Source organism: Saccostrea echinata, unplaced genomic scaffold (assembly GCF_033153115.1).
Source record: "Saccostrea echinata isolate AGI-Se365-2 ecotype Australia unplaced genomic scaffold, CSIRO_AGI_Sech_v1 ptg000037l, whole genome shotgun sequence".
NCBI classification, from domain to species: Eukaryota; Metazoa; Mollusca; class Bivalvia; order Ostreida; family Ostreidae; genus Saccostrea; species Saccostrea echinata.
Window position 1 is genome coordinate 2,097,460 of NW_026889786.1, and position 144,179 is coordinate 2,241,638.

Sequence of the window (144,179 nt, forward strand, 5' to 3'; positions counted from 1 at the left end):
AGAATAATAAAAACTCCGGTTACACATGCCTATGATTTAATGGTATTCTCCATTGCATTAGCCAAACTTGCATCAGGGTTCAGGGGCTTCTTTTTAGCTCACCTCAACAAAGTTGGGGGTGCTTATGTAATACCCTCGACGTTGGCGTCCCAGGTAAGTACTTCTTTGTCCTATATTAATCAGAGATGCATGGAGGATGCTTCTAGTGTGTTTCATTCTACCAGTCAAGGTTTCAGATGCTGCGATTTCAGCTAAAGAATGACCAGGTTAATGTTTTTGGAGCAGATTAAAGTTTTTGGTGCAGGTTAAAGTTTTTGGAGCAGGTCTCATTTCCAAGTAACTATAAGCCCTATATTAACCAAACTTGCATGGATGATACATGTAAGGATGCACACTACTGGACTTGCTTCGGATGCTGGATCTGACCTATATTGTCCGGATGAGTGACCAGGTTAAAGTTTTTGGAGCAGATCTCATTTTCACATAACTATAATCCCTATATTGACCAAACTTGCATGGATGATGCGCTTCTGGACTTCCTCATATGCTGGATCTTACCTTTATTTTCTGGATGAGTGACCAGGTAAAAGTATAAGCCCAATATTGACCAAACTTGCATGGATGGTACATCGAAGGATGCACACTACTGGACTTGCTTCGGATGCTGGGTCTGACCTACATTTTCTGGATGAGTGACAGGGTTAAGTTTTTGGAGCAGATCTCATTTCCAAGTAACTATAAGCCCTATATTGACCAAACTAGCATGGATGATACATCTAAGGATGCACACTACTGAATTTGCTTCGGATGCTGGATTTGACTTACATTTTCTGGATGAGTGACCAGGTTAAAGTTTTAGATAAGTCCATTCTCAAGTAACTGCAAGTCCTATCAGACCAAAATTGCATAAATGTTGCATCTAGGGATGCACACTACTAGATTATTAGTTTAGTGTGGGACTTTGCCTTAAATTACTTAAAGACAACATTCGATGAGGTGAGCTCTGCAATCTCTGATTACCTATGTTTTTGACCTGTGAAAAAAAAAAAAAACAATAATAGAATTTCAGTATTTATATATCTTTACAGGGTTGTCCCTAAGAATTGAAATAGCAGAGGACATTAAAAAAGTAGAAACGTATATGTATATTTATATATATATTAAGGATGGCAATTTCTAACCGGTTAACCGATTACTCGGTCGAAACGATGGCAATCGGTTAGAAAATCTGTAATCGGTTAGTCAAAAAAAAAATTAAAATATATGTAAAATTAAACGCAACATTAATCTTCTTAAAATTCATTTTCAAAAAAGAAGTTCCTGCTTTAACGTTAATAATTTAGCGTTTTCACATATTTATTTAAGCTGATTTGGAAGTAATTATGGCTCTCCGGATTAAAATAGTGGGGTAATTGGTTAGTCTATGATGTGTAAATTACTGTTAAAACACCATGTCGTTACTCCAACTGTCTTGTAATTCTTTAATAATGATAATCACCGTTGAGCACTTTGAATTGGTGTGTGTATCTTTTGCAGTTAAAGCAGGAACTTCTTTTTTGAAAATGAATTTTATGTCACACAAGTTCATTCTGTTATCTGTTAAATTAAATTATTCAACAAACATTGTAAATTTGATTATGGTGACAATGAAGAATGAACTTGTGTGACATCCACTCTGGAAAATTATCCACGATTTTTCAGGCGCGTTTCATGGTTTTTCTGATTTTTTTCTTGTGTATTGAAATAAAAATATATGCATGTAGTTTTCTGACCAAAAATAAAGACAAATAGAATGTTTTTAACTTCTTACATCATTTTTTTAAAGTCATCTTGTGCGTAGGAATAGAGCTACTTGAAAAAAAAGTCAAGAAAATGTTTAGTTTGATACAATTAACCGGTTAATAGGTCGGAACGTCTTGCGGGTAACCGATTAGCAATTCTGTATTCGATTGCCATCCCTAATATATATATATATATATTTACATGAAAATGTAAATTTTATCTTTTATAGGTAATCTTGGAAGAGTGGACTATATTACAGAATATGAATATGACCTTTTCATCAGACCAGACACTTGCAATCCACGCTTCAGAGTGTGGTTCAATTTTACAGTGGAGAATGTCAAACAGGACCAGGTTATCCACTTATTTCTCAGCTTCTCCAAATGTTCTCAATTTTTTTAGCTCACCTGAGCTGAATGCTCATGTGAGCTTTTCTAACCGAAAGGTGTTCAACTTCCCTCTGTTGTGTGTTGTCTGTAAACTTTTCACATTTTTGACTTCTTCTCAAGAACAACTAGGCCAATTTCAAACAAACTTGCCACAAAGCATCTTTGGGTAAAGATGATTCAATTTTTTAAAAATTAAATTAAGGACCAAAACATCTTCCAAGGGGAGATTATTAAGAATTAATTAAATTATAATGCATCTTCTACTCAAGAACGACTGGGCCAGAAGAGATGAAACTTGTATGAAGCTTCATAACATAGTGTAGATTTAAGTTTTTTGAGATAATGACCTGGGGGGGGGGGGATCTTTAAAAATGTTCTTCTCAGGAACAGGAAAGCAATGATTTTCATGTTCATATGGAAACATCCTCAATTAGTATATATTCAAATTTGTTCAAATCATGACCCCTGAGGATGGTTTGGTGCCGCAATATGTTTTTAAAAATTTTAAGGAATGCATAGAAAAAATCTTTAAAAATCTTCTCAAGAACAGCAAAGCCTTGAAAAGTCATATTTATATGAAAGCATCATCAGGTGGTGTAGATTCATGCAAGCTTCTTGAAGTCATGTCTCCTGGGGGGTTGGGTGGGGCCACAATATGTGATCAAAGTAGGAATATATGGGTATGTACAGCCCACTAATACATTTCCCATAGGCGACAATGTTAATGTTTTCTCACACAGCTCCTCCCCTAATTTTCGTTGAAGGATGGGACACCCCTCAAATGAAAGCTTGTCAAATTCTCTCTCATTGGTTAAAATCTCGAGGTGGCATGTCAGATTTGTTTTCCAGCAAAATGCACATGTTCGTAAAAACATCTAAAAATGAAAGTAAAAGTAGGGTAATTCCCAAAGTCAGGGTATGCAAATATCAAACAATTCAATTCCTTTCCTTTCAAAGTTAACACAAAAATGAAAATGGTTTTGAATGTGGAATTTTCTCTTCTTTCATGTATATCAAGCATCTATAGTTCAGATGACCTACTTATTTTATATACTGCTTGAAAGTTAAGGACCTATTTCGTTTTAGTGAACTACTTTCTTCCCCTACCGATTCTAATCATAATAAGAGGTATGTACCCATATAGGGAAAAAAAATCTTCTGATGAAGAACAGCAAGGCAATAGTGACTCAGGTGAGCATTGTGGCCCTTTATTGTGGTGCAGGGCCTCTTGTTTTTTCAACTATTTGATCTTAACTTTAATTTTTGTGTCACCTGCAGAGCAGAGGGGCACTTAGGGATCACTTTACTAGCCGTCTGTCTGTACATCCTGTTCAGTAGACCTGAATAATCCACCTAATCTCCAATAAATCACATACAATATATATGGTATTTGCTTCTTGACCACAGTTATCTGGATACAAACCATGCCATCTTCAAACTCTTGTAAATTTTTGTTTTGATGCAGTTGTGACATCATCGTTCAAAGTATTGAAACTCTCTGAGAAAAATTATTAAAATTAACACTTTTATGAAAAAAAACAGAATGTTTTTATATTGATTTTAACTTAAGAATGTTTTTCTTACATTTCTTAAGTTCTTAAAATTTATTTTAAGAGCTGAAATCGATCTTGAAATAGATACACTTTTACAGAAATTTTGCTTTGTCTGAACATAAAACACCTTAGCATGAAGAGTTATCGTTCTTTGTAATAAACTTAAAATTTATTCCTTTTGTACAACATTTCATATATATACTTCTGGTGACCGTTTCACTAACAGGTCATAGCTCGTAAATGTTTGCCAGTAGCTGAAGGCTCAAGTGAGCTTTTCTGATAAATTTTTTTCTGTTGTTTTAAGCAGTGTCATTGTTGTCTTTGTCATGGGCTTTGTCGTTGTTGTAAATTTTTCACAATTTCTTCTTCTTCAGCCAGACTTGGCACAGAGCATTCTTTGAGGAAGGGGATTCATAGTGTATATTCAACTTTTTCAATTCATGACCCCTTGGGGTAGGGTAGGGCCACAATGGCCGATCACAGTTTTACATAGGAATATATACCCTATATATATATATAAATTCTCAAGAACAGCAAGGCCATGATTAGCCATATTTATGTGGAAGCGTCCTCAGATAATGTAGATTCTCAACTATACAAAGGAATATATGGGGGGATCTGCCAATTGTTTTGAACATATTTTATTGTATAATTAATACAAAAGGAATTGGTAACAAGTTCTTACAACTTAGAAAAACCTTTCCCTGTAATATATACAACAATTATAATTATAGTGATTGTCGAACATACAAAATATTTCAAAGACACTTATTAAAGGTTCAAAATTAACAAGTCTATAATGATGCATGTATATAATAATGAAGAACAGCAAGGCCATAGTTGCTCATGTGAGCCTTGTGGCCTACAGGCTTTTTGTCATGTATTTGGTGTAGATATGTTGCTTCTGTTCAATTTTCCCCCAGAATTTGGATGCAATACCTTATCTTTGGTTCAAACATTTGATGATTGGTAGAAACATGACATGGATGCTCTCTATCTATATTTCAGAAACCTTTCCTCCATACAAATTAGTTGCACATCATTTTTATCAGCAATATTAATGCCAATACTAATGGCTTATATTGATGCCAATTCATTCAATTTGATTCAGAAGCAATACAGACACATATTGTCATCAGCGATATTACTGTGCAGAGGGACTGTAGTATGAGCTGGGAAAGTTCCATATATATATTATCCTATGATATTTATGTAGGGCAACTGTAAATATATGCTGTAATCTGATGTTTCTTATAAATGTACATCTTGTCATCCCAGAGCAATGCCAGAAATAAAAAAAAAATGAAGAATTAAATACAGTCTTTGACAAATGAGGTGCTGCTTCAGTTTGATTGGGGGGGGGGGGGGGGGGGGGAGAAAGCAATTCTTAAAATTTATGTTTTATCTGTGTACAACAATTTTGATTCTTAGGTACATATATACCCATTATAACCTTGAGTGCAATGACTTTGTTGTCATCAGTCTAGGCAGGTAACATAACTCCATTTATTAAGTCAGCTGTATTTGATGAGATGTCGTGTCAGTTGCATTGCAGGTAGCTGTTCACTGTTCTTAGTGAGTCACGTAGAGTATGGCCGCATTTGCAAAAGTGATTAAGCTTTTTTTTTTCTGAATTTGATTTTTTTTCTTTTTCAGAGAGTTATATTCAATATTGTCAACTTCAGTAAAACTAAATCCTTGTATAGAGAGGGGATGTCACCCTTGCTGAAATCAACAAGCAGACAGAAATGGTAAGTAATGAATGGTCTGTGGTTTAGTTTATTTTTTGAGACTAGAGAAAATGAAAGTTTGTTTTTGACTTAGTCCATAGAATATCACAGGATTCAATATTTGTTGCATGCAGGCCCAGTAAATGGACCCAGTCCCAATTGAAAACGTACCCCCCCTCAAAAAAATTAGGTTGTAGTTCCCCATAGACAAGCAAAGTGAATTTTTCAGTGATATTTATCAGAAATCTGAATTTTAAGATTACATGTATATAATAGTTCACAAAGGAAAGACAGCATACATTTTAAATTGTCTTCATCTCATAATGAAACGATCTATTTTGTCAGTATTTCCCCACTTTGCCACTATTTCAGTTTAAAATTCCCCATGTTAAAGATACAAGATCCTGTACCAATAGGGTCAATTAAGCCTTGTATCGAAATATATCTTTAAGTAATAGATTATAAAAAAATAGAAAAAACTGAAGTCATTTGTTTTTGTTTTACAATTTGTCTGAAGAGCCTCTGGTTACATATTGACTGAATTTTGATGTATTATTTGGAATAGGACAAGGATACCTGCAAAGCACGTGTATTACTACAGATGTCCAGACCACAGAAAAAATTACGTCATGTCATTTTCATTCTGTTTTGACCGTGAAGACGATGTTTACCAATTTGCCTACTGTTATCCGTATTCCTACACCCGTTTGCAGAATTATCTAGATAACCTTGAAAAGAAAGGAATGGACTTTTTCCAGCGAGAGCTGTTGTGTTTAACTGTGGTAAGAGCATCTGCTGCAAATTTTTTTTTTTATTTTAATTTTGATTTGGAAACAAAATATTTGGCCTTTAGAGGACAAGACCAAGATTTGGATATCATTTCTTTGAACAGCAACAAAGAAGACTAGATTTGATTACAATCACTCATCCTGACAATCTGGAAGCAGAGGAAACCAACCGCATTGTGTTTATATCGGCTCGTGTTCACCCTGGGGAAACCCCAGCCTCATACTGCTGTCAAGGTAACTCTATTATTGTAACAGCTCTTATCTTTCTTATTTTGGAAATAAGATTTAAACAAAGAACTACTTTTTTATTATATATTTCATCACATCACAGAAAGAAATAATGCAGAATTTTTACTTCTAAGCGGAGTACACTGTTTTCTTGATTCAAATTTTGTCAGAAATTACAGACATGTTTGCATAAATTTTAGCAATCATATTTTTTAATTCAAACTGGTAAATGAATTTAAATTTTTTTGCAGGATTTATAGATTTTCTAATCAGCAATCATCCAATAGCCAAAATCCTGCGAGAACATGTGGTATTCAAAATAGTCCCAATGCTAAATCCAGATGGTGTTTATTTAGGAAATTACAGGTATGTTTCATATACATATATGCCATATTGTGTGTAGAACAGATCAAGATTTCTTTTTTTTGAAATCATAGTACTAAGGTGACTTAAAATGAAAACTTGATGTCCATTTTCTCTGTTGTCTTGCATAAGTGTTAATTACTGTAAAGCGGTTCTCTTTAGTGGGTTTAAAATTTGGTGTTTTGCTTGCTCAAAGGTATGCCAATAATTTTAGCGGAACTTTTTTTGGCGGACACAGAGTTCCGAGACATTGCAAAAGAGAGGAGATTCGTCTTCTAGATGAGTTTTCAGTACGTTTAATGTACATTTGAAAACAGATTTAGGCAAGAGTTTGAGTAAAAGCAATACTAGGTGAAAGATGTATTTTTAACAAACGACTGGCCAAGGTTATTTTTCTTGTATACAGTACTTATATGCAAGGGTGCAAATTTAGCGATTAAAATTTTAGCGGCCCACTTCAACACCACTAAAATAAGCCAAAGTTAGCACCCCTCTAAAAATTCCCGCTTTACGGTACTTTAATTACCATAGGATAAAAAATAAAAGAGGGGCCATTGAACCTAGAACTTTTGCTCATAATTGTGTTTGGAAAACAACTCTGTGTATAATGAAAACAAGGGTATGTATAATTCACAGTCAAAATTCTCTATAATGAAAACAAGGGTATGTATAATTCACAGTCAGAGTTCTCTATCTCCCACTTCACTGGGCTGAGAAAAAATTTCAAATCTAGATATTCAGGCTAAAAAACTTGAAGAGAGTGTTTGGGACTTCAAACTTACTTTGACATATTCTTGGTATTTGAGATACTGAAGAAGTTCAGCTGTATTTAAATCTGATTTCAGATGTTCATTAATGGGTTTTGATTTGAATCGACATTGGAGTGAACCGTCACCGTGGGCACATCCAACATTATATGCTACCAAAAATCTCCTGATGGAACTAGATCGCAGTGTAAGATCAGTATACCACTCTTAAAAAAGGAGAAATTTCAATGTTGTACATCATACATAAGCATGATAAATGTACTCTGACAGAAAGTCATATTTTGCGTTGTATTCACAGTTTATATAGATACTGAAGTGTATGTCCTTTGATGTATTATGTATAAAATATAATGTATGTTAAAAGTAATTCTGATGTTTTTAATTTGCTTTCAGAAACATTCAATTGACTTTTTCATAGACTTACATGCACACTCGACATTAATGAACGGTTTTATGTATGGTAACACTTACGATGATTTAGAGAGAGTGGAAAGACACTCCGTGTTTCCCCGACTTTTGTGTACCAATGCTGAAGATTTTTCACTGGCAAACACAAATTTTAACAGAGATGCTGTCAAAGCAGGGACTGGGAGAAGGTAAGAATTTGACCCCCATATAGGATTTGACCCTCTTGCTCTTAATTTGGACTGGCCAATCGTGCAACCAAGTAAAGAAAGTCTGGTTGTCGGGATAGATTTAGGGTTACCTCAAGAAATGTAATATACAAAATAGATCATGTATTGACATGTTTCTTCTGTAACATATTAAATTGAAGTCAAAATTGGTATAAATAGTTGAACAAATCAGGAGGTATTTAGATGGGTCCATAATGGACAACATAGATTAAATCTCATCTTCCAACAGAAAGTAAAGTGAAAGTGATGACAAGTTTTGAGTCCTGTCCTCTTTTTTGTGTCTCGAGTTAAAGTCAGGAACACTTTTTTTCCCCCATTTTTAGCTCACCTCAACGAAGTTGGGGGAGCTTATGTAATACCCTCGGCATCGGCGTCAGTGTCCTAGGTTAAGGTTTTTGGAGCAGTTTTCTTTTCAAGTACTTCTATGGCCTATATTAGTCAGAGATGCATGGAGGATGCTTCTAGTGTGTTTCATTGTACCAGTCAAGGTTTCAGATGCTGCAATTTCAGCTAAAGAATGACCAGGTTAATGTTTTTGGAGCAGGTTAAAGTTTTTGTAGATTCCTTATTTTACGCGAGTACTTATTATGGCGAAATGACCCAAGGGCGTCAAATCGCGAGAATAATAATTTGCGAATGGTTGATTTATCTAGAGATTTTACATACATTAAAGCACCATATTTTGCGAGCGGTGCTTCTCGCGTAATTACGCGATAATTTATTCCTCGCGTATATTTAGGAATCTACAGTATATTGACCAAACTTGCATGGATGATACATCTAAGGATGCACACTACTGAACTTGCTTTGGATGCTGGATCTGACCTACATTTTCCGGATGAGTGACTAGGTTAAGGTTTTTTGGAGTAGATCTCATTTCCAAGTAACTATAAGGCCTATCTGATCCAAACTTGCATGGATGATGCATCAAGGGATGAACAATCTCAAAACTTGCTTCGGATGCTGGATTTGACTTACATTTTCTGAATGAGTGACTAGTTTTAAGTTTTCAGATAAGTCTATTCCCAAGTAACTGCAAGCCCTATCAGACCAAAATTGCATAAATGTTGCATCTAGGGATGCACATTCCTAGGTTATTAGTTTAGTGTGGGACTTTGCCTTACTTAAAGACAACATTCGTTGAGGTGAGCTCTGTAATCTCTGATTACCTATGTTTCAGTAACCTTTTGGAACCATGCTTCTTAAAGCATGTCAATTCTCCATTTATCATTAAGTAGGCTGATTACTTGTAAGAATGTCCTTATAGTATTTTGGGAGAAGAATAAAGGTTTCAATTGTAACAGTTTGATAAAAAGTGTATATCACTTCATAAAATGGTATGTATAGCGTTAACTTATGTATCACCTTTCAAGGTGAGAAAGAACAAAAGGACTGCTTAAGGAATTATTCTGAAGAGGTGTCAGACATTTTTACCAAGCTTCTATAGTTTTTATCCATCAAAATAAGCATGATATTTTTTGCCCCCTAACCCTCTATTTTCTAATCATACTGTATGCATAATTATTTTGATTTGAATTTTGCACCTTTTGTGCTGAGATTTGTCTGCTAATTCAAGTCTATGCTACTATACATTTAAATTGAAGCTTCTCAGGTTTGGCTTCAAATGCGCTATTATATGGTAACACTAAGCAGTTAATGACAAAGTTTGAGCTATATATTTTGTGGGCCATAATTTTTGTTTGTTTAAATTATTTTGATTCTGTGTAGTTTTGATAGTTTTCTGAAAAAATTATGAAGAAAACATGATTTTCCAGAAACATCATATATCTCAAAAATATGCTACCTAAGTAATAATTTTCTTTTATATCCCTTGAAAAGTTGGGGGGGGGGGGTTATATAGTGATGGGGGTGTCCATCCATTACACTTTGGGGTAGCCATCTCTTATCTGCAAATCCTCCTATACCACTGAATAAAATTTAATGAGACTTCACAGAATCTTTATTACATAGTGCCATTGTGCACCTCCTGTTTTATATTTTGATCAGTCAGATATTTGTGGTTTCCCATAGCAAAACATGGACACTGTATTTTTCTGTAATTTTGGGGGTACCCATCTCTTAGCTGCAACTCCTCCTATACCACTGCATAAAATTTAGTGAGACTTTCACAGAACTTCACAGAATCTTTATTTCATAGTTCCTTTGTGCAGCTCCTATTTTAAGTTTTGATCAAACAGATATTTGGGGTTTCCCATAGCAAAACATAGAGTTTGCCATTATAGTTATACTCATATGGGAGTGGGAGGTATCAATTTGTGAGTTCCTTAATATCCATGAAGTCTGTATGTCTGTTAAGATTTGCAGTAGGCAGTAAGTATAGATTACTTTTTAGCTCACCTGAGCTGAAAGCTCAAGTGAGCTTTTCTGATCATCTGTTGTCTGTTGTCCATCTGTCTGTCCATCCGTCTGTAAACTTTTCACATTTTCAACTTCTTCTCAAGAACACTGGGCTAATGTTAACCAAAGTTGGTTCAAAGCATCCTTGGGAGAAGGGGGGTTAAATGAAGGGCAAAGTCCCCTTCCAAGGGGAGATAATCAAGAAAAGACAAAAATAGGGAGGGGTCATTAAAAAATCTACTTCTCGAGAGCTACTGGGCCAGTAAAGCTGAAACTTATTTGAAGCTTCCTGATGTAGTGTAGATTCTAAATTGTTCAAATCATGGCCCCTGGGGTTAGGTTGGGGCCACAATAGGGAATCAAAAGTTTACATTGAAACATGTAGGAAAATCTTTACAAATCTTCTTCTCAAGAACCACTGGGCCAGAAAAGCTTAAACTTATGTGGAAGCTCCTTGAGGTAGTAAGATTCTATATTGTTTAAATCATGGCCCTAAGGGAAGAGTGGGGCTATTATAGGGAATCAAGGTATAACAAGGGGGAAAATCTGATGAAAAACAGCAGGGCCAGTGACTCAGGTGAGCGTTGTGGCCCATAGGCCTCTTGTCATGCCTTAAAGTCATACATTTGGACAATTCTGCATATATATTTCTGGGATACAAACATAAACTATATTATATATGTATTAGAATTTTTTTCCCCAGTGATCATTTTCAAGGAGTGGCTAAGGAAATGAAACAGATTGCCATGGTGATTGAAATTGTGGATGTCTGAATATGTCACATAAAAAAAGTTACTTTAACTATGTATCAATTGGAGCTGAAATGTTTTCTGATTTGACTCTAGTATGGAGAAATTCCATTTGTTCTACACTTGGTTCCATTTTCCTATAAATGGACCAAATGATGTCTTTGAATTTTAGGAACCCCCTATGAGGAACCCAGGAGGAAATCTGAGTAAGCAGATCTTGTCAATATTTCATATATTCATGCCGTTGTTCGGCCACAGATAATTCCCTGATGCGATGGTATTCATGAACCAGAAATCAATATCCTTTTATGTGTTTTGACCATAAAGTGTAATTAGCTAAAAAGCGATGTGATACCCTTCAGTTTTCCTAAGTATCAGTTGCTGCATCCATAAAATTTGAAGCCAAATCTTAGTTTTTATGAAATTACCTTAGCATCTGGGTGATAGTAGAAGGTTAATATTGTATGGATTAGAAAGGTTAAAAGCCACTAATCAGAAAGTAAACAATAAAAGGGGGGTCTACGACTCGATTTCTTTTATACTTGGTAGAAAAATAAAATCACGTTCAATTTTGCCAAAAGAATGGTAGAAAAAAAGCGCAAGCAAAAACTTGATATACTATGCTGTTTTTGACAGAACAATAAATAAATAATGAGAAAAGCCCACAGAAAGAATTACATTGACGTCACTGGTTAAGATACACAGACAAAAATTGGTTGTATATAGTGATGCAATTTCTACAACAACTTTAACAAGCTAATTGACTTTTATGTTTTTCCTGTAATCATTAATTGATGCCAGAACATCCGATACTAAGAGTCCTTAGATTTTACGAGATAAGAGTAATGATTTTGGTCTTTTTTATTCTCTAAGTGTTCTCCCTTGGATTTAATAATTTATGATATGGTCTAGCATGATAGTCCAAAGTATTTGTCTAGATTGTGTTTTATCCTTGAGGCATTGTATAATGATGGATGATATTGAACACTTCTTTAGAATGGTATATATTTGTCTAGTAAATCATATTTTACAGAGTGCAGCTATGGACTCAGATCTGAAGTAAACATTTTTCACAAAATCAGATGCTTGAAATATTGTTAAGAGTCTGTCAGTTTACACTGGTTAATTAAACCTTGGTCAGAACTATCAAACATAATTGAAAATAGAAATGTCAAATTGGTCAAGAGTGAAGGTCAGTGCTTGATGTAAGGCAAAGGACATACCAGGTAGTAAGAGGTCAAAGGTTAACTGATTGGCACCCCAACAGCATCATGTTTGACAAGCCATCTTTTTAAAATAATGAAAATGTCATCGTATTGCAAATTACTGCTAATTGTTTTGTTAAAACACTTTATTCCCTTGTTCAAAAAATTTACTTTCTTTATTTTGCTTGATATGTTGTATAAGAATAAAATGTACATTCAGTATAGAAGTAAAATGATTGAGAGTGCAGAGAAGTCCTAACAGTTTTAATGGGTTTGTTTGTATTCTGTAAAATTGTTACCCAGGCAGGACACCCAGAAATCTTCTGTGTTCTATATACAGAATAATCAATGAGAAAGTATTAGGAGGTCAGTGGCACATGGGCATAAAATGCCTGTGTTTGAATATGATTAAGGACTCTATTTGTAGAAATTATAATTCTTCAATTACAGGTGTCTTTATGACCATTGTTTGGTGTCAATTATAGTTGCTTTTCGCTGTGTTTCATGTCAGCAAAGAACTGGGCTAACTAAGCAGTGGTTTAATATCGGATATTGATTAGCCAGTAAACCCACACTGTAACACAGGATGGACAGTATCACATAATAGAACAGAAATTCCTGCAGTTTCCGCTTTAATTGCTGTTATTAAACTGTTTAAATGTGATTTTTCATAGATTTGATCAATATGCTTTTGTCAGGCACTGTGGCTAAACCAATATTTGAAATGGCAACATCGATTTACAAGTTTGCATACATGCTAAAAGCAATTTTTTCTTGGAAAATGTTCATGCAACTTGATTAGTTTAAACGTCCATTTTTTTTTTTTTTGGCTAGGAGAAATTATTACACAAATACAAAGGAGTGTTGCAGTAGACCATCCTTTTAACTTAGAGGAAAAGAGAATGAAGCGATTAAAACAAATACTGTCTGCACTGTCTGACCGTATTAGAATATTGAAATACATATTTTTTTAAAGTTGGTGTGATTCTCTCTTGAAATAGTCTTTTTACTTATCCATTAGGAAGTTTACACAAGTCTTTAAATGTTTGGGTAAATTTCATAATATCTATCACATAATTATGCAATGTTAGGTAACATCTGAATCCTAATTTGAGGTACCTGGTACTTCTTTTTTTTTAGGGGGGGGGGGGGGGGGAGTGATGTTTATGTTTAGAAAATGTTTTTAATAGGTTTGAATATACTTGATAATAGTGTTCTTGTTATTTTCTGGTGAAATTGGGGTGGAAGTCCACTTTTTTTTTAAACCAGCATATGGGTACAGTGTATAGTTCTTAAAATATGAGCCATACCTATCAATACATCCCAGAGCTATTCACATGCCTGTAATGCAGGTAACATATATGTCAAGATTTCCTAATCTACCAGCATCTCTTGTTAATTACCTACAATTATCATTATTCATGAATGAAACATGATGTCACAGTGAAAGGATGTGACGTCATGTTTGACGTTAGTTTCTCGTGATCTACTATGCATCTTTATCTAAGGTCATTGAGTGCTTTCATACAGACTTGTTTGTTTCTCATGCAATGTTGCTGAGAATATTTACATTTTGACACTGTCATTCAAGATTAGTGTTTGTTTCCCCCCAAAAATTGTACATGCCTCATTTGGTCATAAGATATTTGAGCTGTTTGTTTTTACTGAATGCATAATTTACATCTAAGTTAGTAGATGTCTGTCTATCTGTCTGCTTGTGGTATTGTAATTTTTCTATTTTTGATTGAATTCATGCATGAATGCAATGCCATTTTACATTCATTTTTGGCTCATTCAGTGAATTACCTTTTTTTTTGAGATTATATATGTATTTCATATATAGTAAACAGGTGAATTGGAAAATATTAAAGATCATTTGCAATATACATGTACAATTAAAATAAAGGAAGGCCTCTCATGGATTAAGATAATTTTTAGACATATAGCAAGTGTGTATATCATAGCCTTTTACGCATTGCTGTTGTATGTTTAGTTATTAATGATTAGAAATAAAAAAAATTGACATATTTTAGTATCATGCTTGTAAATATCCCCCCCCCCCCCCCCCGGGATTTGCAGAGTTATTAAATGTGCTGAAGCAAATAAAAAATGCTGATTTGAATGCTTACTCTTTGAAATGTGTACAAAAGATTCTTTTTATATAAAATAATGAGTTCATGAGAAGGTTTGTACATGCCAGACGTCATAACTTATTCATTTCATATGTTGAATACTATCATTTAGTAAATCGAAAAAACATTTAAAAAAAAAAAATACGGGGTCATCCGAGATTTGAAACCCGGACCTCTCGCATCCAAAGCCAGAATCCTACCCCTAGACCAATGAGGCACTTGTCATGTTATACAAATCAAAAGCAAACAGTAGGTCACATACACATGTATATTTTCAGGTTCGATATTGTCAAAAATTTACACAACACATGGTATCTAATTTAGCCCACCTAAACAGTTCTAATAGATGTAATTAAAATACAAAATCCACCGACAATCTGTATATGTAACAACTCTCCACATGCTTCTGTGCTAAAAATAGTGTAATGCGACTTTTAATACTGATAATAAGTGTTCATACTAATAATAAGTGTTAAATACAAACAGAATGTATGAATTAACGACCTTGACCTTTTGACCTCAAAATCAATAGGGATCTTCCTAAGGGATGTGATATAAAGTTTCATTGCAAAAGCCCAAAGGCTTCTCGAGATATCATGTGGAAAGGAAAGTGTTAAAAGAGACAGAATTTATTACCTTGACCTTTGACCTTTTGACCTCAAAATCAATAGGGGTCTTCATTAAGCCATAGGGAGTTGTTATGTAAAATTTCATTGCAAAAGCTCAAAGGCTTCTCAAGATATCATGCAAAGATGAAAGTGTTACAGACAGACAGAAAGAGGGACGGATGGACAGTCAGACCCAAATTAATATCCCCCACTTTTAGTGAAAGCAGGGGACAATATGGCATTTGTAATTTTTGCTGCCTGCAGGGCATTCTTGGCATTAAGACATATCTAGTTGTTTTCATATATATTTTGCTTAACCAAACAACCAACCAAGTTAATCTTATATGGATGATGTCAACTACATAGTTTCAGTTTATAGACATGTAGACATTGTGGTTTATTGAAGAAGGACTAATCAAAGACATTTTTAGGTCAAAGGTTTTGAAAAACTTGAAGCTAGCTGCTCTTCTGATAACCTTTCTTAGACTGTTGAGACTACATTAAAGTCTTGCATCCATTAACTTGTTATCATATACCAGTGCTCTCATGTTATAACACTCTGAAATGCCATGAAACATATTCTCAGGGAATACAGTTGAACTTCGGTATCTTGAACACTGATACATGTATCTCGAATACCATGGATATGTTGAAGTCATTTAGAAGTCCCAAACACTAAAGGTATTTTACCCTGATATCTCGAATCCTTGGATATCTTGAACTTGTTTCTTGGTCCCATTGCGTTCACAATAGCGAAATTTGACTGTAGTTGGTTTTACTGGCACTGAGCATCAAATGTCAGGAGTTGGTAAAAAACCAAGTTTCTACTAGTACTGGAACATGAACTAGGGATGTTTAGTGTACTGTGCTGGCACACTAGTCAACTGAACTATTGAGAACTTGATAAAAAAACTGGTAGTGAGGCATCTACTAACAGGTTAATCAATATATTTTTTAGGTCCTAACTTCAAAGTGTTCCAAGTACCTCCCTTGCCCATGAAGAAACAAGTCCACTGATTTAACACCTTTATATAAATGCTAAATGAGACTAAATTTTTAAAGTGATAAAATGTTTATATTGCAGCCAGCAGCTTTGCTTAAGTGCATTTAAATATTCTAAATTAAGTTTAATATAATGTTATTTTATGTTTGCAAATTAATTAAATTCTTATTTTCTCTACAATTATTGCAGAACACTGGGAGGATGTTTGGATGAGAATTCTCACTGCTACACATTAGAAGTGTCTTTCTTCAGCTATCAGACCAATGCATCAAGCCAGGCTCTGCCATACACTGAGGAAGGATGTATCCTTTGAAAAGTCATACAGTCAAAGAAAGATAACTCTATTATATATATTGGGTAAAGAAGAAATAGTGCAAAAATCTTTTGAACAGTTCAAAATTAGAAAAGAAAAAAAAAAAACAAAACAAAACACTTTATTCACAGTGCTTTGAGCTAGGGCACATCTTGTAGTCAACATTTGTGTATAGACAATTATTTGGATCTAGACTAGATGTGGGTGTTTTTAGTTCACCTGAGCCAAGTGAGCTCAAGGCCCAAGTGAACTTTTTTGATTGAAGGATGTCTTCGCCATCCATCTGTTGTCTGTAAACTTTTCACATTTTCGATTTCTTCTCAAGAACTACTTAACCAATTTCAACTGAACTTTCCACAAAGCATCCTTGGGTAAAGGGGATTCAAGTTTGTTCAAATTAAGGACCACAGCCTCTTTCAAGGGGAGATGATTAAGTATTAGTGAAAATTTAATGGCATCTTTTAAAAATCTTCTTCTCAAGAACCACATTTGTTCAAATCGTGATCCCTGGGGTATAGGGTGTGGCCACAGTAGGTGATCAAATTTACAAAGGAACATATAGGAATTAATCAGTAAAAATCTTTTTCCATAGGACAGTAAAGTCCTGATCAGTCATATTCATATGTAAGCATCCTCTGGTAGTGTAGATTCAAGTTTGTTCAAATCATAGGGTGAGGCCAAAATAGGTGATCAAATTTTTAACATAGGAATATGTAGAAGAAAAAACTTTTAAAATCTTCTTCTCGAGAAGGACAAAGTTATGATTAGTCGTACTGATAAAGGAATATCTTCAGGTTAGTGCAGGTGCAAATTTGTCCAAATTATGAACCATTGGGGTAGGGTGGGGCTACAATGGGGGAAAGTTTTACATAGGAATATACAAAAATCTGACTTAATCTTTAAAAAAACTTCTCAAGAACATGTAAGTTCTAATTTGTCATATTAATTTAGAAGCATCTTCAGGTAGAGTACATTGAAGTTCGTTGACATGACATGAAAATCATGACCCCCTGAGAGTAGGGAGGGGGCACATTAGGTGATCAAAATTTTACATAGGAATATGTAAAATAAAAAACTTTGAAAATCCTCTCAAGAACAGTAAATTCCTGATCAGTCATATTACATGTTATTTGTAAGCATCCTCAGGTAGTGTAGATTCAAGTTTGTTCAAATCATGACCCCAGGGGATAGGGTCAGGCCACAGTAGGTAATCAAATTTACAAAGGAATATAAAGGAATTAATCTTTAAAAATCTTTTTCTCAAAAACAGTAAAGTCCTGATCAGTCATATTAATATGTAAGCATCCTCAGATAGTGTAGATTCAAGTTTGTTCAAATCATGGCCCCTAGGGATAGGGTGGGGCCAATAGGAGATCAATGTTTTACATAGGTATATATTGGAAAATCTGATTAAGAACAACAGGGCCATAGCGCTCATGAGCATTCACAATGGCCCATTGGCTTTTTGTTTGTTTGTTGTACACAATTTATACCTCTGAAAGGAACAAGGGCATTACAGTGATAAGGTTTGATATCCCCCTCCCAAATTGTGACCTCAGCCTTGTCATGTAGGGACATATTAATTAGATTCTACATTTCTTTTTGTATCCTTGCTGTTCTTCTTAGAATTACTCTTTTTATTAAACATAAAACTCAAATGTTTTGCAAAGTTAAATTAGTTTTCTTAACCAAATTTCAGATATGAAACTTGGCAGAAATCTAGCAAGAACTTTTCTAGATTACTACAAGTTAATTAATGTAATCAGTGCTAAACCCAGCAGTAGTATAGTACCTAAGCCAGGGCGATTCAGCATCCGAGACCGGCAGGCAGAAAGATCAAACACTGACCCTCCCAATGAAGGGGGAGGATATCGGTAAATGAGTTAATTTCCTTTTTTGCATGCTAAAGATTTAAAAATTAGCTGAAAATTTTCAGATGTATAATTTGATATAAAAAATCTTTCTATCACATTGAAAGCAATCGAGGATTTTGTAATTTGTAGTAAAACCAGATGTGATGACTATTTTTGAGGTATAAATTCAATGTTTAAATTAAAAGTATTTGGGGAAACTGTTGGAAGGGGAAAATTCACCTCTGAATATAAGGGTTTGGGTTTTAATTTTACTTTGGAATGTGGATTTAGGAATTTTTCTTTGGTATATGGAATAATGAACTCTTATGGTGAAAGAAATAATATTTATTTAGATATTATTCATATCATGATTGGGCATTACTTACAACTTATGAAAAAAGGATCTTGTAAAGTGAATGCATTTTCAAGGGAGACAACTGAGATATGTGACTACTTACTGGTATCTATATACTTCTATATAGGTTTTCTAGAGTTAAGCCAGCAACCTTCTCTTACTCAAAACACTGACAGGTAAAATTTCTAGCAGGAGGCCAGTTCTCCGTACATCATAGCTATTTTGTTGAACATAAACCTCTCCTCCTTAAAATGGTGTATTTTGTTGGAATGGGTACCTTTCTTTCTTGTAGTTCCTGTTACACAAATTGATGTACCATATTTATCCTTGTTAACTAAAAAATCATAACATGTCTATGAAATCTTGAGTCCCGATATAAAACTTTGGTAGAAACATCACTTCTCTTCCTTTTTTTTCTTTTGCATACTCATCTTTTCAGATCGAAGTTTGTTTCGTCACCTATACGATTGACAGTTTATTTTTTAACTTTTATTTTTACCTACATTTTATGAGCTTTTATAACAAAGGTTATGTGTGCATGTTAAATTAATGCATAATTTTTAAAAATTAAGACAAATACATAGACTTGAAACTCCACCAACTTTATAAGAGTAATATATGTAATAACCTAGTGTAGTCGCACAGACCTGGACAAAAATGCCTGGTGAGTAGTGAGCAATGTGTACGGCAGTCTTCCATCTTTAATATTACTTCGATATTTTAGATTTTTTATTATTTTTTTTACTTGAGCACTGTATTATGAGTATGTAATAGCTCACACATAACATTTTAAATACAAATAACTGTCTATTTACCATTTCCAGTGTAACAAGTATATTTTTGTTCTGTTGTAGCACACTTAACCACAATGTGGTGATGGTTGAAATATGATTTCAGTGACCAATATAAAGACTGAATTTTTTTTTTCTCAATTTAATCTGAAAATGTTCTGTTTTATTTCAATAGATAATATTTGATTGTGACATACGATATTTTACTCTTGTAGATTTGAGGATCGTAGCATTCGCAGGTCATACCAAAGAGACTTTAGCATCAATAGCAGCAATGCTTTCTCAGAATCTTCCTCTTCAATTCGTCTCCAACTGAAGGAAAGTCGACGATATTGATACTCCTTTAATAAACTGACTGTTTAATTCCACTCAAAATGATATTGACAGTGTCACCTGATTTATAATGATTAAATGTCAAAGGTAGCAGAAATTGCTGTGCATGCCAAGTCACATTGTTGATCATTTTGAAATAATGGGATTATTCTGAAATTATGGGCATAAAAATGATATGCAATCTGACAATTTTTTTTGTCATGAACAATGATGTTACATTGAATTAAATGCCATTATCATGAGGTATTTTTGTATAACCACGATTTGTTGTAAAACTGTAGATTTTTTTTTCTATATAATAGAATGTCATTGGACTGTGATATATATTTATGTCATATTTATATTTTCTATGTGGCTGTCCATAGATTATGGATGGCCATATAGACATTGTTATTTTACACTGAATAGTTTTATTTAATGTATTTGAGGACAAGCAAAACATGTACACGTTATATTTTATGTTGTGCCAATTTCTCTGAAACAGTTGTATGTCAGTGAGCTTTCAAAACAATTGTGATCAAACTTCAATTTAAAGTCAGTTAAATGTAAATTTTAAACTTACCAATCATATTCAAACAAACTGACTTATGTCAAAAGACAAGTGCTCTATAAATATACATGATGGCACTGTTTCTGCGATTTTTTTTTCTCATGAGTTATACATGTAGATGTTCTCCAAATCTTTATTTTATAATTGCTCAACTACTTTGACTGCATGCAGCAAAAATTTTACCTGAACATGATTATTTTAACATTTAATCAGATCATATGGTCATGAGTTATTTGTCATGGAGTTTACAATATATTATATAGAATTTCATATTTTTATTTGACTGGAGGAGCTTATGCATATGCATGTTATATGTATGGCATCTGCCTGTTTGAATACAATTTTTAAAAATAAAACACCTCCTACAATTTATGTTCAGTTTGAATTAAACCTGATACATATGCAGTACATCAAGATTTTATATCAATACACAAGTATCTACATATATGAAACAATTATTATAATCTTTTTTATATGAGCTGGCAGAAGATACATGTTTCAACCAATTTTTTTAAATTTTCAGATTCACATTGATAATCAAAATGCTACATTTGACAGGATGTGGAATGTTGGGTAATTTCTATCAGGCTATGGAGGGTCAGCATGGCCAATAATGATACATGTACTTCAATTGTTTATGTAGAAATAAAGTGAGATAAAATAGACACTTGAAATATTTCAGGAATGTACCGGTACTCAAAGTTTTTCAGTTGTATTATAAATACATGAATTCACATTTGTTGGGTTTTAAAATGCATGTAGTCACAAGCTGAAGTATTTAATAACCCAACTTGTTCAAAATGTCCACAGATACAAATCCATTTACCCTGTAATATTCAGTTTATACCCTCTTTTAATGTTGAAGAATGGTGTTACTGCTGTTATTTTTAAAATGTTTACAATTTATGGGAAATAAAAGAAATTTAGTGAGTTTATGATTGCATATTCCCTTTTTACAAAGACTTTAGTCCATACAAGAACTGCTACAGTCTTGACAGAGACTTCTGGTTATTTTTAGATTGTTGATAATTGTCTCAAGGAGGCATAGTTTGTTGAATGAATGGATGTTTCACCAATAAATATAGTTTATTTACATTTTGTTTTCAGATTGTTTTATAACTAAAGGAATTATTATCCCCTTTATAACAGAGTTGCATGGTGATGTTATTACATGCTGCTTTTGAGTTGGCAAGGACACAGATCTCCCCTGCAGGTAGATTGATTGATTGTATTTTGTTAACGTCCCTCTCGAGAATTTTTCACTCTTACGGAGATGCCACCACTTGCCGGTGGAGAGCTGCAAATTTTGTCCTATGCTCGGCACTTATGGCCATTGAGCAGTGAGGGATCTTTTTCGTATCGGCACCTACTCCGACGTGGGACCTCGGTTTATACGGTCTCATCCGAAGGACCGGTCTCCACGTCCCCCAGTGGGATTTGAACCCGCGACATAAGGATCAACTCCTTACTTCGCAACTCTAGAGCAGACTCTCTAACCACTGCACCACCCTGCAGGTAGATGATGGAACATTACCTTGTTTTTAGGGGGAGTTGTTACATAAATATTGCATGTAGCTGAGAGTAACATTATATACTGAACATTTTATACAAATACGTACAAATTCTGCCCAATCAACATTTTTTTGAATATCACCCATTGTCAAGCAAGTTGACCTTGCTATCCCATATCGAAAATAAATACAAAAATAATACAAGAAAAAAATACTAAAATAATACAAAAAAAGTATATTTTTAATGACCAAATTTGGAACCCTCTAAATCTTGGTTCCAATTTAGGTCAAAAATAATAGACTTTTTAAAAGCCAAACACAGAAAAATATATTTTTAATATACTTTATTTTTTCGAAATAATACAGAAATGATACACATGACCTGTAAAAATGTATTGTTTTTGTACTTTTGTATTATTTCTCTGTTTTCCTCTCCAAAGTATAAAAATAATACAGACCATAGAAAAGTATAGAAAAAATACAGAATGTATTAATTTTGTATTAGCATATATTATTTTTGTATTTTTTCACCTTTAAGAATTAAAATACAAAAAAAATATAGAATATATTAATTTTGTATCACATATATTATTTTTGTATTTTTTCATCTGGAACAATTAAAAGTACAAAAAAGATATAAAATATGAAAATAATACAGTACACAAAAAAGTATGAAAAAAATATAGAATGTATTAATTTTGTATTAATATGTATTGTTTTTGTATTTTTATCAGCATGAAGGATTGTATTTCAAAAATATCAAAAAAGTACAATAATGATAGACAAAAAATACATTTAAATGCTTAAAATAATACAAAACAGAGTTTTAAAAACTACAAAAATGATCATGGGCAAAAATTGTTATTTGAAGAAAAGGGGTTGGAGATTGAGGTTCTTAATAGCATCTATTGATTGTTATTCAAAAATCTTTTATTTATTTGAAATATTTGTTAAATAACAATTTTAGTAACTCAGTCAGATTACCTTAAATGTACAAATAGCTAATTAAAAAGTAATTAATGTGGCCAGGCTACTGATTCAGCTACCAATTGTAGTCTTGATCTTTCTTCTTACATATAATCTGCTCTTCAATAGTCTTGATCTTTTTCACAAGTTTAACTAATCCTGTTTTCTTTGTACTTTTACCAAATGTTTCGATCTCTCTGCTTTGCTGTTTCTTTTGTATGGAAAAGGTGGAGGAGTGTTTACTTTGTGCAGAAGTCCATCTTTAAATCACACAACCTGTCATCTCATCTGATTTCATCACTGTGAAATATAGAACAGAATGATATAATAATAAAATTTAATGAACCATTACCTCAACAAAATACACATTTTCACATCCAAAATAATTCTATATAGATTTTGTTTAGCTCACACACCTGCAATACTTTCTTGAGAGGGATCTTCAGACTTCTTCCTCCATGACTAATCAGCTTTTCTTCAATGTTCTGCTGACTAAAATTATCAATAACTATAAATTGAAATTCCAAAAGATCCAGCGGAGTTCACCAAATTCCGTACAATTGTACCATTGAAATTACTTTTCTTTAATCTGGGGTTTCTTAGGGGACAACCATTTGATTTGACAATCTGGAGAAGAAAAAGGGGGGGGGGGACTGATTTATAAAATATTTTTAAAAAAATATTTGTAATAAACAATCTGTCCTTGAAAATGTTGAAAGAGTAAACAAAATGTGTGCCCCAATGTTATTTAAATAAACTGCCCCCCCCGAACCCAACCTACCCCCCCCCCCAAAAAAAAATTGAGTTTATACAAATTTCAGAATTGTTTTTGAAGGGAAAATAAATAATTCATCTATGGTAAACTTGAAAAAATTGGAATGAAATAGAACTAGGAAGCCAAAGGCTTGAAAATTACCCCCATCTTCCACCCCTCTCTCCCCAATCAGAATTTATCACAAAAACCCTTGTTCCCCACATGGCCAATAACCGTACTATTTTATCTTTCTACAATACTACAAAATGGGTAAAAAAAGGCATTCTTTGTTCCTCTATCTTTTTACTAAGTTATTATTTAAAAAAATGAAACTTTAATGTGCTAAAATATACATAATCTTACCGCAACTGTCGTTGTTTACACCAGAAAAGTCCAGATATGATGCCTAAAAAACGTCAGTCTCCTTATGTATTTGCTTTCCTTGGTTCATATATATGATCCTGTGTACCATGATTATGCTGAACTTCTGTTTTTCAATCCATTTTACTCGCGAGCAAATGAGAGTTTATTCAAAATCACCTCCAGCTTTCTCAACACGTCCCCGGAAGAATTTTCAAAATGGCGTGGGTGAAATATTGTTGACCAATCAGAGAACAGTACGGAAGAGTTTTAAAATCTGACCAATCATATTGTGTCATATATACGAAAATTACCGATGTTGAGATCGGAACAGTTAGAGAAAACATGTTTACATGGTTTTAAATATCTTGAATCAATTGAACAAACCTAAAATTATGTTAGAAAAAAACGATGTTCAATTTAATTATCAGAATCATTTTTTTATTCCTTACGGAATTTACCGATTACGAAACATCGTTATTTCCGGTCATCATTTCCGCTGAGAGCAGCCATTTTTATATTCAAGTTGACCTGTGAAGTAGACCATAAAGTTCAAATATAATGATCAAAACGAGCGGGAGATACATAATATGTAGCCTTTTTGACGGACAACTTAATTCATACATACGGTACCAGAGATTGAAATAATGTTTAACAACTATCCTTTACACCAATTTCACAACATTTTCTATATTATTTTATGATATTCGTTCGTAATAATTTCTTATTTAATTTTTTTAATATATTCGATCAGTGCATATTATCTATTCAAGATATATAACTAAAGTCAGGTACTCTTCACACAATTGCTCCGAAGAAAATAGTTCCATTGATGATCAGTAGATACAACATTACACCAAATGTGAAGAATAATGATGTATATTTAATACGTTGAAGAAAACAAAATTAACGTAAAAGTTTTTAAGAAAATCACTTTTTCCCCAGAAAAGCAAATAAAAAGTTTTCATATTCCTACGCTCGCTGCCTCCTCAGTCTTTTTCACGAAAATATATAGGTCATACTTCGATTGATAATGATAAATCTTTTCACCAATTATATTACTGTCATGATTATTGTTCGTTAATTGCCGTATATTTCTTTTGAGTGAGAATGTTAATCATTAACTGTGGGTTTTTTTCTTTCTTTTTTTTAAATAACGGAATGGTTATTTTGGTTAAACACCTGCAATCGTATTAACTTCTCTGCACAGTAACGTGATTTTCCGGACTTCGTCGGTAAGGATCTTCGCACGTGTGTAGACCTAGGCTATTCGGTCTTGCAAGCACAGTTGTGTACACCGTTCGCTTGTGACGCTAAGATCATGTAGACTGGTATCAGAATTTTCTACAGACATGAAGAAGTTTAGAACTATACACCAGTTTCATAACAAGTGCAGGTTTTTTTTACTCAAGCCCTAGACTGGGCTAGAGGGGCTGAGTTATCTATTTAAAAACGATGCTAGGTCATCGATCTACTCAGTTTAAAAACTGGAAATATACTATTTCTGTAAAGAAAAACATTTCTAGAAACAAAAATGAAGTTTATCTTCAAAACGTCTGCATTATCAAAATCTATATTAAGTGTTAAATGTCGGATTCTATTTTATGACGAAGGAATATTCAGTGATGCTCCACAGCCGCAACCGATCTCGAGCTTTCCTTTGTGTTTAACAACGGCCGTCTCTGGACGAGTTCATTGATTACTCTAAAAGGTGACAGGTTGACCCATCTTTAACATCTGCCTTTACTTTGAGTGATTGTACTTAAATAGCACAAAATTAAAAAAGAAATTAAAATATATCCTTGATAGATCTATAGTTCTGCTATTTAAAAAAAAAAAATTGGGCTATCTTTGATAATCCATAGCGGCTTGGACTTGTTTACAGAAGATTCTATAATTTGGAAAGTTAGATGGTACACATGTAGCACAGGCCCATAGTACGCGGGATTTTTTCGGAGCCCCCCCCCCCCCCCTTCACTTTGAAAACGTTGCTACAGGCCTGTAACATGCTGTTTGGATTAAATATTCCTGAAAATGAGTGAGGTGTTAAATACATTTTTAAAATTATACTATTAACTATATTTAGTCTATGTTCTATGTGAAATTAAAACTATTTTTAGGCATGTGCAACTTTGTGATAAAGTCACTACATGCATGTAACGTTATATGTTCATGCAGTTTGTTTCCTAGTACATGCATATTTTTATTCAACAAAAGATGTTGAAACTCAGTAGCCTAAATATTATGTCACTTTAGGATATTTATGGCACTTTTATAGTTAACTTTCTACAGCTTGAGTATCGATTTGTCAGTAAATACTTGTTTTTTTATGAGAAATCATCTGAGCACAATGAAAATTCGAATAAATTGAAAGTCGAATATCTTGGATATGGGGGTAACCCATATCTATTCTTGTTTTAAAAGCGGATAATTAAATAGTTCTATTCCATGTAATTGTAATACGTACTGAATTAAATATAATGTAAACTAAGTTGAATTGTATAGTCAAGAAAACATCGTAGGTACTGTAATTAGTGGAACTCTCCATGTTGTTTGTTTTTGTTTTGGTTGGGATGTGTTTTCACGAGTAAATCATGTTATTTCTTTGAGTAGTATAACATGTACTGTCTATTATTAGCCTGCAGGTGGCCACCTGTGCTGTTGGCGATAGTTGTAAACACTCGGTTGTAAACACGCTGTAAAATTTTCAACACAAAAAGAAAGTCTGAAACTCTGAAACTTCAAAATTTACCGCGTGTTTACAAGTATCATGTACAGCACAGGTGTCCCCTTAGACGTATCTATCTCTTTCCAAATGACAATTTCACACCTAGTAAAGACATGTTTTAAAAATGAAATTGTTTAGTTAACAAATTTAAACTACTGAAGTTTTCTGTTCTAAATAGCAATTAAATGTAAATAGTATAAATGCAACCTTTATAGCAGTGGTCTTAATTAATAAAATCTGAGAAAAAAATATTAATTCCAACAGACTTATTGCAAGGACATTCTGTAAATTTTCCTAAGTTCAAAGAAATACAAATTTCAGTAAAAGAAAACACTAAGTCCAAAATAAATATAAAAAAAATACATACTGACTGTATAGTATTTTTTGAAAAATTATTAAGTCCAAATTTAATACAAAAATAATACAGATTAACTGTATGTAATTTTCTGTAAAATTACTAAGTTCAATTTTAATACAAAAATAATACAGATTAACTGTATGTAATTTTCTGTAAAATTACTAAGTTCAATTTTAATACAGAAAAAATACACTTGAAAAAAACTAAGTCCACAAAAATACAAAAATGATATACTGAAAATAATCTAAGTCCCAAAAAATACAAAAATAATACCTTATAAAAAATCAAAGTCAGATTTTAATACAAAAATAATCTACCTATTTGTTGGTGATACAAAAATAATATATTTTTTCTGTATTAAACGATATTAAACAATTATTATTATTCGTATTAAACAATACGAAAATGATTGTATTAAAAATATATTAAAAATATACTTTTATGTATTATTTTTTGATATGGGATGTTCCAACATGTTGGAGTGCATGGTTTCATCATACTAATAGTAATGGTGTTTTTTTAACAGATTTTTCTCAAAAATCAGATGCAGTTAATTTACTTGGAAGTATGAGGGTCATTCAAAAAACACGTAGACGATGTCCCTCATCATATTATTTTTACAAGATTTAAGGTACGCATTTTCAAATGTGAAAACATTTCTTTTGTTTACATGTTTCCTTTTATTTGATTAAATGGAACTCGCATTACTCAATTTTAAAATCAATGTTTTGTCATCAAGGAGCACCCTCAATGTTGCACCATCAAAAACAAAGTCAAAAACGATGTGAAAGTTTCTCAAAATTACTCTGGCTTTTCATTTCAAACACAGTCTGTAGCACCTTACCCATTCATAAACAATCTTTGTAACATTTGACAGCTAGCTTTAGTTTGCTAAGAATTGTCAAAATAGCTTAATTATCAGTGTATTCCAATTTTTTATTGCGTAACTCTGCTTTCACAAGTTCCGCAGCAGTGAAGCACACATCACTTTCCATGACATTACCAATACGAATACTTTGGTGAGCATTTTATCCATGGTAAACAAATTTTTCCATGATATTACCAATCATAGTATTCTTTTCATTTGATTTTCAATTTGACAAAATAGTCCATTTCTTTGCAAATCAGTCCATCATTCAATTCAATGTCTCTACCACTCACACAGTGTCTTTTCCATTTATCTACAAATACTTTCTCAATTTTGATATAATTCTGGTTCCTCCAGCATTTTCAGTTTGTTTTAGAGATTTTACGTGCAGTGCAAAACAAAATTTATTTCTACTAGCTGTTCTGTGACGTCCTTCCACATCATCTTGTTTTGCTTTTTTCAATGTCTACCTGTCTTTAGAAATGGATTTCTTTTAAACAAAGTAATGTCTTAAATGAAACAAGAGGCCCATGGGCCACAACGCTCACCTGAGTCAATATGGCCCTGCTGTTCTTTGTCAGCAGATTTCTTCTTCTATATATTCATACGTAAAGCTTTGACCAACTGTTCTAGGCATAAGCTATCCCCATTTGCCATGTTTTGAATGAAATTGAATCTAAACTTTCTGAGGATGCTTCTATATTCATATAACTAATCATGGTTTTGCTGTTCTTGAAACGGAATTTTAAAGATGTCTGCCATCCTACCCTGGGGGGAAGGAAGGGAGGGGGGGTTCAAGATTTGAACAAACTTGAATATACACTACCTAAGGATGCTTCCATATCAATATGACTAATTATGGCTTTGTTGTTCTTGAGAAGAAGATTTTTTAAGATATTTCTTATATATATTCTTTTGTTAAACTTTGATCCCCGATTATGGCCCCACCCTACTACTGGAGGATGCCTTGAACAAACTTGAATCTACAATACTTGGGGATGCTTCAATATCAAAATGACTAATCACGGCTTTCCTGTTCTTGAAAAGATTTTAAAAGATTTTTCCTATTTATTCCTATGTAAAACTTTGATCACCCATTGTGGACCCACCCTACCCCCGGGGGTCTTGATTTTGACAAATTTGAATCTACACTACCTAAGGATGTTTCCATATCAATATGACTAATTGTGGCTTTGTTGTTCTTGAGAAGAAAATTTTTAAAGAATTTTCCTATATATTCCTATGTAAAACTTTGATCCCCCATTGTGGCTCCACCCTACCCCCGGGGGTCATGATTTGAACAAACTTGAATCTACATTACCTGAGGATGATTCCATATCAAAATGACTAATTGTGGCTTTGTTGTTCTTGAGAAAAAGATTTTTAAAGAATTTTCCTATATATTCCTATGTAAAACTTTGATCCCCTATTGTGGCCCCACCCTACCCCCGGGGGTCATGATTTGAACAAACTTGAATCTACATTACCTGAGGATGATTCCATATCAAAATGACTAATTGTGGCTTTGTTGTTCTTGAGAAAAAGATTTTTAAAGAATTTTCCTATATATTCCTATGTAAAACTTTGATCCCCTATTGTGGCCCCACCCTACCCCCGGGGGTCATGATTTGAACAAACTTGAATCTACATTACCTGAGGATGATTCCATATCGAAATGACTAATTGTGGCTTTGTTGTTCTTGAGAAAAAGATTTTTAAAGAATTTTCCTATATATTCCTATGTAAAACTTTGATCCCCTATTGTGGCCCCACACTACCCCCGGGGGTCATGATTTGAACAAACTTAAATCTACACTACCTGAGGATGATTTCATATCAATATGACTAATTGTGGCTTTGTTGTTCTTGAGAAGAACATTTTTAAAGAATTTTCCTATGTATTCCTATGTAAAACTTTGATCCCCCATTATGGCCCCACCCTACCCCCGGGGGTCATGATTTGAACAAACTTAAATCTACACTACCTGAGGATGATTTCATATCAATATGACAAATCATGGCTTTGCTGTTCTTGAGAAGAAGATTTTTAAAGAATTTTCCTATGTATTCCTATGTAAAACTTTGATCCCCCATTGTGGCCCCACCCTACCCCCGGGGGTCATGATTTGAACAAACTTGAATCTACATTACCTGAGGATGATTTCATATCAATATGACTAATTGTGGCTTTGTTGTTCTTGAGAAGAAGGTTTTTAAAGAATTTTCCTATGTATTCCTATGTAAAACTTTGATCCCCCATTGTGGCCCCACCCTACCCCCGGGGGTCATGATTTGAACAAACTTAAATCTACACTACCTGAGGATGATTTCATATCAATATGACAAATCATGGCTTTGCTGTTCTTGAGAAGAAGATTTTTAAAGAATTTTCCTATGTATTCCTATGTAAAACTTTGATCCCCCATTGTGGCCCCACCCTACCCCCGGGGGTCATGATTTGAACAAACTTGAATCTACATTACCTGAGGATGATTTCATATCAATATGACTAATTGTGGCTTTGATGTTCTTGAGAAGAAGATTTTTAAAGAATTTTCCTATATATTCCTATGTAAAACTTTGATCCCCCATTGTGGCCCCACCCTACCCCCGGGGGTCTTGATTTGAACAAATTTAAATCTACACTACCTGAGGATGATTTCATATCAATATGACTAATTGTGGCTTTGTTGTTCTTGAGAAGAACATTTTTAAAGAATTTTCCTATATATTCCTATGTAAAACTTTGATCCCCCATTGTGGCCCCACCCGACCCCCGGGGGTCATGATTTGAACAAACTTGAATCTACACTATGTAATGAAGGTTTCCCATAAGTTTCAACTTCTCTGGCCCAATGGTTCTTGAGAAGAAGATTTTTTAAAAAAGACACCAAATTTTCACTTATTCTTAATTATCTCCCCTTGGAAGAGGGCATGGCCCTTCATTTGAACAAACTTGAACCCCCTTCTTCCAAGGATGCTTTGTGGCAAGTTTGGTTGAAAATGGCCCAGTGGTTCTGGAGAAGAAGTCGAAAATGTGAAAAGTTTACAGACGGACGGACAGACGGACTACGGACAAAATGTGATCAGAAAAGCTCACTTGAGCTTTCAGCTCAGGTGAGCTAATAAAATCTAAATGTGTATATTCAGTATTGTTATACATCAGATGCCAGACAGTTTTAAATTTTAGATAATTTTGATAAATATCATAATATACAGTTGAACTTCAGTACCTCGAACACTGATATCTCCAATACCGTGAATATGTCTAAGTGATTTGGAAGTCCCAACCCTAATTTTTTAAGTATTTTACCCTGGATATCTCAAATCCTTGGATATCTCGAAGTTTTTTCTCGGTCCCATTGAGTTTGAGATAAGGACATCTGCCTGTATTCATATTTTTTTCTAAAAATTCAAATTATTTGAATTTAATGTTAAAAAATGTTTACCGAAGGTTATGAGAAAAGTCTACATATTTTTTGAATGACTCTTGTATATTATATAATAATGGACTCTTTCAGTGGTGGTGAATATGGTTTTATATTCACCAGAAAAATATCAATATTGACCGAGGTGTGAAGCTGAGGTCAATGTAAATACATGTACATCAAACCATATTCACTAAGAGAGTTCATAGTTGTTTTATTATATAGTCCGGATTAGAATAAACAAGACACTGAGACTGCATGACGACATTATTTTCAACTTCTGTCGCAGAATGATAAAAAAATGTCTAGATTACAAGTTATAACTTTCTTGTTTTCATTTCCTAGTGTGACGTTAGACATCATTTCCCATCGAAATGTTTGGATAATAATCCAGTTATAGGCTTGCCTAATGTTTTTCTTTTTCAGATACACAGCTGGCCATTGCAACCTTTGTTTACACCTTCACTTGAGGTGTCATTTGTGATGTCACAATCGCAGCTGCATGTGCACTGACCCTCCTATGAATATGGCATCAAATCGGGTGAATATTTAGTATTCAAATAGAACACCTATTTACTTACTATTTGGACAACAGCAAGTTCATTGTCCCCCTCAACAGCATCTACCTATTTCTCTCGGTTGTGCCTTGGGAAATATTAGTTGCCGTCTTGGGGGACAATATGCTTGCTATTGTCCTCATGGCCAGTGAATAGGGTATATTATAAACTGTTTGCATAGATTAAGACTTTAGATATACAATAAATTAGACTTCGACTCTAATCCAAGAATTAAAGCAATTTCAAATAACAGAAAGCACGATTATTTTGCAATGACCTTCAAGAATTCTTTATATGCACCACTGACGCACAAAGTCTTACTTGAGCAAAAATTCTTTTGTGAAACGTAAAAGTCAGTTCAGTTCCGTGCAGCTCCTGGGTTGTTCAAAATGAATAAGATAACACCAATGTTAGAATGTTCTCACTGATAATTTATTCCATCTTTATGGAGCTTCCAGTCAATAATGACTACAGAAGATCTTGTACAATACAGAAACATACAGCCAACATACTGATACTAAACAAACATATGACTAAACGGCAACTATCAATGTAGTTCATGGATGATAAGTCACCAAGGAGACGATCGACAATATTTGACGTCTACTGTAAAAAATAATATAAACAACCTCAACAAAGTTTTTCAGATGAGATTTTTTTTAGTCCACATATATCAGAATGCATGGATTTGTATGAGATGAGGGTCTCCTTAGTCATTTATCTCCCTTTATTTAAAAAAAAAAAGGTTTTATGATGATATTTTAACAACAGGAACATTGATAATTGCTACTACACATCAAGACAGATCAACCGATGTGTATGGCTGTACAGGAAATAAAAAATATATATATATGTTAAGACCATTTACTTCCATACAGAAAAATGGGATATGAAGTATTTACACAATGTTGACAACAACGTTTGTATATTTATATGAGGGAATATATTGCCATGTCATTTTACTGTTTTTTGATTGCAACCTTATACATCATTCATTTTCACATCATACAATTCATCGCTTGAACATCAACAATGTTGGGGAAAATAATTGAAAAGAAAAACCTTCATACACTACAGTCATATTATTAAATGAAATGAGATAATATAAAACATAAAATGCATATTTCTTGCAAAATCAAAATGTACAAGGCAATATATCTATAAGTTACTAAAACCAAAAAAAAGGAAAAAAAAAAAAAAAAATCAGAAAAAGAAGAAAAATTCACAGATCATAATCGAGAGGCTCAAAATCCTGATATCTGAAAACAAACCAAAACAACAGGCTTTGCTTTTAATCGTTAGTTTCTGTCCCAACTCCATCTGCGTACTATCTTTAACCATTACATAGCATTGAGAATTGAACTAAGGAGGGCCTTACTTAGGATATGATTCACAACCCAGATTTTAAATTTTATGAAGTGGCAAGATTGTGGACAAAAACTGAAAAACTTATTCCCCAACACTGATCAAATGTTAAGTCACCTGAGTTTATGGTATCTTTCAAATCAAAACGCATCATCAACAATGGTTTTGGACTCAAAATAACTGAAAATTCGACAAAAAGAAAGTCTGTTATTTTGCTGAAAATCTGTCATTTTCCCCTCAAAATAACATTCCATACAAATTATAACCTACCGGATAAAAAAATTATCCAGGACAATGGGAAATCTATATATTGCGTAAACTGTTTGCAATAGTCCACCTTTTTCAGATCCTTATAAATCTAATACACCAACATAAATAAAGAACAAAAACAGTTTGAACAAAATCCACATTTGCCAAATGTTAACAAGTTTAAAAAAAATCTCAGTTCACACAATCAACATTTCACTTTAAAGTTCTTATGGTCATTCACAAGTGCACATATAACTTAATGTTTAAAGAAAACAGAGAAGTCAACAAAATCACTTAAATGGATGCAGATTTTTAAATGCATTAAATGTTCTGAACACAAGTAAAAATTTCTCATATTTCAAATAACATACTCAATTTTGAATGAACATGTTTAAAATATATGGATTGACACAACTCCATAATTGTATATATCGTCATGGACCTTCCTTACAGAGTAAAGAAATGATGAGAAAATATGCATTAGGAAAAAAAATCACTCAACGATTGCCAAATAATTGTTTTTTTTCCCTTCAAAATGTCTTCCTGGAATATGTTTAATAACCCTAGCAATGTTTACTTTCCTCTGAAGACAAAACAAAATGACCACATTTTTAAAAGAAATCTGGTGCTATGAATGAAATATATGAATTTAACAGCTATTTAATTTTCACAACCTACAAGTAAATTCCCTCCCCCTGATAATAATTTGCTCTTTGGTATGAAGGCAAGACTTACAAACTAGTGAAAAACATGCAATCATTCCAAATTATGAATGTGTTTACCGTGAGAAAAATTAATCAAATGGTTGAGACAACAATGGCTATATTTTATCATTTATCAAATTCCAAGATGCTATTTCTATTTTTATAAAGTATTCAAGTCATTTTAAAAATCTCGTTACCTACTTCCTCCATAATAAACAAATTAGATGAGATTACTAACTGCTACACAATGAACTGCTACTTCTCTAATTTACTTTTTGTGGAATAAAAAATTCTCAATCATCATTCTTTCAGCCTCTCTTGTTCCATGACACACCTCTCAAACAGTGTCATTGAAATTGCAAAACTACGAAGAAGTTCAAAAATATACCTCCTTTGAAATGATTGTAGACCTCTTGCTACGGGTTATGATAAAAGTGTCACTCACTCTATGGATCCCGATCGTGAATCTATGTATGTCATCTATAATCCTTAAACTGTGGATTAAATGCATTACAAAAAATAGTAATCATTATAAACTCAAAGGTGAAAAAAATCTTTCTTTTTTTTTCATACTAACATACATTTTTTTGAGACATATGTGAAAAATATGCGAAATGAACAATGACAAATAAATAGAAAAAAAAAACATGATAATTGTATACATATATATCATATACAGTTTAAAAATTCCAACAAAAAATACCCCATGACCACTGGGTCAGAGTTTATGGAAATGCACCTGTTAACCGTTTATTTTCTGAGTTTTAATCTCTTAACCCAGGCTGCAGCTATATAGTGATGTCAATACTATGTGCATATATAGAGACATAAAGTGGGTGGGTGCTAGGAGTCGTACAGAAATAATCTGACAAGCCAGAAAACAAAGCCACACGGAAGGGGGGGACAGAAGATTGAGATTTTCAATGTTTTGTTGACAAGTATATAAACATGTAGCGCTATTTTCCTGTCTGTGTAGGAGAAAAAAAAAACAAGAGGGTTAAAACACATAAAACACGACATGATGACCAAAATAGAACAGAAAAAAGTTGATGCGTTTTGGCTAGAAAATTCCTTTCAGTTTTTCACATTTTTCTCTTGAAAACCATTTCCTTTTCAAACAAGTTTTTTTTATATTCAATTCACTGTTCAGACATGCAGATTAACCCAAAAAAAATTAAATGTAAATGTAAGAGGCAGAAAAAAAATGAGTAATTCTGTTAAATGTTAATACTAAAGCGATAGACAAATTAGCTTCTACTTTTAAAGCTAACAATATAAATTAAAGAGGCGGCATTTGTGGCTCAAAGACTATTTCTTGCTCAAACAATCCTGATGTGTCTTTTGGTCTAGTGTAAAAAATGTCATTTCAGTCAAAGACAAGTGATCAGCACATATAAATAAAAAAACTGGGCTGGACCAACCAAAGGAGAGGGGCATCAAAGGGGAGTCAGGATTTTAAAGATTTAGGAATTAAATGGGTGGTGATGATTTTATTTTAATGAGTTATGTCACAACCAATTGTTGGTTTTACTTGTCATGTGTGAAGATAAAATACTGATCTGCACCAAATCTTATGCAACTTGTGTAGACGTGTTAAAAGCACCTTCAAAATATGTGTAAATGAAGTTTTTAATAAAATTAATTGAACATGGCAGTTAACAAAAAATGCAAAGAAAAGGATTTGGAAAGCCACAACGGACAAAAACAACATTTCAAATGATTTAAGTTTCAAAACCTATTTGACCTACTTCAACATTAACATTGTCATGAAGAATTCCATAAAGGGACAGAGAATAACTTTCAATTCACTAAAAATGGGAGGGAGTTTAAACAGGTTAATGATTTCGTGTCCCCAGTCCTTTGGTTTCCAAAAATTCCCAGTTTAACATAAAAACAAAGCACCATTTTAATAATTATGACCACTTCCATCGTAATAAAACATTCTCGCGATGGTCATTATTATAGACAGCAAAGTCATATAACTTATAAATAACAAAAAATTTACAATAAAGACGAGATTTGTTTCTGAACAAAAAATGAATGGGATGATGTATTATTGTGACAAAAAATAATCAGGCTGATCGGAGTCTTTTTCAAACCGCTTAGCTTCCTCTGCCATACATTCTTTTATCTTGAGGATTGCCGCGGATTCGGTTTGGTCCTGCAAAATCACACAATATCAACCGTCAGTTGGTGCTGGAAAAATCCATTCAAATCCTCCAAATTTACCCCCATTTATTTTTTTTTCATTTAAATTGAAAATCCAGGAAAGGAAGAAAGATAGAAAAAATTGTCATGCAATTGAAATTTCCAGGGTGACTATCCCCCTCCTAATCCAGAATGTGTGACAAAAAAAAAGGTTTTCATAGAATACCTTAAAAGGTCGAAAATTCTACCTAATTGATTTTCTTCAAGGTAAACAGGAATTTTAATAATGTTACTCTCTACGACTTAGCAGTGAAGCAATCTATATATGTTTGTTAAGATTTGATACTTAAAATCTATGTTACTGGTCCCATCAAGTGTTTAGTAACAAACTTCACACACCATGGAATAATTGGTAAATGAACTTTCCTTAATCAATCTGCTATTTTGTGTCATTTTGAGACATGCAAAAGAATGTTGCTTAGAAACTACCTTAACTATGGAAAGAGGTTGCAGCCTAAGGCAAATAAACCTATCCTTATTTCCTAGACTTTTCACTCATTTTTGGGGTATGTGATGGCAAAGAGAGCATGAATAGTTTTGTTTTTGCAGCCATTTTCTTAAGATTTTAAATGATATGGCATAGCAGCATACTGATTTCTACAATACGCTTTTACTTAAGATGGGAGAGTACTTTGAAAAATTGCATTTCATTCACCCATGACAGCCATGCTGTGATATCAAAGGAATAATATGTGAAAAACATTCAAGAGATCTGGACATCCAACTGTTGTTGATATGGTATAGTGAATACGTAAGATAGAAATGTATGCAATCAAGACTCGAAGGCAATCAATCAACACACATCCAAATTGGATCCTCAAAAATTTAATTCTTTTTTTAATAACCCGAAATTTTGGTGGAAGTAAAAGGAGAATATCCACAAATGATTTTGCATCCATCAAGATTGTTTGACAGTAAATCTGATTTTTGTGTAGCAAAACACGTCACAAAGATTTACAAAGCAAAAAAAAAAAAAAAAAAGAAAGAAAAAAAAATGCAGTGAATACAAAAATAAGAGGATTAAAAATCAAAATTATTCAAGCAAGTCATCACAAAATAAAAGAAAGATTAAAGCATTAAAGGCATTCAGAAATTGGCATGCAAAGTGTCCCATCAACCCAGAGCAGACAGGATTATGAGAGAGTTGGTGTCAGTAAGCATTATAGAGTGAGATATTTGTTACTAGTGTCTCTACGTCATCTGACAAAAGATAGGTTACATGAGAATTTGTTGCACTATTTTGTTAAGTTTGGGGGCCTTAACACACACATACAAAAATAAACCTTTCATCCCTTCACACTGAAGCACTTTCAGAACAATTGTTTCCCGATATGAAGGAAAATGTATGCATGATTTCAGGGGGTGAAAGGTTTCAATATGCAAATTGACTATTGTTTTTTTTTTTTTTTGTTTCAAAAACTTTTGTGCAATAAAGATTCCCCTTTATATTTTTTTTTTTGCATGTGAAAAATGAACAGTGTCATGTTGTCTTTCTTATATTCACTGAAGCACAGTTTGCCTTGTGTAGTTTTTTTTTCCCTTTACAAAACATGAAACTACGACTCATCCAAATACTTTGGGCAACAGTCAAAGTCCATTGAGCATCTTTCAGAGGTTGTAGAAATCCTTTCACAAATTCATCTGACTTACATTATCTTGGTAACCTAAGCCATCGCCCACGTAGCCTGCCATGCTAACTGGCGGCGTCCCTGGGCCGTTTGCAGGGGAATTCTTCATGCCATCTATGTCACCTTGAAATAAGACACATTGAATGAATACATATGACTTTTCTCTGCACCACAAGAATTAATGGTGAAAACAAGCTTTGAATGTCTTTTGGTGGATTTAAATACGAGGGTTTCTGGTTAAATCGTGAGCGTTTTTACAATAAGGATTTCAGCCAGGCAAAGTACTGAGGACTGGTTGATTTTGAAAGGCCTGTAAAGGGGAACTCTCATGTGCGCATCAGTGAAATTCCCGAATATTTAGGTGAAGATTATCCAACTTTTTCTTAGCAAAGATGAAAGGTGAGGTTGCTATAGAGTTTTATGTTAACGTTCGTGCACCCTATGGCTCTACCACACATACCATAAAATAACATATTTTGTTTCTATTTGAAATTTGCTAGGTATATTGGTGAAAAATATACAAAAGAGTGGTGAAAATTTTAGGATGCAGTGTTGATGTATCTTTCTTTCTAGACAACTTGTTTACGATTTTACCAGAAAACCCTCGCATCGACTACTAAAAATTTCTTAAGCCAAGACATGAATTTGATTTACAGCCTTTTCTTTCTAATATCTGTATACAACTCATCTGTATTACTTATTGAATTTTATTAGGTATCCATTTATATCTTCTATATAGAAATACAAATATTTAGCTCCTGATTAACTTAGGTAAAGGTTCAAAAGTCTCACCAATAATTTCTCTACAAAACATTCACACAATTTACTGGGAATTCATTTTACTCAAACTTTATACAATACGAAGTGCAGTAAGATTAGTCCTTAGATTTTGCCTTGCCGTCATCACATAATTTTAATAATCAACAAATTAAAATGCTTCTACTTAGCAGTCTTATACTCACCACCATTCATGACTTGCCCGATATCTGGCCCCATGCCCATTGCTCCGTCAGGCCCACCTGGCATCCCTGGGAACTGCTGAAACATCACACCATATTAGTTACAACATTTTGAAGAATCAATAACAGGTCAGCTTCTTTTTTCCTCTTCTTACTCCAACAAATTAAAGTTTTTTATGGTCCACATAATATAGTATTGCTAACATGAGCAGCTTGGTATGTGAGAATACCAGTGTATTATCCAATCTGAAAGCTATCTACTAATAGCAGGTGCTTTTTAAGCAGATCTTCCACACATAACACAACATACGAAGAATGCTAACAGTCTTGATATAGTACAAAACAAACTTCTGTTGACAGCATTTGTTCCTCTTTATGTCTATTTCCTTAATCAATCAATAGGTGTGGTACTATTTAGCTTGGTTGAAAAAAAGTGACTTGTAACAAAATTGAAGTACACTGTACTGATAACAGTGACCTCATTGTCACCTAGCTCAGTTAAAAAAAAAGCTGACCACTAATGAACATCTAAAGGGTACTGTTCCTTACAGAGAAACAAATGGCAGGTGCCCCCCCTCACTTACCCCTGGCATGCCCGGTAATCCTGGCCCCCCTGGTTTCATCATGCCATACATTCCATCTCCTGAATTAGTAGAATCTGCAAGAAAACACACACATATTTGTACATTGTATTAAATTTTTGCAAAATGGCTTAAACCGTTTTAATTATGAGGAGATACACTTTACAAAACTTACTTTTTTCAAGAACATCTTATTTGTGAAATTGACCTGATATGGCAAAAATACCATCTTTTTAAAAAAATCTTTGACATGTTGAGAATATCATAATTTCAAGAAAGAATAAAGATGAATATTTTTTATATTCCATTTCATTTCAAATATATTATATATATGTACATTAATACTGAAGGATTCAGAGCACATGATTTTGAGTTGAAATATCATGATAATTAAGGCAGATTTTGTGAAATCCTACAAATCTGTGTGAATGTGTAAACTTTAAAGTACTGGAAAGTTCCTCAAAACCTTGAGCTTGTGTACATATAGGATACAGAATAATTTTTTTTATTTGATTTGCCATATTCCAGTGAGCTGGTGTAGAAGAAGAAACCAAAGTCGATTAAATAACCAAGTTCTTGATGACATTCTATTACATCTATCTCCTGTTATGACATGCGACTCATGCATTCTTGCATGCAACCATGCATACTTTGGCTGGAGATTTTATTAGCTAATTGACATTATTTGTACATCTCCAGAAATATTTTTAACACTTTGTGAAATCTGTAAGAAATTAGGTTAACTGGTAAAAAAATTGTTAAAAGCAATAAAAAGGAATGCAACATCTTGGTTAAGATCTGGGTTATTCTGGAAATCGTCATTCTGCAAAGGAGACCATGCAAACCTCAGCAACAAGTGTCAAAGTGCAAAGCAGGAGACACATCTCTTCAGAAAAAAGTTAGGGGAAAAATTAATTCACATTGCATTATATAAAATAATGCATGAAGAAGATAAAACTAAAAAAAATATATATAATTTCTTTTTAAAATTTTTTCACTTAATTTGCTATGAACATTTCATGATTTGAAAAAAAAAAATGAAAAAAAAAACTTCACAAAAGCTACTGAGAAGCATTTGGTAGAAGTCTAAACATCCAATAGCCTGGGACAATCATTATCACAGCACTAGTAAAACGGTCATTGCTTCAGGTTCCATCTTACCTAAACAAAGCATCTTTTGTGGTTCAACATCATCTGATAGCGGAAACAAGAAAGGAGAAACACAATCAGAGAAATGTAGCAAATCCAAGCAATGCAGGCGCTTTTTGTCAAGTTAGTTTGCTTTAATTCTCTCAGTTATATTTTTATTTATTGGCATTGCAATCTAGTGGATAGAAAGATGTTTTCAATGTCTTTTTACCAAGGACTAAAGGTCTTTTGGCAATTTCCTCAAATTCTGTCATTTCCATGCACAAAAATACAAGCAGGCAATGTAAACATGACTTGTAAGGCTAGAATGGTTTACAATAAGAAATTGCTTTTTATTCCAAAATCATAGTGGCACTGAATATTTTGTGCAAAATAAAAGATGATGTGAAGTATGGTACGATTGTTAAGAAAATCAGAAACGCCTTTTTTTTTTTAAACTGAGATCATAAGGAGAATATTGATATCAATTACATGTCTGTTTCAAGATGTCTACTAAGCTTGCATAGGATTTTTCAGAAAGTATTTTTCAAGGCAAAAGTAGTGAAAATGTAACATTAATGGAGTAGCTAGGTCATTAAAAGGAAATGGACATATGGAATCACTGGTTACTGGGCATACACGACATTGAATGTAAATATCAGCTTTCTTGTTATTTTGCTATAATGTAGTGCCAAATGCCCATTGAATATAGATCTAAGTGGCAGATACACAGGCACTAGATTCTACAGTTGCTGCAAGATCAAGCATGTACTACATGCTTTCAGAGGGATTTCTGCAACTTTTTTTAAAAAAAAAATCTAATCATGAAAATTGAAGGAAAAAAAAAATATGAAAAAAAACTTAAAAATCTGGGTATAAAAAAAGAAAAACTAAACATGGTGATTCAATATGATTTTGAATGGATGAAAATGAAGGGAAAAAAATCCTATATGCTACAAAAAAAAAATGACACATTTTAGAAAAACCAAAACACAACAAATTCAATCTGAAAGCAATGTAGTACCCGGCATATTGTCGTTGGAGATGTAGTCACCTGGCCTTGACCCGATTCGTTGATGGCTGGCAGGAGAAAATGGCCCTTGAGATCCTACAGAGAATTTATAAACAACAGTCAATACCCTAGCTCCTGCCTTTGTAAATGACGGATCCAAAATAATACATGTATTCCCCTCACTCTCCCTCACACACAAACAAGACACACTTCCTACATAACAGCTGATCAAAAAAAACCCTTTTTTTTTTAGGTGAATAACCCAGCTTCCTCATTCAACTCTCATCTGCATTTAATTTTTTTTTTTTTAAAAAGTCTCCCTACCCTCCTATTTATTTTTTTCACAGTACTTGTATGCTCCAAAATAAATGTTAAGTTCATGCATATATATGACACATGCTTATTCTATTCTAATTTCTGTAGGATTTATTTCCCTTTCATCAACTGAAAACGTATGGAAACTTTCTGAGATTTAAGGGTCCTCCACATCCTGTGACTTGTAATGCATAATGAGAAAAAATATCTTACTTCTGGTTTTATATAGCTCTACACTGACATATTGCCTGGGTCTGCTTTAGGTGAAATTAAAAGAATCTCTCAAATGCTTTAGAAGATGATTTGTCAAGCGAAAATTATGCAGTAAACAAGAAGGGACACCCATCATAAACCCACTGACCAAGAGAAAAACATAGGTAATCAAAGATTACGAAGCTCACCTCGACGAAGGTTATCTATAAGTAAGGCAAATCTCACATCATATTTTTTCTAGTTAGTGTACATCCCAAGATCAATATCTATACAAGTTTGGTTTAAGAAGGACTTATAATTACTTGGAAATAGACCTGCTCAAAAAACTTTAACCTGGTCACTCATCTGGAAAATCTAGGTCAGATTCAGCATCCGAAGCAAGTGTGGTAGTGTCCATCCCTAGATGCATCATCCATGCAAGTTTGGTTCAGGTAGGGCCTATAGTTACTTGGGAATGGACCTGCTCCAAAAACTTTAACCTGGTCACTCTTCTGGAAAATCTAGGTTAGATTCAGCATCTGAAGCAAGTGTGGTAGTGTCCATCCCTAGATGCATCATCCATGCAAGTTTGGTCCAGGTAGGGCTTATAGTTACTTGGGAATGGACCTGCTCCAAAAACTTTAACCTGGTCACTCATCTGGAAAAATCTAGGTCAGATCCAGCATCCGAAGCAAGTGTGGCAGTGTCCATTCTAGATGCATCATCCATGCAAGTTTGGTCCAGGTAGGGCTTATAGTTACTTGGGAATGGACCTGCTCCAAAAACTTTAACCTGGTCACTCATCTGGAAAAATCTAGGTCAGATCCAGCATCCGAAGCAAGTGTGGCAGTGTCCATTCTAGATGCATCATCCATGCAAGTTTGGTTCAGGTAGGGCGTATAGTTACTTGGGAATGGATCTGCTCCAAAAACTTTAACCTGGTCACTCATCTGGAAAATCTAGGTCAGATTCAGCATCCGAAGCAAGTGTGGTAGTGTCCATCCCTAGATGCATCATCCATGCAAATTTCGTTCAGGTAGGGCCTATAGTTACTTGGGAATGGATCTGCTCCAAAAACGTTAACCTGGTCACTCATCTGGAAAATCTAGATTAGATTCAGCATCCGAAGCAAGTGTGGTAGTGTCCATCCCTAGATGCATCATCCATGCAAGTTTGGTCCAGGTAGGGCTTATAGTTACTTGGGAATGGATCTACTCCAAAAACTTTAACCTGGTCACTCATCTGGAAAATCTAGGTCAGATTCAGCACCCGAAGCAAGTGTGTAGTGTTCATCCCTAGATGCATCATCCATGCAAGTTTGGTCCAGGTAGGGCTTAGAGTTACTTGGGAATGGATGTGCTCCAAAAACTTTAACCTGGTCACTCATCTGGAAAATGTAGGTCAGATTCAGCATCCAAAGCAAGTGTGGTATTGTCCATTCCTAGATGCATCATCCATGCAAGTTTGGTCCAGGTAGGGCTTATAGTTACTTGGGAATAGATCTGCTCCAAAAACTTTAACCTGGTCACTCATCTGGAAAATCTAGGTCAGATCCAGCATCCGAAGCAAGTGTGGTAGTGTCCATCCCTAGATGCATCATCCATGCAAGTTTGGTTCAGGTAGGGCCTATAGTTACTTGGGAATGGACCTGCTCCAAAAACTTTAACCTGGTCACTCATCTGGAAAATCTAGGTCAGATCCAGCATCCGAAGCAAGTGTGGTAGTGTCCATCCCTAGATGCATCATCCATGCAAGTTTGGTCCAGGTAGGGCTTATAGTTACTTGAGAATGGATCTGCTCCAAAAACTTTAACCTGGTCACTCATCTGGAAAATCTAGGTCAGATCCAGCATCCGAAGCAAGTGTGGTAGTGTCCATCCCTAGATGCATCATCCATACAAGTTTGGTTCAGGTAGGGCGTATAGTTCCTTGGGAATGGACCTGCTCCAAAAACTTTAACCTGGTCACTCATCTGGAAAATCTAGGTCAGATCCAGCATCCGAAGCAAGTGTGGCAGTGTCCATTCTAGATGCATCATCCATGCAAGTTTGGTCCAGGTAGGGCTTATAGTAACTTGGGAATGGGACTTGCTCCTAAAACTTTAACCGGGACGCCGACGCTAACGCCGACGCCGACGCCGTGGGTATAGCATAAGCTCATCTCGACTTCGTCGAGGTGAGCTAAAAAGCGTCATTTTTCAATTAGAGAAGAGGAGACCTTTTTGTAGCATTATAATTTGTAAATCACATGTATATTTATGAGGAACTGTTTTTGTTTATCTATGCATTCATGCCATCAATCCAATTATTGCAATACCATCAGTAAAACTTGTACTGAAAGTACATGTAGTAATTTTTACAGACTGATTATACTTCTCTCATTGTGTGTTCATAAATATTGATAAAAAGTATGCATTTTTTTGGTTTTGCTCACTGATATTCATCCAGTACGTGGCATCTTAGTAACTTCTCTTACCAGGGATTCTGAATCCTAAGGTGACAGGAAAGATAACTCTCAAAAAGAACTTTGAAACTAAGGATTCTGAAAATCATTTTTCTATATTCAATAAATTCCATTTCATTTCAATTTCTTGTTGTAATTTTAATTCATTAATGTTTCTTCTATATTGTCAGGAGTATTTCCTAAATTTTCATTCATAGACTTTAGAGAAAATAACTTATCTTTATTTTTTATAATTTTTAATAATTTCTTTTTAAAAAAAATATGTTGACTGGTAAAATAAGATTTTTGTGGTTGTTCTGTACATGGGTTTAATAATATATGTCACAAAAATGATGTGGTACTTATTAAAAACTCTGAGAAAAAATCTTGCTCAGTAATAATAGAATGTAAGGTGGGTGTGTGGGGAGGACCCTTAAATCATACACTTGCATTCATCTCCCTTGTTTCCACTTTTTTATATCATAAAAATTGACAGACAGTATTCATGTACAGAAAGCAGAATCTACCTATGGTTTGCTACCTATATCTGTCCTAAAATACTGCTAACTGATACCTCATCAGTGTACTAAATTCAGAAATTCATCAGCCAACTAAAAATGACTTTCTTTCAGACAACTAAAATGACTTTCTTGCATGTAAAAACTTCAATTTTTTTTTTTTTTTTTTTTTTTTTTTTTTTTTTTAATAATAAAACAGGTTTTCCATTTGGGGCTTATTTTCATGTTACTGTCAGTACAAAAAACCACAGCAGCTCATACATACATGCTTTTTGTCTTGTTTTAAAGGAAACTCCTGATCACCAGTAGAAATTTCCTTTTTTATAGTAATCTTACCAAATTTTCCCATTTTTTATGGGGGTCTTACCTTGTGGACTTGGCATGATAGGTGTTCCAGGGGGCCCCCCTCCTCCAGGACCCTGTCAACAGGTCAAACATTCATTTATCAAATAATGAACCTTTCTTAAGTAATACAGTGAAAGTGATAACTGTTCCATTCTAAAGCAATAAACATGATAACATAATTTCATGAACTTATTTTCATTAAGAACTAAATGTCCAAATTCACGTTTTCAATTACAACTGCAAAATTCTCACAATTCAAATAAATATAATTATTACTTACATAGATACTTATACCATTACTTATATTTTAACTGTTACATTATAACAGTTACTTACACCATTACTTGCATTATTTTTTTTTTACTTACATTATAACTGCCTGGTGATGCTGATGAGTAATTTATCTATAGAAAAAGATCAAAGTAAATTACTTAAAAATATATCTATAAAAAATATAGCAAAATTTTAAAAATCAATATGTTTATCATAAAGACCTTTTATCCCTATAAATTTTTAATCATGGATCAATTTCCTGAACACTAAATAACTTTTGGACAGTGTTCCCTTTCTTTCACTGACCCCCCCCCATCCGTCATCTCCCCCTCCCTCACTTCCCCTTCTTACAGATACTTACTGATGATGTGGTTGGTGCCCAAGGTCGACTTCCTTGTCCCCCTGGCCTGAAAAGAAAATCAAAATTTTACCATACTGTCTTACATATATAAACATATTTTTGCATTCTGATAGTTATCTCAGTGTTGGGAAGTTTCGGCGCTACTGATGATTACGCTGAGACTTTTCACCCCTTAAGGCCTTTCATGCCACAAAAAATGTATATATACATGTAAACATATAATTTACATATGAAGCAAATATTTTCTTGATTAAAGTACTTTAAAACAAGGGGCCCATGGGACACATCACTCACCTGAGTTACTTATTAACTCTGCTGTTCTCCTTCAGAAGATTTTTCCACTATATATTCCTGTGTTAAATTTTGATCACATATAGTGACCCCATCCTACCCTAAGGGGTCATGGATTAATTGAACAAATTTGAATCTACACTACCTGGGGATGCTTCCATATGAATATGACTTATCATGGCTTTGCTGTTGTTTAGTAGATGTAAAACTAGAAATATGTCCATAGGACATGAATGCCCCACCGAGGGTATATTAGTAATGCAACATGAAAATTTGTGTGAGTGTATGAAATTTGATGAGAATATCTTGAATAGTTTCTTTAAAATTGAAATTGAAATCTAAAAAGTTTGATATAGATGATAAATTCTCACCAAATTATGTATAAGTGCATAAGCTTACATAAATGTATCTTAAATGGTTTCTTTAAAATTAAGCAAAGTGCAAATTTAAGAAAAGTGAGGTCAAGGTCCCAGAAAAGTTCAAGGTCAAACGTTTTTTATGCAGTTGAATAGTTCTCATAAATACATATCAGCATATTAAGTTTGATAAAAATATTTTGAATGGTTTATTTAAAACTGAGCTATACACTAATTTAAAATAAATGAAGTTAAGGTCAAAGGAAAGGTCAAGGTTAAAAAATGTTGATGCAGTTGAAAAGGTTACATCAGTATGTATTAGCATATGAAGTTTGATAAAAATATTATGAATGGTTTCTTTAAAACTGAGTTAAACACAAATTGAGAAAAGTGAAGTCAAGGTCAAAGGAAAGGTCAAGGTGAAAAAATATTGAAGCGGTTGAATAGCTTACATCAGTATGTATCAGCATATGAAGTTTGACACTAATTTAAGATAAGTGAGGTCAAGGTCAAAGGAAAGGTCAAGGTAAAAAATTGTTGATGCAGTTGAAAAGCTTACATCGGTATGTATAAGCATATGAAGTTTGATAAAAATATTATGAATGGAATCTTTAAAACTGAGCTAAACACTAATTTAAGAAAAGTGAGGTCAAGGTCAAAGGAAAGGTCAAGGTCAAAAAAATATTGATGCAGTTGAATAGCTCTCATCAGTATGTATCAGCATATGAAGTTTAATAACACTATCTTGAATGGTATCTTTAAAACTGAGCTAAAAACTTATTAAAGATAAGTGAGGTCAAGGTCAAAGGAAAGGTCAAGGTTAAAAATATTGATGCAGTTGAATAGCTCTCATCAGTATTTATCAGCATATGAAGTTTGTTACAAATATCTTGAATGGTTTCATTAAAACTGAGCTAAACACTAATTCAAGAAAAGTGAGGTCAAGGTCAAAAGAAAGGTCAAGGTCAAAAAATGTTGATGCAGTTGATTAGCTTACATCAGTATGTATCAACATATGAAGTTTGATTACACTATCTTGAATGGTATCTTAAAACTGAGCTAAACACTAATTTAAGAAAAGTAAGGTCAATGTCAAAGGAAAGGTCAAGGTCAAAAAATGTTGATGCAGCTGCATAGCTCTCATCAATATCTATCTATATATAAAAATATCTTGGATAGTTTCTTTGAAACTGAGCTTTGAACAGAGCTAAACGAAAAGTGTGACGGAAGGACAGACGTAAGGACGGAAGGATGGAAGGATGGAAGACGGACACGACAAACACTATATGCCCCGGCCATATTCATGGCGGGGCATAAAAAAATCCTAGTATATATTCCTTATGTAACACTTTGATTGGCCCCACACTAACACTCAGGGGTCATGATATGTACAGTATATGTACTGAAGCCTTCACATTAGTTTCTTCTCTGGCCCAGTCGTTAGTGAAGAAGATATTTTAAAGATGCCATGAAATGTTCATTAATTCTTATTTATCTCCCCTTGAAAGAGAGTACAGCCCTTCATTTGAACAAGCTTATATCCCCTTCACCCAAGGATGCTTTGTGGCAAGTTTGGTTGAAATTAGCCCAATGGTAGTAGAAAAGGAGAAAATGTGAAAAGTTTACAGATGCTGGACACCCTTCGATCAGAAAAACTCTCTTAATTGAGCCTTTATGTCAGTTGAACTAATTTTAAGTTTTTTCATCAATTTTACTCATTCCATTCGGCTTGTAGAACTTTTGGTTATGAAACTCGTGCACAGCTGACATATAATTATATACGTTTATTCAGCAATCATAATTAAGTGTTTGATTTACCAGTAGTTTTCAATGTTTGCAACTCAATTAACAAGGAGAATAATTATGATTAGGTAAAATGACCACAGCTAACTTATTTACAGAACTAAAAATTTCAATAATAAATACATTTCAAAATATAAGGGATAGTTAATTAACTGACAGGTAATTGCTTGTAAATTTAAAAATTGGGATTTTGGTACAAAACTTGAGGAAATTGGGATTTTGGTACAAAACTCGAGGAACGTCTCAGCATGAAAGGTCATTACGGGCGAAATGTCTTGTATTCATTATCTCCCTTCCTCTGTGTGATGCATTGCACGTTTGAAATGAACTGAGTGACTTACATTGACATGGGAGGCATTCCTCCAGGACCCATGTTATTTGGTGGTGGACCTCTCATACCACCATAACTTAATGAATCATACTGAAATGAAAGTAAAAATTCATAAATTCATATAAAATAATTCATTTAAATATTTCTGAGTTTTAAAAATTCCATCTTTTTCCCCTATCTTACTGTATCTGCTGGAGAAATAGATCTTTTACTTGTAACCTTTCTTTAATTATCCTTCTCTAAAGGATTTTAGATTAATAATTCTGTTTCTAATCCACTCCTAATGAGTTGAAGCTTGCTCTTCTCACCACTAAATCATAAACTCAGTCTACTTACTGGATTCATGGGTCCTGGCATTCTTCCATGTGCCATTCTAGGACCCATTGGACCCATGCTCGGATGTCCTGAAAAAATAAGAAAGTCCTTACAGATTTAGCTCTTTGACCTAAAAATATGTCAAGTACTTTTTTTTGGTTCCCATACTAATTCCTTTTCAAATGATTAAGTTCATATAATGTAATCACGTACATCATTTAATAAAAGTAACTACCAACATTAATCGCGCAAATGATCTGCTTTACACTATGTTATCAATTGTTTGGTACTAGGCGTGTATATAGATGAAGCAAACTGAAGGATATACTATCAAATGTGGAAAAGTTTTGTCATCTGCAGTAGATAATTAGTATTAAATGGATGATGAATAAGATAGCCCTGGAGAAATTTAGCTAAACAAAAACTTCCCATTGATAGGTCTCTTCGCTAATGGCAGGAGAAGTGGGGGATATATTATGGTAACGTTTCATTACCCCCAGCAACGACATTGCCACTTAGTTACCAAGGTTTAATAAGCTCTCATGTTTCTTCTATTTCAAGTATCATGAAAGGAGATAAAAAAAAAGATTAAAAACAACAAACGATCTTGGTAAATACATAATAGATCATTCAGTCATAAAAATGTAGTGTGACGTTTCTTCTCATGTCGATAAATTCAACCTTTGTCGAGTCTTTCTCAGATGACTAGAATTTTAATGAGCCTGCCTTTTCTCTATTTTTATGATTATGGAGTGTTTGGTAAGTGGGGTTTATGATAAGCAATACAAGCACTAAACCACGTCTTCACAGAGATTGCATCTGATACATCGGAATCATTTTTTTGTCAATGGTGGAACAGAATCCTCCTGGCATTTGTCAGTAAAGAAACGAGAAACAAACAAACATGGGAGGTAAGCGATGGTTTACACAGGGATAAAGTAACCCCTCAGCAAAGCAAAAATACGGTCATTCTGGAAACTGAGTAATTTTCTGAAGTGTGTGATTTATCAAACAGCCATCAGAAGGCACGGTAGGAGATTTGGGGGCAGGTGTCCATTGGGGCTGGATATACTTCTGTAATCATCAATTCCACTGGCTTGTCATCAGCACACATAGGTGTTCAAGCTTTCAAGACGCTAAAAAAAACCTCCCAGATAACACAAAAGGGATATTAGTTTTATGCATGTATTTTTTACAGAACCATCTTCTATTTCTCCGCTTGTGAAAAATGGTGATCAATCTTGGATATACAACATGTTTTCATTGGAATTCTGATGTCAATAAATCTGGGTGGAAATAATATTCTATGCCAGTGACAAGTACTTTTTCTCTAATGGAAAAGTTTTTTTTCGGGGAGGTGAGTATCCAATTTTTATGATATAAATATTGAATTCAAATGAGAATAAAAACCAGGGCCTAATGGATATTACCTTGGAAATCTTTACAGTCACCTCCATTTGAAAACCAAAATAAAAAAAAAAATTTAATGAAGAATTGCTTTAGAATTTTTTGTCCGTCAAGTATAAATTGTCAGAACCAAACAAGGGATTTCCATTGAAAGCCCAATTGACAATCAATTTATATTATAATTTTTAGGAGCATGGTATTGACAGAAGTAATTTCAGCAATCATCAAAGTGGGGGAATGGACTCTGCTTTATTATTTGTTGCCTCAGTTCAAACGCATACAAGCTTCTTATATCTGCTCTCCTGCTTACAATTTCTAACACTGTCATTATATACAGCTTGCTATTTCCCTCGTACTATTCAAAAATAAAATGTGATTATACTGTGAACATAAAAAAAAAAAAAGTAAAAAGGCTTAAACAGTGAGATAAATCACATTTTCATAAAAAAGAACGCTGTTTGCTCAATAACCATCTTGATATAAAAGACCTTATACACTTCATAAGAAGACATGGGCAATTTTGTTTCTGACAAGAAGAAAAAAAACCTTTTTTTTACGCAAAGTGTAACAAGCATGCAAAGTTGTTAGAGTAATGGGCACCTTTAACGTTTTCTGTTATTATCCTAGCAGGAAATTAATCAGCTGGGATCAGCATGCCATCTCCACAAAGTCATAATGAAATTGGAGGAAGGCTGGAATTGTTGTGTTGGACAAAAAAAAATAATACTTGGTACAGTGTAGGGTACCAGTTCACAACAAATGCTTGTCTCCCCGATTAAATTGACTCTCACTAAGTTACAGTTCTGTGTTTACATTTTCGTTCCTGTTATTTGTTAACGTGCTTCTAATTGACAATATTGTGTGATTAAATGCAGTTACTGGTCTTTTTTTTTGTGGGAAAATATATGTGCGGAGATATTAAACGACACAGTGTGTCTGGGGTAAGTGGACCTCTCGACAGGTAAATTTCTCCACGTAAATGACACTGCCATAAATTCTCTCTGAATCTCTAATATCAAATTCTTAATTTTTCTGATTTTTTTTTTCTAATTCTCTGAAGAGACAGAGAGATGCTTTTATGAAACCTGAATGTGCTTTTTATTGACATAAACAAGTTTCATTAATTAACAGCTGATGATGAGAGCTATTTTTACAGTAAATGAGGGGTTCTCTGTGCTATCATATATCTTTTGTCATTAAAGCCGAATGTCTTTTGACAGCCAAGCCTTTAAGTGTAGCTTGTCTTTGTACATAATGCCACCATCAGAGGGCAATTTCTTTCTTGCTTAGATACTACAATTTAATTAGTTGTGCTGGATAATTTGGAAACCAAGATTTTAAGGGGGGGCTTTTTCTCTGTTTACATCTGAGAAGACACGAGATTTTTTTCAAGTACATATAGTTATAATGTTTTTTTTCTGCAATGTGTAATCTGTAATTGAAGGCGAACAAGACAAAGTTTGTCTTTCATGAAAAAAGCCTCTCCTTTAAGTGGCAAAATTGATTAGAAGCTTTTTTTTTTTTCCATGTTAAATTTTGACACAGAGCTCTAGCCATGGTTAAACAGTGGCAGACAGGGTATTTACATTTAGATAAACTTGTGTAATTGCTTGTTTGTGTTCCTGGAACCTTGTTATGTGATGGATATACCCTGTTAAAACTCCCATTCCCAATGCCTAAAAAAATTAGCCTAACTCAGGTGAAGCCCTTGTCTTTTACTTAGATGCAATGGTCAAAGTAAACTCGTGAGAATGACAAAAACTTTGTGTGTCTTACATTTACATTTAGATTCGGTCAACAAACTAGCCTTTGAAATGAGAATTCCAGTGTAATCAAACTTTTTATCTCTGGATATGAAGTGAGTTGGAATGTGCCATAAGGGATTAAATATGAAATACCTTGCAAAATATCCCTATTACCTTATCAAATCAGATATAATTGAATACTCTAAATGACACGTTCCAGCTTATCTTTTGATTTCTTTCAGAGAAAATAAAAATATATCATTGGGATGAAGAATATTTTTTGGACTGGAGATTGGAATTATCTACCCTGGCAGTCAGTTTGGCTGGTCCCTATCTTGACTAGTTCCTACTGGATGAGAAAGCAGGTGAAGAAATGCAATTTATTTGTCAGGGATTATACAGGACTTCAAAATCTCCAATTGGTTGGCTAATGGATATAACCTGTGATGGTTTAGAAGGTCCTAATTGCTTCTAATGGGCTTGTGGTGTTGCTAAAGCTTACAGCATGTGGGGTTCACACAACTAGGAGACATGAACACACAACATGGGGAGTCGATTCAAAGACGGATTAAAAAGGAACATCAGGTAAACAAGTTTTCCTTTTTTTTCATAACGTAATTTTTTGAGAAAATCTTTGCCTCATAGCCTCAATATAGATGTAATGTATATTAAATGGCATGACCTTTAAAACTCTTTCAATCATCAAAAACGGAAGGGATAATATGAGAGGATAATTCCTTTGTATGCCCCCCAGCACTGGGGGGAGAATGGATTCCTTCTGTAACCCCCCCTTTTTTTTTAAAGTCAAACATCTGCTTTTCTCTTCTGCTTGATTGTAATTCTTAGAAACCAGAAGGTTATGAAGTGGTGTGCTTCTATAAATGACAGAACATATGCCATTTGACATGTACCATTTCAGAATTAATTGTATCATCTGTTTTCTGGTAATGCACTTTGCATCACACTTTCTGATTGTAACAGAGAAGATAATATACCCAACAGTTTGCCAAGAACATTTTCTCCTTTGGTTTTGTCATGCCAGATATATTAATGCTTTGGTATTAAGGTGCTGCTGGTCTTTCAGTAAAATGTTAATATTCCCCTGTCTGGTAAATAGGACTCTGTCTTTACAAATAAATTGCCTGGGTCTTCAAATGCACATAAAATGTGCTTTAAGAACATAATCAATCATTTATTATTGCAAATATTTCTAATCAAGAATTCCAATAACCCAAAGATAAACCTGGTACTTCAAAAACTCTTTTCATGTAAGTTGCTCAGGGATTCTTTTTTTTTTCTACATGAAATAATAAACCAAAAGAAAAATGTTCATTTCACAGTTCCTGAACAAAAATCTGCCAGTGTTTTAGAAGCCATGAATCACTTTGCTTCCATTTGCTTGTACTTAAAATGAAGAAAATTACATTACCACAGACATTTACCCTAATGTCTCACAATTTGAGCCATTTTCATACAGAGGCAGCCTCTTGGGAGTATACTTGTTTCTTAGTCTACCCCCAAAATGTGAAAACCACATTACCAGTTATCTGAAGTGAACTTTAGATCAAATGTATTGTATCCACTTTATAATCAGAACAATCTTTGATGTATATAGTCTGTTGCTTTGTTGCCTTTAGTTATACCCTTGGAGTTAGGTTTTACAGGTTGTAGGATTAATGGACCAGACATAGAACTTAGAGCATTCTGAACATCTTATTTTCATGTCTTTCTTTAAGATACTCTGTGAACTTACATATCTTTGTTGATTAACTCACTCCTAATAGAGTTTAAACTTACTCCAATTTGAAAATATATGTTTTTAAATACATTGCACAAAAGAAATCTGAATACAAAAGGCCAGTAGAAGAAGGAAGGAAGGTTTACAATTATCTCCCTTTCCAAGTTATTAACTAGCCCAGAGGGAAGCTAAGAACTGCCCAACAAGCCATATAAATCTACAACCCAGCAAAATTACTGAATAGGTAATCCTACTCATTTCCAAAGCCAATGATATGACTGACTATAAATCAAATATTTCAAATAATCCCCCTCTATTGATTGTACCTTCTACAAGCTTGTGACATTCATCAAACTAACAATAAGAAATTCACAAACATTATAATTATCAAAGCTTGTTGTTTTGTCTATCTAATCTTCGGGCAGATTGCCTCACCATAACACTTTCAATCCGAGACGACAGAACCACAGAGACAATTTCCGTTCATACTTTCAGGAATTTTCCAAGTAATAACTTTCAAGATTAATTACAAATGCAAACTTGCATTTTTTGTCGTAGTTTACAATTGTTTTCCTGCCCATGGAAACCATTTCAGGTCCCAATTATCTCGATCAAACAATAACAATGATCAATTTTTCCTTTACATCCTATTCATTTATGCCAAGTTTGAATAAAATCCACTGATCTATTTTAGCATGCTTTTAACCTACATTGTCATGAGTCGGTAGATAACATTTTTTTATCGCGTCTTTGATGATGGGTGGGGATTCTGTATCTTTAGTTAGGCTAATGGCACTGCAAACTGTTTGTCACTAATTAAATTCCTGGGATTAATGGCTAGGGAGTAGAAACTCTGTCCAATTTGTTATGCAACAATGTAGCATGTTAGCTGTACACTTTCTAATTCAAAGGTAAAACAACCTCCAAACATTGAAATCCTGGTGGAAATCACATGGAACACTTCTTCATTAACTGTTCCCTTAGAATATCAGTAAAACACTTTTCAAGCAACTGTGATCAATAGAACTTCAATTACGCTACTGACAGAACCATTTCAAGCTTGAATTGTCCTGGTGCCATGTCAAATAGGTGCAAGACATTACATAGAAACCAATTTTTTGTTTGCAATTTTGAAAAAGGAATAAGGAAAAGAAACCCAAGATCAATGCTACTTCTGTATGTGGAGTTTTTTCTTAGGGTTAGCACAGATAAATGCATTTGAAGAGGATTTGGTAAAATATTGGTTACAGGATAATTCAATGCCATGTCACTCAGAGGTACATCTGGAGAAACTCTTCAGTTAACTGTATGATCAAATACAGGAGGAAAGCAACAAATGTTTCTCTCTAAAACTATACAAAACTTACCAGCAAAGTCTGCTGCATTAAGAAAGAGGAAAAAATAATGTTATTGCCAGTTTTATCTAATAATTAATATTTTTGTAGACATTTAACATCACATACACTGTACTTGTCCCAAAAAGCGTCAACACTGCATTCAAATAAAACTGTTGTTAGGAGAGAATGATTGCTAAAATGTTATGTATTCTGGAAATATTTATACTTATAATATCTGGTGCAGTGAAAGCCATCTGTCAAGTTTTGTAAGATCTGTGATGAAATTTTAATGAAGAGATCTTTGTATGAAGGTGGGTGTTGTCATCAATTATTTAACCCTTTAAGCAAAATGAACTTTGTATTCCAGACATTAAAATCTAGGAGTCTGCCATATGTAAAACATTTCATTCCTGTAGGATCCCTGATGCTTTTTGGGACAAGTGCGGTAAGTTAACCTTTACTGACCTGGCCTGGGTTCCATACTGTTAGGCATTATTGGACCTGACCCACTGCCTGGTGGCTGTAAACACAAATAATGATCTTTTACTACTTTTTACATGTACTGTGAAGTTACTCTAATTTAATTACTTCATTTGAAAACATTTCAAAGCCTGCTTTTTGCTTGATTCCTGTTTGACTGAAAACAACAGTCATACAGCTAAATCAGTACAGACCCCCCCCCCCCCCCCACCTCCCCCCATGTTTATAACCCATCTTTCGTTCTACCATGTAAAATACATCTGTTCAAACAAAAAAGTAGTTGGGGTTGCCTCATCCAGAAAGTATGGCAAAAATAAAATGACATATCATACATTTTTGCTCGGCAACCCTCCCACTGTTCTTTTGCTATTGAACCTTACAACTTATCAGTGATGGATTATTTCAGGGCTTTATGTGATACCATAACTCTGCTGAAAATTCGGCATGCTTCCCTGTGAAGTCTTCACTAGGAACATGGAATTTAAAAATTATTTATCTCCAAGTTTTTCTAATTTAAAGATTTGCACAAAAAAATTTGAATAACATCCCTCTCTGAAATATACACTGATAAAAAAAACACTCTAATTTTTATATGATAGTAAGATGTTTAAGAATTTTTTGTTGATGTGAAGGAAAAGTATGCAACAAGGGTATACTGTATATGATATCAGATAGATAGCCTCTGTGTGAATGTGATATCAAACTTACATTGAAATCAACTTGATTGGGCGGCATTCGAACAGGCCCAGGGCCCCTCGGCCCACCTGGGTATCTGGGAGACATAAAAGGCTGTAAAGAGATAAAAAATTGTCATTGTACAAAACTAAAGGAATTCATATGGAACTGACTTGAATGATTTCAAATAGGAAACATAAATTGAAAATGAAAATGATAATTTATTTCCACCAAAAGGACAATTTTGAAACTCTGATGTAAATACCCTGCTGGAAAAAAAAACCGAGTAACACTTTTTTGCAGTGTCATTGATAAAATGCCTTATATTAATTGGCATGCATCTTTTATTTTAATTTACAGCAATTAACATAATCACTTAACATAGCTAAAGAAAAAATAAAATTTCTTGAAAGTTTTTATCTTTTTATTTCCTAGCACAGAAAATTCTCAAACAGGTTTACTCCTTTATTGCCCAAAATTCCTAAATGTGAAAGTCATCTCTGAAAATCAAGTTGTACATGAAAGACAGTATGACAATTATGTTGCATGTATTGAATAATTATTTTCCTGCTCGAGAAAATTTATGATAACGACTACCTTATATGAGTTTTAATTAATGTAAATAACTATTCATTTACATTTTAATATCACAAAACAATAACCTGCACTGTCTTGCGGCAGGTTTTTAGAAGTTTATAAAACTTTGGGGAATGAATTTATCAGATCACCTGTATCATACACAAGGAAGATTAAGACAATCTTTTGCTCATCAATCAAATGGCTTCCTCTATATAGCATACTTAGCCACTCTTTGAGAGTGTTATATTATCAATGGATTCAGTGGTGGACTTCTTGGTGCATTTCAGATTAAAATCTTTACAGTATATGTGTCTCAGATTGGAAGAGAGGAAATTTACCATCTGCACCTTGAGAAGCATAAAACCGGCAAATCCATTATGTGGATCTGGTAAGCTTATATTCTATACTACTCTGTTTGGCAGCTTTTGTCCTATTTTCATGTTTTGTTAGGAAAATAATACAACTTGTTTCACTAAAAAATACATCTGAATGCACAGCTTTGGTAACAGATATCAATGATACAACACGAAATGCATCTGTTTCCTTCGCATGGACAAGCAAAGGATATTTTTCGTAGAACAAGCAAAGGATTATTTTCAATCAAAGCCTAAATAACTATTAAAGACAGAATGTTTAATTAATGGCCTATATCATTGAGAGAAAAAAAAATACAACAGATTCTTGTTCAAACTAGGGTACCGGTAATAGTCACAGCATTCAAATTAACACAGATGTGTTAAATTATTTGTAGTCAAACTTCTTGATGAAAATGCCAATACTTCTAAAATCTCTATTTTAATCTTAATTTCATAAAAGCTTTTCCAAGATTTTTTCCCTTTGGACAAGTTATGTTTAATTTCAGTGGAGAATTTCTGCATTTCGTTTACATTCAGTCCTATAAGTCATGGTGTGCCGGATTTTGCAGTTGAAAGCCTTAGAAAAGACTTGAAGTTCTGTTATCCTCTGAAAATTATGACTAAATAATGTTCTTTGAAAGTTCTCCAGTTTCCCATTTCCATTAAAACCACACAGAAAAGATACTAGGCATAGATAGAAGGGAGTTCTTTTCATTGTGTGAAGACAAGCAGAAGATAACATTCATCAAAACTCAGCCAAAGCAATCAATTCTGAAATTAGATTTTTAAAATACAGACACATTACTGGGAAATCAAATCTTTGACTAAATTCAAATCCAATATTTTGTTGTCACAAAATTTTTATCAAGTAATTCTCGCTTCAATAAGATAAACCCTATTTCAACAACACTTCAATTTTAGCATACACAAGGAAGAGAATTAAAGGATAAAAACGAAAATTTCCCATAATTATGGTTGTAAAAAAAGAAAAAAAAACTTAATATTGTTTGACAATGTAATTTAATAATCAAAGCGTTCATTCTATCTGCCCTATAATGACATATGTTTGTATAGTTCTGAATTGATAACATCTTTTAATAAAACTGACATTCAAGCCTCACTATTTAATCACGAAAACTCCTTTAATATTCTGAATTACGCATTTATGAAAAGCTTAGAAATTTATGGATGTTCAGTAATGAAAATTTGATATGAATCTCTCTCACAGCCGAGTTAGTCTTAGTCTCAATGGCATATGTATCTTGTGTCCTTAACTATGCAATTACTGCCGTTTATATGGAGGCTAGTCAGACAGATCAAGATCGTGACATTTGTGAGGATATCTTCCCACAAACAACAGTCTTCAGTTTCTATCAGGACCATTTCTCCATGTACTTAGGCTCATTATACTCAAAATACACACGGTACAACTGAGAATTGTAATGTGCTTTTGTCCTTGGCAGGTCATGAGTGTTTCCAAGGCAACAACAGTTCTGAAGTGAAATATGGATGGTGCTTGGAAACCAGGGATTACAATTTTTCCGTCTTCACTCAGGTAAGCAATTTATCCAGAAATTTATTTGCTCTGTGTTAATTACAGAAGTAAAACCTAAATAGGCTTACTCTGATAAAAGAAGAAATTGTTTTTACTGTTTGAACTGCTAAGATAAGTCAGCAAATTCCAGATTGTAGAATAGTTAGTGGGAATGGTTGAGATGGGGCACAAATATATCATTTTCCATCCTTTTTATTTGCTAATGCCTTCATGTCATAGGCATGGAGATAAGAGCAGACAACTTTTTAGTGACTTTCAAACACACTTCAGTGTGCCAAAGAGAGATAAACATTGTAATACCTCTACCAAACGGAGTGGGTCTTCAGGCAATGGTTATTGCAGCTGCTTCATTGAGACATAAATTTAATGGCAACCAAATCTTGAAAGCTAATAACTCCTAGCACAGCAGCTCATTCTCTGTGTATTCATCTGGCCAAATTGATATTCTTGATGAGTTTGCTTCAAGATAGCAATAAGGATGCAAATCTCTTCAAAAACCATTTGATTATAACTTGGTACTTTGATAGTGGCATAATAAAAGAAAAAAATAGAGGCGAACCAAACACACAGACAATATAATCACAAGTAACATGCAAAGCCATACTCTTCAGTGTGGGAGATCCTCAGGGAAATCCCTTAGGGAATGGTCAATAATATCTATAATGCTGTATATTGGTTTCCAGCTTATATATGTGTTTTAGCTCTGAAGATGTTGATAAAGAGAACTTTTCTCCCAGAGAGGGCAAAACTTCAAAGGATTATACACTGAAATTGATACATTTGTCACAAATAGCATTTCCCTGTTTTTTTTTTCTGCTTCTTTTGATTCCAACTCATTTGCAGCCTCTGCACAAACGTAGGTTTGAAATGACTCTTATTGAGTGTGTAAACCTTAAGTCCACTCATTTTACAGGCTCAGCACAGAGAAACCCCAGCACGCCAAAGGATTAATTATGTTCTGCTTTACTGACAAGTCTGACATGAATATTTCAGCAATTATCCACCAAACTGATCATAGAAGACAAAAGCCATTGAAGAGACAGCCAACCCAAACGGACCCATTCCATGCTGACAAAACATCCCATCTTTTTGTGTTTTGGGAGAGGACCTGAATAAGATTCACAACCAGCAATACTAGGTCTACTGAGTGGCTCATTAAGTTTATTGGCGTGAAGGAGGCTTGATTTCAATTCATCAAGATCCCAGAGCAGGCTTTCATCAAATTTACCATGAAATTTAATGAAAAAATGCATTCCTTTGAGAGAGCAATGCGATACTCTACATTTTGGATTATGTGAACAAGAAATCATCTATAATCATACACCCTTGTCAAAGGAGAAACCACTAGATGTTATCTGTACAAGCAGTGAGAAGGAACACCATTTCAGAAGTGTACAATTTCGGGAAAATGTGTGATATATTCTGAAATTTAGCAAAAGAGTGATTATGCAATGGAAATGAAGTTAAACATCAGGAGGATTTTTAACCATGAGAGTACAAAAAAAAAGACATGATCGTTTTCAATAGCATTTAATTACTGGAGCTAAAAGAGGTAAGATTTCCAATTTATTTTCTCCTATTTTGTGTAGTTTCTCATTTAGATCTAATTCTATTCTGGGGCATGCTGCAGTAGACTAATAAATTACTCCAGGATTCATTATATGTATTGCAAATGAAATGTACCAAAACAGAACAGCATGATATAGGTACAAACTGAGTGGATGCCATAAATCAAGTCATTCATTTAATGAAAGGGATCTTCACTATTAGTAATCATCACTGGTCTCTCTGACAGTTATCTTCGTAATACCTAATATTTCATTGCAACACCCCTAGATGTGGGATGATAGTGTGATTTACTAGTGAAAAAGCTGTTCTGTTAGAAGACATCCTGACGATGTATCATGCTCCCCTAGAGAGACAGAACTCTTACAAGGGGTTTATTTTACTTGCTGGTTCCCTAGAAAATTTTATCCTCCCTCTTTCTTCCATTATACATTTATCAATGTTCTGATTTGTTTGTTTTTCATTTCTTTGCATCTTTAAGTTCTATCAATGAGTTTGAGTATAATGATATACTCCACCAAGCCCCCCAACCCCCCTTTTTCCATTCCACTTCCACGGTTGTTTTGTGCCTTCTTTATCTTTTACAGTGATTTCCTTAAAAAATTGAGGCAATAAGATATGATTTATTTTTTGAAGGGTCACTTCTGATAGATCGTTATCCAGGAGAAATATCAAAATCACAAAGGCCAAACAAAATGACCCCCCCCCACCACTCCCCAAGGAAACAGATCCATAATCTGTATGAAGATAGCATAGTGTACATGGTTTTCAATCTCCATTACTGGACAGATTTTGTTGCCTAAATAAAGATGGTAAACACCAGTTTCATTATCCATTAAACTATGTCACTATATGGAGACAGTAACTGACTGTTATTAAATCTGGTATCTAGCACTGTCACCCTTACAGACAAAGATGGCTCTAAGACTAATGTCCTTTAATTACAAACCAAAATAGTTTCAGCTATGTGTTAAATAACATATCCCTAAAGGACAGGTAGACTCAGGGTCTTGCTAAAGCAATTACCAGTACTGGAAAACTGAATTTCTTCCTGCTAGATAGACATTGTTTTAATTCAAATCCTCCATCTTCCAACAATTTTATCATATTCTTTCTTATTTACATTCTTTTTTTCTAGTTATTCCAATCGACCTATAATAATAACAGTTCTGTTTCCTTCACTATTATAAATGCATTAGTCTATGTATGTGCCTCACTTTTAACCAATCAATGACACCCTTGATTTATATGAATATGCATGAGGTTTTAATTGTAGTTATAGTATTTCATTTCCCTTGAAATTGTCAGTGTCATCATGTAATGGGAGAACTTTGAAGGTTCCTGACATTTTATATTCCATACATAAATTATATACACAGATAATTTTTTTTAATCATATTTCTCCTCTTACAATACGTCTTTAGAGTTTCAAGCCACTTATAAACACTTTGAAAAGAAGAGGGTCATTAACTCATAATAGCATGAAATTTAAACTAATGGTAGTTTCAAATTCTCTTTCCTCTTTGGGCTATAACAAAATAATGGCAATAGAACAATATATGGCAAACTGTCACACAACTGTAGTTCTTACAAGGAAAATTTGTTTAAAAAAATGTACTGTTCATCAACTAAACAACTAAAAAGTTTTCATGACTATCCTTTCAGAGGACTATCCAGTTTCTCTTGCCATTAGAACATGTTTGACTAAGACAAGAAATCAGTAAATTAACACAATTTAAAGCGACTCATTCAAATTACCATTTTTTGATAGTAATTTTTTGTTTTGTCAAGCATTGGAACTAAATTCTTTCCTTTTTATTTTCCCCCTTTTGATACAGAACTTACTGAATATTTAAAATGAGTTCTGAAGAGGCTTAATTGACAACAGTTAATTAAAGAATGTTGACAGATGGTGTTTCTCCAAGTCCAGGCAAAACCTATCAATGTCTATTCTCCATGATTATTTATGCTTTGTCTTTTCGTTATTATTTATACCTGACTGTTCTAAATATTCCCTTAGCATGTGTCTACTACAATAAAGTTACTCCACAAAATCAAACATTTCTTAAAAAATTCTCTTAAAATTATCTCATCAATTTACATTTTTACATTTTGAACCTTTTTCCCTTCATCAAAGTTTGGACGTTATATCCTCTATAATTTAGTCAATTTAGTTTGTTAATTTTTAAGCAAATATTTAGTAATCTTGACTTGGGGAGATAGTTATTTGAAGGTATTTAACTAAACTATTCAGTTATCTTGTCTTTACATTGCTTAGTTGCCTTTACTTATCTAACTGAACCATTAATTTTCAAAGTTTCTTTTTATTGCCATTCCTAGTTGAAACTTTACTCCTAAATCTATCCTATCGTGTTTAAAGCAACTTCCATACTTCTAATTAACAACTCCTAAAATAGCTTTTATCTCTTTTCCAATGAAGGCATCTTTTCATTGAATCAGATGATTTATTCATAACAGTTCATTTACTCCATATGTGTTTCCCCTGTTTCAGATGACTTCACAGGCTTGTGATCGCAAATCAAACGGAATTCAGGCCATTTTCCTATTACAAGGTAAGTCAATACCTCACTTCATTAATTTGATGTTTATTATCAAATAACAAGTTTTTATATTTTATGGGATTAATTTCCCCGTTTTTTTTATTGGAGAAAAAAAAAATACCTGTTCCTTTTTTTTTAACTGAATACTATAGAATTTCAGACATTGATAAACCTTGAGCAATATTAACAACCCCTTCTTTGAGAGCTGATTACTAGGTTGTGTGTAATGATCGATTTCAAAATTTCATTTTCTTTCCTATTCATCTCTTTGCAACTAGAACTGCCTAATGAAACATTCCTGGGAACCCTTGAAAATGCAATAGCACATTGGGTTTCCCAGTCTTAATCTCTCACCAACCCAGAAGGTCTAACTTATTTCTCTTGTTCAAAGCAATAATTTAAAGCAGCCTTCAATTTAGTTATGCTAATGGACTTTCAAGACTAATTTCCTGCAATTTATCCATCCTCCTTTTCATATCTTTGTAGTCTAACAACTCTACTCTCTGAATTCTTTTTTCTACAAGTTTTACAATTTTCTGCTTTCAATTTGTCATCGCCAAAATGCATTGGAAAATACACTCTTGTGAAAATATTTACTCAAAACTTCCTCCCCATTATTTTCAATTAATTGGTTTCGGTAAGGCCTATGCAAACAAACTCAAATCCAATTACACTTTATTTTGAGTGTCTTTGAAGCCTAAACACCCTCTGATAATTGGTATACATTTATTTTCTCAATGTCCCTCTTTTCTTCTAATCAACACAGGGTTTCAGGATCATGTCTATAACACAAATGAAGCCTTCTATTTCCCTTTGGCACCCAACTTAAAAGGATGTTGATAAACTAAATTTGATCGCTGCAGCCAAGTCAACTTTTCTTCTGCAATGTTCAATTACCTTTCTTCCCCCAGATATTCAATTACTTTCCAAATCAATTTACCATCTTCCCCACTGTGCACAAAATGGAGTTGTTATTTATGGAGATTTTAGTTATCCTTCTTGCAACGGACAAGAATTCAAGAGTTGTCTGCTCTTTAATCAAATTTCACAAAAGTAGCCATCTGGAGTTGTCTTTCTTTGTTAATTTTTCTTCACGCTTTATAAGAAATAAACAAAAACAAACATTTGATGTATTACTCCTTTATTTCAAAGTTTCCTGAAAATGAACATGTCCTGTGATTGGTTAAAAAAGCCGTAGAGAGTTACTTCCCATTTGTTGTGTTAGTTTGGAATGAGTACAGACAACATTTATAAATTGCTTTAGCAGAAGCTTATAAGCAAAGGAAAATAGTAATATAGGGTTAATACTACAAACAAGTCAGGACTTTGTCTAAGTGGTTAAATCTCCTGATTAATATGACATACAATTAGATGGAATGTTTTGTGAAGAAATTAAAAATGAATAATTTAATCAATAGTACAAATACAAAACAACATTAAATTTATTTATATTTTCAAATGCGTGAGAGTTTCATAAAAGCAGTTTAAAAAAAAAAAAAGAAATTGTTTTGGTTCAGTTCAATCTCCTTTCCTTGCTGTACTTAAAATTCTAAACAGGGACATTATCTAGAAAAGAAAATTGGGGACACACAAAAAAATAAAATCACCCAGATATAAATGCACTGGTAGATCTAGAAAGTAAATCTGGTGATTGTAAATAAAGAGGAAAAGCTACAGGACTAAATAGATATACACAGAGTAGCACAACGACTGGTGCGGCAGTGAATTTACTCACTTGATTCTGTCCCATCATGGGGTGGGTAGGAGGTGGCTGGGCGTGGGGGGACTGTTGTGAAGCTCCAGGCTAGATAATATACAGACTCCATCAGTTATAAATAACTTTACACAGCCTGTCTTTCAGGGTGCGCTAAAGTGCAGTTTTAGGTGCAAGAGGTGCTATTTATATGCCTTCAGGTTCACTTATTTTTCTTGCATGTTAGTACTTAAAACTTTACATGCACTTTGTTTTCTTGAACAGAGTAACGTTTGATTTCAATACAAAAAGAGAGGTAGTTATGCATAACTTCATTCAGTGTTTGAGCATCAACCAGTGTCTTATGGAAGGGAAGTAACTCTTACAGCCTTTCAATACATGAAAAGAGGCCATGAGAGTTATCCTTCTTGTGACACAAGCAATGGATGATAACAGTGAGATGACCATGACCAAAAATGATAATGTTTTTATGTACTTACAGGAAAAAACCCTGGTGGCATTGGCCCCCCAGGTATACCATCCTGAGGATTCATTTGACCTAATGGACTAGGTGCTGCTGCATTCTGGAAAGAAACAAAAAAGAGAAGATCAGTACAGGCAAAATGTCTCTCAATGAATTCTGACGATAATTGCACATTCAACTCCATAATTTGGATAAAAACTAAAAGGTTGCATTTAACTTTTTTTTGACTGCCCTTGTACATGTTTTCAAACTATGTGCAATGTATAACGACTTGGGTTAAGGAATTGTGAATAAGAGCACACTTCCATAGAATTTTTGACATATAATGAAAGTAAAAATATATTTTATTTATGTGTGTTTGAATGTTCTTATTTAAAAAAACATTACAGTGACTATTATGTAGTTAGCTATCCATGACTTGCAACAGAACTGAATAAGTTGGGTTACAAACAAGAGATTTTAGTCAACCTTAAATTCTATAATTTTACAGAACCTTCATATTATTGTGTATTTCAATTTTTTAATATTTGTGCATAATAAATTTGTTCCTCCATGAGGCCATGCTTTAAAAAAAAATAGATACAATACATGGCATGCTTGCATATTAATATGTCTTATAATGTAACCCAGCTCTGTTGAAAAGATAATTTTAAAAGACTTCTCCTACATATTCTCATGTAACTATCGTGGCCCTGTTCTTGCCCCTGGGGGTTATGATGTAGTATCTGCACTACATGAAGTTTCTTTACAATAGATTTGACTAATCTAAATTTGACCCTTTAACCTGGCCCTATTTTAGATCCATGGACCATGATTTGAATAAACTTAGTCAACACTAGATGTAGATGTTTGCATATCAATATGACTAATTTTAGCCTTGTTACTCTTGAGAAAATTTTTGAAAGGTTTTCCCATATATTGTTATACAAAACTTTTATGCTCAGTTGAGTTGGACCCTAACCCTTGGGGAGTCCAACCCTAACCTCAGGGGTCATAACTTTAACAAACTTGAATGTACAACTTCATGCAAACACTTGCATATCAATAGATACTGGTAGAGACATTAATTTAGCAAGAGTTATTTCCCATTAGTCATCATATTGGAGATCAATAATATATGCTCAGATCCTTCATTATTTAATCATGCAATTTAAACTTGTCATATTGGCCATTGAGGTGAAGAAAACATTGTTTTACTGAAAAATATACTTTTATTAAAATCTCCTCTAATTCATTGTTTTCATGTTGTAAAGATTCCAACCATGCATCTTTAAATTTGGTTAATCCCAGAAAAGAACTAGGAATAACTAAAGAGGGAATATAATTATACGTCATATGAAAACTACCTGTATGAATAATTGTCAAGCTCCTGATCTTGATAAGATTTTTAAAGATTGTTCCTATATCAGAAAACCTCACCTCGGCATCTGGCTCAAGTGAGCTAAAATGGGCTGGTTTTACGAAAATGATAACTGAAAGTCTTTATAATATAAAATTCAATAAGTACAATTGTTTGACAAATGGAAAATATAATTTTTCAATATACAGCACAATGTGTTGATTAGAAATGCCTTTAGCAAGAAAACTAGAGCATTTTAATATAGTTTACAGACAGGACAATGAAATATTAACCTACAAAAATTTCACTCAAGACAATTCTCTGTCAATCAACCAATCAATAGTTTGCATTTACAAAAGAAAGGGGAGGAGGTTTTCTGAAAACAACAGCCACTTTTATTGATTGGGAGTGACCGAGTCTCTGGCAAGAATCGGGCACTTGCAGAATGTCAACATGTTTGTGCAGAATCTCTTCTAGTCATCTCCATGGCAAAAATATAGTTGTTTACCTCAAATAGACAATCAATAAGAAAGTTCAAGCTCTTCTGTGACAGAAGCTTACATGCAAATGTAAAGCAATTAATCTCAGAATTTCTAGAAAAATCTAGATTTAAGGAGAAAAAAAAATTGGTAAGTGCTTGAATAAATCTGGTTAAATGGATGATGTTTCTCTAAAAATGCTACATTGTATCCAGAGGTCTGTCATTAAAAATCAATAGATCTTGCTAAACAAACAGACCAGGGTGGAATTTACACACACGTCACACACAGGGAGTACAGTGGCTTGTCCCAAGTTCCACCAACTTGTGTTTATCTATGCAAAGCTCAGTCAATTATTCCATCCAGACACTGGGTAATCAGTATACCTGGGCAAATTCTTCACCTTCAATCATTGAAATCCAACTTCTGATAATTTTTATGAAGGAAAAAATAACCAAAGATTTTTGGAGAGTTATCTCACTTTCCATGGTAAACTTGAGGATGCACGGAATTATTACACTGACAAGAATGATTTTGCAAAACTGATGTCATAGATCATAATTGACAAAGATAGACGGTTTATTGTTCTATGCCCTTTTCTCTCAAATGATTTTTTGACCTATCTGACTGCCATTGCAAAAGAACAGTTTTAGGCCATGGAACAGATTTACTGCAGAGGTACACAACAGAGAGAGGAACAGATTTATCTATTCAGTTCTCCGTTTGACAATGTTTACTTACAGAAAATATACTTGTACTGTATCTATTGTCAGTGGAAGGCTTTGACCTACATATTTCATAGACAGTAATCATTATGTACCCTAACTTTAAAATCCCTCACTGTTGTTCAATGAACATTCACCTGTTGTAGCATCAATAATGGGTACGTCATCCAAAACCCCCAAAAGTTACATTACTACAATGTCACCTTCACTTAATTCTTTGAATCATATAAAAAAGAAATTCACATTTAAGCATAAAACGAATCTTTTTCAAACTGTATCTATAAGTATGCCCATCCTACTTGGTTACCAGTTGAGTATTTCATAGTCTATGACACCAGTTTGACATAATATGGCTCCATCTATTCAAGTGATTTACTCAAATAAATGGGTTCAAGGTTTAGGAAGTCAAAAGCAACAGGGATTCACTGATTGATGCAAAATTCAGAAGAAAGCAACAATTCTTCAGCTGACAACAAAATGAACAGATATACATGAAAAATTCCAAACATATGTAAAATAAATTTGTGCTTTAGCTTTGTTTCAACATAAGGAGTTTATGTCATTTCCACAGAAAATTTGTGACCTCATACATAGCTGAATTAATAATATGCGAAAAGAAGAGGCCCATGGGCCATAATGCTCAGCTGAGTCACTTTGGCCCTGCTGTTCTGCATCAGATCAACATATACTCCAATGTAAAATTTTGATCGCTTTTTGTGGCCCCATCCTAAATAGAGTGGCACTGATTTGATAAAAAAAATGATTCTATACTACCAGAGGATGCTTCTTCAGTAATATGATTAACCATGGCTTTGTTATTCTTGAGGAGTTTTAAAGATTTTTCTCTATATAATCCCTATTGTGACCCCAACCTATCCCCTAAGACCATGATCTGAACAATTTGCAATCTACACTACTTTAGTAAGCTTTCACTTAAGTTTCATGTTTTCTGGTCCAATGGTCCTTGAAAATAATTTTTTTGAAAATTTTTCCAATAAATATTTCAATGTAAAACTTTGATCCCCTATTGTAGCCCCACCCTACCCCTGAGGGACATGATTTCAACAATTTAGAAGCTCCCACGTTTCAACTTTTCTGGGTCAGTGCTGCTCGAGAAAAAGATTTTTTAATGACACCACCTTTCATTTTAACAATTTAGAATCTCTTTTACACACAGGGATGCTTTTAACCAACTTTGGTTAAAATTGGCCCAGTGGTTCTTGAAAAGAAGTTAAAAATGTGAAAAGTTTACAGACTGATGGACAGACATACAAATGGATGCTGTACAATGGGTGATCAGAAAAGCGAGAGCTTTCAGCTCAGGTGAGCTAAAAAGTACTTGTACAGTAAAAATCTATTTTTCCAGAAAGTAAAGGGTCATGAGCATGGAATTTTAAAAACCAATAGATTTGTAAACAAGGATTATAACATCAAGTATGACCTCAATGCATAATTGAAATACCACACCATTTTCAACACGAGGAAACAATAAGATAATGTGAGCAAAAACAAATTCTCATCCATTGGAATAATTCCAACTGGGCCCTGTCTTATAAAGTAGATAGGTAAAGACATGTTAGAAATCTACCATCCCCTTGACTTTATTGTCTGCATACACATGTACTATGAAAATATTGCATTTTTAACCAAGTTTGCCAAATGACCAGAGCACATCTACAACAAAGAAGTTGAAGCAGTGCAAAAGGAAATCATAGTAAAGCTATACACATTATCTACAGACCCACAGTACTCCCTAAATTTTTTTTAAGAATAGTCTCTTGCTTCAATTTGGAAATTTCCAATCAAAGGCTGGCTTATGGGCAATTATTTTTAGAGATACCATGTTTGCCCTACAGTGAAAATCATTAAAAAACAAAGGGTTCATTTTTTTTCAGATTGGCTGTCCACAGAGCAGTGATTGATAAATTCTTCTAGCTTATCTCTCATGTCTTTTTACATCTACAATATTACCACTTGTAAAGACATGTTGTATCCAGGGGGTTAATGTGGGAGGGAATTGCCCGTCTTGCTAAAGAATTTTTTTTTTAAAGAAACATGCCATAATAACCTGGCTACATTTTGGAGAAAGTTAGATTAGTTTTTACTACAATTTAAATCTATGCAAGCACATATTGTATACAGGGTTATTTTTACCCCGTGTTATTTTCGCCCTATCATACTGGTAAATTTGCCTCTTTTTTAAATTCATCCAGACACAGTCGTGTTATTTAAGAAGATAATGCAGTCTTCTTTGAATTCAACCTCTTTTTAAATAAGCCCACAAGCAAAAAGGCAAAAAGAGCAAATATAAAATTGGGGCAAAAATTTCAGTAGTAGATTTTTCAAAAAGCTTTCTGTTTTTTTTAACTGACAAGTTGGATACTCTGATTGCTGAACTACAGAAATAAACACATTCAATAGACTTGTACCCTATATCCACATATGAGGGAAAGGTCATAACCTTGAACTCTAATCCTACTTCTCAGTCTTCAGAAAAAAGATTATAGTTTTTTGGTATTTTGAAGTAATTTTAAGCAACAGATGTACACTATATTATTCTGTGTCAAACTTTGGAACAGGTTCTATAATAAGACAGGAAAACCTACATCAACTGACTGTTAACCTTCATACAAACAGCATTTAACAAGAGATGGTAAAGTAAAATATAGGACAAGAGGTTGTTAGGCAAAGATGATGAAGACTTGGCACACTTTTCCAATGACCTCAGGAAACAAACAAAAAAAAGTGACATATTTTCTAGATAAAGGAAGACCAGTAATGATCTTATCAATAAAGTCTTCTAACAGCAACATTAAATTATTTTACAAAATAGTTCCAACAGTATTTTGTTTATGACTTTGAAACACTGTGAGAATTTTATTTCTATAGATATTACACCAATATAAAACTGTAAATACTTCAAAGGTGGATTTACAAAAAAATTAAGAGTATATGTGAAAAAGAAATATACTACCCTACCAAAAACACAACCCCTAATCTTCCTAATGTAAAACATGTACACTCTAAATTAACTGTCAAGTTTCTTTGAAGCTTGATCATGTTTGCAGTGTCAACATAACAATGACCCTGACCATTGATTTTGCAAGCATGACCCCAAACTTGACCTTCAAGCATGGCCTCAACCTCTGACCTTAGAATATGAAAAAATGTACATAAATAACCAAGTTACTCTGAGCCTTGAATTTGTTTGAGAAGACAACATAATCACGACCATAACCTTTGATCTTGCAAGCATGACCTAATCTTGATTTTCTAGCATGGCCTCAACACTTTGACCTAAGAACATATATATAATGTACATTAAGCTGCAAGTTACTTTAATTCTTGAACTTGTTTGAGGTGTCAGCATAACCATGACACTGACCCTTGTTTTTTCAAGCAAGACCCTAAACTTAACCTTCCAGCATGGCCTCAACCTTTGACCTCTAGAACATCTAAACTGTACATAGTACTTTAAGTTACTCTGTGCATTGAATTTGTTTGAGAAACTAGAGACTAAAGAACTATAGAAAATGTACACTATATATGAAGCATCAAGTTACTCTGAGCATTGAACATGTTTGAGGTGTCAGCATAACCATGACCCTGACCTTTGTTCTTTTTAAGCGACCCCATACTTGACCTTCCAGCATGGCCTCAACATTTGACCTCTAGAACATCTACAATGTACTTGAATGTCCAAGTTACTTGTTTGAAGCATCAACATAGCAAAGACCCCAACCTTACTAGAATGGCCTCAACCTTGTATCTGAAAACATTCTGAGACATTTTGTTTATAAGGATGAAAGTTGGTAACAGTCTGATGGTATTCCCAATAACAAAATGAGCCGATGACAACCTTGATTAGTTATTTGATAAGGGGCAGAGAGTAAAAGTGAACCTCCATAATGCATCAGGCAAAGTACCTAAGGCAGTACAATTCAGAGCTGGGACATAGCATGATACAAGCTTCTGCAATATGTGTTTCTAATGATAAATCAAGTCAAATATCAAATCCTATTAAGTGTTCTGTTCAAAGATAAGTACACTATATCTCTTTTTAATAGCCTTAACATTCCTAATGTAATTTACTCAGAATTGCGCAGAACTTTAGACATTAAAAAAAGCATTGTAATGTATTTTGTTTTGCTGTTACTGTATCATGATACATTTTGTATCACACGATATCTGTATCATCCTAGCTCTATTGTACAAGTCATTTGCCTTATACAAGTGAGAAAAGAATCTATAAGATTACTTACGTGTGCTATACCATTTACTCCATACCCTGAATTTACAAACCCCTGTAATAATAAAACATTTCAATTAATAAATAATCATTTGAAGAATCAAGAAATGAAACATAAAAAGTATAAATTGCTGAATGACAAAATATATCTTCACATTTAATCAGAACATTTTAAGAAATAGGTATGCTAGCATCTGTGAATAGGAGTACATTCTCATCAAATACTGTAAACCTACAATTATTCGCGTCATCTTTTATTCGCGATTCTTCACTTTGAAATCCATCTGCAACTACTAATTTTTGCGACCAAGACAGCAGTCTACATAAATACATAGGGGAATAATTGATTTGCGATGAGAAATATTCGCGAGTAAAAGATTGTTGCAAAACTCGTGGATATTTCTCGGATGTAAATAAAAGTTGGTTTACAGTAAAGAAGAATGAATAAATGTTTGAAAAATTGACATCACAGAAAAATGTGAAATAAATTAATGAATCAATATGGTATTGAGACATATATCATAAAATGTGATCAAGACAGTAAATCCATGTCAATACTAAATCAACATGTATGCAAGGAAAAAAAATCATCAAATGTTTTGTTTCTTACATCATAGTTAATAAACCAATTTCATTTATTATAATTATTTTGTATATATTTTTAAAATTAATATGTAAAAGATCTTGTTTGTTAATATAAAGCTCTATGTGCTATAGAATTGGAATGCTGCTTTTTTTCATGTTCATCTTTATTTTTCTCAAAACACAGTTACAGTTCATGACCTGCCCCCATCTCTAAACACAACCACGCACTAGTAAGCATGTTACAACGTGATTCTACACATGCATAGGCAGCCCTCCAGCAACTTCTTTTGGTCTGGAGATTCAACCTTCACATTCAAAAAGTGAGAGGAGAAAAAAAATTATTCCTTCCAATTCGAAAGTTCGCAGTAAAGGCCTACAAGGGAAGGGTTCTAAATATAAGACAATTCTTGCAAAGAAAACCAGGTATACAGTGTTGTGGATATAATTCATTGAGTTTAACATGGAGACTGTAAACCCTCTGCAAAACCGCCTGCTTTCAGCAGGGCATCGCACAGAGACACCTACGCATGAGCTAAACAAAATCAATATTTCTCCCTTTAAATCTGAATTATTGTTAACTGTTAAATGTATTTACATGCTACAAAGCATTTTTAAAATCTTGTTTTGGGGGGGAAAAAAAAAGATCTATGTCTCATCCTTAAATACAGACAAAGGAAGTTGAATGCCACCATGAATCATAGTATGTGTTAGAATATAGGCCAATAACCTTAGTGCCACTAACAATCAAGTAATTCCTTTCTTTTGCATTCTCATTAGAGGAAGAAATGTAACAGCTGGCAATAAACAATTATTGAATTTTTTCACATTATATCTTGGTCTGAAACTATATCATTTTATAATTTATTCAAAAATGAGGAAAATATTTAGTACAGAAATTCATATATGAATTATAATTTCAAACGGACTACCAAATGTCATCAAAATATGAAGATTGGACAAATCTGGGAAATCTAGGAATTACACAATATACACACATCAAAGATTGGACAGTGGTGTGTATTATTAAGTAATTTAACATTGTGAGATAAATAAGTACTTTGGAAAATTTCAATTAATGATATTATTTGCTTTGGCTTAGACTGCACACCTTTCAAGCACCATACTTTTTTTTCATGGTTCCATTACATAAACAGGTTTACAATTATAAATCCAGCCACAACTGTACTGGTATGAACGAATAAAGTATAATTTCCCTCAGCCCGAACTATTTTTCAACCTTTTTTTCTAGATGAAAACCCTAACTGATCATTCTTGGCAGCACTGAATTCCTTCTACACATACACACTTTCAGCAGGTTTACTGCCGTCTATTGATTTTTAGCCTTAGTCTCTGCTACCACTTTTTTCCTCAATCAAGAATACATCACCAACACCACAACCTGTAAATACTGCTACAAAGACAATATTGACAGCTTCAACATATTTTTTTTTCAAAATTTGTCTAAAAATTATTATAGATTTGACTCAATGTTTAGAAACCTAGCTGAAACCCCATAATCTGAAAGTTGCTCAGTCAGTTTCTGAAGCATCCCAAGCAAAAAGTTTTAAATTACATCACTTACGATTTGTTAATTACTTAACCAGTAATTTATTCTTGAATCACTAAAATATCGAATTTGAGAAAAACTTATCCACTCTCTAAAGAAGCTGATGATTAAATTCCAATGGTAAAAGTTGAAAAACAAAAATGGGAAGAAATCATTCATTTTTTTTCCCTTGAGAGATTAATGCAGACAGGCATATTACAAGTACATTACAGGTACAGCAAGGTTAAGCCAACATACAAACATTAAATTTTCATTTTAACACCCCCATCTACCTTACTGATGGTAATTATATATTGCCAAATTGACCATACAGTTTATTAAAATTCCATGGTTTATTCATACCCCCCCCCCCCCCTTTCATCTGATACACATTTTACCGATTACCATGTTTCAGTGTAATTTCTCTGAAGGTCCCTTGACCTTTCTCATCAGATGTGACAATCCTGCAAATTACAGAGACAAAACATCTAAAAAGTCTCTACGTCTTCAGTGAAATTGCCATTGTGACCTTGACCTTTATCATATTTTTAATTTCAATATATCAACCAATATAAAAAAATACATTCAGCTCTTCATAAATGTTTGTGACATTTTCCTTAGATGCTGAGGCAATGCTTCATCATAGGCTTGTAAAGTCTGTAAGTAGGTGTCAAACAATGACCTTCTCCCATCAGAGGATTTCAAGGTCAATGCAGCACTGATATCTGTTCTAAGTTTTTCATGAGTTGTTGATTGCTGATTTTGAGAATCTGATCTTTATCCACTGATCCAATCGATCACCTGTTGATCAATTTACTGACAAGAACCACAAAGATTTATACCCTGTTATACCAGACACCTACCAGATCTCTGCATGTCTTGGAAGATAAAACTTTTTAAATCAATCATTCCATATGCATTATCTTTACTTTTTAGCTAATATGGAATATTTTGTCCAACTATGGCATAGGATACATTTGCCCCACAGGTATCATACCCCTACACCTCTAATTTTAAAAAACTTTTTGAAAAAACTTAGTTTCTGGTTCAATTGTCTTTGGTACTTCAGAGTGAACTTTTTATAAAATATTTAACAATATGACCTGCACCTTCTGTTTGAGAAATGGTGAAGAACATATTTGCCTAGATGAGATTTTGTGATTTGGTGTTTCTCTAAATATGACTACCTACATCCCTGTGTACATGAATCATGTCCTCTGTTGTACGAAACATATAAAGGCATGCTGTAGAAGGACTCAGCAATTTTCCAAGTAAGTCTTGTATAATCTGATTCCTGCTGACCTGTCTTTACCTGTCTCTCCTCTCTTGAGTTACATAATTTGCCATCTGATGAACAACTTATCCAAAGGTACACCATCTGCTTCTGGTTCACTTAATCAGTAAATATCAAATAACTCAGGTTAAGTATCGATTTTTTTCTTTGAAATCTTCTCTATAAATATAGGTATCTTTTCTCTCTCAATATGGGTGTATTTCAATATGACATTATTACTTGAGATACCAATTACTATTCAAAGGGCAGATTTAATAACCTCTAACACCCCCCCCCCCCCCCCCACACCTTCCAACTAGTTTTTAAGCAAGATTAGCAGAAATTGGATGTAAGCATTAACAGTAATTGTTCTTAATTCATATGTCTGGGGTTCAGAAACAATGAGATGTGGTCAGAAGAGAGAAGGGGGGGGGGGGAGGGGGATAAAAACATATACTGCTTTGCTTCTTCCTTTTTTTTTTTATTCAGATGCAGTTTTCTTTAACCTCTCTTGAAAAAAAAAAAATACCATGAATTTTTCTAAGTTTTTGGTGTTTCTTATTCTTCCAAACTTGACTTTTGTTCATACTTTCCTCCACTTTCAAAGAAGGCTACAAACATTATTATGACAAAGACAGAGAGAAAGAGAGCATTGGACATTTCATCAAATAAAATCCAGACAAATGACCCTGACTTTGAAACTTCAAAACCTTGTGTTTCTCTTCAAATCCCTGTAAAATTACATGAGTAGTCAATTGCTATGACTTTTTATGTATGACACAAGAGCACTGTCAAACTTACTATATGTAACATAATCTTGACCTTGTGTACTGATTCCAAAATTAATGCTCACACCCCATGTACCCTTGCTGTTAAAATGAAACAGGACTATCAACTGATAATCTTTGCATGGTAACTGAAAATACTGTCAAATATTGCTGACCTCTGGCCCTGAAAGCAATGGGCTACAGCAAGTTTCAGATTTTGAAAGATGTTTACTGGTACTTAGATGTTGCAATCAATGAATGACTTTTTCCTCAAGCCACTTGCCAAGTAATATATTTACGAAGTGGGAAACTAAATGAAAAGCTTTCATTTTACAGGGTGTCCATGGTTGATAATGTTAATCCCCCTGTATCATTACCAATGTATGTGTACATAATATACCAAAGCAGTTTCATTGGCTGCATCACTGAAGAGTCAGTTGCAAATACAAAGTCAGCTTTATTTCTGTGACACCTGATGATAAACACACAATATGGCATTTAAAGAGGTCAGAACTTTGCTTAAAAGAATTGTGTATTTCATGAAAATGGTATTTTTCATCTTTTGTTTTCCAGAAAGTCACATTTCGCTCCATTGGCTCAATTGGTACAGTATTCATCTTCTTGTGTTTGTAAAATGGTAGGTCGGATATAATGCACTGAAGTAGGGAGTAACTGCAAATAGTAGGTGGACTCAGGACTTTAACAAGACCTTAAAAGGCAAGACTGCACCAGTTCACCACACAGCAAAAGTCTAAAATCTGGCACTTCACTTTTTGCTGTACAAATCTCAATATGATGTAAAATTCTCACTCAAATGGAGAACTACATATAATCAACCTGACAATTGTTCCTTTGGCACAGCCTTACAAAATGGCAGTGCATGGTAATAACTTCAAAACAGAATGTTTCATTTCTATAAGAACCCAGTTGATTGGCTGGAATAATTATTTGAATATTTTCATGAAACAAAGAAAACTAGCATCACATGGAGAGGAATCAGGAACAGCCATGGGTCTCTGACCTTGACAAGTTCACCTCCCAAAAACTCAACTGTGAGGATGTTATAATTTCTTATAAATCTGTTAAATAAATATTTTCCTTTTCAAATATATTCTTCTTAGAATAAAGCAACTTTTTTCTCTTTAATGCATATTTGAATAAGTTGACCACAAATGACCAAAACTTAAATCAGGCCTTTGTAAAGAAACTATGTCATTCAGATTCTGCATCTATCTTCAAAAACCCTCTATACACCCATGAAATAAATCTTTTTGGACTCCAAGGACAGCATACCATAAAAAGATATAACTATGGAATTTATCTATTTAAATTTCTAAAAAGGGTACCTGCCATTTACCCTCTGGAAAAATTTTCAAAGACAATGATATGGAATCTGGATAGGGCCATTTAGTTCACTATCGCATCACTGCACCATCGAGGTTTGGGTCAACTGTGCGATGATGATGAAGCAATGATGGAGTGATAGCGCGGTGATGATGATGCTGTGGCACGATGAAGTGATAATGTGATGGTACGATGACATGATACTCACTACTTCATCATTCTATTGCATCATTGTCATCGCATTATCGTGTCATCGCATCATCACTGCATCACATCATTTTCACACCATGGCATCATCGACCCGACAGTCGATGCTTGATAGTGAGATAGTAAAATATGTAGCTCTATCCGGATTCCATACAACGAAGTGTTGATGAACAGAAATCACTGTTGCTTACTTAAATGGGAAAAGTACATACAAATAGAGTGTTTACTTAATTCAAAATGTTTAGAATGCTTAAATTGATTACAAATTTGGTAAATATAAATGAACTTTAGATTTCTATTTATTTCGCTTTAATCTAAGGGCAGATCACTCTAAATGCATAAAAATACCGTGAAATTAGAAGTCTTTAGTGTGCAGAGTACAGAGGGTCCTAAACCATTCATTTAATGTAGGCACATGTTGTTGAGACATGTTCAAAGACCTGTCACCTTTGTTTAAGGTCTTCAAGTCAAAGTTAGCAGCCAAAATCATGGAATAACAAGTACATGAACTGTGTACATGTTCTGTACCTTTCTAGAACACATCTGTCCACAGTACATGTAATTTTAATGTGCATGTACAATAAAATGGATTTTACTGCCTTGAGACTTTCCTCTAAATGAATCAATACTTTTGAATATACAAGTCTGCTGTCATATGCAAATGCTTGAAAACCGATTGGCTACAATTCTGTTAAAAATACTTGCATAATCATGAAATGCCTTAGCTTCACTAGAATGATCACAGTTCTCTCTCCTCTCTGGAGCTGCACAATATAAATCCCAAAATACACTGAAAAATAAAAGTATGTACAATAAAATCTAAAATCATGAAATATTTCATAAAAAATATTTTGAACATTATCATACAGTATCCATCCAAATAAGTGCCAGGGGTATTTAGGATCAAGGGAGTGGTTATTGGATTTGTCATTTAAAATGTCATTTAATTAAAACTCATAATGAAAGTACCAAATGAAACACATCCATGTCTAATCTCGTGTTAAGCAGTTCAAAGCTTATGTCTAAATGACATTAGTACACAGTACTTATGGAACTCAGGGGAGGGAATTCTTTTTTTTTCTTCCCAAATTAAAAATGATAGGAGTAAGCACTTATTAGGAAGAATACGGTACAAACTAAAATTGGTACAAACTAAAATTTATTTCATATCTAATTGTAGAAATTTTAAAATTATTTAAATGTTCTTCATAATTCCAAAATGCTAAAATTTTCTTTTAAAATATTTTTTCCTCCTGACTTTTTTCCCAACTTGAATTTAACTTGAAATTGTCTTGATATTCATGAGACTTACCACCACCATGAATGTAAAAACCCTGGTGGTTCACCTAATGTTATGTTCTTTTCCCATCGTATCTACAAGACAAAGAATTAAAACATATTTTCTGAAATATCATTGAACAAGTTTCCATATTCAATACATATAAAATATTAAATCATATCTGGAATAATTGATTCTGAGAGTGACAGCTCATAGAGAAAATCGGATTGTTCTAAAGCCTCAATATTTTGAAACATGCACTCTCATTTTGAAGTTCAAAAGCTTTGCTCTTCACATAGAAACTCCCCTTTAATAACCATTTTTATGATATGCATGTACATGTATTTTGAAATGTGTTATATCCCGGATGTAACTCTAGAAAAGACTGGCAAATTGGTAGATAACAAATATCTACAACAACTTCCTGCTTTGGGGGTCCCTGTTACAATTCTTGCTGATGAAGATTAGGCCAAATAATGATAGAAGCAGAGTTGACATTGAAATATGTAATGGGAAAACTCCCCATTGTATTTTATGTTTTGTCTTATCATTCTTTGAGTAAAACGGGCATCAATCTCTAAATTTAAGAACTTACACACATACATATTTTATAACACTCTATTTTTGTTCCTTTGGTAACTTTAAAATAGAATATTTCAGGAGTTCAAGTATATGTAAATTAGTTGTAATACAAACAAACATACAACATGTACATGAATGTACATTAATTATCAGTACAAATATGTACATTATCAGTACATGAATGTACATTATTAGTATTAATTAGATATATGCATCTCAAATGATGCCAGTAAAATATGACCTTGCTTCCACTTGCTATATGACCACATGTCTATATACGGTAGATCTGCATTCTGCACTTTGTAAAGGACCTGTTTCACTGCTGGACTGTGACATCACCTGTACACTCTGGGCTCTAGGCTGATCAATATTGAGGATACATAACCATGAGCCTCTGTGTGTACAGATCTTAGTCAACATTGGATCAATACATACCATCACAAAAGTTACAAGATTCATCCACAATACTAAGATTGCTGCCACATGGAGTTGCATATTAAAAATTCATTTTAAAGAGCCCTTTATATTTGTACAAAAAAGTATTATACTAATTTTTCCAACAGGTATATATTGATTTTAACACCATGTCATAGGTGTTTTTACTTCTGTAACTTTGTTGCAATATTTTTCTCTGATTTCAAAACCAATACATCAGGTCTTCCTGCCCAGAAATTATTTTTTTGAAAAATGTCATTAAGTTCTTCTGAGTCAAGACAGAAGCATGTCTCTCTGTTTTGTACAGAAACTTTAAAATTCAGAGAATCCTTACATACAACACTTCTGCTTGAGGCACCTTTACACTAGGATGGAGTCTAGAATTGTATTTTTACTCAAAATTTCCTACAGGTCCCAAAATGAATGAAACCCAAGTCTTCATTCTGCTTGAGTGTAAGAAATTGGTCAACATACAGTGAAATTTTGACAGAAACAAGAAAGTAAGCATATAATCTGCATGCAAGATGAATTAGGAATGATACTTAGCAACTGTCCAATAATGGCTTTTTATCCACTTAAAAAAAATTCTTAACAGGAAATGTAACAAATCAGAAAATCATATCAACAAAAAAAGATCCACATCCTGTCTTAGGAGTGAAATCAAGGAGTGACAGACAGAAAACATGACTCTGGAGAAACAAGGGCACATCAACAAGTTGTCACAGGAGGTATGCCTCAACAAGCACCTGTTTGCATATATATATATATATATATATATATATATATATATATATATATATATATATATATATATATATATATATATATATATAGTAAAAAGTGTAGTCTATCTTTTCCATTCTCTGGACACACTACATGCTTGTTCTATATAATACATATGAAAAGTTTGTCCCTTATAGGTTCAATTGCAGTTGCATCAACATGTTACAAGTTGTGAGCATATGTGCTCAGGACAGCACTTTAATTCTCAAACAGACTGAAGTGTGTCTGAGGTGCCTTCAAATGTGGAAGGCCTGGGTGTTTTGAGATTTATGAGTCCAGATGTTTCCTGGTGTACCTCCTTCTGAAGTTGTAACTTTTATTGATTAGTATCCACATGAAGGAATGACCTATTGGCATTCTTTCCCCTTAGTTCTCTAGTTCCAATCAATAACCAATGCTAGTCCAACACCAGCAAGTGAGTGTGTGTATGTGTGTGTGCACATTTGTTGTAAATGCTTTTTCAAGCAGACAGCACATGTATCCATGTGTCCCCACGTCTGTTACACACACATAATGTAGGTATGTCCTAGGGCTCGTTCAGACAGCGATGCTGGCCAGTGAACCATAACACTCTTTGCATGGGTGAAAGTGATGTGTTTGTACAGTGTCATCAAACATGAAGCATTTCAAAGCACAACAGATCTATCTGGTTGATTACCTTTAAAAAATTCTTTTTATTCTTTAAAAATCAAATCTTACATTCAAGATGTCATAGAAACTCACGTTGTGACAGAACTTTCTTTACCATAAAAATTCGATGTAAAAAAAAAAAAATCAAGCCTTACACAAAATTATCAGAGTTCAAAGTTGGATCATAGATTCCAAATAAATAGTTATGTTGAGGGAAATATGATTCAAGGATCAAGCTTCCAGCTGATCTAGGAAGTGCATGTTCTCTGTTTTCAGCTCAGACAACAGTACTTAAAAAATCTAACTGTGGTTGATTTTTTTCCCCCACAAGTTATATTGTCTTATCCTATACAGCTGCAATACACATTTCTACTTCCTCTTACATATACACATCTTACACATATCTATCTACACAAGTCTTTCACAGTAAATTCAGAGAAACCAGACATGTTGAATTATCTCCCTTAGAAACCTCTATACCCAAACACCTAAGATATTTTCACTTTTCCTAATCCACATTGATTTAAAGTGTACATCATTTACATATTGAGCAAAATTATCTGTTTACAGCATCATCATGAGGAAGCTAAACAAGGAGATACGAGTTAAAAATTAGGATTTTCCAGAATTTTATCAGTTTTCCCAGCTAATTTCCATTCCTTTCACTGGACATATTTAATCCTTATATACTTCATAAATTGTAATACCCATATTTGTCTTCCAGCAATTTTAAAGGAGTCACAATAAGTCACCCAAAATCATGTTCAGAGACTGCTCTTCACTGAGCACTTACAACATCACTATTATCTTTTTGTGGTACCCATTATAAGACATTTTCTTGTATCTGGCTATATATCCAGTTTTACTTCGTGTCTTGAACTTCAATTACTCAAATACCATGGATATTGAAGTGGTTTGAAGTCCCAACCATGTTTTCTTTACATATTTTAACCTCAGTATCTCAAACTTTCAGATATCTTGAATTTTTTCCTCACTCAGTCCAATTGAATTCAAGATAATGAGGTTTGACTGTATTTATATAGTATCTCATGTGTATTTTTTGGATGTAATTTTTATCAATCTATGAAACAAAGCAAGAGGACTGAAATCATTAAAGTTGAGTGACAATCATATTCAAACATGGCAGATTCTTCTTTTAATATCAACTTTTTACCTACTAATAATGATTTTTTCCCCTCTTTCCCTTTCCTGTCACAACCTTATGCCACATAACAATGTCATAAAGACGAAGGTGTCCCATTTAAAAGTACTCCTTTTTATATTTTTTATTTCACTCATTGAAATATTTGGAATTCTGTGTCAATCTTTCATATTTAATAATTTTATAATTGCACACATAGGTATCTGTATGCAATGTAAAAAATCCATTCAGAGAGCAAAATCCTGTGGACTAAAAAATAAACCTTCCATAAACACCAGAACATTTTCTAAAGAAAATCATACAAAATTTTGCTCATAAAATTAATTTCACTATGACATAAGATAATTTTTGTTCAAAATGGATCACATTGCTGAGGAATTCCCCTAAACCACATCAAAGAAGTTACTATAAAGCATGAACACTCACTTGGAGGCTTGATTGCCATGTTAAATGTTTCATAATTCAGTTATTCTATCCGTAACTTTGGTCATAGGAAAATGGTTTTAAAACTCTCTGTGGATACCTTCTCCTCTCCCCCCCCCCCTTTTTTTTTTTATTGGAAATCATGTGGCAGAGACAATGGAGACCTCTTTTTACACTAGAAATCTGTGACACATTTAACTAGTACAGTTTCCTGGAATACAGTGTATGGTCTTGTAACATTGAGAACAGTAATACATGTACTACAAAGGTATGAACAAAAGGAAACAAAAGTACCAAGCCAGACTAATTTACTTGAAAATTTTACAACAGCATTACGCTGCAAGAGGAACCTGGTCTTAATCTCATCGACATAACAATAAATATTATTTAAAGATGTGGAATTTTTTAATTTTTTTTTTTGGGGGGGGGGAGGGATAGGGAAGGTTCATGATGATTTAGAAGGCCTTGTTAACTGGTGGAGCGGTCCAATGGATTACTGAACAAGATCACACTACTAGTCACCACTGACTTGACTTCTAGCACTGCCAACCTCCAACTGTTGATAACAACCCTTAACTGGTAAATCAAAACCAAATCAAAGTACTCTTAGTTCTCTAAGTTCTGCTCATTAAACAAAACAATAAAAATTGAAAACATTTTGTAAAATGAAAACCATAAAATACCATTAAATAGTAGTTACTTTTGCAACTGGGCTTGAACTTTGATCTACATGTTCTATAGAGAAAAAATCATATGAGAAAAGGTAGTTTCAATCTTTTGAGGTATTACAATTTCAATGATATTTTGGATTTTCAGTAAGCACTAAGCAGTGACATGGTTAGATTTATGTTGATACCAAATAGTCAGTGTATATTTCCGGTCAGATCAAGTATGAATAAGGAAATGTTGGGTAAATTTCAAAGGGTTTAATCAGTGCTTAGAGTATTTCGTTAGAAAAATGCATCATTTCAATTTCAATAAATCTGAACGTCCAAACTATCAGCGAAATTGTCCTCAGTCATAAGTCACTACCCCTTTGTCACAGGCATAGTATGCAGCATCAGTTGGGGGGGGGGGGGGGGGGGATGATAAACCGATACACTCATTATGGTTGGATACCAAAGAGGAAACAATCCAACATCATACAAGTATTTTTGAAATGATACGGTGACTTCTACAATTCAATGTTACATGAATCTATCAATAGATTTAAAAGAACATACATGTATATGGTTTCATAAGGTATCTATCTACTAATTACTTTATAACTTCTGTTTTTTATTTAGAAATCAAAGACAAACAAATTTAGAAATATATTCTAAACTAGACATAAGTGAGATGGTGACCATCTCAAAGGGTCCTGTTTTTTGCAAAGGACATAACGATGAAAGTCCCTTTATCCAAGGGCACTTTTTGGGTGAAGCTTGAGTCAGATGGGGCCAATGGGTAAAAAAACAATGCCCAAGAAAAATTTTTTACAGAGATTTGCTATAATCTTGACCACTATCCTAAAAACTCGGTTCAAGAATCCTGCACACCCATGGGCACTCTTATGGGTGAAATTGAGCCAGATGGAGCCAAGAGGAGAGAAAATATTTCTAGACAAGGATTTTACACAGAGTTTTTATAACCTTGACCTTTCATCTAGAAAACCGGTTCAAAATCACTGCACACCCTCTACCAGAGGGCACTCTATGGATTAAGTATGAGCCCAAATGGACAAAAGGGAGAGAAAATATGCTCCCAGACATAGATTTACACAAGACTTTTTTTTTATCTTGTCCATAGATTGGAAAATTGGTTCAAGGTCACTTCACACCCTCTACCCACAGGTATACTATGTGGGTGAGTTTCGATTCCCACTGTGCCAAAGGGAAACAAAATATGCTTCAGACAAGGATTTTTTATGCAAAGAGGTTTCATGACTTGACCTTTCATCTAGAAAATTGGTCAAAGGTCACTGCACACCTTCTACCTATGGATACTCTTTAGGTGAATCATGAGCCCAACTGGGCCTAGGGGAGAGAAAATACACTCTAGACAAGAATTATACACAGAGAGGTTTTTTAAAGACCTTGACCTTTGAGAGCTAGAAAATTGATTCAAGGTCACTGCACACCCTCTACCCAAGGGCAATCTATGAGTAAAGTTTGAGTCTGACTGGGCCAAAGGGAGAGAAAATATGCTCTGGACAAATGAAACAGGATGGACACACGGAGCCCAAAAAACTAATATCAGTGTTATTTTTGCCCTTTAACACATCCAAACAATTTTGCCTTTTTCAAATTTGCCCAGTCACAGTTCTGTTCAAGAAAATAAACTGTGTTCTTTGAATTTGCCCTGTTTTAAATTTGCCCACCTGATAGTAGGGCGAAAAGGGCAAAAATAAAATGGGGGCGAAAATTTCCCTGTATACAGTAGTACCAGTGTCCAATACATAGACACATATATCAATTTTTTCCTCTTAGATACTCTTTACGATACATTTTCTATGATATCAGTACAAACAATACATGTTCCTTCCATAGCTTTAAAATCAAACTATTAGGCAACCTGAATTTTGATTAGTTAAAATTTCTTTAAGGGCAAATTTAGGACTAAGAAATCACAAACAGTTAAGAAATTATAAAATAAGTTTGAAACAACAAGCATTGCATAAGTGACTGTATGTGTGTCAAAATTGAAAATACAACTTCTGTATGATTTCAGAGCATTTTTTCCTCCTTCCTCTAAAAATTGAATTACAAAGGTTGGCAAAAGTCATACTGTAACATTTTGTAATTCATTCAATATTAACATGTATTGTATTGGAATAAGTGTGTCAAGATACTGTCACATGCATCTAAACACGAGGTGTGTGTATTGTTTCAACTTTAGTTTCAGTCTTTGATTTTTTTTAAATTTGAAATATTTCCTTCATTGAATTTTGATATATTCCCACTAGTAAGGTATGTTTCAGGCAAAGAGAAGTTTTTTTTTTTCAATAGCCAAAGAATCTTCCATTTCTGACATGACTGTTTGGTTTCTATAGTTGCCATTTTAAAATATATATAAAGTAAAAAACTAACATGATTAGTTTTCAATTTTTATCGATCATAAACCCATTACTACTGAAGTTAAGTTTTACACAAGTCCACAGATAATTTTCTCTATCCAACTCAGTTCAGTGTAGTGTAGCCTTTGCATTTCATAAACTAGAGGTACCATGAGAACAGAGCTCACAAAATGATAACCCCCACTCCCGTACGAGTATAATGACAAAGTTCAATTTTTAGCTATGGATAACCCCAAATACCTGTCTGATCAGAACATAAAATGAAGGTGCACAGTGACACTATGTTATAAAGATTCTGTGAAAGTCTAATAAAATTTTATTCAGTGGTAAAGGAGGAGTTGCAGATAAGACATGGGTACCCCCAATATTGTATTATAAAGAACGGCAGTGTCTATGTTTTGCAACAGGAATCCCCAAATATGTGTCCTATCGATATGTAAAATAGGAGGTTACAATGGTACTATGAAATGAAGATTCTATGAAAGTCTCATTAAATTTTATTCAGTTGGTGTATGGATAAGAGATGGGTACTCCAAAGTGTTACGGATGTACGGATAGAAGGACGGACACCCCATCACTATACATCCCACTTTTACACCAGTCACAAAAGGCATGAACCAAGTATCTCAAGTTCAGACTCTAACCTGTTTATCCAACTAGCTAAAGCATGCCAAATACCATAGCCCTCTCTTATTAGATGCAAAGTATTTCGTAACATTTCAATTAGCCAACAAAAACTTTCATCAAAAAATATTAATAAATATCAAAAAGTTGCTTATTTGTCAAATTCAAGTTGGTTCCATGAAACGGGACCCCCCCCCCCCCCAACACTTGACTACAAAAAGAGTAATAAGTACATCTTAAGACAAAGAAAATACAGCATGAGAAAATTGTATAATATGCAACAAGTTATTGTCCTACTCAGGGGGAAGAATGGTGTCTGATCAATTTATGAAAATAAAAAAAAATTATGCCAATTCTCAAGTTTTTCAATTAGCATATTAATGGTCATGTCAAAAATACTTTCACTCTATTCAATATATCATAGTTGCTTTGAATGATTCAGTGACTCAGTCTGCAAAAACCCTGTCTAGGAGAAGTGTGTTGATTACATCATTACAGACCAGAAAGCAAAATTGAGAGTCACCTAAAAGCCTGCAGTACCATAGATTAGAGTATGACATAAAAACTTATAAACACAGTTAAATCATCAGCCAACCTGAGTTTTGTTTAGAAAACAAAATCTTCCTTAGAATTACCGAAAAGAAGATGACCTTGGAAGGGCAGTATATGAGTAGAGCAAACTGAAAGACAGGGTTGTCCATAAGAATTGAAATGGAAGGGGACATTTAAAAAGTAGAAGGGAGACTGGGGTTCCTCCCCTAATAGGGAGTTTAGGTGGAATACCAAAATAACCAGGGGATTACATCATTATAGGCAGGGAAATCCCCCCCCCCCCCCCCCCTGGGTCTAAGAGACAACTCTGGAAAGAAAATGGGGAAAATGCATGTTAAAGGAACAGGAAAAAGAAAGTTGGGTAAAAGTTGAGGGTGTGGGTGTGGAGGTGTGTGTGTGGGAGGGGGATAGAAATGACATTGAACAAGATGATGGAATCAGGATGGGGTGCAAAAGAACTTACTGCAAGTTCTTTCTCTGCATTATCACAGAAAATAATCTCAACACAATCCCAACATTACTAGATTTTGCTCCAAATCCTACAGGATGGATGACATAAAAGGAAAGTCTTTATCTTATAGAAAACATCTGTAAATTGTGCACACAATGTGACAGACTAACACAGTCATATTTAGTCCTTTAAAGGTCTCAGTAACTGCGACATATATGTGTCTTTATGTCAGAATCACACTCTTCACCAAGGACTTTCATTTTGTCCAATGTACCTGTATACATTCACCAGACCGAACAGGCGAACACCATTCTACCAGACCTGAGAAAATTTCATCCCCCCCCCCTTTTTTTGAAAATAGGTTAAAAAACTAGATAAATGTGAAGTCACTATTTTACTAACAATTTGATCAAGTTTGTATAATGCTGACATTTCCTAGAATATTGGAGACAATACATGTAGCTTTGAGTGAGCTAAAAGTCAAGGAAAAAAGTTCTTATTCATTGTAAAGAGCATGGTCTTGTTCAGTGTTATATATAAATTTAGAAATACTGTTTAAAAGACAAATCCAGTAGATATTTGCTTGGTCCGGTGGTTACACAATATTGAGCAGCATGTAGAGAACTTCACTTATGGTCAATTACTGCCATGGCCTTGAAGTAAGTACGTCAATTTATTAATGTCCAGGTTAAAATCACACCTGTTTCACAATGGAAATCAAGCAGGTCTAGTCCTCTTTTTAAATTTTCTAGGTTTCCTACTGGCTTCATGTTTGGAAATATCATGATGTTTGTTATGTACAGCACCCATGTGTATTTCTAACACATTGTGGATGTCATTTGTTGCCATAAGAAACAAAAAGTAAAACTTTAAGTCTAAACTGATACAGGACATTTGGTCCTGATTGACAGACAGTAGTCATGAGACCAAGCGAATTCTTACTGCATTTGTCCGAGTGTCCAGCGAACCTAGGCAAACACTGATATCTACACTCATTTCATTCTGTGAATAATCCAACCACTACCTTACCCTATCTGAAAATACACTGAATGCATCTTCAAGACATTTTTTTAAAATGAATTCATTCTTCTTATTTACATGAATACTGAGGCTTTTGAACAGTCCAAGAAAAGATTCGTAAGAGGAGCATCCTTTAACTAATGCATTAAGAATGGATCTAGTTTAACTTGAACACCGTGATAAACACCTTTCACCCAAAAAGTAGGTAATCACATGATGTATGGAATATTAATGTAATATATATTCATTCATGACAACTATTCTAGATACACAAACTGCAGGCTACAAAAATCTTACATCTATAGGTTATCAGGCTTCTGGTAGAAATGTTTCAAAAGTTACAATTTTTTTCAAGATAAAAAAAAAAATTAAATAAATAAATATTAAATTCCTTAAAATAATATAGACTTCTTGAAAAAGTTTCTGTTTGAGCTTTGTTCACCAGTAGTCCAGAGATTCTGAATTCTTGCTACTATGTACAATTCCTGCTCATGAAGCAATCATTATAAATTAAGGTTTAAAGAAAATAACATTAACTTAGAGAATCTAGAGGTTTTGCATAATTTCTAATAAAAACAAACAGTGTCAGTATTATATTCATTAGCTAACAAGTTCAATTTGTGCATACACAATCTTTTCACATTATTGATTTCATAAGGAGAGATGCTGTCAAATGTACGAGATTCAAATGTTTCAAGAATCATATTAGATCTACAGGTCTGTCAACTGTTCCTAATATTTCATATTTGTACACTTATCTACGATACTTACCTCTGATAGGAAAGTCTGTGCACTTTTCTGTGCTCCGACATGTAATAAATATTCATATACATAGAGTGCTAACCTGCAAAATATACAAAACAGGTTAAGTAATTTCACAAATATGTTAAAAACGAATTTGAAACAAACTATTCAGTAGTATTCTTTCTTTTCATAACTTGGATTGTAATATTTTTTTATTAAACTGTAGCTATATACAGAATAAACAGCTGATGCACAAGTTCATTTTAGGCCAAGGGTTTTGAAAAGAGAAAGTAGACCATGTTTACTGTATCAGCTATTCAGCGTTTAATAACGAATATTCGTCAGACTATTTATAAAAAAGGCTATTGTTGGATTAAATTCGGGATACCCAAAGTCACAAAAACATTACAATAATGAACTTCAGAGCTTTGTTTTGAAGTCCACATGGTCTACAATGCTACCACATGAGTATGTTTAATAACGGGAACAGCCATTTTGAATGGGGCATCACTTGTGCACAGGTGGAAAATACTCGCTTCGGGTCCTGTATGCGCAATGTAAAAGCTGCAGACCCTAGAATTACTCTCTCAGATTGCATTCTTAAGACCAGAAATGCTGAAAAAATAAAAATCACTTACTTTTCGCGAGCTTGGGCATCCGAGGGTACCGTAGATCCTTTCCCCTTCGAGTACATGCTGGGAGCTGAACTGTCACGCACCTGTCAACATATCAAGGACGACACTGACCCCGTCACTATAGCAACCACAAGTAGAACTGAAGAAAGGCGTTCTACGATTAGTTCGTTAATTATAGCTGAATCTGCGATCTAGAAACCAACAGACTGGGAAATGTGTGTGTTACAGCGACAAAGACCGGCTGGCAAGAGGCCAAATTTATCAAGTTATAGATATTTTCTCCTGCGAAGATGTAAACAAAAGAAATTATACCTTTTAAAATTGTTTGTTATATGTAAAATAAACGAATGGGAGTAGAACTGAATATATACAATTCTTACCTTAGGCATATTCCCTTAAAACTTTTGCTGAATACGATTTATATATAAATATATGCATTAAAATTTCTTCTATTTTTTTTTCTTTCCAAAAAGTTACTGAATACAGAAATGTTATGTAATGGTACGTTTAAAACCAATAATGCAAGTAAAATTTAACATATTTTCACCAGAAATGAGGTATAAATGATATTAACAATAAGTTTTCATTTTCTATTTTAATTTTTGAAAAAAGCTTGTATACACATTTCTTGTAAATGCACTTTAAATTTAGTAATTTAATTTTTAATATTAATATAGAACTTCGCAGAGATGATAACCGCTAATGAAACACTTTCAAATGATTTTTTTTCAATCTGTTAATATGGCCTCAAAATTCACTTTCGTGTCAACTTTGAAATATTTTCAAATGGTAGAGATATATCCTGACCTACTTTCCAGGCAGTTTTGCCCAATAAATATGGGGATCTAGAAACTATCAATCTACACTTGAGGCACATTTAGGAAAACTATTTTGTTTTATTGCGCTTTATCGAAAAAAATTTTCACATTTATGAAATAAAATATTCTTAAAGATAAAACATGGTTTGTAATTCCATAAATATATTTTCAATGATAAATTCACAAATCATATCTGAAGAAAAATGATGTTTACATCAATAATAAACGATTACACATGTTTGACCCCGTAGACCCGACATGTGTATTGATGTTTCCTTTTACCTCCCTCGTAAGCGAACCTACCATCATGGCGGCAGGTTCAATTTCGGAAGACGAATTTTGGGACAGCGTTATTTACTTTTTGACACTATCAGATAAATTAGACAGAAAATGGACCGTCAAAGAAGCTAAAGTATGTTTTATAAACTTAAACTTTGTTATACTCACTGCGTAGCGCCATCAAAACCAAACAATGTCTGGGCACATCCCTTTATCCGACACAAAGGTTTTCGCTTTCCTCGGGCTTCTTGAAAGCCAGGTGTAAACTCCGAATAGACAGAAGGGGGCGTAACCAAAAGATATTGTGCAAGATTGTGAGAGAATATATTAGACTTTAGATATAAAGAAAAAATATGTTGTTAGAAAATGAAAACATGAATTAAAAACAAACTAAAACACAAAGGATTGTTTTTCTTGTAGGATGGTGGAAAGTATGTTATGAAAAAGGAAGAAGAACTAAGTTGTATAAATAAAGATTCGACTCTAGGAGCAGATTTCTATAAAGATCAGGAGGTTAAGGGTGATCACATGAAGTTATATATTAACTTAGTAGGGTAGAGAGTTTACTTAAACTGCACTTTATTTTATTCAATGAGCATAAACTATTTTAAAGATAACATCTTTAATTAAAACATCTGAAGATATTATAAGTAATCCCTTAATCCATGAACAACACAATGATTTTTCAGAGAAGATTTGGATGCAATTGGTTAACACAATATACATGTATTAAAAAAAAGTCGGTATTTTCATTAATGTGGAAGACTGACATTTGCATAGCTTCAGTTACATGAACTAATTACAATGGATGTCTCACTTTCAAAACTTTTATATGATGGTCTTACACCTAAAAATACACATAAATGTTCAATATGAAAATATATATTTCACCTTACTAACAGAAATTAAGTGCTAAATAAATCAAATAGTGAATAGATGTCAATTTATGGATAGTTTGGGCTTTCATTAGGTGATTACATATAAATATACTCACATCTGACTCTCAAAAAGTGACTGTATATTTTACATCAGATCAAAGTGTGAGCACTATATAAAAGGTTGTGCATTTCAAAGACTTAAAGTACATGCATAGTGTGTTTTTTACAACAATTTGCTAGGCTGTCACCATCTTGTGTTAACTATATATAGCAACACTATATACAAGTCCAAATTACATGTATTAGTAAAATTGTCATACTATATAGTGTCTTATTTCTCAGTTTTATCAAATTCAAAAAAAAAAAAAAAAAAAAAAAAAAAGTATCATTTTTAAATCTCTAAATAAAAATCTCTAATAGATCTATGCAATGATGCAAATTGAAGAAGTTTAACCAAAATAAAAATAAAAAAAAATGAAAGTGTAAAATTATGAAAGCTGGACCAAATTATTGAAAGTTATGCTACAGAATTATTTTTTTCATTTTGACATATCATGCAGAAGAGAGATAACTCTATTATTTCTCAAACTTGATTTTTTTTGTTTTGATCTTGCAGATAGAGGAGGAAGACAGTTCAACACTTCAGACTGATGGGAAATTGGAGCAGATTGTCCTCACATATGAATTCCATATTGTGTACAGCCAAAGCTACAATGTTCCAGTATTGTACTTCAATGCCCATTTCCAAAGTAATTTATATACTTTTTTTTTATTTAGATAAGACTGCAGTGTACATTCATACAAGAACCATATCTGTGTCACTAGCTTCCTGTATTAATGACTGTATCAGTATATGAAGCTGGTCAGGTATTGGTTGACCGTGGCAGGTCTGTTCAAATCTGACTAGAGAGCTAAAGTTCTTCAGCTACATCTGAAAGTTTTACAAAAGTACCCAATGACCACTAGTTTCTTTATGATGTAATGTAGATACTACAAATACTTAACAGCCATTTATATAGAAAAGATTGTTAACTTAATTAATGAGAAGATAACTCTTTCTGACATAATTTCCATAGATGGAAAGCTGTTGAGTTTGGAGGAAATATGGGACATGGTGCCAGCGGTGTATAAAGAGAGATTAACACAGGATAGATGGACATTCATCTCACAGCAGGTAGGCGAAAAAATTGACTGAAATTTAGAAAAAAGAGCTTTATTTCTGCTCTTTTGTTTCAGTGACAGGCAGATTAAAAAAAAAAAGGTGTAATTTGTCAGAGTAATTCCCCTGTCAAATGATCAAAACCTGGAAATTTCAGGTCTATTCAATAATTTTTAACAAAAAAATTTTGATTTCCCATTCAGTTTTTTAGTAATTTGGAGATAAGATTCTGTTAGACATTGATGAAAGGTTTGAAAGTAGGTGAATACCTAAAGCAGGCATAAAAAAGCTCATGGCTTGATAATATTTTAATTATGAAAAGAATATTGATTGTAGGAACACCCTCTTCTTGGTCGGCCATTTTACTTCCTACATCCTTGTCATACAGCAGATTTAATGAGAAACATCCCGGCCTTGACAGATAAAAGGTAAAGTGGAAGGTACAACCAGGGTTTATAGAAGTGAATACAAACCACATTATCTCAAACTCAGTGGGACTGAGATAGAAACTGAGATATCTGAGGATTTGAGATATTGTGGTTAAATGCATCAAGAAAAAAAGTGGTTGGGATTTTCAACTTATTTCAACATATCCATGATATTAATTTGAGATATCACTGTCCATTTGTATATTTTTTATCTTTATGATATAGATAGCTATGCACAGTTCTTGTCATTTTAATATTTTGTTACTGCAAAGTAATTGCTGATCACAAGGAAGGCATTGCTAACTTTCTCACTTCTTTCTTTTTTGTAGACAGTATATAATTGCATGGCTGAGTGCAGTTGGGCCAGTGGTTGGGTTACAACTTCCTCTGGAGTATGGACAGCACCCTTGAATTGATGTCCTAATTCTTGTATCGGCCATTCAAAAATAACACACTCGTACCTACTTAATGGAGAACTTCAACCTGAATGTATATTTTGTGACCCTCCATTAACTGTACATTACCAATCAAAGACCCATTTACCCAAAATAGGGGAGAAAATGGATGCAGATCAGGCCCCGGGATCCTAAAACAGACTTGGATGTATAAAGTGAATTATCATCTGTAAGATGCTAATTTGCGGTGACATGAAACTCAAAATTTGCAGATATCAGGGTAATGTAGTCTTGAATGACTTCTTGATCCTGGGCTCTGAAATTCTCTGATTATGGGATACACTGTGCCCCCTGACATCTCAGTTCTTTGATCCTGAAGGTCAAATGCTGCTCCTCTTCAGACCAGTAGAGATAAATGGATGCAGATCTGATGCTCTGCTTCAGGTCACATTGTAAATGGTAAACCACTGGATAGTGAGAATTTAAGGTCATTCTTTCACAGAACACGAACGGGAGACAACACATGCAGATAAGATCTGATGCTTCAGCATACATCTTCTCTGCTGAACATTCAAATACTAAGAATACATTATTTTACTATTCCTGTATTACTGAAACTGGAACAACTTGAGTACATGTATTATAATTGGAGTATGTTTTTATAACAGACACAGTATGTTACAACAATAACAACATATGTCAACTTTATCAAGAAATACTGGCTACCTTAATAATATAGTCGGAAGAAATTATAAAAATTGCTTTTTGCAAATTACTACTTAACACATTTTGTTTTTAGTTTGAAATTAAAAGTTGTTCCCCTTTGCATAGATATGTAGTGAACAAGTTTGTTTATTGTGGGAATATGCACTTGATCATTTGTTCTAAAGCTTGCTTTTTTCCATAGTAAACTTCCTTGGAGCTTAAAAAATGGAGAACTTGGATGCTTATTAAATTTTTAAATAAGTATGAGGTGTTTAAAAGGAAATTAAGTAAATGTGTCAAAAGATACATGTAAAAAAGTTTTCCTTATAAGTAATACACAAAGTATTACACATTCCTGCAATCAAAATACATTGTAAATATTTAATTTTGCTGGATATTATATTTACTCCTTCTTCATTCACAGAAATGTCCTTATTCTTTTTTTTAGCTCTACTGGTCAGAGAGCAGAATAGCTAAATAAATGTGGTAGTAAGGTGTCCATTGTCTGTCTGTCTGCTTGCAATGAAAGTCACACTAAGAGGCTAAACCAAGTATCATTCTATTTATTGCTGTTGTCATAGTTTTAGTTCCAAGTGCTTTCTTTAAATTCTCTTGCTTTGTTGATTTTGGTCCGATTTCAAATAAAACTTGGTGACAAGTAGTCTACAGTAAGAAACGTAATTCTATTTCTCGGTTTATAATTTTGATGAACCGTGTTGTTATGGTCACTAGAAATAGGATCTCTGAAATTCTTTCTAAAGGCCTCTCTTCCCCCACTTGGGGCAGTGATTGGAGCAGAGATTGGAGTAAGGAGTTGTTCATTACGTTGCGGGTTCGAATCCACTCTGTGACACGGAGACCAGTCCTTCGGATGAAACCATATAAACCAAGGTTCCGTGTCGCAGTTTTGCGGACCCTCCACCAGCAAGTGGTAGTATCTCAATATGAGTAAAAAATTCTCAAAGGGACGTTAAACAACCTAATAAATAAATACATAGCGGGTTCGAATCAAGCATGTGACGAGGTGACCAATCCTTTGGACGAGACTGTATAAACCTAGGTTCTGTGTCGCAGTAGGTAATGACATGAAAAAGATCCCTCACTGCTGAAGGCTACAAGTGCCGAGTACAGATCCAAATTTGCAGCCCTCCACGGGCATGTGGTGGTGTTTCAAAATGAGTGAAAAATTCTCGAAGGGACATTAAACAAACAAACAAAAGGCTTCAGTTTAAGTCAGATTTCAATCAAACTTACCACAAAAAGAGACTGATCAAAGGATCATTATTTGTTTATTGCTGTTGCTATAGTTTTAAGTCAAGTGCTTATTTTCTCTTCTTTGTTTTAAGTATAACCAGGAGTTTCTGATGAGACCGTAGCTCTACTGGTTTGAACTTATAACAAAGGAAGAGAAAAGTAGCACTTGGAATAGAATAATGATCCTTGGTTTAGTCTCTTTTTGTGGCAAGATTTATTTCAATAAGAGTAAAACTGTAGGAGGAGTAGCCTTTTAAAAGAATTTTACAGAAATTTCGATTTTAGTAACCATGGCAACACCATTCATCGAAATCAGAAACAAAAAACACAGAATTATGTATCATAGAGTAGTTTACTTGTGTGCCAAGTTGTACTTAAATCGGACCAAAACTGAAGGAATAGCGTTTTGAAAGTATTTCAGTGAAATTTCTATTTTTCGTAACGATGGCAACACTTCGTCAAAATCAAAAATCAATATAAAACATGTATCTTAGTGTAGTCTACTTGTGTGCCAAGTTATATTGAAATCCGACCAAAACTATAGGAGGAGTAGCGATTTGAATGTATTTCACGGAAATTTCTATTTTTAGTAACCATGGCAACACCATTCATCGAAATCAGAAACCGATATACAGAATTATGAACCTTAGTAAAGTCTACTTGTGTGCCAAGTTATATTGAAATCAGACTAAAGCTTTAGGATGAGTAGCATTTTGAAAAATTGTTTACATACAGATGGACGGACACCTTGCTATGGCATAAACTCTTCTGGTCTCTGACCAGTAGAGGTAAAAATGTAGAGCTACAGTCTTGTCAGAGACTTCTTGTTTATTATCAATTTTGACGTTTGTTCTCAATTTATGGTTTCTTGAGGCCAGAAGAGCTTATATATTAGTAAGGTATCTACCGTCTGTAAACGATTTGTCAAAGCTACTCCTCCTCCTGTTTTGGTCCGATTTCAGTAAGACTTTGTACACAAGTAGACTTTACTAAATTTTGTATAAACAGTGTTGTCGTGGTTACTAAAAATAGCAATTTCTGAGAAATTCTTTCAAAATGCTACTTCCAAAAATTTAGCCATATTTCAGTAAGAATTTGTACAGAGGAAGACTTTACAAAGATACATAATTCTGTATATCAGTTTTTGATTTTTACGAAAGAAATGGTTACTAAAAACATAATTTTCTACAGTTTAGGGCAGATTTCAATATAATTATTCTCAAGTAAACTACATTAATATACATCAATTTTTTATTCTCTTTTTCGTTTTGGTGAAAGGTGTAGCTGCAATAATGTAGCCCTCTCCGATTTTTTTAATCTGATATTTTCAGGAGAGGGCTACAATTCCACTGCATCTCCGTAATGGTGCAAATATATTTTTTAGATACGGGCGACTGCAGGCAAAATAAATTGTTTTTGCATTCAACTTACTTCCAATAAGACGGAATTTTTATTCACTATCAACATCATAGCCCTTTATACGCGAAAACCAAGTAAAATAAATCTGCGTGTTTTCCAGTCGTTCACCTCAGCAGCCATGACAGTTCTCGCGTGATGTACTGAGACTTGGGCTTGAAATTTAGAATCACTTGATAATGTAAATGTCGGTGTTGATAAATGTTTGTGTAGTATGATATAACTAAACATCGATAAATAAAAGCATTCCACGTGATTTTTTTATCATAAACAGTGATATTTATGCTTATAATAAAGGAATTCCATACAGATCCGCTCCCCTAGATCCCAAATTCTCATTGGTTGTCCCAAAATAAAATCGATCAAGGTCAGTAAACATGGCGGATAAATTCAAGTTGTGATGTTGACATACACGAAAAATAACCGATATACGGATTGTTCTGTATATTTTTGGATCAATTCATGTCCTGCATAACTACATTTTATGAGTTCAGGTAAGATATGTTAATAAAATACCCACTTACTGATAATTTGAGCCGAAATCTGTGCGGTAGTGAATCACTCCCGCACTTGCACCATTACGGAGATCCTAAGGAGTTGTAGCCCTCTCCCAAAAAAAAAAAATTAAAAAAAAAAAAAAAAAATTGGAGAGGGCTACATTATTGCAGCTAGTGAAAGGTGTTGTCATGGTTATTTATGAAATTCTTTCAAAACGCTACTCCTCCTACAGTTTTAATCCGAAATCAGTAAGTAGGCTACACATGGCTGTAGGAACCGGGGGGGGGGGGGGGCACGGTAGGGCCGTGCTCCCTCCCCCAATAATTTTGCCGGTATATAGAATACTATAGAAAACATAGCTACTATATTCTTATACCCCCTCAATAATAACGTCTCATGACCTTTTTTTGCTTAATTGTCAAGGAATATAGATCTGGTAGTTGACAGTGCCCCCCTACCGAAAATGTATGGATGTGCCCCTCCGAAACTAAAATTGCTTCCTACGGCCTGCTACACTAACATACATAATTCTTTTTATCGGTGTTTGATTTCCATGAACAGTTTTGCCAGGGTTAGTAAAACAGAAATTTCAGTGAAAATCTTTCAAATGCTAATCCCCCTACAGTGTTAGTGCGGTTTCAATAAACCCTTTAAGTGAGTAGACTATGCTGATTCTTGATTCTGTGTATCGAATTTTGATGAATGGTGTTGCCTTTAAATAGCAATTTCTATGAAATTCTTTCAACGTGCAATTTAAGTCCAACTGCAACAAAACGTGCCACAACTGAACGAAGAATCATTCGGTTGATTGCTGTTGCAAATTTTCCAGTTTAAGTGCTGCCTTCCTCTTCCTTTGTTTTAAGTACAAACCAACACAGGCTACAATTTTCAGGTTATATTGATTTGGGGGGTGGGGTGGGGGGGGTGGGGTGGGGTTCAAAGTTGAAAGTAAAAATCCATCAATTTTCTAAACATCAACGTAAATCTTTTCGTACCAAGACAGTTTTTAGTTCCACATTTTTTTAATTCCTCATTCAGACATCGTTTTGTAATTTTTGCGGATTTGTCCTATCCGCAAAATTCCGCAAAAATTGGACAACCGCAGAAAATACCCGTTATACGGTAGTCAGTTAAAATCCTTACGATCTGGGTTTGGTTGTTTGATTATGAGTTGCAAATGCAAATGGAGTCCAATTTTAAAGAAAGGTCGTATATATATTATTTATACATTTTTTAAAATTACTTGTAAAGTTTTTTTTCTATAGTTTTTTTTTTAAGTTTTTTTTTTTGCATGTATGTATAGACACAGTGATACTTTTTTTTTCTCGAAATGGTATTACTATTGGTCAAATATTTGAGTTTTATTCCCCTCCTTCTCTGAATATGACATTGGTCAATTGATTTAACATATATGTGGACGGAATAAGTTTTGCCATATATGTACCAATAAATAATTATTTGAAAATTAAATTTCCTCTTAACCATATGAAGTTTTTAAGCTCGTTTTTCGCCTTAAATGGTATAAATTCCCCATACGTGTATTGAACATTCAATTACAATGATTTCCCACCTGTTCAAAAAGTAGGCGGTTTCTTTTCTCCTTTTGAAAATTTTCCTCTGCAACCAAAAGGAACATCTTGGTAGAGTCAAACTGGTATAGATTAAAAATGGTGGATGAAACCAACACCGCATGAATATGGGGCGTAAAAAAACTGACGAATCAGGGTCTAGGGTATTGCAACAATATAAAGTGTAATTTATTGAAACCAGGAGTTAATTTTTTTCATCCACAATGTCGCATTTCAGCTTCCCAGCTAGTGAAACGAAAGATTTCGTTCTGACATCGATCAGTATATCAAGTATGCAAATTATACAGTGCATCGTGTTATGTGTGAAAAAATTAATAATGGCCCGCCTTTAGCTATGCTTGAAAGGGTTTATAAGATTGAATAATATACGTTTTTACACCATATTCCAGTTTATATAGGTCATCACCTTTTTTCATAGGCTAATCCATCCATACATGAAGATGGAAATGAACTGTAATTTAACTCGTACGTTAAGCCTATACTAGTCCTCAGGCTTGCAAGAAGTGTCCAACCACTGTTTTGCTATAGTCACTGAAGAGTTTCTGTCACATTTATACATACGATGTATTTATAAACCATTTCTTAACGAAGTGGCAGCCACGATTGAAGATTTCAATTAATACATAAGTAAAATTAATACCAATGTCCCCTGTAAGTATTGCACAACTATTTCAATAAATCCACATTAATCAACTACGCTTTGAAAAGTTGTAACGCAACAAAACTTAAAGTGACAGTACGGCGCATCTCATCAAAAAACTGACTAGATAAAATTTTCCGACAAGATTTGGAATTTTTTTACTACTCATTAATTTATAAACTTTCAGAAAATTACAACTTTTCCAATTAAATAATTTGGATTATTTCATTAAAATTGATAGTTATTTATGGGACGTAAATATATACATCGCAACGTGTTCGGGGTTCCACATTCCATGCTATGCACGCATGCGTAGTTTTCATAAATAAAACAGCATGGTTAGAGAGGGAATCCCGTTAGGCCTGCTACATTGACAAAGTCGACCAAAAAGAAAAAGAAACTGAAAATAGAACTTGAAAAAGCAACTTTCCTGACTAAAATTTAGTTTGGGGATTAATATAATCGCTGGATAAGGAAGAAACGGGAACTCGGCGACACTCAGGTTTGTTGATACTTGTTCAGTTGTTATCATTTCTCATTTATCCGTCGCTTTCAAAGAAAAAAATGGTGTAAACTCAACATTAAAAATACATCTTTGACTTATAAACATTGTTGCCATTTGAAATGCTAATTTTTTTAACTGTGCAGAAAAATATTTTGTTTGACATTTGCCGCGATAACGTATGATTAGTTGGTTTTTCCTTTCTCGGACCCCAATACACAAAACGTAAACATTTGTACTTTTAATTCTGTTAAATTCGCCTGAATGCAGACTAAATTATTATTTTAGATTATTTTATCAGAAAGTTATGATAATTTGTGTTTTTGAAAATTGCTTTCACCTAATTGCTAGCGCTCTCGAGCGCTAGCAACTACGTTAGTCTATTTTCCTGGAATACGCATGCTCGACTTCACGGTAGGGCATTCTGGGAACACAACTGTAGATAAACTGTACCATGTAAATTTCGTTTAGTTATCTGAAAATACATATCATCTGAAGTTTTGTGCTTTGTTGTCTAAGCTGTATACATATGTTAAAAAAGTAACAGTTAAACTTAGGTCTTATAATGCCAAGACTGAAGAGATCGGTTAATTCTAAAAGAATACTAAAACCCTAACCAAGTTTTTCTTAACTTCTTTCTGGCAAGCTCGGCAAACAATCTCGGATATATATGTTGCTAACCTAATTAAAATCTTGGCCTTGTGCAGCGATCTATGTGAGCGGATCAAAGGATCTGATTTTAATCAGATTGTATATGTTACCGGAAAGACCTGAGAAGATGCGATTGCTACAAAACAGTACTACACTGGATAATTTTAAACTAGGTGCCCATACCTAGGTTCTACTGATCTCTTTTATTTCACCTCAAAATTGAAATAACAGTAAGCTACAGAATGCTTAAAGGACAGTTAATGACTTATGCCATCGCCAATGTGAAGCCCACTTTCACCATTCATTCTGAATTGACACCCCCCCCCCCCTTCCGCTACCTTACACCACCCCAGTGCACCACTGCGCCTATTAATAATTAATCGATTCAGCAACTTAACAAAGGGTTCAGATATCTACTTCTGTGTTTTATGATGGCTAACGCGCTAGCTCACCCATCTTTTTTAAAAGATAAGCTTGTATTCATTATAACTGTAAACTCTACAGTGTAGGCACGTGCCGTTTTAGAATTCACGTGGTAAAATAAACAGATCTAAGACTGCTCCAGTTCGTACGACCCTTGATTTTCCGGCAGATTCTAATTACGTTTATTTTGTTTGAGTAGATAATATTTCTGTTTCTCAAACTGCTTACATCAAGTTCATACCTTATTTCTTAATGACATATTGGGTAAATTTGGATGAAAAAGCACACATTTTGCAGCCGTACTGTCGCTTTAACCAGTTCAATACACATGTATATAAATTGCGCTCGATTCACATTGCTCCAAAACTAATCAAAATGCCTGTATACATATGTTACAAAACAACGACTGAATTTTGAAATTCATAATTTATTTGGTGATAAGACTTGGGGTTTGGCTAATCTATAATACTAGTATGTTTGTAACAAATTATTGCACTATTTGTATAATACAATGTATAGGAAATGCATTTTTGGGCTTTATTTAATATAAGCGAATAATATTAGCAAAAATCTATAAATCAAAAAGAAAATGATAAAATGTACAAGGTACAATAGAACTTGTATACGAAAAATACGCATGCATTCTCAATTTTAAAAAAAATGAATTCAAAATTTAAGGATTAAACTTTTATAGGGAGACATGGTGTCTGCATTAATCTTTGAAAGAAAAAAAATGATTATTTACAGAAACACTGCACAAGTGACACAAAATTTTCTAGTAATTGCGAAAACTAGACAAAAAAGTTTCAAAAAAACTCAATGCATTGCAAACTATATACAATTCAAAATATATCATTGGAAGAGTGAAATATCGTCGTATAAACTAGAATGTACATTATTATAAACCAATACACTGTTATTCCGTACCCTCAAAATACATGTACGCAGTAATAAGTTTATAATAGTATTCCATTAGTCCAAGGCATGCACTTATACACTGTGATGCACGTTTGCATAAAATCATACATAATAAATATTAGAGGGTTTTTTTTCTTGCAAATGGGGGGGGGGGGGGATTGCGGAAACAGATGCATCTACAATACTATCCAAGTAACAATGCTCCAAAAATTTTTAACACTTTTGGTGATCTTTGTGAAACTACAACAAGAAAAAATATCAACAAAGCTGTTTTTTCTTCCTCAAAATACAAACGAAAGTATGTGATAATTTCAAGTGGCAAAGAATGCGGCGTTGTCACAAAACAAGCCCTCAACCGATAAAAGCAGAAATCTCCATTCTTGATCGGATTTCGTTTCCGAAGGTCCACACCTCACCAATGCACGAAAACTTCGGATTAACGACAATGTCTGCAAATGCAACAATTACAAAATCGTCACAGCGATAAGCGACAAAGAAATCCTTGGCAGTGCGCCCCACAATGGTATTGGGAGTCGCCCGGAAACAAACGTACCTTTCCTCTCCGAAAAACAAAGCAAATATTGGTTTATTTAACACCACATAGTTTTCACTTAAACACCGAACAATAGAAATGATTTCGTCTTGTGGAATGTTTGGATCCTCACTTGCGGCCATACACTTCCCCTTTAGATCGTAAATGGCAGCTCGGCGGACATGTCCCTTACCGACAAAAAGATTCATCATGTCGGACCAGTCCATCGGTTTGTTCAGATCTATCTGCACTTGATCCATGCTCAAAAAGTTGATCTGTCTGAGTCAGCGATTCCGATAATCTCCAACGGTATAAAAGATTTTATTTAAAGTTCACCACTGACACACCTATGTATATTACGAATTTGTATTTACCTGTTTTCTAGTAGGTCAAGTATGACAGGGCCAATGTAATGCTTGACGAATCAACTCTGCCTTGTAGACATATTCCAAATACCTGCTCCCACGCTTTCCAGACTGCTGAAACGTGTTCTATACATGTTCAGCAACAAACAAAATGAACATGTACATCTTTATAGCACACTTGTTACTCATTATATCAAACTGGGTGCAATTATCACGGTAATATATTAATACATGTACTAGGTATGCATCCTGTTTAAAGATCCTATTTTACATGTAATTGCGTTAAATCTATGAAATGAATGTTACTGATCTAATATCCCCTAATGCAACGTAAGTAGATAAACTTTGTCCGTTTCTATTATAAGCAAACGTGGTTTCTTATCGACCTTGCATTGTAAAATTTCAACGGATTTACTCAACAAAAAGATTAGTTATAATTTACCGTAACGTTTATTTTCACTAACACAGCTTTATTTATTGTAGAAGTGTCCGTCTGTCTGTCTTTAAGAGAGGTGCATTGTGGGATAGAACTGTTAGGATATATTAGGTGAAACCTTGCAGTAATGATAATTAATGAGAGTGACAGACAGATAATAATTTACTGACAACATCAACTAGTTTTAATATTGTAACGGGAATCCAGAAAATTGAAAATTATAAAATATTTTTTGAAACTGAAGGGGACATAAAATATTCTACTAAAATCATGCTTGGAAGAAAGATTAAAGAATAATGATATCTGGATCAGAGATATTCAAAATGAACTTAATAAACTGGGACTTGGCTATATATTTGATGCAGATTTCAATGATAATACTTATAATTATATGTTAGTAAAACAAAGATTCCTTGAGGTGAATAACCATACTATGATTTCTAATAATTGTAACAATGCCCGTAGCCCGCTATAACAACATTTGGTTGATAATTTTGGTATACAATATTACTTGCATAAAGCTATTAATTATATGTACAAAATACAAAATGCTAGAAGTAGACTATCTGCCCATAATCTACATGTTGAAACTGGTAGATATGTTAATGAAATTAGAAAAAACAGATTATGTAAAATGTGTTCTTTGAATGTTTTCGAAGACAAATTTCATTTTATTTTACAATGTCCTTTTTATCACGACCTTAGATCTAAGTATTTGACAAAGTATAAGAAATCCAGTGTTTGGAAATTAATTCAACTTCTAAGTGTACAAAATATAAAGGAACTTTGTAACCTTGGAAAATATTTAAAGAATCACTGTCTAGTTAGTAGAGTATGCCAGGGCATCAACGATAATTGGAAACGTGGGATAATTTGCATAACGGGCGAGGCCCGTTATGCATAAATTATCCCACGTTTCCAACTATCGTTGATGTCCCTGGCATACTCTACTAACTAGACAGTGATTCCTTATATTTCCATTTCATTGTGAAATAAAATTGTAAATTTAGATTTTAAAAAATGTAAACTAATAGATTTAAATTACACGAGGCCTCACATGTCAATTTCAATAGTCCCCGCCCACTGACGTCAAACACAAAGACAATCGCACGAGAATTACATGCATATTAGGCCTTCTTAGCGTCAGACACAAAGACAGCCGCACGAGAATTACATGCATATTAGGCCTCCTTAGCTCCTGACTTTTCGCTTGGTGAAATTTGCATTCCGGTAGAATGATCAAGAAATCAACTCAACTAACTTTCAAAGAGTTATCACAGAGAAAACAAATAGAAATGGAAATATTTATATCAAGCTTCCACTAGAAGAATGAAACATTTGTAAATTTTTAGTGTTTTATAATTACAGTTGCCTGTTAGAAAACACGTCCTACATAGTTTACTTGCTATTTATTGATTATGCTCACTCTCATATTGTTATATTTTATAATATTGTATATATATTTAGCTATTCCTATATGTAATCTGATGTGTGACGCAGAGAAATAAAGAACTTGATCTCCAAGCTTCATTAAAAATGGCAATCAAATTATTATCTGTCTGTCACTCTACAATATTAATACTAGTTGATGTCGTTCCCATAGACTTTTGGTAGAATATTTTGACATTTTGGACTGTTTTGATGTTGCAAAAATGTTTTATGGTGGTGATGATTGTAGGTATATATTTCGGCGTATTTAAAAAAAAGGGGTATTTCAACTATTCTACAAGAGAGTTTTTATGGTCATACTGGGAATCTTTTTTTTGTACACAACTCTTCATTGCCCCGTTTTTCACATGTTTAACACTGATGCAACTGAAGTACAATGTTACTATTGAACTTTTCAAAAGGGACTTAATTTGTTGTGAAAAACGTACAGTTACAAGAATTATATAGAAACTTTCTCATGTAACTGCTTCATTGTACCAAATTTAAATCAAACTAGATGCTGTCATAAGACAGTAATACTCGCACTAAGGTGTTTGCCTCTAAAAATCTGGTAAGCAGGGAAGAAGCACACATTTAAATCAAGCATAAATTGCCCAGTTGACATGCAACCCATATGGGCCTCTTAAATAAATATTTCATTACCAGTCTGATATTACATAATTTCATAATGTAAATTCTGCTAAAGAGAGAATTTTTGAAAGATTTGTGTAAAAAAAAAAAAAAAAAATGAGGGGGTGGTGGGGGTGGGGGTGGTTAATTTTTGGCCCATAGTTGGAACTTGTTGAATTTATTGTCAAAACAATTATTATTTTAGTGCATAGCTTTTTTGATGAACTTAAAAAAAATAGATACCAAAATGACAACTTGTGCAAATTTTTATCGGTATTTTGGTAGGAAAACCCCTTTCCAAACCAACATCCGATCAACTTTGTCAAAAGTCAACCCCGCACCCACGATACACCTGTTTTCCTGTCATAGTTGGAATAGATAACACAAACATATGTAAAAATAAAACATTGTTTGTAATTACAAATGTACACCTTTTTTGGAAAATTTCTGGACCTGTGCATGGCGTTGGAATTACGTCACACTACGAGCACTACTTTTACCGTTATCATTACAGTGCTACCTCGGTATATTGCCCTCCGTTATATTGCCACCCTCGCTTATTGCCAGGAATTCTCGAAGAACGGATTTCACCCTGTGTTAATACACCCGTTATATTGCCACCCCCGCTTATTGCCATCCGCCACTGGTTTTGGGAAACAAAAGGTCAAATTATGTAAGGAAAACCCTCGGTAACAATGCCAATTATCTAGCGCGTGTCGGTAATTTGGACACCACACCCGTGCTTTGACAGTGGTTGCGGTGAAGCGTGACTGCCTGGACAAGGAATTCAGCTAAATTAAAAATAATCGTTGTATTAAACTCAAAATTAGCAATGTCTTTGGCGTGTGTTTTTAAGATAGAATTATTTCATCACAGAAATGAAACGTCAGGCGAGAGAAAGCGTACAAATTTAGATTACGAAAAAAAAAGATTGATCAACAATCGATCTATTTGATCGTAAATGGCCGATTATTGCTTATATTGGATAATGCACAAAACCATAATAAATGCAAAAATTCATTTGCGTCCCCTTAGATTAAGAAGCCATTCTATCGATCAAAAAGGAAACCCCATATCTATTTTTAGACTACCATAATTCCGCACGTGAAAATATTAAGGATTCCGTTAGCCCTGAAATTTTCTTTAATTGTCAGGCATTGTTTGATTGATTAATATCAAAACAGAATCGGAAGAGTACACAGGTACTAGCAAACATGAAAATACATGTTTAATATAACGGGTTGACGAATTCTGACATGTGACTTACCATTCGTCAGTCATGATGCTTTACCAACCGAACTTTTTAACTGATTCAGAGACGGTGAAATAATCTACTTTCGATTCAGATGAAATTAATGATAATTCTCAAAAACTTTTTATACCAAGAGGCTATAACGGCCACCGACATTTTTGGCATCAATTCTTAGAGCATGACGAAAGGAAATTGATGCGTTCAGTATTCTGATATTTTATTTCTTTTTAGTCAAAATATTGTAAAAAAAAAAAATAATAATAATAATAAATAAATAAATAAATAAAAAAAATAATAATAGTGACCTTTTTTCAACTGCCCTTATACACACATGTGACATAAATAGATTGTAACTGAAATAAATTACGTAATCTATTTATTTTGTTTTGATAACCCACTGAATTGTAATTTATAGCAGAATTCGTTATATTGCCACCCTCGCTTTAATGCCAAAATCTGTCTTGGACAAAAGTTGGCAATATACCGAGGTATCACTGTATTAGATTGCACATGATGTATGTACATCACTATTACCTTTGTACTAATGGGAATATTAATAGTGTGTGTTTTAAATAAAGGATGACTGCACTTAACGCCTGTTTTTGGGTCTTTTTCGGTTGATTCTGTTGCTTTTATATCTAAACCTTATTTCATTTTTGTATGTTTATGAAAGAATCCTGTCAATTTGGAACCAAATTTAAATCTTAAAATGATTTTAGACTGTGATACAATAAAATGATTCAATGTTTTTTCTCCTTACTGCTTTCCAAATATAGTGAATTTACACTTACCTGCCCTTGATTGAACATTAGATATGCATGAGAGGTGGAGCTAACATTGTAAGAATGGGTCTAAAATTAGACTTGATTGTTTGGAAAAAAGAACGTGATCACTCTTTACAATCTCCCTCTCCATTCTGTATGACACAAATACACTTCTGACAAAGGTTTCAAAACGAAATTAACAATATGAGCACATCAATGTAATTAAAGCAGATTTTATATCAATGCCAGATGACTTAACGTGTTCGAACACAGTGTCCTAGTTAGCAGAAAACATGCTACCTTACAAGTCACGTGACGGAATTTAGTATTCACAAAGTTACCTGAGGTAAGAAATCACGTGGTGAATTATAATATTCAACATGTCACAATCCTTGGTTACAACACAGAGAGCGAATGTAAGAAGAAGCAGTTTTTTCTCTTTTTAACCGTCAGCGCATGTTTGTCTATTAATCTCCTTTTGACACATTATTATTTATGCAAATATACTACTACTGTTAAACGTAGAACAATAGACAAACATGCGCTGACTATGTATAAAAAAAGTCAGTAAAAAAGTGGGCGTCCTCATTATCGAACGGAGATTCAAGAAATTGTGATAACCCCTTCCTTTGAAAACAGATTCGAACTTCATAAATACACACTTTTATTAAATGTAATTACATAAAGTTGTAGATTGGATGTTGACCATTCTTGCAATGAAAAGAAAAATGCTTGTTTTGAAAGTTTATTTTGTCGCAAATTTCGCATGTCCTTAAGTGCAGTCATCCTTTATTATTCTATGAAGTTAACAGTACCTATAACAGACGGTAAGTACATTAGGAATACATGTATATTATTTTAAAAGTTTAGTATAGAATGGAATAAAATAATCAGAAATAAAAATGGTTAGGGGCCTATAGTTTGAAAAGGGTCAAAGATCATTGGAATGCCACATGCAAATTATACATAGAGGCAAGTCCCTGGGGTCATTCCCACTCTTTGGGACCAGAAACAATAAAATAGTTTTCATTAAAGCAAAAGCCCCTAAGTCATCTTTGTATTATGACACACTAAATCCCGGAGGCCATTCCCAACCCTAAATATATATCTTGAAAATGGTTGAAAACTTCTCCACTTAAGCATACATAATATTGTTCCTTGTGTCATTATGCATTAAATGGTATATTTAGGTTATGGCCCCCTGGAAGTCATCCCCACCCCTGAAACTGGAAATGGTCATAATAGGGACTTGTGTCAAAAATGTGCCAATGATAATCCGACATTTCATTCTTGTCTCCTTAAAGTCAGCCCACCCTCATAGAATTAGAAATGAAAATCATTCATAGACCGGACACTTAAATTTTGTGTACATGTACATTTTAACTATTCGAACTCACGACCTCCCGATCACGGAGCGAATATCTGGATTGTGAGTGCGACGATTGTGAGTAAATGCGAATCTGTGTAAGGTATTTATTTTGAAAACAAATCTTTTTGAAAAAAATGCAGGGCCACACTGTTAAACTGAAATTCCAGCAAAGATCAAGTATATCACTTTAATTAAAATTTAACAGTATTGGTTACTTACAAAAAATAAAATGAAATAAAATATTTTAAAATAAAAATATAATTTTAGCTCATTGACTGTAAGTGCCAGATTTATTGTACCTATTAAAGTCTATTGAACATATAATATTTATTAGATTTTGAGATTGCTATGGTTTCTTGCAAGAGTTGTCTATCTTGTTTTAAGTTTCGTTCCTGAAAATGATTTATTGAATCAAATCCATCAGTTTATTTCTTATAATACAGCATTGACATACAGAAATACAATTTATTAGTTTTATTAGTGAGGAAATAGCATAGAAATAATTTTACAAGTATTTATATATTTTCACCTATGTTCAGGAAAGATAATCAATATGTTTGGCATTTTGTACTCGGTCAGGCAATTTCAGTAATATAATATTCAGTTCATAAACAAAATAGGAAAAGCCTTGGATAAAACATTTAAACAATAAAATACAATACATTAACGTAAATATTTAGATTTAAATAAACTAAATATTTTTTTGACGACATTGGTCAAAAATTGTATATTTCTTTTTTACTTTATAATACTCATTAATTTTAAAAACGACTGATACAATTATTATAAAATGGCTCATCAAGCTTGCTTAATCATACTTACCTGGTGCAGGGGATACCATGATCAGCAAGGTGGTTCCCCCAGATCGAGGCCTTACCATTGCACTCCGGTTTGGCTGAAGTCTGCGATAACCCCAAATGCGGGTTACTCGGGCACGTAATTTTTTAGTGTAGGGGTCTGCGTTCGCGCTAACCCCTGAAAAAGCAATATGAGAGATACTTATAGCTCAGATAAGTAGAGCTGATCCGGGGATCACGTAAGCTGGGTTTAAATCTTAGCTTAGTCATAAAATTGGGTTTACTTGAGACGTAGTTTTGTTGCACTCTACAAAACTGAGTAAGATTTACCAAAGCTTGACCGACTCAAATTAAAATTCGAAAGTTATTTTACAGCACTTCAAAATAAGTTCTTATATAACTGTTTGAATCTCAAAAGGATATAATTTAAAAACAAACATGTAATGATGGTAAATTGTTAATTATACCAGTCCGTCCGTCCGTCTGTCATACTTTCTTCTTAAGAGGGCTGGGTGGTCGTGGCCATTTTTAGACTATATTGATCTCCTTTAGAAGAAGAGCTCCATATAAAGATATACAAAAATGATCAAATTTTAAAACTAAAATGTATGAATTTTTTCTTTGCCAAATGATAGTTGACAGCTTAAGATATCATATCTAAAAAAATAAGTTATATCTGATGGTTAATTTGTTGACCCCCCAGCCTCCTTAATCTAACTACACCTACATTTTAAGCAGAATTCAATTAATCTTTTGGAATAGAATAGATGGTGTCCTATATATAGATGTGCAATAAGGTTTTTTTTTTATTTTCAATTTAACCCTAGGGGCAAAACAGGGGGCAAAAAATGACTTTTTTTTCTACAAAAGCCTGATTCGCAGAACTCCTCCTATATTTTTACGCAGTAGCCTAATCATCTTTTGGAAGATGATTGGTGGTGTCCTGTAGATGTGCAATAAGGTTTCGGAATTTTTATTTTCACCCTAGGGGTCAAATGGGGGTCGAAAATTATGTTGTTTTTTTTTACCAACCTCTTGTTCCCAGAACTCCTCTTACATTTTACACACTTACAACAAAGCAAAATCGTCAGTCCCAGATACTTAGTAACTATTATAAGCGCGTTTTACTGTACATTCCCATGTTTACAAAACTTTGATCCCCTATTGCGGCCCCACTCTTCCCCTGAAGGTCACGATTTGGACAAAGTTGAATCTACACTAAGTAATGAAGTTTCACAGAATTTTAAACTTTTCTGGCCCATTGGTTCTTGAGAAGACAATTTTTGAAATACCATTAAATTTTCACTCATTCTTATCTCCCCTTAACAGAAGGTATGACTCTTCATTTGAACAATTGTTTTACACAAGAAAGAATATTTTATATGAGAAATAAAACTTTGTGTTTGTAAATATTTCATCACACCTCTAGTGTGTTTCTTGTTATTTTAACTAAGATAATGATTTAATCCTGACTTTTCAATTTTGTGCAGGCCTATATATAATTATTATACCTTAAGGGGTATGTTTACCAGTTTTCAACAAGCCAGGTGATTGTTCACAGTGAGTACTTTCCAAGCCTGTTGAAAATATTTATCTTGAGCAAATTTATAGGAGTTCCGATAAAAGACTTCTGGCTGTTTCCTTCTTTAATTATTGATATAGATCAAAGACAAGATAGTGAGTAAACTTTTTTTTTTTTTTTTTTTTTTTTTTTTACATTTCTGGGAGGGATATCATTCTTGCTGCAGTATGAATTAGTGGAAAATCCTAAAAATTCATCAATTTAAAAAAAATTGTCTTATCATTCCATTTTAATTTTCAAATAGATGTTAGAGAGAGAGAGAGAGATTACTCAAAACTCAATAGGGTTGGCTGGGAAATACCAGTGGTGGGAATTACCAGTGGTAAATACCGGTATTTCCCGTTCTGGGAAATACTACAAATTTTCTCTAAACTGGGAAATATTGGGAAGTACTGGGAAATACAAAGTTAAAGTTTTTTATTTCTTTAATTCATTCAATCTTATACAAAATTCAAAAATAAAATAAACGTAAAAAAAGGATGAATGATATGGAATATGTCTCAAATTGTAATGAAATACATTCAGAATGTATCACTACTCCAAGTCCCCTACCCACAAGCATTCTGAAACATTTCCATGGCTGTATAAAACTGAAGTTTTCCAATTCATGTTTCATATCAGTTTTGTAAAAATTTTTAAGTTTATTAATAACTATAAATCCAAGAACAAAAAAAATCTTGTTTTACTCCTTCTATAAAGACTATGGTTATTACAATCAAACATGTTGTTTTAACAAATTGCTCTGGACAGTTTTGTTCTCCTGTTTTGAGATATAATTACCTTGAGTAGAACTAAAAGGCTTCTTCTTAGGTTTGATATTTATACCATACTCTACATTTAAGAATTTACTTAGATCCTTCTTAAGTAACATAAAAAACCCTAATGGGATCTTTGGGTTCATTTCATGGACCTTTACAGACTACAGCTAACTTAAGCATGAAACAAATGACACTCATGACTGCTATATGAACAAATGACACTCATGACTGCTATATGAGTATGCTGTGTTATGATTATATAAAATTAATTACTTGGAAACCAGATTTTTTTAATCAGGGACAGTGATACCAGGAAGATATCTTAGTCAATAAGGTGTCCTACATGTCAATATGAATGAAATATGTAGCTATTTCTTATTTCCCAGTATTTCCTGGGAAATACCAGTAATTCCCGGTAATTACCAGTATTTCCCACTGTCCTGGGAAATATGAGTATTTTCCCAGTTTTTTGCCAAACTCAATGCTGAAAATTTAAAATTTATACCCTTGTCAACATAGTGCAACTTTTATCTATATTGATAAAAATGTACATAAAAAATGTATGACAAATAGCTAAATCAAAGTCTTTTGAATAGCAAAACCAAGCTGTATCAGTATAGCTAATTCAACTACAGAGCTTAATCAATTGTAAGAGATTGTGCAAGACCGCTTTTAAGGTTCATAAACCCTCTGCTCACTTATATAAAATGTTGATTTCCAAAAGAAATGGGTTTTTTTTGTTTGTTTATTGTTTAAGGTCCCTCTCGAGAATTTTTCACTCATATGGAGACGCCACCACTTGCCAGTGGAGAGCTGCAAATTTTGACCTATACTGAGCACTCAGGGCCATTGAGCAGTAAGGGATCTTTTTCGTGCCAGCACCTACTGGTACACGGGACCTCGGTCTCATCCGAAGGACCGGTCTCCACGTCCCTGAGTGGGAATCGAACCCGCGACGTAAGGATCAACTCCTTACTCCGCGACTCTAGAGCAGACGCTCTAACCACTGCGCCACGCGGGCAACCCCAGAAGAAATGTGTTTTAGCCAGAAGTAAAATAAAAACAATTATAGCATAGCTTGTGGGGGCAAAATTGGACAAAAAAGACACTTCAACGTGACCAATTTATAAAGGAATAATAAACATAAATGTCAAGGGTTATCTCTCTTTTCAGGATATCCATGAACCTTAATTCTTAATCATTCTTAAAATATTTATATCATCATTCCTGATTCAAAGGAGAGCTAGCCATATGTCCAAAAAGTCCATTATCTATTTATCTTATAAAGACACATGTATCTTGTGAGAAGATTAGTAAATAATGATGACAAGTGGGAAACGGCCGGGTTAATATTCACAAATTTTAGGCGTTTTCAACATTTAAGACCATGCAGACATAACTCTTCCCCTTTTCCCCCTTCCCAGCACCTGGCTCATTTATGTATACAATTATTTATAACTGGTTTTGGTATAAAACAAATTGTGAATAATACAAAATTTACATGTACACAAAGTTAAGTGGCAAGTTTCTGAATGATTTTCATTTTCTAATTCTAGGAGGGTGGGCTGACCCTAAAGGGTCCTGAATAAAATGTCAAGCAGATTATCACTGACACACTTTTGACGCAGGTCATATTATGATCATTTCCAGTTTCAGGGGTGAGGATGACTTCAAGGGGTCATAACCTTTATACAATTTAATGCATAATGACTCAAGGGACAATATTATATATAGTTAAGGGAGTTTTCAACCATTTTCAAGATATATGATCAGTTGAAGTTGTAGGGGTTGGAAATAACCTCCGGGGGTCATGACCCCATATATCCTATTTAGTGTGTCATAATACAAAGATGACTTAGGGGCTTTTGCTTTAATGAAATCTATTTTATTGTTTCTGGTTCCAAAGAGTGGGAATGACCCCCAGGGACTTGCCTCATTGAATAATTTGTTTAATTGTGAGATTCCAATGATCTTTGACCCTTTTCCAACTATAGGCTCCTAACCATTTTCATTTCTGATTATTTTACCCCGTTCTAGTTGCCCGCATGGTGCAGTGGTTAGAGCGTCTGCTCTAGAGTCGCAGAGTAAGGAGTTGATCCTTACGTAGCGGGTTCAAATCCACTGCGGGACGTGGAGACCAGTCCTGCGGATGAGACTGTATAAACTGAGGTCCCGTGTCGCATTAGGTGTTGGCACGAAAAAGATCCCTCACTGCCCAATGGCCCTAAGTGCCGACCATAGGTTAAAAATTGCAGCCCTCCACCGGCATGTGGTGGCGTCTCCATATGAGTGAAAAATTCTCGAGAGGGACGCTTAAACGACATACAAACAAACAAACCCCATTCTATACTAAACTTTTAAAATAATATATTCATAATGTACCTACCACCTGTTATAGGTACTGTTAACTTCATAGAATAAAAAATCCATTTAAAACACACGCTAAATATTAATATTCCAACTGGTAATAATGATGTTCATACACCATGTGCAGTCCAATAATGATAACAGGAACATCTGGTAGAATCGTGTCTGGAAGATCCGGATCCTGTATGGAGCTATGAAATGAAAACAAATTGTTTGTTTTAACATCTATTTTGTCTTTTTTCAAATGTGATAGTAAACAAACATGTAAAAAAACTTTTTAGTATCATTCATTGACTCATTGTAGTTTTCATAATGTAATGCTTTAATATTACATGTAAGAACTCATATATATATATATATATAGTTACAACTCTGATGAATATTTAATAGATATTGTAATCTTACTGTTCAGCAATTTCTTCATCGTTGTCCTCTTGCCCTCTTGACACATCAAAGGTGGTAGTTAGATTCAGAGCAGGCTCAGGTGGTGTGGGGTCCACATCCTCAAGGTCAGAGGCAGGCTCAGGTGGTGTGGGGTCCACATCCTCAAGGTCAGAGGCAGGCTCAGGTGGTGTGGGGTCCACATCAGAGGCAGCATCAGGCATTGGCATTGCAGGTTCAATGGTGTATGTCCTGTTGAGGTCTGTTGTGTTACCTCCAGCACTGATGTTGGACATGTTGAACTGCCCATATTCTAAGTTGACATTTCCCGAATCCTCAATGTGGGTGGAATGAGCAGGACCACTGTATAAAAGAATACATAGGATCAATTTTCATAAAGTTTGACACAATTTATCAGAAAATAATTACTGACTAACTTAACTGAAATTAAGAAGAAAGACTTTTATTCAAAATCAGTTTTATTTTTAAAAAATCATTGGACTTTTATATTTCATTGAGGATGTCGTGCAATAATTTACCTTAGTGTTTCTTCTTCATTGCATCTTGTACAGGTGAAATTGATGCTTTCATCACTTCTCATCAACTGACGGTACTCTTGTTGAGAAATACCTATTTAACATAAAATATGTACTGATTATCTTAATTTTTTCTGCATTGATTTTCTGTAAAAATACAGGTAATGAGAATAAATTGCACTTGAATATATATATATATATATATAGAAAGTTTTTTAGGATGTAGTGATATTTTCATTTTTCATATAAAGTTTTACTAATAAAATTCTTTTAATATGAACATATATACTGTATATTTAATAAATTTTAATCTGACTGTAACAAGATAATGTCTTTAACATTAAAGTTATTTCTAAACACCTTTGCTCTGATAACTGTAAATTGCTTTGATAAGACTGAAGGGGATATGTTGCTTATTGTTAATTGCTATCAAAACATGGATATCCATAGAAATATCTGTGTATATACACATGTACATGGATGATGATAAGTGTCAATGGTATTCCAGTTTTATAAAAATGCACAATATAGTAATTGGAAAAATTCGACTACTTATAACATTTTTTTCACTTTTATCATCATATTGCACATTTGCATTCTAGTCACACAAATGTAATCAGATATTGTTTTACACTTCGGAAATTCTTTTTTGACAATTAATGTTTTTTTTGGCAACACTAATTTTTTTCGGTATATCATTTTTTTAAACATCATCAACCATAATCATAACTTGATTATACAAAAGTTACTATATAGTCCACATTTAAAGCTCAATACATTGAATATTATGAGGAAAGTCTTTATTGTCAACATAAAGCATTTATTAGATATTTGGCAGGTATTTAGACACTATCTAAAGACATATTCATTTTTTGTATATCATGAATGAAATACTTCTTAAACTTAACTAACTTCCTAAACTTAACTAAACTAAAATATTTCAAGCAAACTTTTCTATTATTGCATTATACATGTACACAGGTCATCATAAAATATATATTTAATTACTAATACACACTCTGAGACAATTTACCCAATCTAATTCAGTTTTTTAATTCTTAATACAAACTTGCCATAAGAAGATACTTATAGTCAAATACTATGGTGTAATAATTCAGTTTGACAAATTTCAAATTTTATTTTTAAGCATTTGGAATTCAATTACTAACACTAAAACAATTTCTATTATTAATAAAAATAATACATACCCATATTGCACACTCTATGTTGCCATAAGCTGCAACTGTCACATTGGAGGGCATGCTGTCTGGTAGACACCTTCCGCGAACACACAACGCACTCGTCAGAACCCATTTCGAAAATGAATAAAATTTCTTTGGTACCATTTTAATTTCTAGCATCGCAAAAAAAAAAATCTCCTTTGATAAGCAATTATTAACATGCATCAAAGCGGCTATAGGGTGGACAGAGCAACCAATTACATCTGCGTAAAATTACGCCTAATTAACAGGGTATTTAATTCCATAGTGTTGAAATAACAAGTATATTGTTGAAACAACAGTACACTATTACATTATAATAATTATATTGAGAATTTAATAGGTTATTCAATTAAATTTTGATTGAAAGTCAAAAATAACACAAGCGGTATATTTCAATTTGTAAAATCATCACCAAAGCAAAGTTTTGCTTCGTGTACTCCGCGTCACTAGGGCCAGGTGGACTACAATGGATTCAGGGCGAGTCTGCCCTGAATCTGAGCCCATTGTGACGTCGTATTTCGCTGCGCTTCCGGTGTAGAAGTTCATTATGACAGTATCAGGGACAGCATCGATTGTAATCCACCTGGCTCTCCTGCCTTGGCAAGGATGAGTCAGGGGACCAGGCTAAAGTGTGAAGTGACTTGACGACATTTTCAATTATGGCGTCATACATTTGTAGTTCAGAGAAGTGAAGGCACAGAGTACACTGTGATATTCTCTGGGAAGCCTTAAAGTACTTAACGCGATATTTCTATGCGTGAGTTACAGTATACACAAAAATGGCTTTCAAATCAATTTCACAGTTGGCTTAGTAGAAAAGCACAGCAAATGTAAATAATATAAAATATTTAGCATTATATATACAATATTTCATAGCATGTCCTTTCATGAAATACATCGAAAAACTTAATTCATTACTTTTTTGTCAATTTAGTCAATTATCAAACCTAATATACTGATATGTATTAGTGAGAGCTCTTCCACTGCATCAAAAACTTTTCACCTTGCACTTTCCTGTGACCTTGACCTCCCTTCTCTTTAATTTGTATTTTGCTTAGTTTTAAAGAAACAATCTAAGATATTTTTATGTAAGCATGCACTTATAGATAATTTTGTGAGAATTTATCATCTATATCCATTTTTTTAGATTTGAGTTTCAATTTTAAAGAAACTGTTCAAGATATTCTCATCAAACTTCATACACTCATACAAATTTTCATGTTGCATTAGTAATATACATTCGGCGGGGCATTTATGTCCTATGGACATATTTCTAGTTTTCAAATCATGACCTCCGAGGATAGGGTCAGGCCACAATAAGGGATCAAAGTTTTATAGAGATTTAAAAGGAAAAAATATCTTCAAAATTCTTCTTTTTAAGAACAACAAAAGCATGATTAATATGGAAACATTCCCAAGAAGTGTAGATTCAAGTTTGTACAAATCATGACCCCATGGGTTAGGGAGGGGCCATTTTTTTTCCTGCCCCTATTTGCTATCCACATGGAAATGCAAATTTTAAAACCATTTTACACATCCACAGGACAAAATCAATCATCTTCCAAATGATCATGATTTAAGGCTAGTGCATAAAATATAAGGGAAGTTCTGGGAACCAGGATGTTTAAACGTGTTAAATATTTTTTTTTAAAAAATTGACCCCCATTTGACCCCCAGGGGGAAAATAAGAATTCCGAAACCTTACTGCACATTTATAAGACACCACCAGCCATCTCCCAAAAGATGATTAGGCTACTGTGTAAAATGTAAGAGGAGTTCTGGGAACCAGGGACTTTTTGCATAAAAAACATTATTTTTCAACCCCTATTTGACCCCATCGTGAAAATGAAAATTCCGAAACCTTACTGCACATCTGCAGGACACCACTAACCATCTCCCAAAAGATGATTCTAGGCTACTGTGTAAAATGTAAGAGGAGTTCTGGGAACCAGGGGCTTTTTGCATAAAAAACGTCATTTTTCGACCCCCATTTGACCCCCAGGGTGAAAATGAAAATTCCGAAACCTTACTGCACATCTGCAGGACACCACTAACCATCCCCCAAAAGATGATTAGGCTACTGTGTAAAATGTAAGAGGAGTTCTGGGAACCAGGGGCTTTTTGCCTAAAAAAGGTCATTTTTCGACCCCCATTTGACCCACAGGGTGAAAATGAAAATTCCGAAACCTTACTGCACATCTGCAGGACACCACTAACCATCCCCCAAAAGATGATTAGGCTACTGTGTAAAATGTAAGAGAAGTTCAGGGAACCAGGGGCTTTTTGCATAAAAAACGTCATTTTTCGACCCCCATTTGACCCCCAGGGTGAAAATGAAAATTCTGAAACCTTACTGCACATCTACAGGACACCACCAACCATCTCCCAAAAGACGATTAGGCTACTGTGTAAAATGTAAGAGGAGTTCAGGTAACCAGGGGCTTTTTGCATAAAAAGCGTCATTTTTCGACCCCCATTTGACCCCCAGGGTGAAAATGAAAATTCTGAAACCTTACTGCACATCTACATGACACCACCAACCATCTCCCAAAAGATGATTAGGCTACTGTGTAAAATGTAAGAGAAGTTCAGGGAACCAGGGGCTTTTTGCATAAAAAACGTCATTTTTCGACCCCCATTTGACCCCCAGGGTGAACATGAAAATTCCGAAACTTTACTGCACATCTACATGACACCACCAAACACCTCCCAAAAGATGATTCGGCTACTTTGTAAAATGTAAGAGGAGTTTGAGAAATAAGAGTGTGACAGACGGACGGACGGACGGACGAACGGACAGACATGAGTAACAACAATATACCCGAACTTTCTTTAGAAAGTACGGGTATAAAAACACACTGGCTCCCATAACTCCTTTAATGTTTTACGCAGTAGCCTAATCATCTTTTGGAAGATGTTTGGTGGTGTCCTGTAGATTTGCAATATGATTATTGAATTTCATTTTCACTCTTGGGTCAAATGGGGGTGAAAAATGACTTCTCTCTTTTTTCTTTTTTTTTTTACAAAAAGACCCTGGTTCATAGAACTCTTCTTACATTTTACACAGTAGCCTAATCATTTTTTGGAATATGATTGGTGGTGTCCTGTAGATTTGCAATAAGGTTTTGGAATTTTCATTTCAACCCTGGGGGTCGAATGTGACGTTTTTTCATACAAAAAGACCTTGGTTCCCAGAACTCCTCTTACATTTTACACAGCAGCCTAATCATCTTTGGGAAGATGAATCGTTGTCCTGTAGATGTGCAATAAAGTACCAGAATTTTCATTTTCACCCTGTGGGGTCAAAAATGACTTCTTCTTTTTTTTTTTAATACAAAAAGACCTTGAGAACTCTTACATTTTACGTAACCTTATCATCTTTTGGAAGATGATTGGTGGTGTCCTATGGATGTGCAATAAGATTTCATAATTTTCATTTTCACCCTAGGGTCAAATTGGGGTGAAAAATGACGTTTTTGTTAAAAAGACCCTGGTTCCCGGAACTCCTCTTAAATTTTATGCAGTAGCCTTATCATCTTTTGGAAGATGATTGATCGTGTCCCGTAGATGTGCAATAAGGTTTCGGAATTTTCATTGTTAACTTGGGGTTGGAGTAGGTGTCGAAAAAAGATTTTTTTCTGTATGTTTAACCTATTTTTAGTTACCATGGCAACTTCATTCATGGAAATAAAAAACGGATAAATATTGAATTATTTACATTATTAATTAAAGGCTGATTGTGCACAAAGTCATCGTTATCAAACCAAAACTCTAGGAGGAGTAGCGGTTAGAATGACTTTCCAAAAAATATCTTATTTTACTAAACATGCCAACAGTGTTCAAGGAAATCAAAAACCGATAAACAGAATTATTTATCTTAGTATAATCTACTTGCGCTGCAAGTTTTAATGAAATCCAGGGTCAAAGCTACTTGAAGGAGTAGAGTTTTGAAAGAACAAGTATGATTCCACATTATGTTATGAAGTTTTTGCAGAAGTTTAATTTTTTCTTGCCCAGTGGTTCTTGAGAAGATGTTTAAAGACTTTTTCATATATATTCCCATGTAAAACTTGGATTCCTATTGTGACGCCACCCTACCCATGAAAGTCATGATTTGGACAAACTTGAATTAACACTATATGATGAAGTTTCATATAAAATAAAACTTTTTGTGTAGGCTCATGTATGATAATTATACCCTGAGGGTTATATTTACCTGTCTCAACAAATCAGATGAGGGTTCAGTGAGTTGTTTTCAAATTATTAATCATAATTTAATTCATTTTTCCATACTCTGAAGACAGTCGTGTATTTTCTAAGCGATTTAAGTAAAGAACTTACATGTTCTTGAGTTATAGGAGTTCCATATGACATTTGTAACAAATCATGAAAAAGACTTCTGACTGTCTTTTTGTAATTAGATGTAGTTGATATGAAAGACATGATTGTGAGTAAACATTTTTTTTTACAAATCTGGAAGGGATATCATTCTAGCTGCAGTATGAATTACACATAATAAAATCCTAAAAAGTTTATCAATTAAAAAAAATCTTATTTTATTCCATTTTGATTTTTGGCCCAAGTAGGTGTCAAAAAGAGAGAAAGAAAAGGAGAGAGAACAAATACCCCAGATTTATAGCCTTATGCGAAACTAAAAACTTATGATCGGAAGTGCTCGGAAAGAGCAACAATATTTGAAAAGTAATTTTATGCATTGTTTTCAAAATAGGTCAAAGCTGTAAATGTATACCATGTCACCATAGTATGATCTTTACCCATGTTGAAAAAACTGCATATTTTAGAAAACCGTATGATTATATAAAGCTATTCAAGGTGTTCTGAATGTCAAAATCAAGCTAATTCAACCACAGAGTTTAATCAATTTTAAGATGCAAGACGTATTCATTTCTTAATCATTCTTAAAATATTTATATCATCATTCCAGATTCAATGGAGAACTAGAAAAATGTCACAAAGTCTATATCTATTTACTAATAAACATATACATGTATGTTGTGAGAAGAGTAAATAATGATGACAAGTCAGAAGTGGGGTTAATATTCACAAATTTTAGGAGTTTTTAACAATTAAGACATGCAGAGATAATTACTTTCTCTTTTCCCCCTTTTCACCCCCTACTTTGTTCATGTATGCAAACTAGGGATGTCAATTTTGTCAATAATTTATATCCGAATATTCAATGAAAGTATTCGAATATATTCGAATATTCGATAAAATAAATAAAATCTGTTTTATTTTAAATATGCATCATCCTACTCTCATGAAAGGTTTAGCGTAGGTATTCTTATATTGGATGTAAAATTGTATGAAGGTGTACAATAAGAAATTCCATTTGACATTTGTCAATGTTTGAAATAAATAATTGATTTAAATGTAGAAAAGTATAATTTTAACAAATGAAACGTGTATTTATAATAGCTCCAACTGCGGAACCAGTCGTCTTATATGTAAGAAAGGCAAGATAGTCGTAACGATATTAATACTGTTCAGATTTCAATACGTGTAATAAATTAAAATTATCTGCCTGATAAGAGATATTGTTATAATCTTTGATACAATGTAAACAAATATTTCCATAGACAATTTCCCTAGGTAATTAACTCATTTCCCGATAATGAAAATAAAATTCAGGATTATGTACAACCCGAGATAATCAAGTAATTTACACATTTATTCTGAAGTTAAGCCCTTTACAATATTAATTACAGATTAATTCTATCGAACATTCATTCAATGATCAATCAATTTTATTTTGATAAGTATACTCTTCACGACTTTTAGACATTCTTAGATTTCCTTTGTTGTCCTCGATTCTAGATCTGATCGTATCTTACTAATAAAAACTATGAAAATACGTTTTGTATTATACATGTACATAAAGAATTATTGTACAATTCTTTAACACCTTACCCAAAACAAAATACATGTAAATTAGTAGATTTATAAGATAAGAAATAAGTAGAAGAAATGAGGCGATCGAAATTGATCGCTAGTAAATTAAACAGGGATAATTCCAGCACTGTTCTAATCAAAATTTAGTAATCACAGTACCTCTTTTTATGAAATCTGAAAAACACCGAATATTCGAATCTTAAATTCATGTTCGAATATTCGTTATCATCCCTAATGCAAAGCAATACTTTGTTTTGGTATAATATTTAATAATTGTGAATATATACAAAAATGTGCACAAACTTTAATAGTGCGTCTCTGAATGATTTTCATTCCTAATTCTAGGAGGGTGGACTGACCCAAAATCATGAATGAAATGTCTAGCAATCTTATCATTGATGCACTTTTGACACAGGTCATACTGTGAACATTTCTAGTTCAAGGAGGTGGGGATGGCCACTTGGGGTTCATAACCTTTATACCATTAGATACATAATGATTCAATAAACAAAATTATGTATGGTCAAGGGGAAAAGTTTTCAACCATTTTTGAGTTACATGAACATTTGTCGTTTCAGGGACAGGGGGTGGTCAGGGAGACCTCTGTTGGGGTGGTGGTGGTCATGAGCCCTTATACCATTTAATCTGTCATAATACAAAGACAGCTTTGGGGTTTTCAATTTATTTAAACAATTATCCTCCTCCATCTGTAAACCACTAGTAAAACTTTTTAATAAGTCGCTTGAATTAAAATGTTTACCAAATGTATGGAAGCAAGCCAATATTACCCCAGTTTTTAAGTGTAAAGGTAGTCCTGACTTAGTTAATTACTATAGACCAATTTCAATAACTAGTAGTCTTTGCAAGATTATGGAAAAAATTATTTTTAAATATTTGTACAATTTTATATTAGAAAACAATATCTTAACAAAATACCAGTCAGGATACCAACCAAATGACTCAACTATCAACCAATTAGTGGAAATTTATAATACAATTATATCAAACCTGATGTTAGATGTTAGATTTATCTTCTGTGATATTTCAAAAGCTTTTGATAAAGTTTGGCATAAAGGTCTACTTTTTAAATTAGAATCTTATGGTATTCAAGGTACATTTAATAAAATGGATTGGAAATTATTTAGATGACAGAGTTCAAAGAGTGGCCTTAAATGCGCGGTTATATTCAAATTTTAAACCTATATCTGTAGGTGTTCCTCAGGGTTCTGTTCTAGGCCCTTTCTTATTCCTCCTGTATATTAATGACATAACTGATAATTTAGCTAATAATACAAGGTTATTTTCAGATGATACATCACTGTTTATAATTGTAGATAATGATGTTAATGCAGCAGCAATATCACTTACATCTGACTTAGATAAAATTAATAAATGGGCTTCAACATGGGCTGTGGATTTTAATCCAACCAAAACCTGTAATTTAAATTTTTCAAGAAGTACGAATGACCATCCCCCAGTCCATTTTGGGTTTAATGGTAGTATTATTAATGAATCTAGAACACACTGTCATCTTGGACTCCTTTTCCAAAATGATGCCAAATGGTCATCTCATATAAATAATTTATATGAAAAAGCTTGTTCTCGGCTAAATCTTTTAAGAATGTTGAAACATTTGCTAGATAGGAGTGCATTGCTAAAAGTCTATTTTGCTTTTATTCGACCCATTTTAGAATATGGTAGCATTGTCTGGGATAATTGCTCACAGGAACTTTCAAATCTTTTAGAAAATATTCAGGTAGAAGCAGCCCGAATAATAAAAGGACTTAGGAAAAATTCATCCAGAAATGCTCTGTATTTAGAGTTAGGTTGGGAACCATAAAATAATAGAAGGGAAAGACAAAAACTCTTGTTATTTTATAAAATTGTGTATGGTATAGCCCCTCTCTATTTGCAAGAAATGGTCCTACCTTTTATGCCACCAAATCATGGTTACAATCTTAGGAATATTGGTAATTTTAATTTTGTCATACCTCAAGCAAGGACAGTGTCATATTTCAATAGTTTTCTGCCTTCTACTATACAATTATGGAACAATTTACCATTAGAAACAAAATGTATTGAATCTTGTTCAAGTTTCAAGAATATCTTAAAGAAACCTACTATAGACAGAATAAAGAATGTCAAGATCTTTAATTATGGTAATCGCAAGGAAAACATTATACATTGTCAACTACGTAATGAATCTAGTAATCTAAATGCTCACCTGTATAATCAGTATTTAAGTGAAATGGCATCTTGTACTAAGTGCGGATATCCGAACGAGGATAACTATCATTTTTTCTTAGAATGCCCTGCCTATAATGGTCAGAGAATGATACTTTTTGACAGTCTTCAGAGTATAATAGAATTAGAAACTCCTGATCAAATTTTGTATACTTTGCTATTTGGTGATAGGCAATTACCTGATAAAACTAACTGTTCAATTTTTGAAGCAGTCCAAATATACATCAAGTTTTCAAAGCGATTTTGATGTTATTTCAAATTTAAGTTTTAATATTAATTTCCTAATATTTTTGATATTTATACTTATTTCAAATCTCAGCATTTCCATGTATATATATATTGTATTTTTCTTAGATATTTGTCTTTTGCACTTTCATTTTTTTTATTATTATTATTATCCAGTGTTTTGCTTGTTCCAGATTTATTTATTTGTTATTATTAATATTATTTTCTTTGCTTTTTTCTCCCTTGCATATTTGTCTTTTGCACTTCATTTGTTTACTTATTCTATTTTGTTGTTTGTTTGCACTCTTTTATTTTTTTCATTATATTGTATAGTGAGTATACATGCTAAGTAATAACTCTTGTGAATTTATTAATCTATCTCTCCTTTTTTTCCCATTTCTAGTTAACAAAAGAAATTCATGTAACTTATTATGAATTATTTCATCATAATTGTAAATCATTGTCAATTCTTAACATTTGTAACCTTGACCTTCTTGGAGAGGACTTATATAGGCTATGCCTGATGTCCAATCCAATTATGTAAACTGACTTAACATAATAAAATACTGATTAAATTAATACAAAGACAGCTTTGGGGTTTTCAATTTATTTAAAGCTATTTGATTATTTCCATACCCAGCGAATGTGAATGACCCTCAGGAACTTGCTTCAATGTATAAACTGCATATGGAATCCGATGATCTTTGACCCTTTTTGAACTATAACCTAACCAATTGCATTTTAGATTATTTTACACCATTCTATACCTAAACTTTTACTTACCGCCTGTCATAGGTAATGTTCAATTCATCAAATATGATCCAATTAAAACATGCAATGAATTAATTCCTACTGATATAATGATGTGTTCACCATGTGCAATTGGTAAAACTAGTACTCGTAGGGTGACGCAAGTCCAATGTGAGGCGCGGGTCTAGAAATTTTCAAAAAGGTGTACACATGGTACATGTACAAATTTTGTATTAAAATTACAAACGATTTTTTAAAATAACTTTGTGTGATCTATTTCCAAAAACAGGCAAATTGTGGGGAGGGGCTGGTTTTCACAAAATTGATCGTATGTGGATTTTGGAAAGAGTTTTTGCTAAAATAATAAGATTTGTTGTTTTGAAAAATTTTTTTAAAAATTCCTAATTATGGGCCAAAATTTACGCACACCTTTTTTTTTTTTTTTTTTTTTTTTTTTTTTTAAATAAAAACCATAATTTACATCATTAATTAAACTCTGTAATTTCAGACTGGTAATGGATTTAATATATAAAATATTTAAATACTTCACAGTTGGTAATTCCAATTTTAAAGTTTAATTATCTTAGCATCCCCGCCCATTGTAGTACTAAACAACACATTGGGAGAAAACATGCAGGTCTCTGACATGCTGAGCAACTTGTTTTATGAAGTTTCAAAGCTAGTAACTAAATTACTAATTAGTCCCCTACCGGTGAAACCGGAGGGGACTATAGGTTTCCTCTGAGTCTGTCCGTCCGTCCGTCTGTCCGTCTGTCTGTCTGTCCGTCTGTCCCCATTGTCTGTCTGTCAGTCTGTCCCACTTGGTTTTCCGCACTTTTTTCCTAAACGCTTGCAGATATTGAGCTGATTTTTTTGGTATGTGAGTGTATCTTGATGAGTTACAGATCAAGTTTGCATTTCGTTCCGCTTCATTGATTTTTGACGGAATTACGGCCTTTTCAATTTTTAAGGGTTTTCCGCAATTTTCTTCTAAACGCTTTCAGATATTGAGCTGATTTTTGGTATGTGGCTTTACCTTGATTAATTATAGACCAAGTTTGCATTTCGTCCCGCTTCATTAATTTTTGACGGAATTATAGCATTTTCAATTCTTAACGGGAACCAGATTACACTTGCCGGTAGGGGACTAGTATTGCTAATGCAATACTCTCAGAATGCTTGTTAGTTTTATCTCTGTCATATGAATTTGAAAATGTAAATATTACATATGCTAGGAAATCTAATGTATTCACAGAAAAAGTCACATGTCATATTTTTCTATATATATGAAATCTTTAATTAAGGAGTAACACTCTCATTTTGTTTTGTTCCGTTTTTGTTTGTGTGTGTGTGTGTTTTTTTTTTTTTTGTTTTTTGTTTTGTTTTTTTGTACTTAAAATTATCAAATGATTGTTTTCCTTATATTTACATTTTCATCTGACGTTGAATCAATTAAAAAAATATATATTTTGTTAATTCTTTGCAAGCCATTCCTAGTGTATTACTAAGCAACATACAGCGAGAAAGCACGCAGTTCTATCACGTGCTGAGCAACATGAGCTTTATGAGGACATAAAGCTATTAGACCCCTACCGGTGAAACCGGAGGGGACTATAGGTTTTCTCTGAGTCTGTCCGTCCGTCTGTCTGTCTGTCCGTCTGTCTGTCCCTCTGTCTGTCCCACTTGGTTTTCCGCACTTTTTTCCTAAACGCTTGCAGATAATGAGCTGATTTTTAGCTCTACTGGTCAGAGACCAGAAGAGCTTATGCGATAGTAAGGTGTCCGTCGTCCGTCCGTCTGTCTGTCTGTCTGTCTGTCCGTCTGTCTGTAAACAATTTTTCCAAACGCTACTCCTCCTACAGTTTTGGTCCGATTTCAATATAACTTGGCACACAAGTAGACTATACTAAGATACATAATTTAGTGCATCGGTTTTTGATTTCGATGGACGGTGTTGCCATGGTTACTAAAAATAGAAATTTCTGTGAAATTCCTTTAAAACGCTACTCCTCCTACAGTTTTGGTCCGATTTCAATATAACTTGGCACACAAGTAGACTACACTAAGATACATAATTTAGTGCATCGGTTTTTGATTTTGATGGACGGTGTTGCCATGGTTACTAAAAATAGAAATTTCTGTGAAATTCCTTTAAAACGCTACTCCTCCTACAGTTTTGGTCCGATTTCAATATAACTTGGCACACGAGTAGACTACACTAAGATACATAATTTAGTGCATCGGTTTTTGATTTTGATGGACGGTGTTGCCATGGTTACTAAAAATAGAAATTTCTGTGAAATTCCTTTAAAACGCTACTCCTCCTACAGTTTTGGTCCGATTTCAATATAACTTGGCTTACAAGTAGACAACACAAAGATACATAATTAATGCATCGGTTTTTGATTTCAATGGACGGTGTTGCCATGGTTACTAAAAATAGAAATTTCTGTGAAATTCCTTTAAAACGCTACTCCTCCTACAGTTTTGGTCCGATTTCAATATAACTTGGCTTACAAGTAGACAACACTAAGATACATAATTTAGTGCATCGGTTTTTGATTTCAATGGACGGTGTTGCCATGGTTACTAAAAATAGAAATTTCTGTGAAATTCCTTTAAAACGCTACTCCTCCTACAGTTTTGGTCTGATTTCAATATAACTTGGCACACAAGTAGACTACACTAAGATACATAATTTATTGCATCGGTTTTTGAATTCAATGGACAGTGTTGCCATGGTTACTAAAAATAGAAATTTCTGTGAAATTCCTTTAAAACACTAGTCCTGCTACAGTTTTAGTCTACTTCTAATATAATTAGGCATACAAGAAGACTATACTAAGATACATAATTTATTGCATTGGTTTTTGAATTCGATGAAGAGTGTTGCCATGGTTACTTAAAATAGAAATTTTTGTGAAATTCTCATTAAACGTTACTTCTCCTACAATTTTGGTCTGATTTCAATCTAATTTGGCACACAGTTAGAATACACTACGATACATAATATGTATTTCTGTTTTTTTATTTGATTGAATGGTCATGGTTACTAAAAATAGAAATTTCCGTGAAATACTTTCAAAACGCTACTCCTCCTACAGTTTTCATTTGATTTCAATATAACTTGGCACAGAAGTAGACTACATTAAGATACATAATTCTAATTATTGTTGCATGTTGCAATGTTTTAAATCCAAGTGCTACTTTTCTTTTGTTATACAAACAGACCAGTAGAGCTACAGTCTCATCAGAGACTTCTGGTTAATATGTGAGTGTATATTGATGAGTTACAGATCAAATGTGCATTTCGTTCCTCTTTAATCATTTTTGACGGAATTACGGCCTTTTCAATTTTTTAGGGTTTTCCGCACTTTTTTTTTCTAACCGCTTGCAGATATTGAGCTGATTTTTGGCATGTGACTTTACCTTGATGAGTTATAGATCAAGTTTGTATTTCGTTCCGCTTCATTGATTTTTGACGGAATTATGGCATTTTCAATTTTTAACGGGAACCAGATTTCAATTTCCGGTAGGAGACTAGTATTGCTTATGCAATACTCTCAAAATGCTTGTTACCTTATTGTGTTTTAATCACAAAAAAAGTTATTTGAAAATGTTAATATTATAGAATAATGTCGACTTTATAGAAAAAAGTTCGTATAAATATAGATTATTAACTGCTTTAAATAAAAAGTACCGGTAATCCAAGAAATATAGCAAAATGTAATACATTTACACTGAAAATGCATATAAGATATCTCCTAATAAAAGTTTGCTTAAAAAGTGGATACATAGATCAAGTTAAATCTACCTGTAAAGGGTGTTCATGGGACATTACCATCTGGATCTAACAACCAAGCTTTATGATAAACGTGATGACTTTAACTTTTCAATCGTCAACTTCCCTTACTTATGCAGCAATATACCTTCATCACCTGCATACGGGGTATATATCTCTCAGTTGATTCGATACGCAAGAGCATGCTCTACGTATGTACAATTTCTAAAACGAGGTAAATTATTGACAAATAAGTTGATGAAACAAAAATATCAGCTGTCTCGTTTAAAGTCATCATTTCGTAAGTTCTATGGTCGATACAATGACCTTGTCAGCAAATACAATTTATCATTGAGTCAAATGCTGACTGACGTTTTTCATACTAATTGTTAGACCATTATTTACACACTGAATTGTCGACGGATTTTTCCGTTATTTCCTGATCATGACAAGGAGCACACGGCGGGTGTGACCGGTCGGCAGGAGATGCTCACTCCTCCATGGCACCTGATCCCACCTCTGATGTTTGGAGGTCCGTGTTTGCTCTGCTCCTATTTTGTATTGTATAATGGACTTTTGAGCTTGAATACTGTTCGTTATCTCCATATATTTCATTATCATCATTTAATATGAAAATGTTAATTTTGTTTTACTTCAAATGTTTACAGGCTGTTCAATGACCTTCATTTAAGCAGTTTTAAGTCATACTCTAACTTAATGATATACATGTATTAATTCCTTTAGACTAAGTAAACCAGAGATACTGTGAGTACTGACCTCACTAAATAACACACTCCGCTCCTATATGAGTATAATGACAAGTACATTTCTTGAAAGTATGTAAGTGTGATTATGTGAAAGTAGGGGTTTTATTAGGAAGAGTTGCGTTAACAAAATATAAGTTATTTAAAGGCACTATGTAATAAAGATTCTGTGAAAGTCCCATTGAGTTTTATGCAGCGCTATAGATATTTACCGGTAGTTGAACGAAATATCTTTGTTTTGTCAATTACAATTAATATCCTCTGTTAAAGTTCTGTCGTTGTGCTGACAAACAGTAAGAAAATATCGGGAAAAAAAATCAGGAGGACTTTGATCAAGTATTCATTGTGGCATTCAAAATTTAACCGTTTTATCTGGATTTAAATTTTAAAAAATGCACGGGATATTTCAGTGTCACAGTTAAGGTTTATAAATGAGAAAGACCAACATGAAAGTCGAAAAAGATTATCAAGTGTTATCGAATCACTGAAAAAATCTACCATAATTAGTCCCCTACCGGTGAAACCGGAGGGGACTATAGGTTTCTCTGAGTCTGTCCGTCCGTCTGTCTGTCCCTCTGTCTGTCTGTCAGTCAGTCCCACTTGGTTTTCCACACTTTTTTTCTAAATGCTTGCAGATATTGATCTGATTTTTTGGTATGTGAGTGTATCTTGATGAGTTACAGATTAAGTTTGCATTTCGTTCCGCTTCAATGATTTTTGACGGAATTACGACCTTTTAAATTTTTCAGGGTTTTCCGTAATTTTTTTCTAAACGCTTGCAGATATTGAGCTGATTTTTGGTATGTGGCTTTACCTTGATGAGTTATAGATCAAGTTTGCATTTCGTTCCGCTTCATTGATTTTTGACGGAATTATGGCATTTTTATTTTTTTTTACGGGAACCAGATTTCAATTTCCGGTAGGGGACTAGTATTGCTAATGCAATACTCTCAGAATGCTTGTTAAACTAAAGCCTGTCTCCATAGTCCTTTTCCCAAGCCTTTGTATTATTATCGTAGATCACACTTGGGAAGAATTCGTAAAAATTAAAAACGTAATTTTGTTTAATAACCTCATTGCATCTGCTTTACTTTTAAAAGAATTCTTGACAATAAAAGTTGCAATCAGTATTGTGAGGTAAATGTGTTCTACTTTCTTTTTTGTTTACCACGAGTTGTTGCTTTTAGATGTCAGAAGCTTTTTATTTGATTGGGAAATAGATTTTAAATCCTCACCAGATTCCAAAATGATTGTGAGCTTACTTCTATGCAAGGTTACAAAAATCTGGAAAAAGTAACAACCTTTGGCCAAAACAAGTCACCGTAGTTCAATTCTCAATATTACTTCCTGTTCGCTGATTACCGTTTCTTTATTAAAACAACATGCGAACATACATATGCATAGTGTTTTGTAGTATTATTATCATTATCACTAATGGGTATGATAAGTACATATTATGAATCTATTTGATTCTTATCTCATTGGGGTTTTGTGTTCCAAAGCCAATATTAATTTACGAAGAGTGCTGGAACAGAAGTGTTTAGCATTTTTTAAAAATCTATTTAATTATTTTTTTTTAGGAGGTACACAATGGAAATACGAGGGTCATTCAATAAGTAATGCAACGTACAGTTTATCATAATAAATGTAGAAGTATTTAATTTTATTTTTTAACAGTTGAAAAGTTCTTTTAAGGAACCCCTAATCACAGAAAACCCCATGCTTTTTCCTAGCAAAGAAATTCACTTTTAAAGTAAGCATGACCACTATACTGAGCTGATAACTGTTTAAGGTCAGACGACACGATCCTCAATAATATATAATTTTTCCCAAAAATTTCTCATTGAAGTGTTGCTACTTAAACAAGTTTCCTCACAAAAAATTGAGGTACCTTACCAGGCATTTGTGCAAGATACCAGATGATGGAGTTTTCTCTATAATCCTATGGAAAATTTCTTCAATTGTCAATATCACAATATTTGGTGTATCTTTTTTTTCCAGACATTTTGAAAACAGTTTAAAAATCACAAGATAATGATAATTATGAATAATTTTCAATATATTATGAAGAGGTATAAAACAGATATTCGAGAAACGTGTCGTCTGACCTTAAAAATGATCTCTGCCAAGATGATGAAAATGAGGGCGAATGTAAAAACTGTGCTACATTACATATATAGCTGTAGAACAAATATTAAAGATATGATTTTAATATGTAGGAAGACTAGTCCTTCACGCTATATAGTTTTCAAATAGATTAGTATAAATGTACAAGTAAAAGATCGCAGTCAAACTGGTCAATCGAAAACTGTAGGTGCACCAAAAATATCAATGCAGTGAGCAAGATGATATCTTAAAATTCCAGATTTACTTTGATAGATATTGCTAAGACGCTTAACATTTCATCGTCACAACAGTTAACAGAGTTCTGACAAATGAAATAAATCTAACAATAATTCTATCAGATGGGTGTCTTATTTTCTTACAAATGCTTAAGAGAAAACACACGTTAAATGGCCCAATGGTCTATTTGAAAATGAAAATTTTTACAAAAAAAAAAAAAAAAAAAGAAAAAAAAAAAAAAGAAAAAGAAAAAGATTTGATTAACTTGAGTGATAGATGCCGTAACATGGGTGAAGTTTTTTACAGCCGAAAAGAAAGATCAAAAGTAAAATGTGGAATCAAAGAGGAAACTATCGCCCTATTATTGCAAAGAGAAGTAAGGGCTCCAAATATGTTTTATAAATTTTCTTTTTATTCAAGAAGTTTAGTAAAACATGTACATACAGCCAAAGGAAGAACTTTCAATGGTGACTTTTATGTTAAAGTTTCACTCAGGAAGAATTAAGCAGATTTCCTGCAAAGCAAGTCCATGTACCGGTCCTCAGGGTATTTTTCTGTACCTTTAACGCTCCTGCAAATAAGCATAGAGAAATAAATAAAAATTTGAAGAAAATTAAGTTAACAAAGATTACCCATCCCCCATATTTGCTAGATCTTAGCTATTTTGAGATCTTTTTATTCCAAAAACTTATGAAAATAATCAAAGAAAGACTTTACAATTTCGAGTATATATGGGTACAAAGACTTTAGACATGTGTAAATGTTTACAGTGAATGCTTTTAGGGATTGAAAGTATTAAGAATCTGCTTTACCTGCTTTTCCTATTTTTAGATGACATTTTGCATTATTTATTGAATGACCCTCGTATGTAATAAAGATTCTGTGAAAGTCTCATTAAATTTTGTTCAGCAGTGTAGGAGAAGTTGCGGATAAGAGATTAGTATCCCATTGTTATAGATAGAATGGTAGTGTCCATATTTTAAGATGGAAAACCAAAAATATGTGTCGGATCGAAATGTAAAATAGGAGATGCACAAAAGCACTATGTAATTAAGATTTTGTGAAAAATTCATTAAATTGCATTCAGTGATGGACAGACGGACGTACGAACGCGACTTACTAATTAATATATACCCCCCCTCATTTTTTTCAAGGAAAAGGGGTAAATGGTAGTTTTATAAAAGAATTGAAAGTGAAAAGATGAGTTGCCTATGACATCATGAAGTAAGGGCTATTTTACGTCCAAAATATTTATGCTAAAAGGTGTGTCTACTTTAAAATAAACGCAAACTTTCTGTTCAGAGGACTTATCAGCAAATAAGAGTGCCATTCAAAGTTCAACAGCTCTGTGCTTCCTTCCCTGTACTGCTACATTTGCAGTGGATGGAAACTTACAAACATGTATGAAGACAAGTGAAATCGGTACTTTTGCTAAATCAAAATCAGTTTGGTGGTATGTAGACCTTGGAGACATAAACAGCATATACAGTATCAGGATACAGTTCAGCGATTATGGTACAGACGATAGTAAGTTATAACAGTTACTTGATTGAATGTTTTGAAACATTTGTATACTGAGTAAAAAGTATTGCTTGTTTTACATGTGGGCTGTAGCGAGCATGAGCGCCCTTGGATATGTGACCATTTCAAGTTACAGATAAATATTTTTACGCGAGCTTTTACTCTAGGACCGGTAGACTAAGAAATACAAACAAGTTAGTCCATGTGTGTGCCTTTAGGAATACATATAAGCATTTGCTAATACAGTGAGGGAGTCTGCAGTACAACATTCCATTCATAGAAATTGCATAGAAAATATCTTAATATTTTTTTTTTCATTTGGATTTCACCGGACAGATTTCTTTTAAAGCTGTTTTACACGCAAAAAAGTGCATAAATAAAGTCCAGTTTATTTTGTAATGAATTTTACGACATATTTTAACAAAGAAAATCAATCATTTTGCCTGCTAGGGAAATCATTTAAAAATTTGCATCTAGGTCCCTCCTCAGTACTATGAAAATACCTGTGTATATTCGTTTTTGGTAAGGATGCTGGAAAAGTTTAGTCAACTCTCAAGGATAAACCATACATCTATCAATGTGTACAAAATTTGCAATTTATTTGGCACGAAATATCCTGTAAACACCTCGTGTTTTATAATTCAAGTAACAGTAGTTATGAGACAACGAGGTCGTTTTGCCGGTTTCTCCCTTTATGTGTCCAATTCAACTAATAAAGAAAATGGATATCGATGTTACCGAGACGGACCAGGTTTACCTCCCTTGGATTTCAACACTACATGTGTAATACAAGGGCGTTTTGTAATATTTTACAACGAAAGATTGGATGGAATAACATACCCTACAGGATACCAAACTTCAAACGTTTACACTGAACTGTGTGAAGTAACGGTTACAGGTAAGGAAGCAAAATGAATGTTTTTCCTTATTACCTTTTACTAACAAATAGATGACGACGAGCCTTCTTTTGTTTTTTAAACAAATAGGTTGTAAGAATCCTAGCGTTTATGGATATGACTGTAATCTCCCATGTCCAGAAAATTGTCAAGAACGAAGATGTTACATTGTGAGTGGAACCTGTCTAGGATGTACAGCTGGGTGGATAGGAGAATTCTGTAATAATTTTAAGATTTTTGGTGTTTTTAAACATTGGTATGTTACGATTTCCCGATTTCTTCGAAAAAAAAATCATATTTATTTAACATACTCTCTATAATTGGCCAGCCTGTCCTGCTGGATATTACGGTCTGGAGTGCAGGACACCGTGTACTGGACATTGTAGATACAATAAGGCTTGTAATCATAGCACTGGAGTGTGTGATGAAGGATGTGCTGATGGATGGACAGGGATTGAATGCAGCAAAAGTAGCAATTTATTCATCTTTCTAGACAAAAATGAAGTTAAATCAAAATAGTTTTCTTACAAAATTGTAATTCTGCATTTCCTTCTGACCATACTTTAACTTTACCTACATGAATCGTTTATTCGCAATTTTATTTTGACTTTTTTAAAATTAAAATTATTTAAAGAACTTGTTTCATATGCAAACAAACAGACATGCATTAGTAATTCATTAACTTTATTCTTAATTGCTGTGAAAAATTGATACATATAGCACGTTTGGATAATTACATGTAATGAATGTAAGTTTTGTGAAGAAGCTACAGAGAAAAAGAATGCCAATGAGCAGTATCAACAAACTTTTTATAATTATAAATGAACATCCTTTAAAATGTACACATTTCTCTGGTGATAGAGGCACAAGAATGTTTGCCATATTGCTTCCAAATCCAAGACAGGAGTACTGAATGAGTCTGAGATTGTCTATTGTTTTGCAGAATGTCCAGCAGAAACGTATGGTCCTGATTGTAAGTACAGCTGTAGTGGACACTGTTTAAATGGCGTTCCCTGTAACGTAACATCGGGAAGTTGTAATTTTGGCTGTAAACCTGGATATGCCGGGGAGCATTGTGATAAAGGTTTGATGTATGGTGCACAATTGTATTGTAGTTTATTTATTGGTTTGTACATTCAACTTAATCATTATCAATTAACCCTACACACTAAAGTATAATAAATCTTAAGTATTTGTCCAATTATTATTTACCTTTCCCAACCTGGAAACGTGTAGACATCATATCTTTTACAAAAGGAATATGGTTTAATTTCTTTAAATAAATAATTTTGTATTAGCTGTACTGGTTGTGAACCAGAATAGATGCAAAGGGAGATGTCAGTCATCTGTCATCTGTCTGCTTGTATTTTTACATACGCATTTACTGCGAAAAGACCTTTCCACAATGTGTTATGATTGTTTTACCATACGACGTTGAAGTTTGACGTGGTTTTCAATTAAGCATTGTATTCTAAGGTGTTCTAAAGGTCTTGTCGTAGGTAATGTACATGTGAAATATAAAATCCCTATCTCCTCTGATTCAAAAGTTATTAATTTACCAATGTTATTTTTTTTATTTCGTCGGTTCTATAAAGCCCCTGGCCGTGCCGACAGATTGAATAAATAGACGTAAGAGCATCTGTGACGTGGAAAATTAAATAAGGCAAATGAATATTGGGAGGGGAAAAATGACAAATTGGTTTTAAACGTACAATTATCATATTTCTTACAATATTTTTAAATGAAATTGAGCCAAAAATATACATTTTGGTGTTCATAGAGTATTGAAAATGCATATAGTTCGAAGTCTATGTTCTACCGAGCAGTGACAGGGTTTCTTGTGTGTTATAGGGTATTAAATGTTGTAGATTTTCAATGGATTTCATTAAGGAAATTACACTGAATGTAAATTAACCTTTTTAACTTCTGCGCTAGAACATGTAACATGTACTACATTTTGCATGATAAACTAATAAGACAGGTTCACTTTTCCATAAATCATTGTACTCCAACCAACAAAACCCAAAAATCAGGGAACCACAATTTTCCGAATCTGCATGTTACTTATTTTATTGATTGCTGTTGAGATGGTTACAATTCAGGTATATTTTTGTGAAATTTTTCAAACGCTTCTCAGCCTTCAGCTGCGGTTTGATTCAAAAAATCTGATTGACAGATTATAGTTATTCTGTATATAGCCTTTTAATTTCGGTCAATATTGTTGCTGTGGCTATTGAAATAATAGTATTAGGTATTTCAAAACATTAATCCTCATATAATTTTTGTTTGATTTCAATAAATCTCGATTTTAGCTAGTAGACTAGACCTCAACACATACTGATCATTATCGACTAAAGATTCTGATAAAAAGTTTTGTCATGCTTACTAAAAATAAAATAAAATATAAGATATTTCAAAGTTTACTCTTCATACACTTTTTATTTGATTTCAACGGAACTTGGTAGAACTTATGATATATCCAGGATACAATTACAAAAGATTCAGATGTAAAACCCAATTTCATCTTTTTTATTCCATCATTTTAAGAACCAACCAGTAGAGTATAATCTTTTTTTGTTATACGTAGCTTGTTCTATTGGATCCTATGGATTGAATTGTAAAGAACAATGTAGTAACCACTGCCGACACGGAATAAACTATTGTAACCACGAAGATGGACATTGTGAAACTGGATGTCAAGATGGATTTATAGGACGTAAATGTAATAAGAGTAAGTTCATAAAGGTCATTTTGTTAGCATTTATTCCTTCCGTCTATAACTGAGATTACGCTGAAAAACAAAAATATTTATAATTTTTTTCCTACTTGAAATATTTTTGCATTTTAAAGTTCCATATTGTTTTACATGTTAAATATAAATTTCGTATGAAAGACATGACTTTTGAAGATTTTGAATTACAAAATTAAAGATTATGTCTTTTATTTTTAAAACAAATGTCAATATTAACATTTGCAAATGTTTTCTCTTATATTATACTATTTGAGCAAACGTATCTATCTTCGTATATTTACATTTTCCGATGTGTTTCCTTAAATGTGACAATACTAACGAATTTGATCTTCAGTTATTAATGACATGAAGATGGAAACGTGATCAGACTTTCTTGCGTTCAATAGCAAACCGAAGGAGACAGACTTTGACGTCACGTGACATCGTTCCATTATCACAGACATTTGCCATCGCGAAGTCTAAAAAATGTAAAGTTTTCTTTGTAACATATAAAAATAGAAACATAAGAAAAAAGATATCATGTTTGCAACCACTATTGAAATAACGACCACTATTGAAATAATGATTTCAATAGTGGTTGAGAATGCATTTCAAAACTAACACAGGTTGTAACCACTATTGAAATAACCTTCCCTATTAAAATAATGATTTCAATAGTGGTTGAGAATGTATTTAAAAACCCAAACCAGATTAAACCCCTATTAAAATAATGTTCACTATTGAAAAAATAATTTCAATAGTGGTTTAGAATGCGTTTTCAAATTCAAAGCCAGGATTGCAACCATTATTGAAATAACATTCACTATTGAATTTTTTCAATGGAGCTGACAATACTTTTCAATATCAAAACCACATTACAATTCTTTTTGAAAAATAACACCCACTATTGAAATAAATACACGAATAAAAGGGTTCATTGTGTTTTCCAACATTATACAATTATTGCATTTTATGATGTTAATACGATGATTTAACCACCTCGGTAGAGGGTGCCAGGGGCCTATCCCCCTCCCTACATTTTTGTTTCCCAGCGTAAATTTTTACCATTAATTTAGTATGAAAATGTTCACTGAAATGCTGGTTGCCCCCTTCCTGGTTAGAAAATGGACCATTACATCACCCCTCCCCACAAAAGAAATGAAATTTGGAGTTTGGAGAATACTTTTCTTTTGAAGGGTTGTCCAAGATCTTTTTTAGGTAAGTTTTCTTTTTTTCCGTTATAATGCCCTCTTTAAAAATCGATCCTATGTGAATGACATTTGTTTTTGTACAGCGCGCCTAATTAGATTAAAAATTCCAAATTATTTGGTTAAACGGTTAACTGGTTAATTAATGTTTATTTCAACACTGCTTCTATTATTGCGTTTGGACTTCACAAAGGTAAAAAATAAGATTGCATGGGTTGCTTAATGAGATTGAGACAACTGTGTCTTTGAAGTCAATACGATGATTGAGCCACCTTCAAAGTACCTTTCGGGCTCCGTTAATATTGTACTCCTCGGCTGGCTAAATCATCGTAATGACATCATAAATAGCAATAACTGTATAATGTTGGAAAACATAAGAAACACTTTAATATATATATATATATATATATATATATATATATATATATATATATATATATATATATATATATATATATATATATATATATATATATATATATATATATTTCAATAGTGGGCGTTATTTTAAAAAGAGTTGTAATGTGGTTTTGGTATTGAAAGGCACTGTCAGCTACTATTGAAATAATTTAGTAATGAACTAACATTATTTCAATATTGGTTGCAGCCCTGTATTTATTTTGAAACGCATTTTTAAACCACTCTGGAAATTATCATTTCAATAATGGTCGTTATTTCAATAGTGGTTGCAACAATCATGTTTTGAGATTTTCATTGGGATATCATGAAGTTGGTATGTAATCAATTCTCCAATAAAACTCTAAAATTGATATCTTATTCCTTAACGTAGGTCGCGGGTTTTCTGCATTAAAAATCTTACAAGAAAATATTCCTGAAAATTTTATATAAAAACCTTATATAATGTTTCCTAGAATATGCAGCACATAATAATGTAATTTTTATCAAATTTGCTTACAGGGTTAGTGATGCAATATTACTGTAAGCGCGGCATAGTTTTGGTAGTATTTTTCCGTTTACCTATTGAAATATGTAGAAAAATGGTGTTTTAAAACCAATTTTACGGAAGGAGTTTCTTCCTAAAAAGTTTGATAACTTTTGATAAACGTAAAGACCAATTAGTCAGGAATTTCAAAATGTCAAGATAAGGTAAAATGAAAACTATTAAGATAAAAAAAATATTCTTCTCGTTAGTTTTTGCTATTTAATTTCAAAGTTTGCGTTTATGCTACAACGTCATGTTGATTGTAATCGCGATTATTTAGATATCTATATACTTAGAAAATGCAAGAACTAAAAGGTCACACTGTAATTTTGTCCTTCATTTCACAAAAAGCAGAAACATATTAGGAAGACCAGCAACTTAATACATATACACTAGTAATGTGAAATTCATATCTTGGCTACGCAGTCAGAATTAACGGTAAATTGATATAAACATTCTTCGTGCATTAAAATTAATATGCAGCGGCACTGCGACTGTTATATTATTAATTGGTGTATTTAAGGATGTTCATGTTCATAAAAAATTCAAATATAATACATGAATTTTATCACTTCATTCGAAAATGGTGAAGAAAAAACACCCCATTATTGAGAAAAGGGGGAGTTAAACAGCAATTTTCTTTTTATATCAGTCGCACGTCAATATGTCCTAACTCCCATATATTTGTTAATTTTATTTTATCAAATTTTCATTTGCAAAATGTAAAATAATTGCATTCAGCTTATGCACAAACGGCTTTTGTTATATATAGAGAAAAAAACTGTATTTGATAATTGTATACGTAATATTCTATTATTATCTGTATTGTGCAATGTAATGTAAGTCCAATAGGCCGGGTATTTAAAATTTTTATGCCCATCTTCCTGACATGACTCGCACTAAAGGTTGTTCTGTTTGATATAATATAAACACAAATATTTGATAACAACGCAACACAGTTGTTTGAAGATGAAAAAGGTCATTTATTAATTAATGACAATGTGTGAAATTGTTACAAATATGAAATTTCTCTTGACAGTTTTACATTTATAAAGCTTGTAATGATACAAATATCACCACTTGCAACTTCCAAACATAACTGTATACAAGATGTGTTTGTGAAACACTGATGCCCCCGTATGGCAGCTTTTGGCGAAGGTTAAAGTTTCTCAAATGCAAGTCAAAATCCAGGCCAAAAGATAAAAAATGTTAAATTTTAAAGCCCTAGCTGCAACTGTTCAAAAGTTATGGCGAAGGTTAAAGTTACTTAAAAGTAAGTAAAACATCAAGGTTAAGGTCAAAGTTGTTGGTATCCAAAGGAAGGTCTTGTCACAAGGATTACATATGTAAAGTATGAAAGCCCTAGCACCAACCATTCAAAAGTTATGGCCAAGGTTAAAGTTTTTCGAAAGTAGGTCAAACTCCTAAGTCAAGGTCAAAGGGTCAGAGTGGTTCGTATCCAAAGGAAGGACTTGTCACAAGGATTACATATGTGACTTATGAAAGCCCTAGCACCAACCATTCAAAAGTTATGGCCAAGGTTAAATTTTTCAAAAGTAGGTCAAACTCCTATGTCAAGGTCAAAGGGTCAAAGTGGTTGGTATCCAAAGGAAGGTGATGTCACAAGGATTACATATGTGTAGTATGAAAGCCCTAGCATCACCATTCAAAAGTTATGGCCAAGGTTAAAGTTTTTCAAAAGTAGGTCAAACTCCTAGATCAAGGTCAAAAGGTCAAAATCGTTGTTATCCAAAGGAAGGTCTTGTCACAAGGATTACTTATGTGAAATATGAAAGCCCTAGCTCTAACAATTCAAAAGTTATGGCCAAGGTTAAAGTTTTTCGAAAGTAGGTCAAACTCCAAGGTCAAGGTCAAAGGGTCAAAGAGGTTGATATCCAGAGGAAGGTCTTGTCACAAGGAATACACATGTAAAGTTTGAAACCCCAAGCACCAACTCTTCAAAAGTTATGGCCAAGGTTAAAGTTTTTCAAAAGTAGGTCAAACTCCTAGATCAAGGTCAAAAGGTCAAAGTCGTTGGTATCCAAAGGAAGGTCTTGTTACAAGGATTACATATGTGAAGTATGAAAGCCCTAGCTCTAACAATTCAAAAGTTATGGCCAAGGTTAAAGTTTTTCAAAAGTAGGTCAAACTCCAAGGTCAAGGTCAAAGGGTCAAAGAGGTTGATATCCAGAGGAAGGTCTTGTCACAAGGAATACACATGTAAAGTTTGAAACCCCAAGCACCAACTCTTCAAAAGTTATGGCCAAGGTTAAAGTTTTTCAAAAGTAGGTCAAACTCCAAGGTCAAGGTCAAAAGGTCAAAGTTGTTGGTATCCAAAGGAAGGCCTTGTCACAAAGAATAAACAAGTGAAGTTTGAAACCCCAAGCACCAACCGTTCAGAAGTTATGGCCAAGGTTAAAGTCTCATAAAATTTTGCAAAAGTGGGTCAAACTCCAAGGTCAAGGTCAAAAGGTCAAATATGATGGTACCCAAGGAAAGGTCTTGTCACAAGGAATACACATGTGAAATATGAAAGTCATAGCTCCAACCAATCAAAAGTTATGGGCAAGGTTAAAGTTGACAACAGACAGACAGACAAACAGACAAACAGACAAACAGACAGACAGGACAGAAACAATATACCCCCGGGATCTTTCGATCCGGGGGCATAATAAAAATGTTTACATCAAAGGTGGGGTAAGGTAAAAATGCCACTTACTGCCAATGACAGGCAGACATGATAGTTTGAAAATGATACCTTATTTTTTAAGGGGTTTTTTAATGCTGAAATTGTTTCTTTTCAACTCAGTTATTTAGACAATTTCATCCGAAGTTTTAGCTCGGCGAGATCTAGTATTCAGCAAAGATAGTTTTTTAACCTCAGCAATCAGTTATTTAGAAAATTCCTACGCTAGACTTTTCAATTTCTTAAGATAAAGATTTAAATAATCTAAAATAAACAAGATTTTCAAAAAGAATTTAAACTTAATAATAAAAGGTTATCTGCAGTACTACACTAAGTTCTACGGAAAGATCTCAAACGAACTGACGACAGGCTGTCTGCTCAGATCGTCGAGTACAAGTTATAAACTAAGAATACATTCGTGAAGAAACAAAGCTTATATATTATATATTGATTAACAGAAGGATTTTAATTGAATAATGCTTAAGTAGAGTCTTTTAAGTTCTTCGATCCACTTTAAAACGTTAGAAGTATTACACCCTTGTCCTTTGTTTACTTTAGGAGGGATCAGGTAAATGCAGACCCTTGCAAAATCAGACCTATATATTCGGTACCCCTCCAAATGTTGGTATTTTTGCCACATCATCTTATCTTAATTGTGTATTCAAAAGCGCAAATTTTAAATGAATTAAAAAATTCTTTCATTTGAGAGGCTATGGCCAGGCTTTTAATTTTTCACAAGTCTTGAA

General features: G+C 33.5%; 5 protein-coding genes, 2 long non-coding RNA genes and 1 other non-coding gene across 23 annotated transcripts in view; 5 read left to right on the plus strand and 3 right to left on the minus strand.

Annotated features, from left to right (window-relative positions):
• Positions 1 to 21,580, plus strand: part of LOC133200248 (cytosolic carboxypeptidase 6-like) — a 22,628-nt gene extending 1,048 nt beyond the window's left edge. The window contains exons 3-13 of one of the 2 annotated variants that reach the window (XM_061336065.1): positions 2,012 to 2,136; positions 5,381 to 5,475; positions 6,020 to 6,236; positions 6,347 to 6,476; positions 6,722 to 6,836; positions 7,679 to 7,787; positions 7,994 to 8,196; positions 16,480 to 16,592; positions 18,303 to 18,477; positions 18,939 to 18,987; positions 19,818 to 19,920. In XM_061336065.1, the coding sequence (XP_061192049.1) occupies positions 2,012 to 2,136; positions 5,381 to 5,475; positions 6,020 to 6,236; positions 6,347 to 6,476; positions 6,722 to 6,836; positions 7,679 to 7,787; positions 7,994 to 8,196; positions 16,480 to 16,592; positions 18,303 to 18,477; positions 18,939 to 18,984 (1,328 nt within the window). In that variant the 3' untranslated portion in view covers positions 18,985 to 18,987; positions 19,818 to 19,920. Of the gene's footprint in view, positions 1 to 2,011; positions 2,137 to 5,380; positions 5,476 to 6,019; positions 6,237 to 6,346; positions 6,477 to 6,721; positions 6,837 to 7,678; positions 7,788 to 7,993; positions 8,197 to 16,479; positions 16,593 to 18,302; positions 18,478 to 18,938; positions 18,988 to 19,817 lie in introns of both variants that reach the window. The other variant, XM_061336064.1, reaches the window with a different exon arrangement.
• Positions 21,581 to 32,425: 10,845 nt separating this feature from the next.
• Positions 32,426 to 91,813, minus strand: LOC133200182 (single-stranded DNA-binding protein 3-like). Of its 13 annotated transcripts, none has more exons than XM_061335973.1 (21): positions 91,721 to 91,813; positions 90,459 to 90,538; positions 89,848 to 89,920; positions 79,393 to 79,454; positions 78,786 to 78,870; positions 72,372 to 72,413; positions 65,583 to 65,666; positions 65,125 to 65,193; positions 56,806 to 56,886; positions 56,083 to 56,137; positions 49,412 to 49,479; positions 49,086 to 49,165; positions 46,295 to 46,340; positions 46,029 to 46,064; positions 45,683 to 45,734; positions 41,892 to 41,945; positions 40,871 to 40,903; positions 39,713 to 39,786; positions 39,132 to 39,204; positions 38,192 to 38,292; positions 32,426 to 36,494 (listed from the first exon to the last, which is right to left on the minus strand). In XM_061335973.1, exons 2-21 carry the CDS (start codon positions 90,512 to 90,514, stop codon positions 36,387 to 36,389), a joined length of 1,332 nt encoding a protein of 443 aa, XP_061191957.1. In that variant the 5' UTR covers positions 90,515 to 90,538; positions 91,721 to 91,813; the 3' UTR covers positions 32,426 to 36,386. The 13 variants fall into 13 exon arrangements, with proteins under 13 accessions (XP_061191957.1, XP_061191962.1, XP_061191954.1 ...); XM_061335978.1 differs by having other exon boundaries at positions 32,426 to 34,827; positions 39,132 to 39,207; positions 41,862 to 41,945; XM_061335970.1 differs by having other exon boundaries at positions 39,132 to 39,207; positions 91,721 to 91,812.
• On the plus strand, positions 49,686 to 64,786 carry LOC133200185 (uncharacterized). 2 transcript variants are annotated; one of them, XR_009722896.1, is made up of 7 exons: positions 49,686 to 50,301; positions 50,589 to 50,747; positions 52,785 to 53,127; positions 57,639 to 57,739; positions 59,171 to 59,262; positions 60,176 to 60,814; positions 63,341 to 64,786. It is a non-coding gene; the product is annotated as an uncharacterized LOC133200185 (long non-coding RNA). The 2 variants fall into 2 exon arrangements; XR_009722895.1 differs by having other exon boundaries at positions 49,686 to 50,747; positions 63,341 to 64,785.
• LOC133200184 (ubiquitin-like-conjugating enzyme ATG10) lies at positions 91,549 to 95,471 on the plus strand. 2 transcript variants are annotated; one of them, XM_061335982.1, is made up of 6 exons: positions 91,549 to 91,685; positions 91,973 to 92,065; positions 93,047 to 93,179; positions 93,507 to 93,604; positions 93,926 to 94,017; positions 94,347 to 95,471. In XM_061335982.1, the coding sequence occupies exons 1-6, from the start codon at positions 91,581 to 91,583 to the stop codon at positions 94,426 to 94,428; spliced, it is 603 nt and encodes a 200-aa protein (XP_061191966.1). In that variant the 5' UTR covers positions 91,549 to 91,580; the 3' UTR covers positions 94,429 to 95,471. The 2 variants fall into 2 exon arrangements, with proteins under 2 accessions (XP_061191966.1, XP_061191967.1); XM_061335983.1 differs by lacking the exon at positions 91,973 to 92,065.
• Positions 95,472 to 102,501: 7,030 nt separating this feature from the next.
• On the minus strand, positions 102,502 to 104,090 carry LOC133200249 (uncharacterized). The gene is made up of 2 exons (XR_009722903.1): positions 103,915 to 104,090; positions 102,502 to 103,841 (listed from the first exon to the last, which is right to left on the minus strand). It is a non-coding gene; the product is annotated as an uncharacterized LOC133200249 (long non-coding RNA).
• A 6,508-nt stretch (positions 104,091 to 110,598) lies between these two features.
• On the plus strand, positions 110,599 to 110,762 carry LOC133200269 (U1 spliceosomal RNA). The gene has a single exon (XR_009722909.1). It is a non-coding gene; the product is annotated as a U1 spliceosomal RNA (small nuclear RNA).
• Positions 110,763 to 115,370: 4,608 nt separating this feature from the next.
• LOC133200093 (uncharacterized) lies at positions 115,371 to 117,417 on the minus strand. Its single transcript, XM_061335828.1, has 4 exons — positions 117,414 to 117,417; positions 116,209 to 116,299; positions 115,694 to 116,032; positions 115,371 to 115,479 (listed from the first exon to the last, which is right to left on the minus strand). Exons 1-4 carry the CDS (start codon positions 117,415 to 117,417, stop codon positions 115,371 to 115,373), a joined length of 543 nt encoding a protein of 180 aa, XP_061191812.1.
• Positions 117,418 to 133,734: 16,317 nt separating this feature from the next.
• LOC133200094 (multiple epidermal growth factor-like domains protein 11) overlaps positions 133,735 to 144,179 on the plus strand; it is an 11,093-nt gene continuing 648 nt past the window's right edge. Inside the window, exons 1-7 of the mRNA XM_061335829.1 lie at positions 133,735 to 133,738; positions 134,751 to 134,975; positions 135,616 to 135,867; positions 135,956 to 136,105; positions 136,194 to 136,334; positions 136,809 to 136,949; positions 138,453 to 138,596. Of these exons, the coding sequence (XP_061191813.1) occupies positions 133,735 to 133,738; positions 134,751 to 134,975; positions 135,616 to 135,867; positions 135,956 to 136,105; positions 136,194 to 136,334; positions 136,809 to 136,949; positions 138,453 to 138,596 (1,057 nt within the window). The remainder of the gene's footprint in view (positions 133,739 to 134,750; positions 134,976 to 135,615; positions 135,868 to 135,955; positions 136,106 to 136,193; positions 136,335 to 136,808; positions 136,950 to 138,452; positions 138,597 to 144,179) is intronic.

Excerpts from the sequence above, each read along its gene's own strand:
- LOC133200182 (XM_061335968.1), bottom strand. The coding sequence starts at position 90,514 with ATGTACTCGAAGGGGAAAGGATCTACGGTACCCTCGGATGCCCAAGCT. Across the intron at positions 78,871-79,392 it reads TTTTTACATTCATGGTGGTG|TGTATTTTGGGATTTATATT; the intron begins GTAAGTCTCATG and ends TTTATTTTTCAG. Across the intron at positions 39,208-39,712 it reads GATTACCGGGCATGCCAGGG|CAGTTCCCAGGGATGCCAGG; the intron begins GTAAGTGAGGGG and ends GTGATGTTTCAG.
- LOC133200184 (XM_061335982.1), top strand. The coding sequence starts at position 91,581 with ATGGCGGCAGGTTCAATTTCGGAAGACGAATTTTGGGACAGCGTTATT. Across the intron at positions 93,180-93,506 it reads CTTCAATGCCCATTTCCAAA|ATGGAAAGCTGTTGAGTTTG; the intron begins GTAATTTATATA and ends TAATTTCCATAG. Across the intron at positions 93,605-93,925 it reads GGACATTCATCTCACAGCAG|GAACACCCTCTTCTTGGTCG; the intron begins GTAGGCGAAAAA and ends TATTGATTGTAG.
- LOC133200093 (XM_061335828.1), bottom strand. Across the intron at positions 116,033-116,208 it reads AATGAAGAAGAAACACTAAG|TGGTCCTGCTCATTCCACCC; the intron begins GTAAATTATTGC and ends TCTTTTATACAG. Across the intron at positions 115,480-115,693 it reads GATGAAGAAATTGCTGAACA|CTCCATACAGGATCCGGATC; the intron begins GTAAGATTACAA and ends TTCATTTCATAG.